Source organism: Pseudopodoces humilis, chromosome 1 (assembly GCF_049639895.1).
Source record: "Pseudopodoces humilis isolate 2021_Gansu_Grassland_sample_001 chromosome 1, ASM4963989v1, whole genome shotgun sequence".
In the NCBI taxonomy this organism is placed as follows: domain Eukaryota; kingdom Metazoa; phylum Chordata; class Aves; order Passeriformes; family Paridae; genus Pseudopodoces; species Pseudopodoces humilis.
The window spans coordinates 42945919-43064929 of record NC_142200.1 but is presented as its reverse complement, the minus strand read 5'-3'; the positions used below and the strand labels follow the sequence as shown (position 1 = coordinate 43064929).

Sequence of the window (119011 nt, the reverse complement as noted above, 5' to 3'; positions counted from 1 at the left end):
AAAACTAGCAATGTAAGACCAAAATATACAGTAAAGCAGTGCTTGATATGAACTGTCAGAAAAATTTCCAATAAAATCCTACACTTACTCCAGACTTTGGTTAAAGGAAGTAAATACTCATAATGACTTCTCTGCAGGCAATTGGGACAAACCCACTCACTCGCTTTGCTTTTTGCGGCAGTCAAAACCCCCTAATTTTAGCTTTATACACCCACACACAGTCTAGCTGATTTCAGCAAGGCACTGCAGAGAGCAGAGACCCACACAGTATGCCAGCACTAGACTGTCAACTCAGGATTTATTAACATGAACCTTCTGGATTATATTCTACTCTCTTCAGACATCAGTAACTCAGTAATTTGTATCTGTCTGAGGAAACAAACATAAGATCAAAGCTGATAAATATAGAATCTCTTCTGTTATACGTCACATTTGCATGTTTTCTTGTAACTACTCTCAGAATCCTTTTTTATAAAGTATATTACCACTGTCTGTAAGTACCTGAAGGGATTCTGTAGTGAGGTGGAGGTCAGCCTCTTGTCTCAAGTAGCAAGCGATAGAGTGAATGGCCTCAAGTTGCACCAAGAAAGGTTTAGAACTAGGTATTTCTTCACTGAAAGGGTGGTCAAACATCAGAACAGGCTGTCCAGGGAAGTGTTGAAGTCACCATTCTTGCAGGTATTTAAAAGATGAGTGGATGTGGCACTTGGAGACATGGTTTTGTGGTGGACTTGGCAGTGCTGGTTAGTGGTTGGACTCAATCATTTTAGAGGTCTTTTCCAACATAAATAATCCTGCAATTCTGTGATTAACTCCAGCACTCTTTCTAAAGAAGGGATCATGGCTAAAATAAAGAATCAGTTCTCTCTGGCTGCTGAAGACTTCACAATCTTAAAGCAAGCTTCAGTGCTGTCTGTATTCCCATGCCTGCACCTCACCCTGTGTTGCTGCAACACCGTGCAGGGTTGCAGCCCCCAGCAGCTCTCACCTAGCAAGGTGCAGCAGATGGGTGATGTCTCTGAGCAAGCCTGCCTCTCGGGGGAAACAGGTCAGTGCCCTGAGTTAAGGGGGAATACACACAACTGACATGTTGTAGGAAAGGTTTGGGGCCTTGGCACATTCCCAAGCATGATCTGTGTTGCAGGTGTTTCCTCATCTCGTTTCGATGCCATCATCACAGAATTGAAATTGGGTAAAAGTCAAGCTTCTTCATATGCTCTTGCTTGTACTGCAGAAAAGGATTAGCTGAGTAACCAGAAAACTTCATGGAATACTTCTAGACACAGTAACAGCAAGCACACTTTTTGTCAGTGCAGTTTCCAGACATGGTGATTGGCCAGAGATTAATTCCTCAAAAGACATTATACCAATTGCACATATATCCAAGTGTAATTTTTATTTAAAATATTTCTTACTGTAAAATGGAGTGTGATACACTGTTGGGTTGGTTATCAGCATGATGCTGAGCTCACTGCAGTGAGCTGAAGGATCAGCCTGTCATGCAAATAGGTGGGTAGATGAGCAAAATCTTGTGGTGCTCTTTGCCTCGGTGTTTTCACAGTGTTACTCTACTAATTTCTTTGTGTTTATTATCCAAATGAAACCCCTACAGAAGCCAACCAGTGCATGCAAATACCCAGCTGAAAATGCATTTTAAAATTTGTGTAGACATATTGGGCTGTTGTAGAACAAACTGTTTGGTAAGCAGTGTGCAGAAAGTATTAAAAAGAGCTTTGCAAAAACTCTTGATTTCATCAGTAACTGTATCATGAAGTTTTAATACCCCACGGAAAACATGTTCCATTAAGTCCAGCTTTAGGTTTGCAGAACAGAAACTTATCTAGGGTGTTCTCACTGAAATTTTAAGGGGTTTTCTGCCCACGCCTTTAACACAGAACACTATTTTGTCTCTGAAAGCCTGTCAGATCAGACCCTTACTATCTGACACTGACATTTTCTGACCTTTTCTGAGACTGGTTCCCTTGCAAGAAATACTCACACAAAGTGAATCAAACCAAACATTAAAATACACACAATAACAATATATTCTTTCCAGGCTTCCAGTTCAAATCTCATTTTCTCTGTGCCTGCCTATTCATTTGTAAGCTCTTTGTCTCTCATACATTACAGTGTTCAGTTCTGTCAATTAGAAAATTAATAAGGGTGAAAAATTTTTGTGTGCACTGACTGTGCAGAATGCCCTCTATCTGAAGCACATATTGTCTCTCCAGCCTTGTTGTATATAAGTGTATCCTGTTATTCAATATATTTATCCTTGGTAGCCCTACATTTTACAACCTCCATAGATGGAAATTTGAGGTATAGAAATAATAGAGATTTGATCTGCCAAAGAATTTTGATATCATAATGTCCCAGCAACCCTACCAGGGTGAAAACATGATGAGAATTTAGAATCTCAATTCGCCCAATGCCTAACCCTAGAATACATAAAGTCCCTAAATAATTAATTTTGCACTGTGAAGGTCAATAGATATGTAACCACATCCTGAGGATGCCCTAAATCATCCAACCCTTTCCAGTGTCAAGTAGATAGGATCTTGACACAAAATGGGGTTCAGAAATGGAATGTTTCTCCAGGGTTTTCATATGGTTGGGTTCCACAAATTGTTCCCAGATAAATTTAACCAGAAAGTGCTGGGAACAGTGAGGATAGTCTTGATTGCTGAGCCACACCAGATGCAAAGCCGCAGGAATTCCAGTACCAAAAGCACTGTAGCAACTGGTAATATCTCGACATCTTAAACAAATAATGAGAGGTTGAACTTATCATAGGACAGGAGCAACGATGCCTTATCAAAAGGCTTGGGAGATCCAGATCAGAACACATATTCACTCACTAAGAAAGATCCCAGGTAAAATCTAGATGCTATAGAGTTTACCAATTTCAGGGCAAAGTACTAAACTTTAATTTAGTTAATTTAGTAACATCAGGCATAGCTTTATAGTTGAGTGCTTCCAAGTTTGAAGTTAGTACAACATTACCTGAAATAATGATAAACTATTTTTGAGCAGTCCTCATGGTCTTCTATAACTTCAGCATATTTTCCTGTGCTTTATAAATTTATCCCAAGACATTTTCATTATGAATCAGAGTACAAGTACTTTATCAATCAGAAAACAATACCTGCCTTGCATATTCTTTCCCCTGTACTGTCATGAGCATTAAAATATGTAACGGTGACCTTTAGAATATCATGACTGACATTTGTACCTCACCACTATTTGTTTCAGTTCTTTACAGATTGAGACAGATACATGCATAATGATTCTATGTCCATTGTATTTGCACAGTTTGCTTTGAAACACTGCAACTGGAGAGTTAACTTTCCTTGTGAAATGAAGCTTACTGTCAGATGAAAACTCTGGCTCTGGCAGGTGTCCTATCCTATAAAGGAAAGATTCTCCTTATTTAGGAACACTGGTCTGATGTGTATTCAGAGGAAGAAAATAATCTAATGAGTGTACTCACAGTTCTCATGAAAAGAGCACAGTTCAATCTTTTTCAGGCATTTATATACTTAATGAAGTTATATACTGAATGAAAATAATAAAAATCAACAATAAGGTTAGAAATGACGTTTAGTCTCCACTTTTACCCATAGAAATTATTTTTATCTCATTACCATTCCATTTGTCTTTAAAATTTCTATTCTTAAGAGGTTGTAGTTGTAGTATAAGACATGGGAAAAAAAATATTTGCATCTTGTTAGGATTGATCGAATATGTGAATATTAAATGAACATAAGATACCTTTTGAACTCTTTCCCTCTTGCACCATGCTCTGGGATTCAGTTGCTGGACTATGTTGAATGGAAGAAGGCTGCTGATTATCATTCCAAAGGGATGTTTTTGGCTTCTGTCAAACCTTTTTCACAATGCAGGTGAACTTGCATTTCTGATCAGGAACCTATTTTAAAGGGCTTTTAACTAATTTTTCACTGGATTTGTTCCAGATGAAATAAAAATGATTATTTGACTCGATCTTCTCGAGTGTGGCCCGGCTAGCTCAGTGATGAGGTTTCTCTTCACTCGAGTTTCAAGCCAGCATATGTTTGTGGGGTTCACTGATTTTCTTCAAGAATCCAAGTCTATAGAGCGAGTAAAGAAATCAGGGGGGGACTCTCTCTCTGGTTTGCATTCCACAGTTTATTTCTGTGAAGGGGAATCCAAAGGATGAGAGACAAAGGATTTGGGGTCTGGGGGGGGTCTCTTTTAACAGGGTTTCTCGGAGGGAGGGAACATCAGAGAGGGAACCAATTATTTTCTCAGTTAGTACATTTTACAAACTTTCTACAAATCAAGGTTACACACGCCAAGATAAAAAATAACAGACACCAACTTCTTCAAATGCCCACAAAGGTGTGGGAGTATTCTATACAGAGGGGCAGAGGGGGAGAGAGGGGGGGCCTGGTTTCCTGGCAACACAGGGGGGAAAGAAAGGGAAGGCAAGGTAAGCATGCCCTCTCAGCTTCCATAGCTCAGAGGCATTCTGGGACAGGAAAAAGTTACAAACTTCCGTGTTGGAAAGAAGAGTTCTCTTCTCCCAACCCCGTGCTTTCCTGGGCTAAAGAAACTTCAAGCAGCTGGAAATGCCAGCGGGGTCCTCTCTTTACTCTACCCGGCCTCTCGCCGTGGGGCTGAGGAGAGAAACTTCAGTAACCATGGTAACTTGACGCCAGGTAAACAGGAGAAAGAGAAGCTGGGGGGGAATTACAACTAAAAGATGGGAAAAGATACATTTCAGGCTATCAACTACAACAATTATTTTTTGAAGAATAAATTCAGATTGAAGAGTGGGATGCAATAATAATTTTAAATTCCTAGGATCTCGGAAATATTGAGCCTTTTTATTGCTTTTCCCACTTACACTAATGGCTTTAACCCTAATTTAACTTGATTTTCTTTCAAGTTTTGCTGTGTCTGGATAGATTTACTGTTCATTATATTTATGTCTTTCATTAGGGGGCAGCAAAGAAAGAGTAAGAAGATTAAATTAATTCTTTGTTTCTATTTTTATAATTCAGCATTAGATCCTGAACTAGTCACTAGATGTCATTCTAACACACCAAATAATTTCTTTGAAATTAGGCAGTGTTCTACTACAGATGTTACCTGTCTCTTGAAATTCCATTTAAAGGTGAATGCTAACTTTATTGCAATCCCTATTCAGTGCAGCTGCAACTCTTTAATTGCTTCAATGTTCTGACCACAAAAAAAATTCTGCTGGATTGTTGGAGCTAAATTACTAATATCATCAGCAATTCTTGCATTACATTGATTTGTCCTCAGAGTCTCATTATCAGCCACTGGTGAGTTCAACATATTTCATTAATTCTATTATGTTTGAATGTTGTCTAAAGTTTATACTGAAAATTTATTATTCATTTTCATTTCATTATATCAGCTGACCCAAGAAAGAGCAATATTATGCAGCTTCGGTGACCATTTTGTTGTTTGAGTGAGTAGTCAAGGAAACGATGCTCTTACACAATATTTTTTGGTGAAAATTATAATTGATCTCTTTTCAAAATATGCCTGTCAGAGGAATTATTCCTCTTTATGTCTTGCTATCATTCTGCAGTAGAGGAAGACTGGCCACTGCCAGGGGAATAATAGCAAGGCATTCTGGAGCTTTAACTCACAGTCTTCACTGTGTCTTTTTGTCTTTTGATGCCTCTGATTGTTGGTATTTTTATGTGAATGTTGTGGCTAAAACATGAAACTTACTGAAAGAGCTCAGTGTGTACCCAGATCCAAGACTGAAGAGAATGAAGACAGGGACAAGGTCAGCCTGTTGTTCTAATATTTTGCCTTTATTTTCGTATGTTCTTTCTCTTCCTTTCAATCCTCCTTCACTTGAAGCCCTGGTGGTATAGGATGGCTATTTTCCAGCTACATCAATTTTGAAGGTTGATTCAATGTTGAAACATTACTGTAAGCTCCTGCATGTGTCTGGATACTCTGATTTACAGATCAGGAGCTGATGTATTTGCTAAAGAAATTTCCACCTTCGGTTGGTGAGTGCCCTTTACTGTAGATAACACCTTGCTCCTCCACCCACTAAAAGAAGATGTGTGAATTCTCAACTCATGATGACCAAAGTCAGTTACTTTAAATCAAGTAAAATTTCAATCAAGTAACTGATGAAAGAAGTTTCTATAAATCCATCTGGTTTTGACTGGGGTAACCTAGGCTGGGTTTCTAGAACCTTTTCAGTAGAGAGGTGGGGATCAGCACAGAAAAGCAAAGAACAGGTGAGGGTAATAAAGGCTCCATCTGCTATGGATCAAGAAGGGAACATCCACCACAGAAAATGCAGAGTTTAAAAAAAAAATGCTTTTAGAGAAAACTTTAATATACAAGTATTTGTAGAATTTAATTTAATTTAGAGAAATCCAGCTTGCTACATGCACCAAAAATGAACCAAATTAAAAACAGTGAGAAATTCACACATTGAGAGATTCTTTCTTCATATTTTGTTCCTGGTCAATCTTATGACAGATTAAATCTTCCTTCTATAATTCAGGGACTACTGTAGAGAAAAGAGTAGCAAAAATGTTAATCTATGGGTAGAGTCTCATGAAAAATTGTTCCTATACAATTAATTTGTAAGGCATTACATTGCATATTGGTCTACAAGTGAACATAATTTTTACCTATTGAAGACCAAAGCAATTAATTTTAAAATATATAATGAATAATATATAATAAAGGCAAAGAAGCTTATGCTTCATTAGGTTTTATTTAGTTTATTATTAAGTTTTATTAAGTTTATATGGAACCTTTGAATCAATTTTTCAATTGACAATTTAGGTAGAGCTATATATATACGCAGATACATTTTATAGCACATTACACACCTACAGTGTGACATCTGATGACTTACAGCTACCTAGAAGGTCCATTAAATTAGTTTGCTGCAGAACAATGTTTACACTGAAAGTTACTTATCATTTTCTTTAGTGGAAAACCTGTCAGCAAACTAAAAGCTTTGAATTTCTATCCAATTCTTAATTTGTATAACCAGTCCTTTCCGAGGTGAATTATATCATTCAGAGGGTATTGTTGACACAAGATAAAGGAGAGGGGAGGGTCAAATACTTTTGCAGTAAGGAAAAGTGAACTAGTCTAATCATATTTTATATGGAAACTAAAGACTTGTAGTTTAATCATTATTTCTATAATAGAAATAAACACAAATTTACCTTTGAGAGCACCTAACTGGTAGATTTGTCTCAAACCAGAGACATACAATGCAATTCATGCATGAAGCTAATTCTTCATTACAGTAATTTCAATTTAAAATGTTCTTGGACACAGAGTTCTCCCAGACTACCTGCACAGTGTTGAAAGTTAATTCTAGTGATTGAAAAATGGAGTATGATATTTCCTTTTATCTTCATTCCTGTGGATTTTCTCTGGTGGATGTGGGTTAAGTGCTGCAGTTTCTAAAACAGCATAACAGTAATGTATAATCCTGCCAAACTTCTGGAAGATACATTCTTAATTTTTCCATCTTGATGTGGGACTCAGTCCTTCTGGAAGGAAGTGACTCCATACCTTCTGGAACAGTTCTTTGTGCAGGTCAAAGGGGGAGCTGGGGTTGACCTTAAAACTCACATTGTAATTTCTCTTGTGTATGCTAGAAAAGAGACCGTGCCCAGTTCTGCATGAAATTGTCTGAGCTGAACCACTGAAATATTTAAGGGTTGTAACTGGAAGAGTTATAGAAATGAGATTCTGTTATATAATAGTATTTCTCATGCTGTTTGCGAAGACGACAGAAGAACAGAAAGTCTGAATGCAAAAACTGCAAAGTAACATGAGTCCTTCAGATACAGTGAAAAACTTTTGTTTCCCAGCCTTTCAGTGAGGAAACATAGAGCCTTTGTCCTAACCTGGAAGGCTCCTTCTAATACAGTTTGAAGTCATCCAACCTGTCTTAAATTACTCTTCAAAGTTATAGCTTCTCTTTGATATACCTTTCATAATCTTACTGAAAAAAATCCTGGGATTAAGTTATCCTCCTAGCAGCAATTACCAGGAGCTAAACAGGAATAAAGGAGATGGATTGCATATTTTCACAATGAAAGACTGTGGAATTGTTATGTAGTTCTACATTTTTATTTGTTGCCCTTTGTCAATTTAATGTTGGCAGCAAAATCATTACGCCCTGGACATTTCAATCTCAGCAATTTATAGAATATATGTCAGAAACACTGCATGGTGAATTTACAAAACCCATCACTATGGAGACAATAATTATTTCAAGAAATAATCATGGCAGATTGTCAGAGAAAAAGCTTCATTCTTTTGTCAAAGAGGAACCCAGTATAATTCAGGGCTTGATCTGATAAATGTAGGAGCCTACAAAATGTATTTTTCTTTCCACCTACATATAGTCAAAACTAAGGCCACAAATGAAATTCTGACATATACATAAGCTCCTTCAACATGTTCAGATTTCTCTGATTTGAGCCATTTTACATCCCTTTTACAGACATGCTTGTGATTTAGCTGTACCCACACAGTTGTGTTGGGAAGATGCAGTATTTGTAGAAAAATAAGGATTTTTCACCAATTTAGCTCTTCTACATCTTGAAGATCTGCAAGCAGCTACACCGTGCACTGTGCAACGTGCAAAAGACAGTGACATTTTTTAATTGGCCACCTAACAGAAGTCTGGGGTTTAGTCCAGCACCACCCAGTCTGAGTGCTGTAGACAAAAGTAGCATTTCTCTCCTCTCCTGGAAGGCATAGCTGTGTCACCAGAGTCCTCTTACTGAGAACAGAAATTCAGGCCTTTATCATAGGCAAGAGTTTCCCATTTTGTCAGTGCTAGTCAGATAAAGTGAAACTTTTGTTTTTGTGACCTGTGGTTTTAAGACTTGGGTCAGGGCCTGAGGGAGACTGTAGAGTAGAAATCAGTTTTCACTGGTTTATGTTACATGAAATGTGTGTGAATGCATCTGTGTGAAAGCTTTGATAGGGCTTTTCCTCCTGCACAAGAGACACCCATTCAAGTCTCTTGAGCTACAGGTATATTTGCCAAAATTATTGTTACTTGTACTTAATGAGCACCTGAAAACATGCCTAGTTCTAATAGCTCACCTCAAAACACCCTGTCCTGTTTGTAAATTACCTTGAGGCCCATTGTCAAAGATCATTATACAATTGTTGCATTGGGGTTCACCTGAGTATCAGGAATCTGAACTAGACTAAGACTATGTCTTCATTTTATTAACTCACAGTGTTAAATGGTTGAACATGAGGAGATGGAAAAAATGCTATCTAAGAGGAAATTGTGAGATAGCACAAAATAGTAAGGACAGGGTGGAAGTTTAGCTCATACTTTGGCTTTACCATGAAGATTTCCTCATGAAGTTGCTTGCTTCCATTAAATTATCACCTAGACAGCTATTCATCATTTTTTTCTTCTTTCTTTTATAAGGAACTAAACACTGCAGTTCATTCCACTCCTTTGTGTCCTCCTGGAAGTCCCTCTTATCCTCCTTCCTCCACTCCACTCTGTTTCCTCCCTCAATTCCTGCCTCATGAACCATGACAAGCTTTGAGTATCCACTGTCCCTCCACATAATTAACCTCCATCCCCCAAGCTCCATCAGGTGGATATGCCCCACTACACATACATTAGACAGTCCCTTCTTTCCCATGTAGCCTTCTGCAATTCTGTACTTTATGTGAGCTAGTTCTGGAGGGAAATATATAGGTTCACCTGCTTTATTTCAAGTGATTATTTGCAGCAACTCAGTTAAAGGAGGCATAGAGTAGGTACTCAGTTTTTTTTTTCTTTTCATAGCAGGGAAATAGAATGTGGACTATTCCTAATGGAGATTACTGCTCAAGGCTATGCAGGCATAAAGTTAGTCAGGCTGGATTGATTAAAAATGAGAGCAACTTTTCCAAAAATGGTAGCTTTTGGTTTAAGACAAAGGCCCAGTGTATTAAGAGGGCCCTCACATCACAACAGCAATGTGCTTAGATGGTAAGGTTTACTCCAGAAGTGTGCTGGTGCTGGCCTTCTGCCCTAGTACAAGCTATATGACAAATGGAGAAAGAACCATAGGAAAAAATACAGCACTTGTTAACTGAGCAAAGGAAACCTTGATAACTGGGGAAGTGTCTTTAAAGGCAGTTATCATCCATTTTGCTTTTTGTGTGTGTAAAAATGATCCCTGTCATAAAAAATAGGAAGAACCTTCACAGTCCAGCTGCCTTCCTTTGCAAAGCACTTGTCTTCTATTTTCCTAAAAATTTGCATGTGGAACTGGCTTGAGCAGTGGCAGGAGAAAAAGGAGTTAAGCAATTTACCCCGTGGTAAACTTTAGCCATTTAAAGCCTTGAGCTGCTTTAAATCAGTACTAAATTGGCTCTGGCAACAGTCAGTCCTGTTTGTGCTCAAAGCTTAGCTTTCCAGTGCTTCAGCTGGAGGAAGGCATTTGCTCTTGGTCACCAGGTTGTGTTGTGTTGTGCTGTGTTGTGCTGTGTTGTGTTTGTTGTGTTGTGTTGTATTGTGTTTTGTTTGTTGTGTGTTGTGCTTTGTTGTGTTGTGTTGTTTGTTGTGTTGTGTGCTGTGCTGTGCTGTGTTGTGCTGTGCTGTGCTGTGCTGTGCTGTGCTATGCTATGTTGGGTTGTGTTGTGCTGTGTTGTGCAGCTGAGCAGGCTGCTCAAAAGCCCTCTGTGCACTCAGGCTGACTTGCAGCATCTCCTTCCAGACAGGACTGCAGCTACAGCACATTGCTTCAGCTTGGTGGTGTCCACAGAGCACCAAATTGTTCAACTATGCAAGTCTAAAGTACTTTAGACTTATGTCTTGGGTTTTGCACTGAAATTGGCTCTGGGTGCCTACACAGCCTGTTTCAGCTGGAACGCTCCTGCCTGCTTTTGGCAGGGAGGGGTTTTTCCCTGCTAAAAGCAATACCTGACAAAACTAAGGACAGGCTCAGCGTGTCCAAAAATGTATCTGGTGCATTAAGAAAACATCCATAAAGGAAGTCTCAGCTCTCTCCCCACATCTTGTGGTGTCTTTGCATATTGAGGCAGAAACGCTGGCCAACAACCAGAGCCTGCAGCACCTGAGTGCAAAAGCAGGGCTTTAGGCACTGAGCCATTTGCCTTTTATTTTACTGAGAGTGGCAAAAAAAAAGTGAAAATATACATTTATTCTGCAAAGACTGATTTAAATTTTTAAAAATCCAGAAAGCTGAAAACCGAAGTCTTCGGTTCATGGATGTGTGACTCAAAATTAATTGCTAAATCTGCTATACAATAAGATCAGTTAATTAGGGCTCTCTGGTTCCTTGCATACTAGAGGACATGATCATCTGACTTTTCTGTTTGTATATTGCAATGTACTGAAAATAGAAAATAAAAGTTACACATGACAAAGTATTGATTAATTGTCTCCAAAAAACAAAAAGACAAAACAGCATTAACCAGTTATACAAATCTTTAAAAGACAAACCCATGGAAACAACATTTCCTTCTGTTATGGTTTCGTTTGGAACAGCAGGCTGTGCTCCTGAATTAATTTTACAGCTGAGACACAGCTAATCCACAAATAAGCCTGTTACAGTTGGTGGGCATAACAAAAGAAATGCTTGCCAATAGGCACACATGACATCTGGAGCTTGAAGAAAAATTTAAAGGGAAAAGTATTTTTGGTAATATATTAAAACTTCAGGAGTAGGACCTCATAGAAAAATGTATCCACAAATATCCATACCTCCTATATAGATTGTCACAAGGAGCACATGCTCACGGGGCATCTGTAAATATGAGATAAGCTTTTTTTAATATTCCCACTGATATAAAATTATGTAGGAAATAGTGGAAACTCACCCTTTTCTTATTCTTTAAATTAATTTATTCTACAGAGAGGACTGAAATGTTAGACTAATTTTAATTTTAATATGCTATTACTGAAACATATTTTCAATATATTAAATATTGAAGCACAGAAGTATTTCTAGTTGAACAGGATTTTTAGTAGTATAGGTGAGAACCTAGCCCTTTTGAAGCCATTAGCTTATGTCCTATGATTTCTAAGGAGACCAGAATACTCTGAAAATTCAGGTACACTGAAAAACTTAAGGTACGGGTAAAACTTAAAGCTGATATCTGTAAAAGAAATTTACTCTGGAACCCCTACCAATATTTAATTTTCAAGAAATTTGTAAACTTCAGGAGTTCCACATGTGAAAAAGGAAAAGTGGGTTCATTCACTTCATCTCCCTAGCTGATAGAACTGATGCCAGCCAGAAGAGTAACCTCACTTCCTTTGTGTCTGGGCTTAGTACACACATGCAGTGTCAGATTTTTTAAACATCCATAGGCCAACACAAAGCCCTTAGGTGCAGAGATGAGGAAGAAATGAGAGGTGAGGGGGAAGGCAAACTAAGTCTGTCTGCATGCAATTCTCTCCTAATTAAAATGACATTCAGGCAAACACTTGAGTAAGTGCTAATTTAGGTGATGATTTTAATAGAATGATTCTCCTGCTTAAACATCATATGAATAATGAAGTGCTTTAAGATGTAAATCTGTCACTTGCAGAAAGACATATAAGGTGCCTTTAAAAAGCTTGTACAAACAAAAGGTTGTTTGTATTTTCTCAAGCTAAAAAGATTTTTGTGTTCATCAAACTATAGAGGGGTACAGTTTGGTAGAAAATATTCAGTTTATACAACTAAATTCAGTGGCTAATTATAGTCTCATTAAGACCATGTGTTCCACATCATTTGAGGAAAAATAAAAAAAGGATGCCAGTAATGTGAAATTTAATGGCAAGAAGCAAATTCCTAGTTTTTATGGGAATGCATTCCTAATAAGGGATTTAATGTGAATAAATTAATGCTTTAATGGTAATTAATTTCAGTGTGCATTGTTAAAACGTAACTGCATGCAAAGGAGCACCTATAACTTCAAATGTACTGGCCTTTGCCCGGAGGTCTGGAAAATGCACTGCATAGCCAAAATCTTGAGACAACTGTGCAAAATATTTTGTTATCATATCAAGAGTTCAAATGCATGAATGCTATTAAAATCAGTAAAAGTGGCAGGGCTTATCCTTTTTGTATTGCTTTGCCATTTTTATCCCTACAACCCACAAAAATTTTTAGTAAGTTCAAGTTTTAAAAATCCAGCCCTGAATATTTACAAAGAAGTTTGCATTTGATTTGCAGGTGATCTGCCAATACCATTTATGCAAGAAAATATTGTAATGATGCTAGCACATTTGGTCTTGGCTTAAGATATTTGCAAGTTAAATTTCAACATATTTGACTGCTTGTTACTTCTATGGGTTTCCAATAGAGGTGATCCAGCTTCTGCTTTAGCTTCTTGAGCAGCACAGGAGTACTGCAGCAGCCAGTCAATCTCTGACATCTCCAAGAAAAGGGTTTCTTCATCAAGAATGTATTAAAAGAGGAGCTATAAAAAGTAGTGTGCCAGCTTTGGAACTTCCTGATGCAAAACCTGCTGTGAGAGCTTTGCAAAAAACCCTCATATTTTTTTTGTTCTGATTTCAGGTTTGGGTATGATACAGTGGTTTAGGGTGACAGTATTTTCTCAGAAGAATATTAATGGTTCTCTGGGCTGCATTAATTAACTCACAATAACCACACAGCAAGAGGGTGATGATCTTGGACTAACATATGCTATTGGGACAGCTCTTCAATGTGTTCTATCTTTCGATATTTGCTCATCTCTTCCTAATGCAGAAAGTGCACAAAGGTAAAATGCCCTGAATTAATGGTTAGACTTTGGAGGTTGGCCAAGGGAGCAGCATTGTGTGGCCAAGCTGAGGGGAACCCATGCTGGTGACATGGTGAAGCAGGCACTGGGCTGTTTCAGAAGAGCTAATTTCTCAAAATTGATGGAAAATTTTCTCCCACACTTTTGATGGTCATATATTCAAAAAATAATGTGCATGACTGTACATCAATACCAGAGCAGGCTGGCACCCTGTATGGTGTTTAACTCCCAAAGTAGGAGAAACTTCGCAAAAAAAGAAATCCTTTGACCAAAGAAAACTTCTCATCCTTTGTGTGCAGCTCATCTTTTCATCCTCAAGCAGTTTCTGGGTTTAAAGTAGTTCTTTCCTCTGTTCTGTCATGGATGAGAAGAACAAGATCATGATTCTCTTTGTGAACACTCTGAGCTGTCTGCTCAGTATCAAGATGAAGAGCTCATCTGCACAATAGAAGCAGGCTTTTCAATCTCCTGTTAGAGACAAGTTCCCGGCATGGAAACAGCCAAAATCATGCTCTTGGGGATAATTTTAAGATAGTCTTTGTCAGTTGATTCACAGATCCAGCCTTCAGCTATGAGAAAACACAGAGCAGTGCAGTGCAGTGCAGTCCAGAGTGGATCTGTGCAGTCAGTAACTGCAAGGTACTTTTGCTGTGGTTAGATCACCCAGCAATCACATAACTAGTCCCTGAGCCCTGCCCCAGCAGACTATGAAGGATTAATATAGATTCTCCACTTTAAAAGCTAGGAAAGAAGGCATTCAAGTATCTCTAATGGCCCACCATAAACCAGGGTGAACTCAGTCTGCAGGGCAGCAATCATTCAGTGCAAAGAAGCCAAAGAACAGTTTAGGATCTGTATCTGGAGACTCACATGTTTGATTTTAAAGCACATTAATGGCATCCCAGCTATGTGTTCAATATGAGTGGTCTAACAAAAGCTGGATATAATTTATAAAGGCCAAATGAAAAACCAAAAAGTTGTAACATAGCCAAAACTGTGTCCATTTCTTTAAAGCTGAAAATCACATTTTCTCAGTGTATCACTTTTACTAGCCTTCTATTGAAGGACCTCACACCTACCTTTCCTAAACTGAAGAAGTCAGCACTGTTATTAAAAAAAGATAAAATGTATTTGATGCACCATACCAACAGGGGTTTTTGGAGATTTTATTTCTGCAGAAATACTGCTTTTCAGGTAGGAGGTGCCATTGATAAACATCTCACTGAGTCCCGGCTATAATATTTTCTTTAAAAAACCTTTATGATGTTATCTGAAATCCACTTCAAGATATTTGAATCCAGACATGCACAGTAGTTTATTTACAAATTTTAGAATTTTATAGAGAGATCTATTCAATTAAATTATTTTGACCATTGGAAAATCCTGGATCAGAAAAGAAAAATACTGGTCTTTAGATGGATTTTTTTGTATTTTCATGCACTAAACTAGAACAATCTTCTCTGCTCAGTGCCACAGGAGCCTCTATGTTATTGGTAAGTAAAAATTAAATTTCTGGTTAACTTAACAAACAGTGTCATTGGTAGAAACTCAGAGTAACAAATATATATACATATTAATCATACATCTCTCTGTTCATAATCTACAAAGGACAACTGTTACAGAGCACACATAATACCTAAATGCCTCATCATAAAAAAAATATTGACTCATCCAACTTCATTGAAACTTTGCTTCTTGTTCCTCCAGTTTCTTTTGCTGCACAAAGTAGAACGATTTTGTTATTCTCATTTGCTGATGATCTCTTTTTCAGAGGTCGGGAGTCCTGCCTCATTTTGCTATCTTAGCAAATTGTGATGCTTTCAGAAATATTTCTGATAATTATTCAAACACACTGAAAAAAAACACAAATTCCACTATCAGCACATAGCTAAGAAAAAATCTCATTTATAGTGTTAGCCAGGTAATTGACATATATGTCAGTAGACATTGACACGCACCTTACAATGTCTCAGCTTTAAACAGCAGATTGAAGCACTCTATTAAAACAGTTGCTTTGTGTCACCAAAAGAAGCATTAAAACCTCCTGGTCATCTGAGGCACACAAGTATAGCAGAATGCTTCAAAATACCCCTCAAGAAATTGAAAGAAGATTTGGAGACTAGGTAAAACCTTGGGAGAAGAGCATTGCATGAAGTATTACACACTGTAATACCCTATTAAATTAATAGACCCTCTTGTGGTTATCAGCTAATTCCATGAAAGTATGCTTTAAGACATAAAAAAGTGTAAATAATTAATATGAAATAATACACAATAATCATTAAATAGTAGGTGCCTCTTCCTTTTTGTGGCTGACATCTTCTCCAAACAACTTTCAGTTTGCACAAGCAGGCTTCAGTCTCAAGGACATCTCTGTCTTCTCTTACTTTCTAAGTGAAGTGTTTGAGCTGCTGCTTGTCAAGAGTGGAAAACATTGCTAGAGGTCATAGAGTTTCTCCCTTGAGGATGTCAAGCGCCTCTGTTTCTCTTGAAGTTTTCTCAAAAGGAGAGTCTTCTACCCAGGCAAGCTGCTTCCTGAATGTGCAGTGACAACCTATCCCAGACTCAGCTTCAGAGGGCAGAAAATCTGTAGGAACTCAGAAATTTTGCTCCTTCATAGAAAAGTATTTAGGTTTCCAACACTGTTCACTACAGAAACTGCTTTCACAATTTCAGAGCACAGAGCAGACATGAACTTCTCTGCTTATCCCTATTACAAGTAAAATGCATCACAGTAACCAAACCCTCTATTTATAGCAATAAAGTTCAATAGCATGCAAAGACTGGGGGGAAAACAGAATGAAGGCTTTGTTCATCTGGTGCAGCAAGAGTGGATTTTGACATTTTTCTTTGAAGAAATTCATAAACCAAGTTTCAGATGAAGACAGTAAGTACATAAATTGTGCATTTCTGAGTCAAAACTAAGTAGCACATTCTTTTCAGTAAAGTAATTGTAGGATTATGAGTATCTCCAAAACTATAGATTTAAAGACAGAATTCTGTTTGCTATTCATTATGTTAATCCTTCAGTTTTCTTTATTGAAGTTCATATTCTGAATCTTATGCCTTTTTATATTATTTGGGAGTTCACTGTAGGAGGAAAAAGTCAATCCATTAAAGTCATTTGCATATCAGAATAGTTGACTGAGCACAAGACTCAAACACTGAATTTTAAACTAGAGGAAAATAAAATATACCAGCAGGTACTGAGCTAAATCCAAGTTTAGCTTTGGCCACCACTGAGAAATATTTACCATAAACAAATGTATGATCATTTGCCTGCAATAAATTTAATTTCCTACTACTTGGAGCATGACAAGTATTCCTGAGCAAGAGATTATTTTCATTTCAGAGCTTTGTATTTTGTTTTGTTTAGGATTATTACAGAGTTTATAATTTACTTCTATGTCTCATCACCAGTTGAAAGTAAACTGTGTAGAAGCTCTAGGTACAAAAAAAGATTTAGGATCCGCATTTCACTTTTTGTTCAACCACAGTATCAATGCCTGCATAGACACCCTCAAGGGGGATCATTCTAAGGTTTCCTTGTTTTAAATTATCTTGTGGTTGTGCATCACATTAGCTTAATTAATTTAAGTGCCAGTAAGTCAAACAGCTGTAACGGGTAATTATGCAATTACACATAATTACTTCACTGAGATGAGTTATAATGTGAGCATTCTTATTAAGCCTGAAAGTCAGGAGGAAAACTGTGTACAAGCATTGTTCTCATAATAGCCAGCCATAAGTTGTCTCCACATTCACTGTCAATAACATGGTGCTTAGGCCAGGAGTTGCATCTGAGTTGCATTGCAGAGCTTACCCTTTGGCAAGGAAGTAGATCCATATTGATTCTTGATTCATTAATGAATTACAGCCCTACAAGGAGGCAGAGACAAAAAAACAAGTATTTTTTTCATGATCCCAGGTCCTGAAAAGCTCAGAGGAATTTTTAAAAAGTTATGGTAGTAATTTCAGCTCTGGAGAACTGCAACGTGCACTTCATGGATAAGAGGATATGTACAAGGATCTTTTTCCCATTCATTTTTTCCTACTGTGACATGAAAATGGAAAAAAAAAAGTAATTATTTCTCTGGCACTTTTCCTAGAAGATGGTCATTCTTGAGCTAGACAGAGTCAAAATGAAAAGAACAAACATAATCTCCATTTTGGTGCCGCTTTTGTTGAAAGAATGGAAAGTGTAAAGCATTTATACCACCTTCTGTCAATGGAAATTCAATTAAGACTATGAGTCAAATACTGCTGAATTCAAGTATTTCTCATGTGTTTAAGTGTTTTGGGACTGGTTTCTACTCATCCCAGAAACCATTGTGGACTAACAAGAAACAAGTAAAAAAAAAATAAATCTAGCATGTTAAGAAAACACATTGCATAAAACTCTGCCATGGAACTGCTGATATGAAAGAGTTTGTAAAGTGTTTACTGGTTTTGTCATTTTAATAAGGAACTTAGGGTTGTCCTTCCTAAACAAGTCCAGTGACTCATTTACGAAGATCAAAACCTCCCCTTGAATGGGAGACACAAAAGGTGGTTTGCAACCAAGTAAATTCTTTGAAGCATGAATTTATCACAGAAGGTCGTTTTATAGGATAACAGATTTCAAATGAACAAAAGGAAATTATTTTTTCGTACAGGATTCCCAACTACAACATGTTGCTTCTGCTGATGCAGTGTCCCAGAGGGACTGGACAAATACAGGGAAGAAGAGTCCATCAAGAGCTGTGAAAGTTAGATATAAACCTGTGATATAATCCTGTCTTAGGAAGTGCTTTAGAGACAGAGAAACAGACTGGAAAAGCAGAAATATGTGTAGATAGACAGACAGATAAATAGGTAGATATAGATAGACAGATGTAGAGATATACAGATATGCCTTGCCATGTTTTGTTTTCAAAATATCTTCTCCTGAATACTGTCAATAACATAGTACTTAGGTCAGGAGTTGTATCTGAGTTGTATTGAAGAACTTACCTTTTGGCAAGGGAGTAGAGTGTGACTCCCTACAGTCCTGGTGCTTTTTGCCTCATTTAAGTTCTCTATTTTTTTCTCTTTTTCTCTAGTTAATTCTCAGATCACAGTGCAATCTGAAAAGGAGAGGCTGAGAGAGAGGGCATGCATGACAGCAGACAAGTGATGGCTGAAATGGAGTTAGAAGTGTCCTCCTGCTCTGACTTGATGTCAATCTCTTGATGGGCATCTCGAGTGTGAAGAATGTATTTGAGGTCTCCACAAGCTTTTCATATTGGTAAAGTCTTTTCATGTGTGGATACTTCCTCTGCTCCCAAGCCAGAGCAGGAGGCCAGGATGTGTACATTGGTACATTGGAAGAGCGGGCTGAGCTCTGCAATAAACTGTGCTATGACACTACCTTGAGGCTGAGGAACCAGAGGACTGGACACGCTTCTGTGAGCTCAGGTTATAGGTGACAATTAAAGACAGACTATTTTTCATTCAGTGGAAATTCTGTACCACGACAGGAGGGTCAAGAACACTTTTCCTCACAGATTTGTTTTCCTGAGGATTGCAGTGGAATATGCGAATATTTTGCATTCATATTATAACAACCAACAAGAAGTTGCCATTACAAAACAATCCCTACATTAAATCCTGCTGTGCTGGAAAATGTATTTTTACATAGGAATCAGTTTGTCAGTAGGAGACAGAGGGACAGATGTGTAGGATATGCCCCCTTCCCACTGAACTCTTGAGACTGGGATATCTGAGGAAATAGAGCCCAGACTTCTTTCAAACAGAACCAGTTTCTAAGTTGTGGCCAGGTGGTGAGCTCACACCTCATCCAGTTCAGCACTGAATGTTTCCAAGGGCAGAGATTTCAGGGACCTTCTGCTCAATCTCTTTCAATGTTGAGCCTCTTTCACAGTGAGTAATTTTCTTCCTTATGTCCACCAGGAATTATTCGTTCCTTGCTGCAATGTGTGTTCATTGATCTTTGTCTTCTCATTGTATACTTTCAAGAAGAGCCTGTCTTCACTAGATCAGTGATGGCTGTCCTCCTTAGCCTTCATTTGTCTAGGATGAGCAGCCCTGTGGTGATAGCATAGCACACAGCACATCTTGAGATTATAAACCTCGCCTGGAGTTAGCAGCTCAGGCTCAGCACCAGGGTGTCACAAGTATTGGCATTACAGCTTAGAGCTGCTTGTGGTGCAGTCTGCAGGCAGAGCAGGTTTGCACCAGCCTGCAGACTCTGAGGTCAGCAAAGCTGTAAGGATGCTACTGAGTTTCTCCTGAGTATTTAATCTGGTGGCAGTCACTAGAACAGAGCACAGTAATAACTAGCTTTGTCTGCTGAGCAGCATTAGCAGGGAGTTAGAGTCTAAGCTGCTGGAACTGAGCCCAGACACTCAACTCCAGGAACACAGCTTCAGTTTAAAAGGATCTACCATGAATCCCCATAACACCAGAGAGAACAAAGAATCCATTATTACTACAAATCTGTGTTCCTGTGGCAGTTGGATCCCACCCATCCTAGGTGAAGACCTAGCAAGCACAGGAACAAAAGGTTCATCCATTGTCAAACACCTTGCAAATACTGTATATTCCAAAAGATATTGCTGTAACTGAGAACAAAAAATAAGATTTCAAATTCCTTGAAAAGAAAGGTCAACACATTATAAAATATTGAAACAGCTGTGCCAAGAGTACTTTGACAGCATTGCAAAACAAGTTATGATTACCAAAGAGATTAGTTAGGTATTGTTATTGCTAATGAAAAAGGTTACCACTGCTGCAGGACAAAGCTGAAAGCATCCTGCCTGACTTGTAATTGTTTCTAACACAACAATTAGGCAGAATATGTAATTCATCACCTTTTATTTCATGACAGACTAATTAGATTCTGTCTAATCTTGAAACTTCAGTAGCAACAAATTGTGTCTCTTGATTTTTCTATCATGTCTTTAATCATATCTCTACTGGAGGATTTTCTTGGTATTAGAGGTGTTAGGTATGATTCTGATCACACATTTTATGTCCAATTACGTAGCTCAGTGGAAATACTTCCCTGCTGTGCTCTGGTATTCTTGATAGAGTTTTGGGAACTTGAGACTTGCTAGTTTTCTAAAACTTTTGTCATATTCAAGGTTCTGTCCTATTAAATTCTGAGGAATGGAGATAGGAAGATGTACTAGACTGTTGGCTTTTGTAGCTAACATTTTCCATGAAACTGTGGATGAGAGCATGCACTGGTATGGAAAAAAAACCCACTGTTTTTTCTGATCTGAATTTCATGTAGTAAAATGAAGTAGGGAAGCACAGTTTCTTTACCTCTTTCTGAATCAGTCACTATGTATATGCCTGATGAATGTGCCAGGCAGTTCTCTGCCCAAGATAGCACTGCACCTCTCAGAGGAAAATCTTACAAGATTTTCTATTGGTCAGGTATGGGCCAGGAGGAGCTCTGTGTAACTAGAGTAGCAACACTGGGGCATTCTGACAGGACTAACTTGACTTGCCTGAAATGTGCTTTTGTGCAGATTAACACTTTTAGTTGGCAGCAAAGCACTATTCGGTCATTCCGTCAGCTTTAGCTGAAACAAAGACTGCAGTTTTGTCTCTGCAAGTTTAAAGAGACTCATCTCAGCCTTCCATCTCTGCCAGCTTCCACTTGATTGATGGTGGGATAGACTATTTCAGGAAGAGTGACAGCCTAGGAAGTCATTACATGCATGGGTGCTTGCTCTAGGAATTTGGTTGGAGGCTTAGTCACAGTGTGTTAATTCTGGCAGGCACGATTATTAACACCAACACATATTAAGAATTGGCTTCCTAGTTTAATACAGTGACAAAACCATGAAGCAGCTGTGTCACACATAGTGGCTGCACACAGATCTAAATTACTTCACATACTCTTTAACTGCAGAGCATCAAAATCAGCATCACATGAAAGGCACTTTATGTGAAGGTGTGGACCAAGCAACACCTCCATCCTGTGTACCTTCTCTCATCCTTTCCCTTCTCCTCCCTGATGTTCAGAATCAGTAAATTAATTTCACTTTAAAAATTCTGGAATTAAAATCTTCTGACTTGATATTTCAAATGTAAATGCATATAAAAAAATAGTGAATACAAGCCCAAGATAAAAGCATTTCCATCATGCTTTCAGGTGTCTGAACACCCATATGCATTTTCTTTCTCAGAAATACACCTATGCATGCATGCAGAACATCTTATCTTTTGCAGTTCTAGGGTTTCTATATTATTTTCCTATTTTTTGTATTATTACTACACTATTGCACCAGGGCTGGGCTCAGGGTTTCACTGCTCAGATTTCTTTGAGAAAACATCACTTTGTAAAGCTGGCATGCAGGTTTCCATCCTCCTTCCATCCTCAGCAGAACAGAGCATGCAGTAGTCAGCTGGAGTTCTCTGCTGACTGCTCACACCTCAAGCTTCAGACAGATGAACCATGCCTGCAGAGATGTAATTTTCTCATGTTCACTGCCCCAAAATTGTAAACAGGAGTGCCTTTCTTAAATGGTTTTTTTCTCTTCCTGACAATGCTGTCTGCAAAAGTAGCATCATTTGAATGTAAAACTAGAAAGAAATAAATACTTGGGAGATTAATACAACTACAGTTGACTAAATATTCCCCAGGCAAAGTAGCCAGATTGGGTCAAAATTTAGTAATTACTAAGAGATGCAGCCAGATATTTAAGACAAAAGGACATTATATATTTCTTCTGCTGAGACAGAGATAGTGTTCACCATCATCACTGACTTCTTTCCTCCTGGAACAGGTTTCAGAGCACCATCCCCACACTTTAACCAAAATTTCCTCCAGATAGAAAGAGCAGCACAGTGAAACCTGACAGCATTCATTGCATCAGAACCTGCACTGCTGGTCTTGCTGCTAAGGAATATAATAATATAATATAATTAGGAAAATAATATAATAATAAATAATAAATATAATATAATAAGGAAAATACCTTATTGCCCCACTTTTTTGATGCATTTATCCAAAAGACTGACTAAGACACTGGATTCCTGTTTGGTGAAAGAACACCCCCACCCTGTTTCAGATATCAACACCTCACAAAAATGCCAGCAATCCTCCCTCTCCTTGCTCATTTCCTGCAGCCTAGAGAAGCCTCCAAGAACCTCAGAGAGATTGGTGTTATAACAGTTGATGTCCCTACCTCAAGAAGCAAACCTCAGACTTAAATCTTTATTAATTTGTTGATCTGCTCAAAATGTGTTACTGTGTTTATAGGACACTGGGGAAATCAGTCCTAATTACTCCATTTTGCAAATATGGACAGTTTCTTCTATACTACTATGGAATCATATTCCAGAGCCTCTGTGAAGCCTTGTACTTGATTAGAGACTGATGTCTCCCAAGAAATTCCCCAGCAGGCTCTGTCCTAAAAAGTATTTTGAATATTTTTGAGTAATTTGAAATTTTAAAGAGAACAGTAAATGTTTGTCTTCAGTGTAAATGACAGACAACATTGACAAGGTATGAAGGGAGAGGAGTGTTTTGCTATAACTCTGAGAACTCAGTGCCCCTCTGTGTGACACACAGCATGATAAAAACCACCACAGGCAGTAAAATCAGAGTATGTCCCTTGCTCCCAGGCACGTGTACTCCATCACAACACTTGCCTGTGAATGTATAACTTCCTGCAGGCTTGTCCTTGTGTCTAGGTAGATTTTAAAGTTTTTAATGAACTAGCTTTGACTAGATTTGATCTTAAGCTCAGGCTTAAGACTGTAGTCCAACTTTTATGCTACCACTATCCCCTAAAGAATGTTTAAATTGAAGCAAATTTAGTAGACTTTATATGGCAAAATGCTGAGAAGTGGAAAAGCTGTAAAAATACAGCTGACAGAAGTAATTTGACCTGATTTACAAATAGACACTTGTTGACATTAAGGGAAGGGGTCTGTTATTTCAAATCAGGAATATATTTATTCTGGGGCAAAAAATAGCAGCCCAGCCATCAAAGAATCATGGGAAAGACAGTCTGGAAAGTTGCTACCTTAAACCTAATAAGAAAAGGAAAGAAAATTTGTAGAAAATGGTAAAGACTGAAATCATTGAGTGCCTCTGGTCATGCACAGTTTAGTCACATAATGGAATAATCACATGTTAAAACTGGAAAGTGCCAGTCATTAAAGCAAAAGTGAGTTTGTGCAAGCTTGACAAATATTCCACATGTATACTCAGGGTTTTATTTTATACCTGAGCTAATATGCAGAGCCTGTTATGCAGAATAGATCTTGAGGGGTGGTTTAGTGGGGTGTTTTTTGATCTCTTAGAGAATCTGATGAAAAAAGAGACGAAGGAAAAAAACAAAAGAAAAATAATCTTTCATAGAAAACACCACCATCCTTTTTTATCTATTAGCTAAACCAGAAGAAATGGAGCTTCGAAAATGTTACTGTGTCAAACTGACCTTGCTGTGACCCTTCAGCCTCATAAAAATTCTGAGGTGAAAGGTAAGGGGAAGAGAGTTGGTTGCACTTTTCTTGTCTTTTTCAGCTTGCTATAAATAAAATAAAATCCTTTATAGCCAGTCTTCCAGGTCTTGCTGGAATCTTCCAGCTCACTTGCAAGCACTCTGATTAGTTAGGAAAGATTCAGGCAAAGAGCTGCCTTTTTTCCTCAAATGTATTTCTTTTAAGTCACTCAACCTCACTGTAGGAGAGTTTGTGGACAGCTTAGTAAAATTTCTCATAAAATAAACAGCCTTAAATCAGTCTAGACAACTCCTTTCCTCTTCAGCACTCAGATGTTTTGGCTTTATTAATCCATGGGCAGCACACATAAAAGAAAGTCTGCCTTGCTCCATAGAATTTACTCTCTCCTATTTCCTTACACCAGGCACTGTGGTAGACCATGCTGTTCTCACATTAAAAGTTCTGGTACGGAAGCAGGACCCACCCACCTGTCTTTTAAAAATTCTCTAAAAATTTACGTGAGACACAGTAAAGGAAAAGAATGCGCCCATATTTAGTTTGATAACTCTCTTGCCCATGAAAATCTTGCTTTTACATCTATTTATAGAATTTTAGAAGTATCTGTGTACTATGCTTACTATGTCTGCTTACTATGCTTCCAGTACAGTCTGACTCCTAGAACTTCTCACTCCTGGAAAAGTGTGATGGAGCTTTAAGATTAACTAACTGATTATTCACTTCAGCTTGTACACCAGATTTCTCAGACAAAGGCAGAGCACAACAAATCAAATGGAGATGAGAAGATTTTCTATGTTCTTTGGCAGTTGCCACTGTTTTGAAGAATTACAATTAGATATTCCACAGTTGTATATTTCTTAAATCAAATACTTTAAGGAATAATACCAACTTTGTTTAACTTCAAGGTTAAAAGTCAGGCAGGTTACCAGCAAAAAATGTGTTTTCCAGTCTTCTATCATACTTTACCTCCTTTCCCGACAATGTACTTGGCAGGGTAATGAACTGCTGAAGCTGGAAGCTTTCAGATCTCTTTTTCCCAGGTAAACCAACCAATGAACTGCCTTGGTCCTGAAGCCATCATAATTTTCTAGTCCCCAACTCCAGGAAAAATGAGCAATTTTATTTCAGTGAGAATTAGTTATTGGGAATGCATTCTGAAAAAACAGCATGAAGGGTGGTGAATATCCCACTTGCACCATGTCTCCTTTTCATCTCCAGTATGAATATCTGGTCTTGAATAAGCCATAGGCAGGCCTGTGCATTCTGGTTGCATGGCCAGGTTTTGGTAGTGAGGGGAGCTACAGGAGTGGATTCTGTGAGACACAGCTAGAAGCTTTTTCCTTTTCCAACATTGTCAGTGCCAATTGGCTCCAAAACCAACCCACTGCTGGAAAAAACTGAGCCCACTAGCAGTGGTGGTAGCAGGTAGATGATGTCTCCTAGGAGATAGGAGAGTTAGGAAGAGGAGGAAAAAAACTGTGCAATTTCAGCTGGAGAAAAGATTGAGAGGAACAACTCTGCAGACACCAAGGTCAGTGCAGAACGGACAGGAGATGCTCCAGGCACCGGAGCTGAGATTCCCCTGTAGCCTGTGGTGCAGCCCATGGTGAGGCAGCTGTGCCCCTGCAGCCCATGGAGCATCACAGGGATGCAGAGATCCAGCTGCAGCCCATGGAAGAGACCCATGCCAGAGCAGATGGATGCCCCAAGGAGACTGTGACTCTATGGGAAACCCAGGCTGGAGCAGGATTGCTGGCAGGATTTGTGACCCCTTGAGGGATCCAGTCATGGAACAGTCTGTTCCTAAAATACCATGTCTGTGAAAGGGACCCACACTGGAGCAGTTCATGAAGGACTCACACTGTAGAAGTTCACAGAGAGCTGTAGAATGCCAAGCTGGAGCAGAAGAGTGTGAGGAGTTCTCTCCCTGAGGAGGGAGGAGTGGCAGAGACAGTGTGTGATGAACTGACTGTAGCCCCCATTCCCTCTTTCCCCTGGGCCAATGGAGGAGAGGTAAAAAAAATCAAGAGTGAAGTTAAGCCTGGGAAGGAGAGAGAGGTGGTGTGAAGTGTTTTACAATTTGGTTTTATTTCTCATTATCATATTCTGATTTGATTGATAATAAATTAAGTTCAATTTCCCAAAGATGAATCTGTGTCCAGTGGCAGCAATTGCTGAGTTATCTATCCCTGTCCTTATCTCTTCCCATGGGCCTTTCATTATATTTTCTCTCTCCTGTCCAGCTGAGGAGGGGAGTGATAGAAAGGCTTTGGTGGGCACCTGGCATCCAACCAGGGCTATCTCACCACATCCTCTTACATTTTAATGTGAGGTATCAAGCTATAAGCTGTTTCAAACTACCCAAAAGAATGCTAAAGAGGTAGAAAGGCTGTTTTCATTATGACAAAAATGTATATAAAAGTAAAGTAATTGGATTTTTAAAAAACACAAGAGAAACCCATAAGAAAAAGCTCTTTATTTGAAAAGCAGTCCATTAAAACCATGTTATAAGGGATCATTACCCATAAGGAAAAAACATAATTAACCAAAAACAATTAGATCTAAGCTCAGTTCAGACTGATTGCTATGCAAATGTCCTGGACTGGAAATTATATTAATGGCCACTGACCTTTTGGATGCATTAAGTTATAGAGGATATGAAACAATCTGTGTTTCCTTCTTGGGCAGGATGGGGGTGAAGTACAAGTTTTACCATAGAAATTAATCATTGGCCTCTGGATTCAGCTGTGATATTTTAAAACTGTAATGCACATATTTTATAAAGATAAAGAGAAAATTTAACTGAGAAAGAACACCTCCTGCAGATGGCATGATACCAATTTACTTTTTTTTTCAGAGTTCAGTGTAATCACAAACTCAGTGCAGGGCCAGTAGATTTCCCAACCCCTTGTCGCCTGTAATGCTTATACAATCTGGATATACTCAAAAGATCAAAATATTCTGACAGGTCTTTCCATATTTGAAATACCTTCCCAGACTGACAGAAAATTCACAATTTCTCTTTGGAAGCTGTATTCTTTCATAAAGCAATTGTAAGTTTTGGTGGTCACATTTTTAATATGTGTTACCTGTTTTTAAGAGTGCCTCTTTTGAGAATATCCTGGGAGACACTGCCAAAAATTCTACTAACTTAGGTCATGGTTCACCAATCACATTTTCTTAATTCACCAGTCCAGACAGCTTGTCAGGAAATTAGATGATTATGCTCCAATCTTATTAAACCCATTTTATAATCTTGCAAATCAAAATTAATAACCTGAGGACAATCTTTGCAGTTATCAAAGTTCAGGGAAAAGAAAAGAAAATAGAAAGTTATTTGCCATCTGCTTTTTAAAAATGCATAATGTTGATACTTTTCCAGTCTTCCAAGACCTTTCCTGTCCTCCATTAAATCTCCATAAGTGGAGATAAGTGCCAGTGTTTTACAGACTACATTGGCTGCTTCTTTAAATTCCTTTATGAAAAGCTTTTTAATATTGCTTTGCCAAGGAATTGTAGCACATCTCCATTAGCTAAATATACTAGAGTCTGCTCTTTAGCCTCTTGTGAACTTCTCTCCCTTCTGTAGTTACTTCATTAAAATTATCCTATTGTCTTAAATTTTTGTGAAGACTGAAGCAAGGAAAAGAACTGAACTGAATCCTTTAACAATCTTTGCTTCCCTTCTTACCTGTTCTTTTCTTTTTAATATGGCCCAGGGCACCCTGCAGTGGCAGAGGGAGCCCAACAGCTTTCCTAAAGAGTGATATATGCAAAAAATGGCTTTTCAGAGAAGCTGAGTTTCAGCTGCCCCACTTAGAATAAGAGCCCACCTGGTGTAAATACAGCCCACGCTGCAGAAATAGCTGGAGAATTTTCAGTCTTGCATCATGCAGGCCATATTGTGTATGGAGTTACTGCAGTTCCTCTCTGGCATCAGGCTCATGGGTTGTTCCTGCTGAACACAGAAGAAAATATCTCCAGAGTTCATTTATGCAACATTCCTTTGGAAAACTGCAAAAAATATCACAGGAAATAATTTTCTAACTTCTGAAAAACCTTAACATTTTAAAAATTAAGTTTTCTTCTTTTGCCAACAATATGTACGCAGCTTTTTATGAAACTGTCTTTTCAAAAAATACTTAAGGATTTGATCACTGATTTCTTTTTCCCTTTCCACACTGTTAGTCTTTCTTCTCTCCCCCCTTAGGAGGACCAGGGAAGGGAAATGGTCAGGTAACAAACAAAAGGGTTGAATCTAGCTTTTGCAGCGGATCATGAGGGTAGAGGGGTTTTGTCCTCAGCTAGGGCAAAGTCTGCTGTCCTTGCCAGGAAAAAAATTATGTTGATCTCCTTGCAGATCTCATGTATTCCTTCTTTTTATATGACAACCCACCTAATAGAATGGAGTGTTTAAATCCTCTATCCCTGCTGAACAAAAGACATTTTCTTCACATCTCTAACAAACCCTGAATAGTGAGTTGTATTTCCAAGAGGATTCCCTGGGGGAAAGCATGTTTTCTTCCTTTTAAGACTAAGGTAAGTTGTGAGTACACAACTAAAATGGTTTTCCCTTTTTCAGTCTTGTTGAAGTTTTTAGTTTTGATGCAGTTTAGATCACTCAGCCACTCTACATTTTGCTTCACCTTTCTAAACAGCTGTCACCACCCTCATACATCATAGCCTACACAGCTTTTCAAAATGAGGTGGTAATTTTGGTCACAAAGGAAACATTTAAAAGATACACAATATTACAACAAAAGGAAATAGCAGTTTCATAACATAAGCCATAATGAGTCTATCCTTTGTCAGCAGTACAGTCTGTACAGTAAGAACTTCTTTCCTTTATTTCAGTTCCGGTTTTACCTTTTTCAGCTGAATCCAATGAATACTGGTACCAGAACACTGGCACCAATGAATATGTTTGGACGAATCTGCCAGTTCAACATGTACTGCAAGAGCAAGACCACAGAGAGAATCATGGAACCAGTTACATTAGAAAAGAACTTTTAAGACCATTGAGCCCAACCATTAAGTCAGCATTGCCAAGTCCACCCCTAAACCATGACCCCAGATGCCACATCAGCATGTCTTTTAAATGCCCCCAGGAATGGTGACTCCACTACTTCTTTGGGTAGCCTGTTGCAGTGCTTGATCACCCTTTCAGTGGAGAAATTTTTCCTAATACCCTATCTAATCCTCTCCTGCACAACTTGAGGCCATTTTCTCTCATCCTGTCACTTGTTATCTGAGAGAATAGATCAACCTCCATCTCACTACAGCCTCCTTTCAGGTAGCTGTAGAGAGCAATAATGTTTCTCCTAAGTATCCTTTTCTCCAGGTTAAACCACCCCAGCTCCCTCAGCTGCTCCTGGTAAGACTTGTGCTCCAGACCTTTCACCAGCTTTGCCAGCTTCTCTGGGCACAGTCTAAGTAAGGAGTTGATAGTTGAGACAAACACAACAAAAACAGCTCCCTCAGCTGAACTGGGCAGGGACAAGAGTGAAAATAGGAGGTGCCCTAATAGTGTGCCTTCTGAGAGATCGCTCTGCCTTAAAGTTAGTTAAAAACTAAAAAATTTGGCCTGTCAAATTTGGCTTAGCTGGGAGTGCTGTTTACTTGACCTGCCGAGCAGGCAATGCTCTGGTCCTTCAGCTCTCTGGCCCTGCCTCTCCACTGGGGGTGCAGCTGGGACACACTGAAGGAACCTCATCCCCAGGTATTGAGATTGTTTAGGGGTGGTCTGATGCAGAAAGATGTTTAGAAGACATTTGCAATGGGGAAACTGCAGACTGGACAGTGAATGAAAAGCAAAGTATTTTCAAGCTGTGGACTTAGCCAGTGTTTTAAAATAGCAGAGTAATTTCTGTTGTACAACTCTGTACATCAGAGAGTGCACTGACTGTGACCACAGTCCATGGAGAAGCTGTCTGTGTTCATGCATGCAGAACTGGAAAAATTGCTTGTAGAAAAAAATATAATTTTCCTCGAGAAGCAGGTAATCAGCATTCAGCAACAGCCTTGTCTCAGCCTGAAGCCTGATAGGAAGCAGAGAAATAAGATAATTGAAAAGGAAAATGTTTCAGCACTCAGGACAACTTCTGCCAGTCTCTCTGAACTAAATCTCAACAACTGACTGGCAGACAGTGTCTGCCAGTGTCTCCCTGTCAATGGAATATGTTGTCCCTGACCCCCTTCAGAAATTGAGACACATCAAACGAAAGACAACAAGACTCATCCTCATTTCATCTCACAGCTATTAATTTTACGGTGTGACTCCTCCAAATAACAGATGCGTAGCCAGAGCTGTGCCCAGATTCCAAGTGATGGGAGACCAATTTCCACCACCTTGACTCCTCTAATTACACTGACAAGCCTCCTGAAATCTCTGCTGTGGTTCTTCATCTGAAACAAAAATGCAGATGATTCTCAATAGCGTCTGTTGAGCTGAGAGGAATGAGAGGATTAATTAGTTGCAGTTCATAAAACAATGAGATGAAAATCCATGAGTAACTGCAAAGTATAATTGGCAATAATGATGCAATCACCATAGAGCAAGAAGGATGGAATTGGGCCGAGATATTTTACACCTGTAACAATATACATCACTTGCACTGAGACCATGGAGAGGGAGAAGTCTGGATCACCAGCTGGCTTTTCTGCTTTGCTGGCTGGGGCAGCTGCCTGCTTCTCCTCGAGGCTGCCATGCGGGCAGAGCAGCTGCTCAGCAGAGGGGCGTCTCCTCTCCATCTCCAGAGGCCAGATGATCTCCATGGGTCTTAGCAAAGGACTTTCACTGGGGCATTTTTCAGCTCACTGCTGGGGGTTGCAGCTAGCTCTGGTCTCAGGGTCTGTGAGGTGCCCTGTGGAGGAGGGGTTGTGCAGCAGACAGTGCAGTTCTAACCCTTCCAGCCTCACCCCACACCCTGACCCAGGCTGTCAGTCTCTGGATGGTGGGGCAGCCACATGGCAGTGCCTGCCGCCCTTGCAGGCACTCCCAGTTACCACCCTCCACCCCAGGACAAAGGGTTATTCGTGACTAATACTGGTTTTCCTAGCTACAGGACGTCTTCTGTAATTTTACGTACTGCTGGTGATCAAATGTAGCCACACACATTCATCAGACAGCTGCAAACTTGATTAGTTTTGAGGATAAATAAAATTAATGAATTTAAGGACATTTGTAATGCACAAATTTTTGTCCTAATAAACTCTATTAGGCCTTTATAAAAAGAAGTGAAAAAAAAATCAAAACAAAACCCTTCTGTTTTTTATAAATTATCAGAGAGATATGTAAAATGCAAGAAAAAATATCAGATATGCAAATAAGCATATGCCTTGCAAAATCCAAACTGCAAGAATCAGTTATGTTTAGGAAGACCAACCTGCTGGGCATCATTTCAAACAGTTTATAAGTGTTTTTAAAGACAATTATTACACAAATATTAAAGCAGAATTTTAAACACTGTTTATGGAGTGCACCTACAACTCTAAAGGCAGAAGCAAGAATATCAATGCTCTTGAAAAACCTTCACAAGTTTATTCTTGACAAGAGTATGATATTCAACTGAGGGAGACAGTAGAGAATCCATTCCATTTAGAGTAGTATTTGATTCCAGGGCAGAAGAAAAAACACAAGGAAGGTGCTATTCTTTTCAGTTGCCAATTGTGATACCTGCCTGGGTATTTTAATACCACAAGGGTTTTTAATTAAGAGAGATGACATATTCAAAGTGAGAATGAAAGAGGCCCTGGCAACAAAGAAACTTGCATTAGACTCTTGTAAGGCACAGAGAGCTCCTCCAAATGACATTATTTTCTCTCTTAGTTTAATAGTCTCACAAATTTTATTTTGCAAGAAGAAATGTCTGGTGATTGCCAAGTAATATATTCCACAAGTTTTAAGATAAATGTTTATGGCTTTTAACTGATTATTTTATTAGGCTAAAATCTGTTTATGAATTTGTGGATGTGTCTAGGAAACCACCACTATTAAAATAGTGTCAGAGAAGAAATTTCCTATTTACAGGTGATAACAATTTAGAAATCCAAAGTTAAACTCATTTGACGTGGAATTGAGAAATGGGGTATTTTGACAGAATGAAACTAGTTAAGAAATGATGAAGAGGCAAATCCACAAGATGGAGTGAACTTAATATTTGTCTTCATTTACATACTGTTCAATTTCTTTGCATCGGCCAAAGGTCTGGCTCCATCTCTGAATATGAATAGGCATGGATTTTGTAATACACAAATATCTGTGGCCAGTATTCAAGAGCGAAATTTAAACGTCTGTGGCCCTTTAGAATTACATTAAGAAGAAACGGATGATAGAATCAATTGTTGCATTTTACAGGAGGCTTATTTCACCAGCTTTGCTGAACTTCTCTGGACATGACCTAAGTAGGGAGCTGACTTGCAGTTAGTCTTTGGGATTGACATAGCCCTTGTATTCTCACCAATAAAAGACACTTGGCCCACATATTTTCACAGAGCTCTCAGTCTACTTCTTGAACTGCATCAATGCAGTTTCTAGAGCAAGGAGGGGATTCATCCTGCATAATTTGAACTATTCAAAAATTCTGTAATTCAAGCCCCAATAACCAGCTAGAATTCTATGAATATGCCAGGAAAAAAGCTACTTCTGTCTCAGGTAGGTTGTTTCCAATGATGAGTATATTTTATCCCAAAAACCATTGTTGAGAACAGCTGATCTGTACGTTTGTCTTTTATTTCATTACATTAACTCACAAAAGCCACGTATCAACTCTGTACACCAAGGAGAACTGTTTATAAGTGAATATGACTTTCATACTATGAAATTACTGTGAGACAGGTCTATTACCCCTTTTCCTTACATCAGTGTGTGATTGGTTCAATTATCACAGAATCATTGAATCAAAGAATGATTGGGGCTGGAATGGACCCTGAAGAACATCTACTTTAAATTTCCCACCACTACATCCACTAGATCAGGCTACCTAGAGCCCCATCCAACCTGGTCTTGAGCACCTCCAGGGACAGGACATCCACGACTTCTCTGGGCAACATTTTGAGTGTCTTACTGCCTTCTGAGTGAATAATTTCTTCCTAACATCTAAACTAAAATCTCCCCCTCTTTTTGTTTATAAACATTTTCCTATCACTATCTGTCCATGTAAAACATGGTGCAAAATTTATGCACCTTGACAGGTGTCAGTTCTAGCCTTTGATTTCCTTCTGTGGAGGCGATACCTCCTGAGGCAGCAATTCACTGTGCATCACTACACAATCAGACACAGGGAGGACAACAGGCATGCTGGATTACATCCCAGTTTTCTCATCAGTCTGCCCTAGATTAGCCTCTCATTGAAGCAAAGAAGAGACATACTGCTTAATTTTAGGCTCAACCTATAGCACACAGGTGTTAAGACTCCAGAAACAGTAATCTGAGACTTTACAGAACACAAGGAAATTTGGCATAAGATTGGGTGGCTGGTTAAGGGACAATGTGATGATGTGACTTAGAAAAATATGTGTATAAAGACATTACAGATTTAGTTGTTATGGAAACCATTAGAAAAGGCACTAACCCATTACAGTTTGTAACAGGTACAAAGGTTTAGAATCAAAAATCTCTTAGCGTTAGTAAGATTATTTAAATAAACTATAATGGACCCTTTGTTATGTCTTTATGATAAAAATAGAGAGAAAATAAGCTTCAACTTTGTGACCTATCTTTTCATAATTAGACATAATCATGGAAATTTCTAACATCCTTTCTTAACAAAGGGGCCATCAACATCCTGCTGTTGCTCTGCAGTATGAATAAAAAAGCAATGACTTCTTCCCATATCTTGCAAGCCAGACAGATTTTCACTTTAATTATTTGTATTTCCACTCACAGATCTCATTGATCAGAAGAATCCCTGTGGTTCTGTTTGTCATATAGGGATATAAGAAAGATGCTATCACGGTACTTATAACATCCCCTATGCACCCAGGACCTGTTTGGACTGGGAAGTTTGACATAACTTACAGACTTTGCCAAGTATAAATCATTACATAAAATCTAAAAATTCATAAAAATGTAGCCATATAGCCATGTAACAATTTCCTAAGGTGAAGCAAGGAGTGAGTCACCCTCGCCCTGCCTCTTAGCCTGGGTAGTACTCAATCATAGCTTGTGAACAGTGTGATTTGGCTGGGAGGAATTTCCAAAACACTTTTAAACTTAACCTTCACATGTAGGCAAATCTTCTATACAAAAGAACTTCTTCAAAATATCTCATGGAGAAGCAACACAATTGTCTGTAAATTTCTGAGTGGTGTCATCTACCATTATATTTTGTATGTATACTATATCTTGTGCTTCTTTTACAGACACAAAGAGGGGTTTTTTTTCACAAGTCAAGAGAGGTAATTCTCCCCCTCTGCTCCACTCTCATGAGGCCCTACATCAAGTTCTGCATCCAACATCTCTTGACTTGTGAAAAAAAGCCTCTTTGTGTCTGTAAAAGAAGCACAAGATATAGTACACATACCAAATATAATGGTAGATGACACCACTCAGAAATTTACAGGCAAAAATCTCTTAGGGAATTATGATTGAGCTGGAATTTGGGGAAAATTTTGTGGTTTTGTGAGGAGAACTTCAAAAGAAAAAGCACAAGTTACAGAGGATACTTCTACATTATGGGTAAACAGAAAAAGAAAATACACATTCTACACTTGCAGCATTAAGTCATCTCTGTAGTTAGATCTTCAGCTGGCGTATGTCAGCTCACTCCTGCAGACTGGAACAAACCCTGGCTGCTGGCATAAGCTGATTCAGCTGCTTCAAAACAGACATTTATTGGAGTACGTACTGAATGAGACAGGATAAATTCAGCTTGTTGTCACCTTTGAGTAAATGATGCTTTACAGGACAGAATTGCTGGTAAGAACATCCCTGGTGCAGTGACACTCAGCCAAGTCACCCAGGCACAAAGAGGCAGCAGTACCCTGCTGTCAAGCCTACCAGAAACAAAGTCACTTGTTTCCATGAAAGAAGTGGAAACCATGTGCACATTAAAGTCTTTCACAGCTTCTCTTTTAGGATTACAGAAAGTTTCTGTAGTAAGAATGCACAATGCTTAGAAAAGATCCTGACTTCTAGTGGAAAACAGATTTTATCAAATGATGCATTTTGAAAACTAATTGAAGAACATGAAACACTTGATCATTACATTGTTTACTAAAATAATTATTACAACAGGAATATCATTGCCTGACTTCTAACTTTTGAATGTCTGACTTTTGGAATTTCACATGTTTTCAACAGAAAATTACTCATTTCCCCATACAAAAGAATATATGCCATTCTCAAACTATCCATATAATTCCTGTAATTGTACATGCAACATCCTCTGAGTATTGTGACATCTTATCCTTAAGAGGAAAAGAACAGATTCATAGGTGCCCATCATTGAAAAGGAACAACAAAAGCCAGAGGGTCTGCAAAAGCTGAAAAGTTTTATTTGGGAGAGAGAATGAATGAATGAATTACCAGTCCTGGCTCCAGCATCATCCTGGGTTTTTTCACAGCATGTTCTTACCAACAAACTTTGGTTGGCTCACAACCATCCAGCTCTAGATGTTTGAGACATATACATTAGCATGTTAACTTCTGGACTTCTACAAGTACCTGAACATATTTTTTTTAAGAAAAAGCCTTTTTTTCACACATCTTTCATCATGCTTTTTTTTTTTTTGCTTGTCTAATCCAGATTTTTCAATTTGTCCATCAAGCTTATAAAAATTAGAACTAGAAATACACCACATCAACCATGCTTAATACAGTCAACAATTCAAATTCTGAAACTACACGTTTTTTCCCATGACCTATCAGATAAAGTATTCTTCACAGCCAATCTTTTCCAAATAAGAAAATCTCTTGTCCTAAGGAGAACTACCAACACCTACAAACAGATTTCCAGATTTCCAGGAATCAGCACATGATGCACCAGCCATTCTCCTCATTTTAAGCTCCCATCTTTCCCTTAATACACTCAACAAGGTTATTTGCATTAAATTATCCATTGCAAAGCATTACTCATTATAATTAAGAGAAATTATATGAAGAAAGAGAACACCTGCATTACAAAAGGTCTATTTGTCTATACATTTAAAAACCGATGCAAAGCATTTTTTCTAAGTTATGTTCCTGACGGGTTTTAGCCATTCATTCTGGCTGAAGGGATTTTTAAAGCCTTCTATGTAGTCCTACCATGAACTGGTCATCCATGTCCTAGTTTTTCTCAGAACAGACCTCACAGATTGGGTCCAGTGTGTTCTGGCTATTATAAACAGATGCAAAGCATGCTTCCTGCACAAGTGGCATCAGCGAGGGTCAGCCCTAGCCTCACGCATTTTGATATCATCAGGAATTATCTTGGCAGGATGGACTGTTTGCATTAGATAACATGAAATCCAGAACTGTAGGATGCAGAACTTGACGTAGGGCCTCATGAGAGTGGAATAGAGGGGGAGAATTACCTCTCTTGACTTGTTGGCCACACTGCTTCTGATGCAGCCCAGGATGCGATCGGCCTCCTGGGTCACAAGCAAATCATAGACATTTCAAAATAATAATTTCAGCCCAAACTGCATCTCCAGATTTAATCAGAAGCCAGAAATCTGACTGGAAAAAATACAGTCCTAAGTAAAGCAAACAGATTTGGCACCTTAGAGACTGGACAGAGGAATTCAGGCTGATGAGCGCAAAAACACACTAAGATTCTGTTAAGCAGGGTGCAAAAGCATCAGCATGTGCAAAGTCAGTCTAGTCTTTCATCACCATTCTTTTAGCACCAGCCCACACCAGAAGAGCACTGCAGGCCTGGAGACAGGACAGGGCATTGTTGTGATAGAGGTGGCAACAGATAAATAGGCTGCCTGGCACTGGCAGTTCTCTTAATAGAAAAACTGTGGTGTTGTCACTCATTTTCCTGCTTAAATTATGAAGACATAAAGCTTTCTCCTGCATGTGCTACTTAGTCAGGAGCAGCTGATAGATGAAAATTAACCCCCAGAACCCTCCCTGCACCCCAGCCATATTAGAAAAGGGGCTGGAACAGAAATTTCCATCATTTCCAGCTACAGATCCTCAGATTTGTCTATCTTTTATCTGCTGCCATTAGCTTCCTAGACATTTGCATTCCCAGTTTTCTGTGCCTGTACTCCTAAAGCAGTTGAGAGTACAAGCTTCTTTGCATTCCAGTGACATTTATTTCCTCAACAAAATACATTTCATTTACTTTAAAATGCAAGGAAACAAGTATGTGTCTTACTACTGTGATGCTAGGCTGCCCCAAGGATTCAAGACTGGTTTATATCACCAGTATTTCAAAGAGCAAATGGAGATTAAATATAGGTACAAAATATGAATATTGAAATATCAGGAGTTACTCTCCTACCTTGTCACAGCCCAGCATGGAGCTAATAACTTCAAACTTCTATTATATGTCATGTTTAGTTATCAGTACAATAATTACATAACAGGCTTGCTTTCTAATTATTAAATCTATAAATACTGAATTATCTATGTATCCGTCATGTAGTGTTTAATTTCAGCAAGTTTTAATGGAAACCATGTAAATGCTTGAGATCACTCCATCCTTGGTACCTACATCTCAGCACATATGTCACTATTTTAGCACCTGCCTACAGTTTCAGACTTGACAGCTATATGTATGTCAATTAGCTGCAAATTCCACTAAATTAGTGCAAGCTGCAGATCTTCAATCAGCCTGAGGAACATTAGGTCTCCAAAAGCAGCAGCTTCAGTGCAACAGCCAACTTCTATGTTTAAAAATTTAATTTACAGAAGAATTATACTGTCAAGGCATAAATTTTGAGAATATATTGTGAGAGTTGTTTAATATATTTTCCCTACACTCCACCATTATTGTAATGAACTTTTAAGACTTGGACAACTGTTTGGTGTATCAATGTATTCACTATATTAAATGAGATATGTGAACCATCTAAAACATAAATCCTTTTTAAAACCTTCACTTTCATCTGTTATATACCTTTATGGAGGCTCTGACATTATTGCTTAAGATTGGCAGGATTATCAGGAATATCAGAAGAATGAGAAATGCACAGAAGACGAGCAAACAGAAGTTTTGGTCAAGTTCAAGAAAGACACTTTTAAATTAGGTCATGGAGTGATAAAATGCTGTGGTCCTATGAATCTTTTAGGAAGTGCAGGATGATTGGAGCCTGTAGGCACAGATGAGGTAAAACTGCATGCTGTCAGAGACAGTCCATCCCACACACCTGAGGCCAGCACCAGGAAAAGGCAGGGAAGTAGAACTTAAGATGTGTTCAGCCTCTTTCATGTCTTGTCTCTACTTACAACAGAGAACTTTGTCAGCATGCAGATGCTTTTGGCAAAAAAAAAAAATCAATAAAGGATAATTCACTGTAAGAATAAAGAAAGTTTACAATAGAAAGTTAAAATTTTCTGCTTCTTAAGAAATAAATTGCTAAGAGCTGTTGAATAAAAAGCCTTGAGCCTAAATGAGTTAGAAGAATCATGCCTTCCAGAGATTGTGTAATCTAAATCAAGAGGATTGCTTGCTGTTCTTCCTGTGAATCATATATGATCCATCATTTGTCTCTTCTGTAGAACCTTCTGCTTATCTCAGCAGCCAAATTAATTCTTGTCTGTAAAACAGAAAGAATATTTGCAGGGGATGCTTAACTATTTTCAATTTATTTGTGTGATATGCTTACTGCAGCAGAGCCTTAAAAGATTCCAAGTTCCTGGAGGCTACAAAGAAGGGGAAATGTGCTCTCAGAAAGTAATTAGATAAGGGTATGACAAAGCAAATAAAACTGTACTTTTGTCTTTCCTTTCATTTCTAAAGGAATTGCTATGGGTGAGACTTTTCTGCTGAGAATAGAAAGTTTTTCCTATAAATTGTTTCTGACAGGCTAAGTGCATCTATTTTCAAATTCTGTAAGACTTAGTCTAAATGAATGCTTATAAGCAGCAAATTAATTCCACTGATTTTTTATGCCTCAAGGGACTATTACAACCTCCACTTTGTTTTCTTCTGCAAAATAATAAGCCAGTGAGTCAATGTATTGCTAAAATAGAGGAAGAAGTGAAATAAATTAGAAAATCACAGGCTAAGCTTTGAGAGTTCATGTCATGGATTTTACTCTTCCCTTCATTTAAGAAAGCACAATACAGTAAAATGAGTGAAAACAGTAATATACCATTACAATACTATGGTTCAGAAAAAAAAACCTTGATTCATGGTGGTGTCTACTCGAAAGCAACTCAATGAGCCACTTTTCAATCATTTCTCCCCCCCTCAAAACCTTAGAACAGACCTTTGGCAGCACTTTTTTTAAACAATGCTTTGTTGGTTTATTCTTGTGTGCATTGTTAGAGCTCACTGTATCAGCTCAGTGTAGTGGTGCTGACTTGTACAAGGAGAAGACAATTCCTCTTCAACTCTCTTGCTAAAATACGGCCAAATATTTTTAATGCTAATTGCTACTGCCCCAAATATTTTAGTAGCTGTCTATTTTTTTTAAGTGAGTCCTATCATAATGCATACCTTACAAAAAATACACAGAAGTGAGTATGCCTTCTAATGTGGTCAGGAACCAATACAGGCTGCCTGTAGATCTAAGTAGAAACAATACTCTGCTGCAGGCAAAAGCCTTTCAGTGAAAATGTTTATGTCAGCAATGTATCTTCAGGGTAATCCATCCTTTCTGCGTCACAGACTACCTTGGCTGTCAGGTAGATGGGATCATTAAATGCATCCCAATGGATTACATATTTCATCTGTCCTTCCCTAGGGCCACCTAAAGTACATGGGCAAGGAAGATCTGTGCTCCCTCAGGAGCGGAATTCCAGTCATAGTTTTAGGGCCAAATTTCCTCATGGGGTTCTATACCTATGGAGTGTGTCCAAAGCTGTATTTTCTGTTCTTTCTACTTTCAGAAATCAAGGAGCACCCAGTGACATTATGAAAGCCAAGAACAGAGCCTTCCAACTGATCTAGATGGCAGATGAGAGTAGGAGAACATAAACGTAGCACTATCCCATATCTTGATCCCATAGCCTCTACCAGAAAAGTGCAGGTGCTCTCTGTGCAAACTTTGCTGAGAATCACCTCACCATAAGCACCATACCAAAACCTGGAGACAGAAATATGCAAGAGGGAGAAGCCAACAGGCTAAGCACCAGGCAAAGCAAAAATGATTTCCAAATTTGATTATGACTGCGCTGGTGTCCTGAGCTTGGTAGTTTGACGTTGCTCAAGTTCTCATCAGTAAGGGAAATATTTGCCATGATTTCCCATATTGAAGAGTTTCATTGTGCATAGAAATCATGAAACTAGCCAGCTAAACATTCCACAGAATGGTAGTTTGCTGGCCTGTAAAGCTAAGGTGTATTGCAATTGTGTCTTGTAAAATGTTCCAAAGCAATTATGGCAAAGTCTGAAAAGCCACAGATAAGAGCAACTGATACTATTATTCCTGCACTGGGATGAAAGGGATTAAAATGGTATTCATTACAATGAGTTACTGAGATTTAGCACCTTCTATGCTAAGTTGAGGGTCTTCTGTGAAGAGTAACCTTTATCAAATTTGATTTACACTCTGTTTACTTCTGTGCTCGTAGATTTTCCCACCTATAATTAGCCACAGCTTTCAATACTGCCTGTACCAGTGCATGTATAATACTTCCAGTTCCAGAGCAGTGTGAGACCTTCCATTAATGTATATGGTAATATTTCTAGTAATTTTAAAAAATATATATCACAGGGTTTAAAAAGTCACATGCATTGTAAAAAAATAATTTAAGACAAATTAACCTCCATGGTGTGCAGGTCAGGGTTTTTTCTCTGGAAATCATTGCATTCCAAAAATTAACAAAATCCGTTTCTCCAATAAACAATATTAGGAGAGAGATGTGAATTATTCAGTCTTTTCCTTTTCAGCCAAATGATTCATCAGTGGTTTAAATCAGGTTCTTCAGTGGCATCTCAGATTACATACACAAAGAAATACAAGCTGAATACCAGGAGTTTTGCTCAAGGTCATACTCAAAGTCTGAATCAGAACAAAAACTGAACTCAATCCCCCAGACCAAAGCCCTCATGATTTAAATTGAATGTGCTGCAGACAATCCGGAGATGATACTTGGACAAATGTTTGATGAGATATCTTGAAATGTCTAGGGAGAACAAAGCTCTGTTTCTGAAACAGCTTAATCCCAAGAAATTCCAGGAGAAGAGGCAATTTTCTACATCTCTGCTCACATTCATAATATTTATCTGTATTATCTATTATGCTCAGAGCACGTTTTCTCCAGAAGCTGTCAAACCCCTGCATCAGTGAAGAGGTCACATGAGAGCAATCATGTCCTCTGTATGTATTAAAATTGTTTTTTGTGGAACTATATAATAATAAAAGCAATATTAGTTACCCAGCCTTGTAAATTCACAAGCACCAATAGCACTACACAGCCCCCATTACATTTTTTAAAGGTCTTGCCATTGTCATTCTAAAATAGCACAGAAAAGAACGCTGCAGACAGACCTTTTAACATGGGAAGTAGATTAATCATAATGTTATCTGTGTTTCATTGTTATTTTTTAGCAAAAAATATTCAGTTGCTAACAAACAAATGGATTAAAGTGGGCTTAACTTGAATGCTAGGGTGTGATAATGTTAATATATTTTAGGAAAGTGATAGCCACTTAATGTACAGGGCAAGACAGATTAAAGAAAACTGCAGAAACTTGGGAAACCTTTATACTTACAGGCATTTTCTTGGAACCTCAAGGCATAGGCAGCCTCCAAGCAAGAGCTTCCATAGTCATATTTCTGGGGTTAGTCACAATTGTAAAAGTCCCATTCTAACTACCCAAGTAGTTTTCTGACTTAAGCTAAGAATATAAAACTTGGGCATTACTTAATGTCCCCTTAAACTACAACAAATGGAACTCTCTCAAGTTTCAAGAAGAGGGTTATTAAACGTAGGAGAGCCTGTATTTCAGGTATCCTATGTGTCAGCTTTGAACACAACTACAGGTGCTAGTACAAAGTCAAGGCAAGAGGGATTTTGCTCAGCTTTTCCTAGAAAAATATATTGTGAATAGAGTTAAAGTAATGAAAAAGAGCTTCTGCCAGCTGTCTTCATGTTGATCTGAAATTCACAGTGGCACAACTCAAAAAAATGCCACTGTTACCACTTGTTTTCCTACTATGGGGACAGCCCCCTGAGACCTCATTGCCATGCATATGAGTGCAGGAGCAAAGCGAGGACACTGACGTGTGAAAAAAAATCAAGTATGTCGAGTATGTCAAACTATGTTAAGCTGCTAGAGCAGATATGTAAAATCTCCCACATACAGGGCTTGATACATCACATAATTTAATTTAACTGCAATGACCTCAGGCATAACTTTCTTCTACCACAGTCAGGAAAAAAAAAAGAAAAAAGAAAAGGCCAATCCTTTTATTTGTTTGGGTTTTTTCTCCTATCACAGATGTACTGTCTTAACCAGTATTAGAGATCATCCGAAGAGGTTCTTGGCTAATGGAAACAACACAAAAATATGATGATGGAAGCCCAGCAGAATCTTTCAGATATGAATATATCAGGCCCTTGTTTGAGATAATACATTTCCATTGTTGGTCATTTCTCACTTTCTCTTTACCTCCATCGAGTTTTTGTTTTTTAATTTGAAAGGGAAATCTCTTGTTTCTTGCTTGATCACTGTGACCTGCAGCTTCTCCATTCTTCTCCTGTCTTCTCCATTGACAGCAGCTCAGAGTGAAGTGGCAGCACAGCTTTGCATGTTTGACTTGAGGGAAACTTGGGATATGTGAAAAGGTACATGGAGAATTTAAGACATCTCAGCAAACAGCTAAAGCTCACAGTTCACACAGCACTGTACTTTAACTCAGTGCTGGGTACCAACACTAAAAGCATTCTTCACCTTTATTTAGTGACCTTGTAGCTGCATTTTTCTTTCAGTGTAATAAGATAGAGTATCTAAATTCAGCTTGCCATCTTCCCTGCAGCTTCCTATAAGCTGCTCATTCTCACTGTAGCCCATCATTTGGTTCTACATAAAATATTCTCAGTTTCTGTCATCCAGGACACCTCCAGTGAAACCAAAGAGGCTACGTGTTCATTCACCAGGAGTTCATTCAGGGAGAATTTTAAGCCTCATGCATAAGACTAATAATATTCATGACACTTTAATTTTGCCAATATTTGTTCCATTCATTAAGCAAATGCAGAAGAAATCAGGCTTCACATGAAAAGCCTCAGCTCTAGCACTTTCCTGGTGGCCAGTGCTGCAGCATGTGCCCTCAAGAGACAGTAGCAAAGATAGTGACAGGACATTGATCTGCTTTTTCCCAGTTTTCACTTGCCACTCTGAATGAAAATCACTTCAAGGTTGCTGCAGCTTATTTAATTCTTTCTGTTGTGGAAACTCTAATCCTACTACTCTACTCAGCTCCCCTCTGTCATATTTCCAGCACCAGATCTTGTGTAAAAATGGTAACTGTGTCAGCCTTCTGTGTGATATCAAAATTAGAAAATAAAAACAGACATAGGAATCTTGAAGATCAAGTAAATAAAATTGCATCCTTGTTGATAAAAATAAACTCAGAAAACATCCATTAAACAACATTTTGGCCTGAGCAGTCACTTCCAGTTGTTCTTATTTGCAGTGTTTTGAAAACCTCATTCTTCTGAGCTCTGTAAATACTTCTTCTTATTCTTTTACAGTAAATTTTTAACTAAAATTCTGCTTTCTCAGGACCAGTAAAGCCATTTTAATCTCGAATTCCCAAGCTGCTAAATCTCCAGAAACCTGCCACCTAAGCAGTTTCCAAGAACTTCCCCTTCTGCAGACATTTATAATAGTTTTAGAGCTAAGTACAGTAATTAATTTTGCACATTAGAGTCAACATCTCTGAGTGGATTACATAAATGAGGTTTAAAAACAAACAAAGAAAAATGAATGTAAAAATTTTTGCCACATAAAAATTCTATATCTGCTTTTAAAAAGGTATAAAAAGTGAAAAGGGTCTAAAGAATGTGGTGAATTAAATTTCAAACTGATGCTTTCAGACATTCCAAGAGGGTACCATGCTCACTCTGACAGCAGTGCTGACAGCAAGGGAACTGAAGTACTGGAAAGGGATTTGGGTACCTTGAGAACACCTCATCACTGCCCTTAGCTTCTAACATCTCCTCATAAAAGCATTCTTCAGCTTTATTTCCCTTATTTCTACGTAACATGCCACATTTCCTTAATTTTCAATAGCAATTCTCTCAGAAATTCTGAAAATAAAAGCAGAATGCAAGAACAGAGACTAATGTGGACCCAAAGGTGCAGAGCTGAGCATGGCAGGGCAACATGACAGATAGTCCTCAGAACAGCCAAAGTTCCTCTGTTTTGGTTGGTTATCACTTCTGCTCTTATTCACTGGATTCATACTGTAGTTTTGACCAGGAGAAGATGGGAAAGGAGACTCCCAGGAAATGAGAAAACATTTCCCTCAAACAGTTCTGGTTTCTTTAGTTAACTGAACATTCTTACCAAGTCTTACAATTTATCCATTGTAATTGCTAGAGTATTTATGCTTTTGTTCTACTTGTTTCTATATCTGAAAGAGTAACGAGACTCCATATTTTATATAAATTTCTAAATGTTCTCAAGTATTTCACGTCTCATTTGTAAGGTGGAAAAGGACACTCAAATTTTCTACTTTCCATTTAGTTGTTTGCTGCAATGCCTTTGGGAAGCAGCTATTTTCACCATTTTTATTTTAAACAAAAGTCCTCTTTAAGAGCCTTTATTTGGTTTTGAGAATCCTTGCCAAAACAAAACCAGCTAATGAGTGACCTAAAATACAATTTACTTCCACACTGTAGATTTAATGTAACCCTACATCAAAGTCAGAGTAGGGTTTGTGGCCTGTAGGAAAAGCTGAGAGAAGGCAGTTTTCCCCCTCAACAAGGATTTAGTAATGAAGTTCAGTGTCAGGTGCTGCCATAGGAACCTCCTTGAGGCCAGGAAGTTCAGTGAGAGGAAGTCAGTTCTGAGAAAAGGACTAAATGCCAGAGGTAACAATAAGAAAGAGGTGGAAATATGATGCCTTGTTATCCCTGCAGGAACCTATTGCTTCAATTTCCCCTTTTATTGTAAGCAGAATAAATACACCAGGAATTTCTCATTTTCTGTCTGTGCTTCAGGCTCTTCTGAAGTTATTCTGCTACTGTCACAGCACACTCTAAGACTCACGGACAGCACTTTGAGAGACCTGTCGGTCTATTAGTAATGGAACATTGTCAACTAAGATTTCTATACAAATACAGCTGCTAGTGGAATTTAATTGCCAAATGAAAAGAGATACCTAGCCTGAAAATGTCCTCCAAGCCACCAGTTAATAACACAACCACTGATTTCCTCATGAAAATATCTTTTATCTCTTGTACTTCACAGCTTACAACGCCCAGCTACACCTCACTCTGATATGCACATGACCATGTACATCCTCACAGGAGGTGAAAAAACATTTCTTAGAAATTAAGGTCTGAAATAGACGAAGGAATCTCTTCTCTGATGTCATGCTGCCAGTCTCTCTTGTGAGGAAGAAGTTGTATCACTTCAGATTTACATCCTAGACTGTCAAAGCAATGTGATCAAGTACACCAGACCAGCTAGAAAACAAACAAGGAGAAAGGAGGTGATGACTGAAGGGGAAAACACACTAACACAGAGCAAACATGATCCTGGAATGATGGGCTCCAAAACCAGCCATGCTTGCCAACTCTAACCAAAAAGACCCTTTCTGTAAGCAAGTGCTTTGACACTGACACCACAAAGGTCAAGCACTCATGTGGTGGCTGCTGCTTTACAGACTGACACTGCCCCTCACTCCCTGCTCCCTGATACAGATTAACTTTTGTCAGACAAGTGGAAGGATTTTAGTCCTTTCAGATTAGAATTAGCTCAGAATGGATCCAAATTATTTCTTCTTAAGTGCTGCTTATTTCCATAACCATCCCCGTTGCCAGTGATAAACTGGCAATGGATAATGAATGGGAAATATCTCCTCAGTATTGTTTCAACTTCTTCCTTGAAAAATGAAAGTGGTGGAGGGCAGCCTTGTAGGTGTTGTTTTTCTAAGTTGGCAGGAATAAGATATACATATCTATAAACACTTTGGAAGTACCTTACATTAGAAAACGTGACAGAATTTTCCTAGCAGCTAGGAAAAGCTGCATGTTTCTCAGACTGGGACCCTGAGTCTGGGTCAGAAGAGTTTAAAGTCAATATTTATGTACAACCTTCAGGAAATATTACTGTTCCAAACAAACATACTGGTCAAGCTTGAAGGAAAGGGGAAAGTTTTCTTAGGAATACGAATCAAGAAAAATACATTTCTTCAGTGCACAAACAGAAAGTAGATAGATATCAAAACTTACAGAACTACGTGGTGAGACATGATTTTTTGACTCATGCAAAAGGGATTCTAAAATTGTTTTAATACCACAGTTCTGTTCAAAATTTTGCATAGTTGTTAGATATTGCTTCACAACAAAGGAAAAAACCTAGAGTATTTTCCAGGAATTTTTTATGGCTCCAAATTCTTAAGAGTGTTTAGAATAACTTCTTGGGGGAAAGAAACCAAGCAGAAAAGGGGAATAAACAACCATTAACCAGAAAAAGAGAACACCCAGCAATGTGAAGAGGGAGGTCTTCAAAATGGATTCCTCATTCCTGAAGGATATGAGACCATAACTCTGAAATTGTTTTTATGAAAGAGAATTAAAATTGCCTTCTCCTTAGGTACTGGTCATGATCTTCCAGCTCAACTATAATGCCGGCCAAGGAGCTGTATCACTCCTCTTTGGAAGCAGGAGAAGACACATTATAACTTAGAACTGCCTGGTCTGTGGCTTCCCTCAGGCTTGGCAGAGGATAATAAATAGATTTCTTCAATCCTGAGCAGTTCACATGGAAAAGAATGAGAAGGAAAAAACCTTCACCCCTCCCACTTGATTCAGAAGGCTGGGCAGCATAATGCCTATTCCCCTCCACAGCCCTATCCTTTACTTGAACCAAGAAATGAGAAAATAAAAGACCCACAGGATCAGCATCAAGCATCTGTTTTACCAGGGAATCCTCTTGCTCAGAAGCAATCTTCAAATCTCAGAAGCACCTTCCAGGCTGAACATGTAGGCAAAAAATCTTGGTCCAACTGCCATGGAACACTGACATCAGCAATCCAGAGCCTCTACCTCCCATGTGGCCAAGGAAAAACAACACAAAGTGGCTTTTCTTCCTGTGACAGTCAGGATCACAGCCTGTAGCTGTTTATTGAAGCCCAGTTGTATAAAGGTTCTATGTCTGACAGAAGGCTGGAATTTTGAAGAAAAATAGCATGTTTCAGTCATGAAATATCTTGGCTATCAGCAAGAATTTTCTATTGGGGTTTGAAAGATGCCAGAAAGCATATGTGCCACGCATGAGTCCTGATTGCTACCAACAAGAACTGTTCCTGACAGCCCTAATACTTATTTACAGCATTCTTGTATTTAAATCTGATAGGCAAAAGGCAAAAGACTCACTCTTCAACATTAGATAACATAGAAAATGCCAGCATCATTCAGCTTTGAGGAATCCTCTGAAACACAAATTGTTTCAGTTGTTACACATTTCCAAGAGATGGCACACCTACCATATCATGATGTGTGTTGATGCTTCCCCCCCATTCATTCCAACATTCCTCTGCAAACACCAACACTTTTCAGTTTGGGAAGATATATACTAAAGGCTGGCCAAATGTTCTTCAATGTCATAAGAGTCCCTGCATGCAGCCCAGAAGTTTTACAGGTCCAGTCACATAATACCCTCTTTTAAGCTTCAATTTTTTTCTGTTACAGAAAACCCTGTTTGCATAGCAGTTAGTCAGAACATTATATTTTAATGGAAAAAAAGATATTTTTTTCTGTTTAAAAGAAGTGTTTCTTGTTTAATTCAAAAGGAACCTCCTTTGGTCAGTTCTGACAGCAATTCTTCTTATGCAAGCCAGAAGTACCTCTCAAATGGAGAAGCAGCATCTTAAGCAAAAGGAAAAAAGCTCTTGGTATGAAATTCATTCTGTCCAGTGCCTGTTCCCCCAGACTCGTACAACCCTTCTTAGGATCTCACATTCACAGCCCCTTGGTGTCTCTGCAGGGGAAGATGTGCTCCAGTGCTGTGTTGCACCTGAGACCTCGTGTCCCTGAGCATATCCCCAGATCAACAACTCGGTAGTTGAGGTACAAGAGAGAGAAAAAAACCCCAAGTTTGCTTTCCACAGCTCAGTCCTTTCAAAAAGTGTTGAATATTGCAGATTCTCAGGTCCCACTTGCTGTTCTTCTGTGTCTGATGAGAGGCAGATCCCGCTCCCCTCTGCCCAGTTGCCAGGGTAGATGGGCTGTCTCTATTCATTTATTAATTATTTTTTGTATTTTTAATTTTTTTATTTATTTATTAATATAATTATATTGGCCCTTCTACTAAACTCAGGAGCATTAAACTCATACAGTGTGGTTCTAGAGAATCATTTAAGTTTTTTAAAGACCATGGGATTTTGAGAGAGTAAATTCCAAATTTCCATTCTTTGACTAATGTTTTGAGAGACTAAGAAGTAATGCCTTCAAACTTTTAGCCCAATGGATAGTAGCCTGCAGTGAATCCACAGTTCTCCTGTAATTCCCTGGATCCTAGAGCCAACATTTTAACTTGACAATGAGGCAACAGTGTCCAGAGGAGGGGTGATCAACACATCCTGTGTTTCTTTCAAAGAACTGATGTAAGGAGCCAAAGCTCATCAGCCCAAATTAGCTTTCAGCTTGCATGCAGCGAGCCATCAGCCTGCAGCTGATTGCCCCTCTGAGGCTCTGTCCTGCAGGAAGAACTGGAATGCAGGAAAACTTGCCCTCCATGGAGCAGGACCAGGTTAAGGAACATTTATAAACTGAACATACACAGGCCTATGGCCTCTGATCCAACACAACCCTGAGTGCCAAGTGAGCTGGCAGATGTTACTGAGAGGTCACACTCTATTTCTGAAATGAGATGATCAGGGTAGATTCCCAAGGACTGAAAGATACTCACACTGATTTCCCGCTTCCTTTCTTCATTTATTTTTAAAGTGTTCTAAAGGAAAGCTAAAATAAAGCTATTCTTTCACAGCAGAGAATACAGCTTTACCATGTGTTTTTATTTCTATAGACATACCCACACACAAATATCATTTACATTTATCTCCCAGGAAGGATATCTTCACCTGATAGCCATCTTTAAGCATCCATTCTCTTCCCTCACTTCTGTGTCTTTCCAAAGAGCCAGAAGGGCTTTGAGCCCTCCTTGAGGGCTGAGAGCACTCAAAGTGTTGGCACTGATCAGAAAAAAAGGTAAAAATCTTTCACTTTACAGAAAATAGATAAATAGAAAAGTATGATATGAGACCAATATACACTCAGGCAACTAAGATCTTTCTGCATGCTCAACTGAAACTCATGTTTTAGTTGCAGTGAACACTTATTTTAGTTGGAAGGTCACCACCTGCCCCATTTCACACACAAAATCTTAAGGTTTGGCATCGCCTACTTTTTGTAGAAACAGTCCTAATTTCCAGTTGTTCAATGTGGATCTTGTCCACAGGATGACATAACGTGTCCAGTTCTAGTTTGCTCTTCCTGACAGATACTTCAGTGGAGCATTTTTAAGTGTCACATGAGGGAGATTGAATGGTCCTCTTGTGGCAGTGTTGGTGTTCTACAAGGCTCATAAATATGTTACTGTTAGAAAATTTGTCCTAATTCTTACTGATCTCTCCAGGATGGCTACTCAAAATAAAATATCCCCTTCCTCTTTGCAACAACCTTGAATAATAGATAAAAGGCTGTTGCATTCCCCTCCCACTTCTTCCTCCTCTGAGCTAAATTCCTTTTCGAATATTTTTCATGCTTTCCTTTTAAGTAGTATTTTCTTTAGGCTCCCAACCCATTGTTTTTCTGCAATCCAGACCTTATCCTTCAGTCTACAGCCTCAAAGTTGTTGCCATGACCTTCACAACCCATAGGGACATATCTGTGGCTCCTTAACCAGGCACAAATTTGGGAGAAGTTCTTCTTGGTTTTTTATTCTGTTTATGAAAACTGGAATCCTCTGCAGTCACTGGTGGCTTTGGAAATGGGTGGTTTTATAGATTTTCCATTCTTGCATCAGAAGCCTTTTTTTCCCTGTGTTTAACAGTGGGTTATAAATGTTAGGATCACATTGCCATCTCTCCCAGCAGTTTACTCTGCTGACAGATAAACACTCCACAGAGCTCAGGGAACAGACGGAACAGCTGCCTACAGACCCACCAAACAAGCCCTTTTTCTCTGAACAGCAAGAGTTTGGATTTTGGGCTCGGTTTGGTTTGTTTTAAATCACTGTATAAATGAGCAATTAACTCACTGCCTCAGCTCAATGGTCCACAGCCTCAAACCAGCAGATCATAAATGATGGTTCTCTTTAGAAGCTTCATTTTTCGGCATCTTGCCCACAAAAAGTAATGGTGACATGAAACAGTGGAGTGCGGTTATGAGCAAATTCCTACCTCTTTTGGGAATTCTTTTCTACACCTTTGAAATTCCCTTTCTCATCCTGCTGCATAATTTTGAGGATGCAGAGGCTACAGCCACAGATAATAGCAATATATTGTGGAATTCCCCATCTGTAGCTGGGTAACAACTGCTCTCACACAAAGTCCATCAGCTCTTCAAATGACTTTGCTCCACACCAAATACTTAAGCCATTCAGTTTTCTCCCTCAAGCCCTTTACCTAAGTATTCTTTGTATATAAACTTTGTCCAGCTTCTCAAAAGGACATATACAATACTTTCACCTAACTGCATCATTTCTGCATTTATCATTTTCCTCACCTGTTTCTCTTAGCTGTCCCTTACTCTACCTTTTTGTACTTAAAAGCTAGGTTTCAAGATCACACATCTTTTTAGCCTTTCTCCTCATATTCAAATAAACATTCAAACATTCTTATTGGCTGTAGTATCTTGACATTATAGAACTTACATCATGTCACAGGAAAAAATTATAAAGAACTCTCCTTCCATGACCTTCTGCCAGGACAGCTGTAACAGAGCCCCCAGATCATCTTCATGGCACCAGGCTTAGTCATTCACTGCCTGAAGAATCCTTTCTGTATGGAGTCTAATTCCCTGTGATTTATAGGAACATTTTTTATGTCTCATATGACATTTCTTTAAGCCCTGAGATCTGGCAGGATGCTTGGAAACTGCTTCAAGGTTTTTCTTGTAAGTGAGAGTTTCTGGAGTTCTGAGAGGCTTTTGAAACTTCAGTGATTCTAGGTATGGTGCCATAAACATGCAGGTGCAGAACATTACGAGGTGCTAAAGGAACCTGGCATAGACTTACATGAAACCATGTAATACATTTACAGCAAAAGTAATGCCACCTGGATTATATCTCCTGCCGGGAATTTCCACATGGTGTTCTCGAGCACATGGTGTGACTCCTGGGGCTGTCCTGTGCAGGGCCAGGAATTGCACTTTGCTGATCCTTGTGGGTCCCTTCCATCTCAGAATATTCTGTGATATCCATTCCATGAAGAATTACTTCCTCGGTTTTTGGGGAATAGAAGGATGGTGAGGCAAAGAAGGGAATAGTTTAACTTTGAGTTCTGTCTCCTCGGTTGATGTTTTTAGCAACTTCAGCTAACTTTGTTAAGTGGTTTCTGTTCATACTCTGCCTTGCAGGCTGGTTTCTCTCACTGAATAAATAATTTGCAACTCACTAATCTAAAGGAAAAATACTGTTTAGAGAATATCCTTGCAGTATCCTGTGCCTGTCTGAGGCCATGCACACCCTACTAGTGACAGTGAAAGTCTTTGAAACCCCCTGATGGTGGTTACACACTTTTAGTTGACTCCCTATCATCTGGTTTGGAGCTCTGAGAAAACCTGCCCAAGTGTGCAAGTGTTTGGACACAGCCGCTCACAGCTCCTGCTCTCACACAACAGATCTTGCCTCCCTGTATAGGAAAAGGTTAGTACACATTGCTCTAAAAAATGGAGTTATCCTTTCACCATATGACTATTAGTGAAAAATTGAAGATGAACTGCAGAAAAATGTCAAATTCAGTTTTCTATTACCACATGGGAATAAAATCTCACTTCCTGGTGTTTAAATTTCTCTTCGTATGAACTTGTCTGAACTGAATTTATATTTACCATTCACAAAAAGCCAGTAGGAAACTCACAGCTGAGATGTGCTTAATACCTAAGAAACATTTTTTTGTTTCAGATCAAAGTACAACCAGTTTATGAGGTGCTAAAAAAACAATGAACAAATCCATCTCCTGTACCTTCTTTAATCACATCTCAACTTCTCAAACAAATATTTGAAGACCCAGAGAAATAATCTTCTAAGCTGTCACAGGCAATAATACATCAAAAATATCTCTATGCAAAAGCACTCCAAGAATAATTAATTATATTGACCCTTCTACTAAACTCAGGAGCATTAAACTCATACAGTGTGGCTCTAGAGAATCATTTAAGTTTTTTAAAGATCATGGGATTTTTTGAGAGTAAATTCCAAATTTCCATTCTTTGACTAATGTTTTGAGAGACTGAGAAGTAATGCCTTCAAATTTTTAGCCCAGTGGATAGTAGCCTGCAGTGAATCCACAGTTCTCCTGTAATTCCCTGGATCCCAGAGCAGGCATTTTAACCTGACAATGAGGCAACAGGGAGCAAACAATCCACGAACAGAGAAGATCTGTAGGATGAATGAATGTTCAAAGCTCCCCGGGTTCCATAACTGCATCACAGACAGAACGCCTCTCATGACACATCCGCCAATGTCCCGGGACACCTCCAGAGCAGGAGCGTCACCAGAGCTGCCACCAGGCAGGTGAGAGGGGACAGGGGACAGGGGACAGGGCGGGTGAGGAGGAGCACTCTGGGCCAGGGACACGGCACAGCTCGGGGCTCCACTCTGCAATCCTGACCTGTCGCCCCCCACGGGGGGCTCTGATCTATTTGTCACACTTTCAGCACAAGCTGAACCTAAAGTGTCTCTGAAAATAGAAACTGACCCCAAAAGAGCAGCACATGGTGGAGGGTGACATGTCAACAACACCACCAACCACACAGCATAATTTCTGGGTGTCCTCTTAGTCATGACACACAGGCACTGAGTTGAAATTCTTGCTCCTATATAGTCACATTTTATCATTTTCCAAAAAGTTAAAAACTACTACAATAAAAAGCACCTCTACTTAAAACCATTGTTACACTGATTTCTGTGCACAAAAAAAAAAAAAAGAATTATTTTCCTTAAAGTTCACATTTTATTCCTCTCAAAATATGATAATGAAACAGAGGGGGATGCAAATCAAAGCCTTCTTGCCATTTTTTATTTTCCCTCTATTGAAACATGCCTTTATTTTGATTTATTCCAGTACTGCAAATCAAGAATCACATAGACTGTTGATGTAACAAGCAAAATTATGATATAGTATACAATTCCCAATATAAGTACAGCACCCAGAAAACTTAAATCCTGTTTTCAAAGCTACTGCCCACCTGGAAACTGTTCTGACTTTAACAACAAGCCTCCAAAATATCCCCAGTCTCTGATTTCATAGAATAGGAGGCGAGGTAACAATTTGTACTGAAACATTGATTTCCCCCCCCAAAAAGTAACACTTTTAAAGAAAGTGTGTTGCTTAGGAACCTTATTGTAATTTTTGACCTGAAAAATTAGTAGTCAGGGAATTTGAATTACACTTACGAATAAAGAGAAGCAGTACTTTGATGGAATGCAAAGAGAGAATAACAGGAATCCTGAAAGACACTACCCCACCTGGCTCTTAAACTGCTCCTTCACATTTTGAAGCTCTGCCCGAAAACTTCCTGCCTCACATTTCTGTCTGGGCAGAATACAAATACTTCTCCTTCTGTAATTTATAGGTTTGTTTTGCCAGATTCATTTTTGTTTTGCAGAAGACAGTTGTCATGAGCAGAAATTTTAGAGAGGTCTGTGATTATCCATCAAAGCCTCCTGACCTCCAGCCTAATATTCTTTAAAGCAGTATAAAGGATAATACAGATTTAATCTCAAGAAAAAACCTTTAGAAAAGCTCTCTATTATAGGACACAAGTCTCATGTGAAAAATTAAAAATTCTATCAGCATATTCCTTGGGTTTTGCCAGAAATAGCCACCAGAGCATATCTGCCCCTACTGGTGTTTCCTGATATTTCTACAGAAATGTGAGGGAGAAGGAGGCTATGGCTTTTATGCTAATCTCCTTTTCCCATCCAAGATGAGGAATGATAGTTATATCTTTCCTTCTTCCATTCTGCTAATGAACTGAGAACAGGAAATTTCAAATAGTAAACTTATACAACTTTTCAGATACCATTTTCCACCCTCTTCCTTCTCTTGACCACAGATGCAACAACTGCTCAGAGTTCTCATTTACTCTATCCCTCTTTGTCTTAGCTCCAGTATCAGGACAGAATAAATTTAATTTGGATTAAGTATTTAGTATATTATTTGGATTCTTTTCCCCCCTGACCCTTTATAGTTGCCTAGAGACTATCCTACTTGCATATGGGATAGAGTTCATTTTTCCTTAGTAGTCTATTTTAGATTTAAAATGAGAATATGGACTTGGGAATTTTTGTCCTTGCTCCTAAAGAAATATAGCAAACTTCAGTCAATTTCATTGACATAGACACTCTATTAATCACTGGTTTCCAACATCAAACAACAGTAGTGTGTCAAACAATTGGTTTTGTATTATTAATGTGTAAAGCAGGATTTTGAAATGAAGACACTGAGTTTTTTCTCCTCAGTCAGGAGCCAGTGCTGTCAGTGCTGTCATTTCACATTTCTGTGTCTTTGGAAACGCTGCATTGATCAATGCATCCATCATAAGGTACTGCATAAGGAACACCAGACCTGACTGTACAATGATGAGCTGCCACACATGACTGAACACCCCTGACAGGAATAATTACCTGTTTAACAAACTTAACTGTCTACAGCAGCAGACAATCATCCTGTCTACAGGATTTTTACCAAGATAGTTGATGCAGGGCATTCATGATGAGCAGGACCAGCTATACTCACAGCAGACAATTCTATTTGGTAAACTGCCCTGATTAAGGGTGTGGATAACAGTCCTCATTTCATTTACCACCAAAGTGTTGGAATTTAGCAACTTGCTTTTAGTTGCTAAGTTCCTTCTAAACTATTTTTGCAAGCAGTTGTTTCTGGGCTGCTGTCTCATCTGCCTCTAGTATGCCAATGCAGGTGTGTTGGTCTCACAGCTCACTCTGGGACTGGTGATCAGCCAAGGAGCAGGCGCTTGAGCTCTTGTTTCCATACTCTCTCCAGAGCTGCTTGGCACTGCAGGGCTGGAACCTTCCTGTCATGCTCTCCTCACTCTCACTGAGGTACAGAGCACTGACAGCTCAGGCAGAGCACTAACCCACAGAAAGGATGTTAATTTTAAACCAACACACTTAAATGTACAAGTTTTCATTGTAAAGATTCCAATCGGGGGGGAGGGGGAAAGAAAAAAAAAGCCACAGTTGCTCCTTCACAACTGCTTCTCATTTCCACCATACTTACAGCAGCCAAAGCGAGGATGAGGATGGTAGCACAGTGAAGGTTTCCACTACCTTTCTGCCCTTCCACTGTCATCCCAATGCACACATTCTTGTTAGTCTTGTGTAACAGAGGCACACCACTGTGCAAAGACCTCCATTGAAAGGGATTTAAACATCCTATTTTTAATTGGCATTTCTCCATGCTCAGGAAATGAATGCGTTTTCATGGCAACCTTCATCAATGTCAAGTTTCACACACTCAGAAATTATATTGTAAAAGGCTGAAAATACCTACCAAGCCTTCTGAGAAATTCTAGCCCATAGCCAGTTACATAAAAGACTGAACAAAAGTGAACTTTTCTTAGGAGTACGTTCAACACCCACACATATTTGCTGAACTCTGCCTTGCAGAGTGAAAAAAAGTCTTATCTGGTAGGAAAAAATATGGTGACAAGCAACCATAATTTATTCCCTATCTCCTTGCAATCTTTTACAGAACCATTATTGAAAAAGTTCTAGATATTACTCTAAAAATATATATACTTCCAAGTGGCATTTCAATAAGTTAACAAAATACTCTGCTCTAATTTGCATCAATAACGGAACAAATAAATTTAATAGTGTTTTTAGTACATTTGAGGATACAATTCATCCAGAATGCCTTGGACTCAATGTGACCTACAGTTGAAGAAAGTGGATTTGAAAAGCAGCCAGAAAGAGAACTTGAACTTCTAAGGCAGTGACATCTCCCTTCTGTGATCTGGAGAATAAAAGCTGTGATCCTTGAGGACATATGTTAAAGTGAAAAACAGTATTAGCTGTGATTCCTGAGTCTTGTCCTCTTAACCTGACTGATGTGTCCAATCAGTTCTGACACACCAGGAAAACTTTCTGGGATAATCTTCCCTCGTAGGCCTCCCACTGCTCCTCCCAAGCAGAGCCAGAGGTGCTTTGAAGCGCCACAGCCCTTTCCTTTCTCTGGCAGCTCCCTCCAGTTGCCCATAGCATTACAATCAGGAGGGACTTTTATAGAGGTTTTTTTGTTATTTTTGGAGGGGACTTGTTTGTTGGTCCAATTTTTAAACTTTTCTCATGGCTGCAGAACTCTTGGTACAAGCAAATCATGTTTTCAATTATTTCTCCAACATTGTGAGAGCTACCAGTGCGTATTACAAAAATTTGGTATTTTTAAAGCATCTCCTGGGTTTAAGAGCCTAGGGTTAACTGCCACTAAAACTAAGTGCACCTAATACAAACCTGGTGTCAGCAACTATAAGAAGTGGAGCCCATGTTCTGAGCACACTTTTGTCCCTCCCTCTGGTATACCCCCAACAACAGCATGAGAAGTGAGGAAAGCTGGGTCTATCACTGATGCTTTTGTCACAAGGGTAGGGAGAAATATTTTGCCTGGAAATTTCAGGAAGTATTTCTGTTCTTGGTAAGAAGGGGTTCTTACTTCCTCTACAGACTCTTCAATATACAGAAATACCTCTTTCATCCTAGGACTTCAAAGTACCTAGGGATTAAGGGGCAGCTGTTTAAAGATCATCACTAACTTATTTCCTCCAGTAAGTAAAGATCTATAGTTAGATTCTTGTTTTCTTGTTTCTTTTTTTAATGCAGAATTTTCATCGTCCTGGAGGAAACAGGGTAGGGAACTATGCCACAATAAACAGGAGAACAAAACAGCTATTCTAACTTACAAAGAGGTTTTCCTCTTTGTATTCCTCTTCCTATCCCAGAGGAATAACACTTAGAAACATCAGCTGAATTGATTTATACACTGCTTTAGTCTATAAACAACAATTTTTAAACTGTGTTCGTTTTTCCACTTCTTCAGCTACCACCACGCAATTAGCAGAACTCGTTAACCAAATGACATTTTACAAATTAATGATCTACTCCTGTAAACTAGAAATGTGTTGTAAATAAATCTTCAGTTAAATAGGATCAGGAAACACTAGGTGTTAAATCTGTATTCATGGTTTTAAAAACAGAAGTGCTGAAAAAATTATCATCTTCTGTTCCAGCCAAGCTTTTACTCTATCAGAGTAATTTTTTTACCATGAAATTGTTTAAGGGTAATTTTGAAAAGACAGCAAACATTAAGATTTTAAGGGACTGAAGAAAAGGCAGCGTGTATATGAAGAAAGACTGAAGTTCTCTCAATGGATTTCCTTTACTGCAAACATCTTTATATTTTAGTATACCCAAAAACAATTCCTTATCTCTCTGGAGCAAGAGTGTAATAAGTGAAAAACATCCAGGAGTCTCTCCTGTACTCATTGCAATTCAGTGACCTGACTTCTGATACACCTGGGCTGGCTGACTTTTTTGGTGTAGACAGCTCTGTGTCACAATAGATTCTGAATTAAAAGACAATCTTTAATATTAAAAGTTCTGCCCCCATTAATCTGACTGTGGTTGTCGTTGCACCACATGGCTGCATTCTCAGAGGCAGGGTGATGGCTTTTCAGTAAGGAAGCTGTACTTATAGTTTACAGCTGAAGAAAAATGAAAATATTGATTCTTTGGTTTAGTCAAAGGAGGGAAATTTTACCTTTAGATCAGTAAGAAAGCTTTGATGTATTACCAAGATTCTTTACACTGTGTGGTTTTTGTGACCTTGGATTTAAATAATGAAAATCAACCTGTTATTTTTTTTTCATTTTCATTATTCTATTTATACACTCCTTCCCAAGGCATAGGCATTTTCCTGTCACTCTAGCACTTTGACAGAATTTTTCTCATAACTTATTATCTCTATATCTTAACAAACAAGCTATATATGTACATCTCTGTGTTACACATGGAAAGAAATTTGGTAACAGCTCAAAATACAACCTATGCAGTGGGACCCACACTGGCCATGGGTATCATGTATTATTTCTGCTGGAATTCACTGTGTCAGTGAATCCAAACATGAAATTCTTCTGTATTTATCTTGGAACCTTATGCATTTTTTCTGGGGCAGCACACAATTTGAGTGACTGCCAAAGAACAGTTAACTTTGAACCTCTCCATTCTGCTACTGGACTTGGCAAAATCCTATTACAAAAATGAAATTAAAAATGCAGCTGAGTTTATGCTTCAAGAAACAGTAGAATTTCCTAATACTAGGAACTTTTTCAAAAATATCATTTAATTGTACTTAACAGCTTAAGTACTTTCCTTGTCCAGAGGGAAGAAATACAACTCCAGAAGGAGCCCAGAACTATTTAGTAAACAAAACTAAAGTTTTTTTGGGGGGGGAAAGCTGATGTTTCAAGGCACAGGTCACTAGAGCATTTGTATCTGAACAAAATCTTGTTACTGTCAAAACTGGGAATGAATTGGTGCTCATTTCCTTTGTTAGCTTCAAGTCTTGGATCCTGAGAGTTAGTAATAATTACCAACAACCTATGACATGAGGGATAATAAGGAATACTATTCAGCTTTCTGTGTAAGGAACTCAGTGGGAAAGAGATCTCCAAGTCTTCTACTGAGAAGTTTCTAAATACAGAACTAACCTCTCCCTACATTATTTTTTCCCCGTTATTTTTACCTGAATCTTTGAATGATACCAAAAGGATGTTATAAGCTGCTGAATCTGTCCTCAGTCAAGTATCAAGTTCCTGATAGAGATAGTAACAATTTCATTTCCCCTCCCTATAATGGTCTGTATCTTTAAAGCCATTGTAGTGGGTACATCTTTCAGATATTGCAACTTATCCATAGCCTTCCTAGTGTATGTCTGTGGTGCTTTTCCCAAAAACTACCAACATTTTTGGGAATCACAGTCAGTGTTTCTGATTTTCCTTTTGATTTTTTACATAGTCCCTATTTCACTTATCATTGTAAAAAAACAGGATGAAAAAGTTACTTTGAGTGGAATTTTTGGAAGTCCCTGGGAAATCTAATAATCTTTTATTTAGGAAAAATTTGTTATAAAAATGCAATAGAGAAACTGATCACACTACTTCTACTTAGAAAGTTAATGTTTTATTATTTTGAAATAAAAAAGGATAATTTTACTTCTTTTGTCCCCTCATCTTTCATTCTAGATTTTTCACTGAACCTGTGTTTAGTTCTACTTGTTTCACTGGACAGACAGTCTTTCCAGGACAAACAAATTATTTCAGAAACCTGGCAGATTTTAAACTTTACAAAACTGTATTTAAATTAAGGGGACTTCAGTGGATTTTGTATTAATTGGTACCAAACCAGGCCGTTATCCTCAAACTTCCAAACCTGGAATTGTAACCAACCCCTGCAGACAGCACAAGTTTTCACACTTGATGATGAGTATCAGGAGATACTTAAGTGTGTCTTAAGCCACGGTATGAATGGACTTTTTATGTAATGTACCAGACACTTTTCTAATAAGACAGCAATAATAAATTAAAATTACACCAACCAGAAGAGTAAGTAAACGGCCATTATGTTTATAAGTTAAGCAATTAACACTGCTTTTGCTACAAACTTTTAGATATTTATTGCTAGTTAAGTCATTATTCCATTACTCAGTATTTAGACAGGATTTTAATAATGTAGTTTCAGATAGATACAAAGTGAGTTTCCGTCACAAGTAATTTAAATATTAATTTATGATAGTTTTTCCTGAATTATAGAAAGGTTATATATAAAAATAAATATAATAATTTATATTTATATAATTTATAATAAATATAGAAATTTACGTTACAAGGCAACATATTCAGAAAACTCCATAGCTTTATCAGCATAACCATTGCTTTAGAATAAATTTGAGAATACTGTCCCAGTTTCAGCCAAGACAAGTACACAGTATTAAAAATATAAGAGGAATACTCCTTTTAGAATGATTTCTCCTATTTTTGAGGAAGTAGATGGCGATTGCTGCTTGAGACAAGTAAAAGCACAAGACCTTGCCATGTTATTGTAGTCATCTCCTACAGGATTCTCAGACTCTTGACTGACTCTAAAACTCTATCACTCCAGACTTGCATTGCACAAAATAGTAATCTGTTAATGCAGCATTTCAGCAATTTTTGGCAAAGCAGCCCACAACCACCAGAATTCCCCAAGAAAAGGATGGAGCAACGCATGCCATGACGTATGGAAGGGATGGCAGAATTCACCTCATCTCAGGAACAGGTTTGTTGGTTACTCAGCTCAAATGAAAAGCCTAAGTTTATGTCTATTAGTATATGGAATTATTTCTGTATTTTAAGTAATACAAGACAAAATTGTTTCCAAGTTCCCCAGATTGAAACAGGGCATTTTCTTTTTCACTAAAACCTCCAGCTTAGAAAGTTTCTTTTTATTTTATGTTACAAAGGTAGCAAGAAAGGAAAATTCAGTCGATTCCTAGTACAAAAAAATCCCTTGGATCTCATTGTCTTTAAGAGCTTTTTCTAGCTATCTCAAAGTAAGATGTGATATCATGATCTACTGTGATCCACAACATTGCTGTGATAGAAGCACAAGCATGCCTTTGCAGATATACTTACCTGCTCAATGGCAAGACAAGGTTAATTTTCATTTCAATAGAGCTGTTCTCCATCATCACTCAGTCTTCACTGTGGACTCCAGAGTTTGCCATGTGAGAAACCACTAAGGAGGCATGCTTAGCTCTACTTCTATGCTAGCTCCTCTCCTAAGCAATCATATAGTAAAATTCTCATTTTTAGAGCTCCCAAAGACACACTTAGAATTTCTAACAACGCACCAGGAGAGACGAGCATGTGTCCAGCTAAGCATTGCTACTGCAAATCCAAGAAAGGAAAAGCTCCACTGTTATATTTGAAATCCAAAAACAGGTTGCCAAGGACCCTCCTCCCCCAAACACCCACAGCTCTTGCTGGGTCTCAGACTGATGAATCAGACTGCTCAGATGCGCAGGTGAGCGTCAGAGCTTACGCATTTGGGTCTGGAGTGCTGAAAAGCTCCAGGAACTGCTTTGCCCTGCATCATGTCATCTCTCATTCCAAGATTCTTGAATCCTCACCTTTTTACCTGCCAGCAGCTGCTCAATGGCAATCTCAGTGTGAATTGCCATTTGCACCATCTCCAGCCTTCCTCAGACAAGCCCAGTTCCCTCTACAGGGCCTCTCTTCTTTTCATCCAGTTTCTAAACATGATGCTCTTGATAACCCACTTTGGACAGGCTGTCTTAAAATATACACTGTGACTTAGAACACTGTGGCCTACAGTGCACACTGAATGGCATCAATTATGACTTTTCCTTCCCTAAATGGGTGTGAGAGAGAAAAAGCAATGATGACACAACTTAAGGCTACAATGTTGAGAATCTTTTAGATTATTCTTTCAAGCTGTGCACCAGGAGAACAGGACTCAAGGCCTGAAGCAACATACTCATTGTTAGAGAATATTTCAGCATTCTGTTATTTAGCAACATGATCCACTGTCCTATTAAGTTTGACTATAAAAGTTTACGTGCTGTGAATGGGTTCCAAGACTTTCAGGGAGTCTAAAGTCCTGAAGACAGTCATACAGTAGTACCAAACATGAGTAAAATTGGACCACTTACCTAAAAAGAGTAAAATGCATCAGAAGGTAGATGCACTGTCTCATACACCAGCGTTGTCCTGTGATAGCAACAGCACCTGTGGATTGCTACAGCTGTATGCAAACGCAAACAAAAAGGCCACCAGTCCATACAGTGAATATGGTGTATGCTTTATTCTATTTACAGTACATTTGTTATAAATATAATACATTTCTTGAAAATCTTGAGTAGATTTTTTTAAACAGATCAGTTGTTATAGTTACATAATAAAGTAAGTGACAATTTAAATGACAATCTCATGGTTGTGAAATAGTGCATTCTGTTTTGAGATGAATGAGAAAATACTCAAACTGGTTCAAATTAATTTTTTTAAACACCCTAGGTGGACTTCTTATGTAAACCTTGAAAAGCCACCAGTTTCCATAAATATGAAAACAAAATCTTGAACTAAAGAACCAAGAATCAGAAATGGATTTGAGAGACCTTATCGAACTTCACAGTAAGGTTGGGATTTACCATGACTAATGGCTTCAGACAGGAAAAAGCCAATGAGGTTTTCTTCCTGAACCATATCCTAATACAGCCACAAATATTAAACACACCATGCTGGAAGTTGTAACAGCAGTCAAGCTGCATTTTTGACAGGGCATTGGACATACATGTTCAGATCTGCAGTTAGAGTATTTTATGTTATGAGTATCTTAATTACCAGAGAAGAAATACATTATAAAAGGATAAATGTATTTTCAGTCCAATGTGCCTTGCATTGAGAAACAAACTGACAAGTCATCTGAATATTTTGCTATTCTCTTTTCTACACAATCTTTAGTAACAAGTTAGATGTTTGAGGTGCTAGTTAAAAAAAAAACTGCAGCAAAATGTCAACCAGCAATGTAAGAAAAGAATCCCATTTATTTTGTCTTTTAGTGCTTTTTTTTTCCAGGAAGTGGTCAGATATTGTTGATAATAATCAGTGCAGGCATGGAGTTCTGCTGACTTGTTTCAAATAAAGTAACTTGGTCCACGAGCTTGGCAAATACTCTGGGGGTTCCAAGGTTATAGACACCTGTATGAACAAAACAAGCTTTGAGCTGCAAGCTATAGACCTCCTGGCCTTTAAGTTGAAGCTTGTACTGTGTTTGCCCAAGCCATGTAAAAGATCCATGTATTTCTAGTGCTTCGGAGCTGAAAAAAAAAAAAAAAAAAGATAAAAATGTTAATTCTCTGCACTTGAAGCATGTATCACCAATTCACAGGACTCCCTCCAAGTTTTCCTAAGATTTCAGAAAGCACTGTGTCCCCCTCACCAGGCCCTTACAATGATTCATACTTTTTAAAAACTTCTCAGAAGTCAGGAGTAGGGAACTTACATTACTATTCTGGCTTCCCTTAGGTGAGTGCCCACTGCCATTTGTCCTTGATGTCTCTGAAGCTGCTGAGTCATTTTGACTGCTTGACTACAATCACTACTTTTAAATCACTGCCTTCCCAAAATGCAGTATGCTGTCTTTGTTCTGCGAACCCTCCTTATCTTTAAGAGATTTAGGTTTATCTAGTAAGAAAAAGCTAGACTTTGCAAGGATTAACAGTTGCCATCATAGCTACAGACAGAACTCCACTTAACGTTTTATCAAGATACTATAATACAACTCAAAATAACAATCATGTGTCTGTCTTCTTTCCTACTACATCCATACCCAAACATACCTGCTCCCAAAAATACATGCAGACTCAGAGTACCTAAGATACAGAGTACCTTGGGTAAATTTAAGGATGCTTATGTCCATCCATCAGCTCAATTTAGTTCTGTGTCTTACCAAATATTCATTAATGTTCTCTGACTTACTTAAAAATCCTTAGAGTGTCTCTTTAGTTCAGGTGAATCGTAACAAACCTATAAAGTGTTTCTTTGGTCCCTAATGTACTGTACACAGGACATTAATTACACATAGATATATAATGAAGAACTGTGTATTCTCAGCTTTCTAAATAATTGGCATGTAACACTAAATGTAGTAGCAAGATCCAAACTGTCACAGCTTAAGGAATTCCTATTTAAGGCATTCTTAGGCCTGTCCCATGAGCTACAGACTGCATGTCACACAGGAATAGTCAATATGGATGTATACTGCTTTAGAGACATTGCACTACTACACTAGGAGAGAGTGTGTGGGGGGCTTTCTTTTCAAGCAGTTTCAAGGTGCATATCCTTCCAAAGGATATGTCTCAAAATGTAATACATGATCATCTGGTGAAGAAACAGCAGCTCAGTGAATGGCTTACTAATTGTACCTGAAAAGTAAACCACACTTAAATCTTCGGTCTTCCACTTCTGAACACGTGTATTAGGCTGCGGGCTTTATAATATCTTACTTGTCTCCATGGACTGTTGGCAAGAAGCCAGTGCTCCCCCATGACTAAGCACCCCTCAATGTCTTCACAATCTTTCTCCCCTCCCTGGTGGCAAACAGACTAGGTAGTGTTATATCTAAGAGGACAGAAAGGAGGAAAGGGAGCTGTCACCTGCATTACCCATGAGTTGAAGTTGCCTTGTTTAAACAGAAGTGGCAGAATGACCATGCTATAGATATGGTACTGAATTCTCCATCCCACAAAAAATCTTCAGTAAAACTACTAGAAGCAATTCATGAACACTTCCTCAATGCTAGTATTTTCCCACTTACTACTACAGTTCTAAGCAAAAACGCAGTCATAAGAACCAGCTGCCAAACCTAGAGGCAGTCTTAAAAATATCCAAGGTTCTACAAAATTTTACATTAAGACAAATTGCAGGAGGAAGCTGTTTTCTACAAATTACACAGTATTTTAAAAATGAAAACCTAACGACTTATGTTTAATAAAGGTTGGTGAAGTGCCTATTTGACTAGTTGAAAGCATTTCCCTTTTTCTAGAAAATGCCTGCAGTGTGTTTTGACTGTTCAAGAGTAACAATTAGAGGCCTTGTCTTAGCAGAGACTGAGGACTCACAGTTAACTGTATGAGCCTTTTATCAACTTGCATTCTTTCAAAAAAGCTACTGTTGAAAAAATACTGTTCTAGATATTCAGTATAGTTAAAATATTACAAGATTCCCCAAGTGAGGAAAGGCTCTTTAAAAATATTGTTTTATTAACATTTGCACACTACCTTGTTGGTTTATGTCGTAAATCAATCATCACATCTACAACAGCCTGGGAACAATTGGAAAGCAGGAGAGTGACTGGTACCAGGCAGAGGCTGCAAAGAGAAACAGTTCCACATTGAAGAAAAAAAGAGTCTTATTTTGGATAGTCTTAATTATACTCTTAAATAGTTAAAATGAGTATCAATAACATGAAATTTAAATGTTATCTGACAATTAAGCTGGAGTCAAGATAGTGTAGGTAGAAATAGAATCACACTGACTAGAGCTAAATAAAAGTTGTCAAGGTAAACAGCATTGGCTCACTTAGACCAAACGAAGCTACTATCTCCCTTCATCCAGCTGAGAAAGGACAGAAAAAGGATAAATACCACCTCAGTTTACAGGATATCGGCTTGTGTGACAAGGGACACTCCAGAATGAGATAACATGGTCCGGTATACTATTTTCTGAATTGCTGGTTGGTACATTTTGACTGGATACTTTTCTTCTGCACTGCCTCCTGTACACGAATTGCTGGCCTTAAGCTATAGCCTGAACAGTGCCCAAGCAGAACAGATAGCACATGTATCTCTGGGTTTAATGTAGGCCTTTATCCTCAATAAAACTAATACAGTTAATTGATATTCTGCTCGTTCACAATTACTATTACTGTTTCTATAAATAATACTGCAGCAAAGGAAGAGCCCAAGATATTGACAGGCAGGAACACAAATTACTGCAGCTAAAACAGCACTATATATTCAGCAAGTGATTTGTGTCACTGGAATTTCTTACCATTTCCTAAGAGTTCAAATATCCTAAACTTGAACTGTAAGACAGGAACAATTAGAGACTATAACCAATAAGAGGTGAATGTCTAACAGGGATAATGCATGCTTTATCACTGTCATTAAAATATAGCACTATACAGAACATTTAAATGTTAGATTTTAGAAACAGATCCCTTGATTTTGACAACTTACATTAACTGTTATTAAAAACTGTAACACAGTAGCGAGCTTTCAGATAAAACAACTAAAACCTAAATAGATACCTTCATGTTTCAAATACAACCCATTTAATATCTGGAACTTAAGCCAGGAGGCTTTGCTCTTATCATTACAATTTCGAAAGACTCATGGATTTTACAGGCTCTAACCAATTCACTCCAGCAGCAGGCTTTTTGACAGAGGTTAATTCTGATATTCTTCCAGGAGACAAGCCCCAGTCATCTGAACTGTTACCACTTTTCCTTCTGACATATGTCAGAACCATGTGCAGCTAATCTTGGCAAGTCAGATGCTGTAGACATAACAGTTCCTTTGAGCTAAAAGTACATCTTTCTTTCTGTCTAGCTTCTCAAAGAAATCACACTGTTTACTCTGACAACAAAAATAAACACAAAGGGAATAGACTATTTTTCTTTCAGTAAGTTTGATAACATTACTTGTTAACATTAAAACTGTGAGCTATGGTTTTACAGTCTTTTTTTTTTCATGAAACTTTCATTTTACCTATAAACTTCGGAAGCACTGAGTTTAAAAATTTAACAATATTTCACACTTGCATATCAGACTTCAATATCATAACCCGCATAGCATTTCTCAAAAGGATTTATGTCCAATTAACAATATTTCTGACGTTTCTAAAGGTAATGTTCCACTAACCTTTTTTGATGAAAAGAATGATTGAAAGATTCTGGATAATGAAGACTTGTCTTAATAAGATTAGAAAGCTGCTCTGGTGTTGGTCTTGGAGGTACTGGTGTGTTTTCAGGTCGAAAAAACTTTAGGAGAACCGTTTCTGGTAGTTCCTGAAACAAATTCAGAGTAACATTGAAAATAGTAACATAAGGTACAAGAAATCCAGTCACAGAAGTTACAGTTTTCCATTATGAACTACAGCTCATAGGGGAAACAAGTTTGCAGCATCATGAAGCTCACATTTTTTTCCAATGTGGTTTGTATTTAAGCATGCTGGATGAGGAACTGGTATGATTTATCTATTACCTTCTTTCCTTCTTTTGAGACAGATTTCACAGTTGCTTATGAAAATACCATCTGTGCAAGTGTCACAAAAGCACACTATTGTTGCAGTGGTTTGCTAGTGCTTGGGTTTGGCTTCTAGGGAAAAGGGAGAGCATTTACACTGCTCCCTGTTCAGCAGCTGTACCTAACAACAAAAAAATTATTTGCCTGCCCTAGGAAGCTCAAAACAGGAAAGGCAACACACAAGTTTCTCAGAAGAGATCCAAAGTAAAGCAAACAGAAATTTACATGAACATGTGAACACTGACAGAAGGATTTAATAACAGAGTATCTTTGAAACATAGCATAACAAGCACTTGCAGATATTAAAGCTACTTTTGTCCCCAGCTGAAAGCCCAAGACATGCTTGAACACACTACTTGGGATTCTCCCTAACCCTTTGGACGGAATGAGAGTGTGAAGCAGAAGAAATTAAGTGATACAGAAAGCTGCAACCAGCCTGCATTTGTGCAGCCTTTCTGTCCAACATCATCTAATCTGGTTTTTGAGCAGGATTTATTCAGGAAGGGGCTGCCCTTTAGCATTTACTTATGACCCTATTCTGCAGAAAATCCATCTTTAAAAACAAACAAAAAAAAAAAGAATTTGCAGCAGTAAATGTGACTGCCTGCTAAAAACACATGAAACAAGATTTTTAAAAAGCCACCAGTAAGTTGGTACAGCATAATAAAGTTAATACTTTTCATTAAAAGGTGATAGATTCTACCTTATAAGTTGAAAATAAACATTACAGGCAATGAAACCTAACTTAAAAATCAAACACACTGGGCATTCAAAAATGTGTATGAACACCTTAGTCACTGTGCTGATAATACCAGGAAGACATCAAATGTTTTTTAATAGGCTTGCAAGTCTTCCCTTCTAAAGGAAGAGTAGTTTTCTCAAAAAAGTAATTTGAGAAGAAAAAAAGATATTCCATAGTAAGAATAAAATATATTTAAGTGCTGAATGAAATTTGGTGTTTCCATCCTACCCTATCTAACAATGCAAACTGACAGCATGAAACACAGCAGAGATTAAAAGTTTTCATTTAATTTATTCTCTCCCCTCAAATAATAGTCCAACCAATTTTCAAGGCTGTCTTCAACCACACAGCAATATCCTACATACTGTAGTTTGCCCTAGAGTCAATTACCTGTTCCAAGTCCTCCCAATCAGAATTCCCGAGTATTTTTTTAAAACCCTACAAAAGACAAATATGCATATTTACCTCTACAAGTAGACAAGAACATCATGAAATGCAGCAGCAACACTTACTGGTGGCAATGCAGAGTGCTGTTAATACTTCAAACCTTTAGTTCTAATATTACATCTCTGTTGAAGGACTGGAAAGCAGCAAAATTAATCATTTCCAGCAGAGCTAAACCTTAATTCCAGCCAGCTTCTGCGTGTCAGAGTCAGAAAAGATGTCTGTCTCTCCAAGTTTAGCTGCTCAAACTCTAGGCTTTTTGTGACCGTGTACCTAGAACAAAGGCTACGATACAACATTTAGCCCATGATTCTCTTACCTAATGAATGGCTCAAAAAAGAATTAAGCATTTCCAAACAATAACCAAGAAGATGTGCATACAGATCAGAAAGTTACCTAGAGACAGCTAATAAATGCTAAGTTTAAGGATGCATTAAACTCCTGCCCTACTCTGGAGTTTGTGAAATTTGATCAAGGCTTAAAAAAGCAAACTAAAAGCCCATAACTACTTGGTGCCTGTACCCTCCCTTCAAGAATATACAACAAAGCAAAAGAAAAATCAAGAACTGAACAGGTGATATTTTGTTGATGAACTCCTAGATTATCAGCCCAAGTGAAGTATTACCTTTTAAAGGTGGGGGGGGGGTGGGGGAAATAAATTCTGGCACCTAAAATCTGCCTGCTGATCAGTGTGGTTCTTTGCAAAGCCTACTGAAGTGCCACAAGCTCCAGTAACCAGCATAAACTGCATACAAGAAAGCCATATCAATGGTTAGGACTATCCCATTAAAAAAGTTGTGGTGTAACTTGAGTGTCTCTTCTATACAAATTGATAGAGGAAGGGAGGCTTGACTGGAAGAGACTTTCTAAGAGATTGCAAGAGGGGTGTGTGGTTTTGTTATTGGTTTACATTTTATAGCTGCATTTTAAGGCTTTTTTGATTTTGCCTAAACATACATAACAGGCATTAGCACCAGAATGCTCCTTCAGTTATGTTCCAAGAGCTATAAACTGCACAACTGGTGCTTGGAAAGTTAGTTCCCTATTTTTAGAAAGCTTCTTGTTGCCTAAAGTCATTTACAAAGACCAGCTTCAAACAAATACACTCAAATCTAGACACAAGATTTCTGATTCAAGTAGAATAATCTCAACGTTTTAACTTACTTGTGTTACAAGAAAAGTCCCAACCATCAGAGTCTGGTATTTTGCTACTTTGAAACAGCTATAAAATCATCTCTAGCTACACTTCTGAAATGGTGCTTTAGCCATTCACACCAGCTTCAGATCACTTCTGCAATTATACTTAGCTAGAAGTTGAAAAAGCAACATTTTAACAATTCTAAGCATCTTTTGATAGATGTAGCAGATAGATGTACCCATAATACATTCCTTAATATCTCAGAATGCATTTTCAAACTGAAAAGTTCTTCCTTTCCATCACATGGATAGAAGTGATTTTATCTTCACAAACAATCACTTGAAAAAGTTTTTATACCTAATATTACAAAATTTAAAGTTTTCAGTTTCATAAACAATATTCTTAGAGACTGGGTCAATGTGCTCTTAAGCACACCAGAAAAAAGTAAGCACTGTAATTTGATTTCCAAGTTGTATGGAAAATCAGCATATTTTCCCCATAAACCACAAGTCACACATATCCAAAAGGATTACTGACGTCCTCCTTCAAATATGAGGGACCAGTATGCACAGCACAGAAGAAAACCTAAACAGGAAACTCTTGAAGGAAGCTAAGCATAAGTAAACCAGAATATATAAAAGCAGTAGAATAAGAGTGAGACATCTAAGAGATATGCTTTTCTCCCTTTCGCATTTTACATCTGAGAATTTCCATTTTAAAACCTTGCTTTTAAGTTGCTTCCTTCAACATGTGACTGATCTATATTCATTCTAGCTCTCAACTACAGAAATGACAACTCCAGGAACAGTATTTTACTGACACCAAGAATAATATATTTGAAAACAGATACCATTAGCTTTGCAGTCCATAATGGGTAAAGCAGCAGATCAAATGCTGCAGGTATTTGGAATATTTAATTTGTGACAATAATATAAGCCAATCCTTCCAAAGTGGTATTGTATCTGCTCCATTAATTGATACAACAAAGTGAAAAAATCTGTATTTCAGCTCATGAGGTTGATTTACCCTTAAGAACTTTGCTTTTTCTCTACTGAGGTGGTGTAAGGAAAGTCTTAAATCCATTCCAACAACCTCTGTTTTATTCAAACACCTCCTCCCACGTATTCTGTAAAAAAAGTCCTGAACTAGCAAAAGATGTCACTTTCAGTAATAGGAAAAATAGCTATTTAAACCCTACCCTCTCCTACATTTCAAGAATTCCTGCTTCCAACCAAACTGTTGCTGACTCACTAAGCTGCATGTATTTTGAGAAACAGTCTTACCAAAAATTATCCTCTGAAGTGAAATACTGCCAAAAAGCCTACATCAATTCTATACACATTTTATGGATTTTACCTTGGGCTAACGCTGGTCTAATTCACAGGACTAAATGTGCAGCCCAGAAGATCATGTGCAGTCCTGAAGCACGCCTGGGAAGGATGCACACTATTCCCAACATGTCAACATTCAAATGACAAACCTCTAGGCTGCTTCTCACCTTCCATCAGTATGAAGTCTTAGCAAACCAGAAGTGTGTCAAATGCCCTATTACTTCCACCCCACCATATTACACTGCACTTTTCTTTCGTAATCTTTTGGATTGAATTCACCAGATTAGAAAAACAGGGAAGAGAGCAGTAAGAAATAATATTAATCAACAGCCCTGACTGTGACTGGATGTTTAATGCATTTAAAGTTTTTGTCCTTTCACTAATTTAAGGTAGAGAGATCAAGAAGAAGAGACAGAATAGTTGTATTTCAAGTGCAATCTTAAGTTTACCTTCAGTAAAACTACCTGATTCCAAAAAGTATGTTTCAGAAGAGAAACAGAACTTATAGCAGTATCATTGTTGAAAAAAACAGCCATGATTTAAAATACTCAGCTGAATTTATAAGTGAGGCTTTTTTTACTTGGCCTGAAATGGATCTATTCAAAGCAATTCACTTTATTTACACTTCACGTGATTCTTTTTCTTCATATCTTGTTGCCTGTGACTATTAACATATCACTTTGTGGCACCTTCTGATTCAAGGCAACAAACTATATTTAGCATTTTTTCTCCTACCTTTAGCCAAAGGACATTTTTTCAAGAGTACAAATGAAAGGAAGGATAAGAAGATAAATGTTTTCCATATAATCCTGAGACATTTCTATATGAAACAAATCAACGCTTCAACAAAGTCAATATTCTGTAAGTGTTCCTTCAGCACACTATATGTTACGACTCCAAACTTCCAGAACATAAAAGTGTAAATACGTAGTTCATCAAATCTCCTGGTAGGCCTACTGTGTCCAGTAGCCTACACTCAATGGCAGTGCTATTTTGTTATACAAAAAAAATCTCCACTGTAAACAACAATAAAAAACATCTGTATTCAGTGACAGAAAACCAGCTTTAAAGTCATAGTTATTGTCATGGTTGGAACAAAAAAGGATTAGTATTTCTAATTCTATTTTGAACAAACATAGGAAGAAAGGGGAGCACATGAATTTGAGCATCAAAGAACTTGTATAGAATTTTACTGTTACTTATGTTTTTAATATTTTGGTACCTATTGAGATTTTACCATGAAAAACATTTTAGCCCTTCCCCAAGCCCCACTGTAACCAGAGGTTATAACATCTTGATTTTATCAAATACTACAGCAAGTTATCCTACTGTGATAAAGGAATAATTGCACCCTGTTGTGTGTTCCACATCCCTGTTGAGCATTAAATGTCCCACAAGGAACCAAGCAGAAGTAAGCACCCATCACTGTGGCTTAGTCAGCAGCCTAATATTTTACACACATAAGAGGATTAAGTTATGTCAGTTCACCCAACTATCAATCTACTAGCAACTGCTGGAACAACTTAAACATAATAGTGCTGAAGAAGTGGAGTGTTCTTCACTATAGTGCTTTACTGAAGCTTTGTTTCCCCAAACAGCAGTAGAAGCTTCTGTGAATCCTAACTACATATTTAGAAGCTGACAAAGAGTTAATCTGAGATACACCACAACTGACAACGTAGCAGAAGCCAACCAATAAAGAGAATTTAACCAAAATATAAAGCAAGTGATCTCATTTTTTTCAACAGAGTTATTTATTAATTTGGCTAAGATTTGAGCAGTTTCTCAGAGCAATAAAATAAATAAGGAGGGGGTGGTGTAGAGAGAATTTTGTTCATGTTTCTTCAATGTCCACTGTGAGACTGTTCTTGGGCTGTCTGTGTCTGCCAGACACAAAAATTCCTTTGTTGGATACAACAGCATGAAGCAAAAGAAGTCAAGAATAGAGTCACTGCAAACGAGCAACAAATAAAACTCGGCAATAAATGCAAAGTGGACTCTTGCATCCTAGGTGATATCTGTTCAGAATCTGGAATTAATTTTTCCCCAGATCAGAGCCGCCTTTTATCATTTATGAACTGATAACCCATATGTGTTGGTAAAAAAGCATGCACCTCCAACTCCCTCTGCTGTTGAGTCCTCAGAAAACAACCAACTTCAATACTGTCATCACAAGACAACTCAAGAGTTTCCAACTGTGTTCATGGCTTAGGAGACTACAGACTTACACGACAAAACTATATACTGAAAATATTAAATCAGAAGTGTGGGTTTGGGATTTTCTACCACTGCTACTCCCAAGCTTTCCACTGCTTGCAATACTTTAATGCAAAAGCAAGATAATTCAAAGACAATATGCAATTTTTAAGAGATTAAGTACATTATTTTCTCTATCTAGCCTAATTTAATTATATTTTGGGGATTCTTTTAATTCTTCAGCGTGGACTGAATGAAGTAGACTGCTGCAAAGTCTCAAATCAATTAATTTGTTATACTTCACCTTCTAGCTCAGAGCAGTTTATCTGCTCTCCTCACAGTATTACGAGCCAATTTTTAAAAAAGTAGTACGTCAAGATATGCAATTTCTCGATTCTTAGCAGTCCTGAGATCACAGGTTCTTAAAACTCCAATTACTCTTATAGCAGATTTCAACTGCATGACAACACAGATGCTTTTTTGCTTTCAACCAAGGCACAGAATGCTTCAAAGGAAGTGTGTTCCTCATGCTCAAGGATGTGAATACAATAGTCAGTGTAGAATCTATATGAAGATAGCTGTAATAAAACCTGATGAGAAACAGATTTTAGATAGAGAACACTAATACAGTAGCTTATATTCCTCAAACAAAATGAGAGCACATATAGATCCTTCCTTGCTGCTGGTGGCAGGATTGATTTCTTTACTTTGCAATTGATTGTGATACAGACAAATAGAGTTCCAGTAAAAAAGAAATGCAAATTTCTACCCATACCCTATTCAGGCATTTGCTTATTTTAGGATGCAGATGTAATTAATTTCTATTTTCTCTTCCTATTCATTTATGAGAATCAGAACTTAATGAGATCAGAAGTTCACAGTATTTTGTCTCCTAACCTTAGACGTCTACAGTGTGATCTACTGTTCTACATATACATTAAGACAGGAAAAGTAATACCTGAGGGGGCAGCTGTCATTAGATTAATACAGCCTCTTGCATTACTCAGCATAGCTACAGCCCATGTGTGCAAATTCCTATTTATTTCATAGCACAAAGAACTAAATGGAAAAAATTATCACAGCAATGTACAAATACTTAAAGGCTTATGAACCAAAGCCACATGCACAGCTTCAGAGTAATTCTACTTGCATTATAGCACAGTATTTATAGGAAGACATTTGTCCTGTATTGTTTTCTTGACAAAATTAATATATAGTACTCTTTGCTGCAACTTTATGAGCTCACTAAAAACTATACATTATGTTTGCAATATTGGTAAAAACATTAAGAATGGTAACAAAACAAGAAGGAACAGCAATGTGCTGCTCGGGAGAAGACTAAACAAGCAGCACAAGACTTATTTCCTCTTACTCCACACATCAGTCTTCTTTATCCACATAAACTGAATTTAGTACAGATGTTTTTCCAGAACCGTATCTGTAACTTCCATAGTTGTTATCAATTCATGTACCAGAAGACAGCCACCAGTTTCTTATAGATGCTGTTTTCTTTCATCAAGCAAAACAACTATAAACTTCACCATTTACTATTAACTTTGTTATGAAATAATCGTTACCTTTCATACCATTAACAAGCTTCTAGCTCTACCTGAAACACCAAAAATCAGTTTACTTCAACAACAGCTCATCAATATGCTTACCTGCATATTGCTTTTCTCATGTTTCAACTGGGCCTGGCTAGACCAATACAAAAGACTAAGCAAACCTGGAGCTAGTCAGCCTGAATTATTTAGTAATAACACTTATCTGATGTTAAGATTGTACAAAAGCTTCCACTTATATACTAGAGAATTCATTGAGTCCATTTAGAGAAAGAAGCAATTGTAAAGGAAAACTTCAGTAGATTACCTGCTTCTGAGGAAATGAAAAGGCCTCCTTCCCAACTGTGTTAAGGGCAACATGATGCTGGCCCTCCAAAATAAGCTGCTTGTTGTCTTCCACAACATATGCCTACAGAACATAATGCAAAGACATTTGCAGACCAGAAACTATTTAAGATTCATAACACAGAATTACTGACTGCTCCCTAACTTAGGTGGAATATGCTGTACTGATCAAGACTTAGAGGCTAGAATGACATATTTATGCCAATTTCCACTGCTTCAAATGAGACTCTTCTTCAAAGCAGACTGGGTCACTCTTAACAGGTATGTAAGATTAAGCATTAACAAATCTCTTAGTTTAAGATTTTATAATTTTCTCTTTTAAAAGAGAACTTACAAGAACTGAGTGAATCCAGAGTAATGTAAAAACATTTAAGGACACGTACTACAGTAATAGATACTAAGACTATCTTTGCTTCTTGCATCATTATAGTTCATTTGATTGTTTTCAGAAAAAAAAATCACCCATAAATTTCATATGTATATGCCAAGTTCAGGATGCCACATGAAATTATTTTCTGACCATAATGTTTCATGTTCAAATTACCACAAAGGCTACAACCATACATACCTTCCACAGTACCACAATGTTCAAATCAACTTCACTGCATCTTTGTATCAATCTGACGGTTTCATCAAAGGATTGTTTCACTGCCCTTTGAGATGCATGAGTGTGAGACTGCACATGTGTTCTTTTAAATTCAGAGGATAAGCTTTGGAAAAAGAAGTCTGCACAAGGACTGGCTGAACTTATTATCTACAAGAGAAAAATAAAGAAGGAAGTGTTCAGAACAGGATGCGAGCTGACTCAGGTTGCTTTAACAGAGCTTATCATTGCAGCATTTCAGTTCCATTATCCCAGTTGCTTCCCTTTGCAAAGGTACAGGATGCCAGACATCTTGGTTTCTGTGCTTGACCCATTAGAGATCAGCCCTATCTAAAGGGTAGTACAGGGAAAACAGAGCTATAATTTGCTAATTTAGAACTGTAAGTACAAAACTTGGAAATAAGAGCTTTGATTATTACCACAAAGCAGCCTACTGTGGCATATCAAGTTTATTAGAGAGAGCTAAAGCATCCAACTAAGTCACACAAAAGTAATTTTTGCTTCCGACAAATGGCACAAAAAGTAATTTTGCTAATATTTTCCTCAGCTTAGCTAGAATTATTTATCTAAGTTAGGAACATTTACTTTGCTAGCAACAGCAGAGATAACAGATTGCACAGCACATCCCTATAGATACAAGGCACAAACAGAAGCACTGTGCTGTCATGTGTACAAAACTCTTCCAACACCAAAAGCCTGGTGAGCAAACTGGATTTTAAGAGCAACAGCAATGATAATGTGCACTTTTGGAGACAACAGAATAAGTAAGCAACTTTAGCTTCGCAACCCCTCTCTTTCAAAACTTCTAGCTTTTCCAGAATTATGTTCTTGCAGAGCTGCTAATCATTGCACTAACAGAATGCTAATACCCAGGGAGAAAATCCACTTCTGGAGCAACTGCTCAGAAGGGAGGACACCCTCCCCATCCCCCCACTGTAATAAAATGTTCTCCAGAAAAGCTAAAGTTCCTGTAGCTCAGATTCCAACCCTAATAATGCAGAGGGGCTCATCTACCTCAGAGTTTTAGTCCTAACTTCAATTTATATGCCTATGAAATGAAATGGCAGTGAATAGGTTTTCTTTGGCTTTAAAAGCTGAATACATACAGGAAAAACATATGCTCACCATAAAATAAGCAATCTGACATTCAACAGATTAAATCCACTATGCAGATTTCTGACCTAATGTAAGTGGCCTAATTTCCTCAGGTTTTGGAAATGCGTATGTAGTACCAAGATAATTTACTGAAAGAATTATTCAGTATATGTATGTTTAAAAAAAGATTAGAAGAGCATGATAGTCTAGAATCCTAAACTTCCAGAAAAGTCAGACTCCTTGAACTCACTGCAACCTCCTGTAGCAGTTTTGAAATTCTGGGATTGACACCCATTGGTCTTCCAGTTTTTCAAATATGCTGTAATTAGAAGTTTTAACCTATTTTACTAAAAGTATAATTAAGAAAAATAATCTGTTATCTGCAGGCCTTTACTAGAAAACTAGATGGCTAGGATATATTTAAAATAACTACTCCTAAGAGCTGAAAAGGAAGGAAAAGCATTAGCAAAAAAAGCCAGCATTGTAATGTGATTCCAAAGTAGTTCAGCTGTGAAGCTGGGATCCTAATAATCCTGACTATACACCAGCCTAGGTTACCTTGCCACTTCTTTGTCCTTTCACATGACAGGGACACCTTACATAAGACAAAATACGCGGTTGGACCCATCCACCTACCTGCTCATTTCCAAAGACAATATCTGCAAATGTGTAATTTTCTAAGGGATAAAAAGAGAAAGCACTGCTTTAGCATCATGAGAAGTCACAATTTCAGCATACAGTATCCAAAAGAGCATATTTTTTTTAAAAAAAGTTACCACATTCAGGATAGAACTTACCTGCCGAGTTTTTGCATCTCACTGCTTTAAAACACAACTTTGCTTTCTCTCTGCTAGCCAGTTTAGTATCTGAAAGTAAAAGGTGGTAAGATATTTTTTTTCACCCTAAGCATAATCACAGTTCCTTAGACAAAAGTCTCAAGTCTTGGACATTCACAAAAAGGAAACACACTGACGACACTCAACATACTTCAATCAGGCATTGCAACAACCAATCAGGCACACAACACAACCACACTTCTTGTGAGGAGAGTTATCAGCCACCCCAGACATGGATTTCTCTACATCACAGAAATAATTAACCTGTAAGTTAAGCTTGTTTTTAAAATTAATTAAGTCTGAATAAATTATCTGTAAATATACATTTCTTGAAATATAACAAAAGAAGGGCTTTAGTATGTTTGAAATGGATAGTTTTTGGAAACTAATACTTCTGAAAGCCAAATTTAGCTCCTTGTAAGATTCTTCTGTTTTTATCAGCCCTAAGCTAGACTCGACATCATTTTTGTGATAAAGATACACACCTTTGTCTCCAGAGATGTTAACAGATTTTTGAAGCTTCCAGTGCTTGCTATTGCTTGAAACTTGCACTATATGAAATTCCTTAACACCCGTCTCACTCTAAGGAACAGACAAAAGTTATGTCAAAGAAAACCAATCACAACTGTGATGTGCTAAATTGCACAGTAAGTGTTCACTGCAAGGTGGCACTGTAAGAATCTTAACTCATTATTCACACCACTCATAACACACAGTACTTAGAGACAAGGAGGGATTTAAGACCCACTGTAAAGTAAAGCAACAGTCCCAGATCACAGCAACTTCCAATTCAAGTAAACAAAGCCACACAAAGAAGAAATAAGGATCCCACAGAAAAAGACCCACAAGCTAGTATTTTAAATTAAGAACAACTTTAACAAAAACTAGGCTTTTTAACTCCAATGCAGAACACTGTCCACAAAGTTACTTAGTTTCTAGGATTACTGAAGGAGCATTGCTATATCATAAAACCTAAAAACTGAAGATCTATTTTAGCTTTACATATATACATAATAAAATGTAGCTTTTGGAGTTGGCTTCCTTTCTTGTAAAGAGTGAGGTGGTAGTGGAAAAATAAGCCTCACATCGTTAACTTGGTAGGTCCTTCATATAAACATTCCTCCCTCCTCTTAAAGGAGTGGACAATACTCAGTAAATGAAGAAAAAAACCCAGGGTGTACACACCTTTAAAAGAAAACAAGAAATCAGCTCAGTGGTTCCATTACCAACTAAGTGTCTATGAATTCTACGAACAGACAATTCAGTTACCTTGCTTTGTGACTGAAAAAATGGGAGCAGCTTTACCAAAAATGAGTAAATTTAAATTAGCATGGTTTGAGAAAAACTGAGTATTTTCATTTGCTTTCGTAAGTCAACAGATCACAACAGACATATCTATATTTGGATTATATTAGCCAAAATGTTTTTATAGTTTACTGATAAATGTAAACACCAACTTCCTTCAAGTTGGAGCTTAAATTTTGACTTTGACATTACCACTAATTCTACCAGTGTTTTCTCTGAAAGAGAAACTTCTGAAAGGTTTCAGGGGACAGACAGCTCTGAATGAGACAACCTTGGAAGCTGCAATCAAGAACATTGATCAATTTGGAATAAATCTTCCTAAAAACACTATGAACTATAGTCTTGCAATATGATTAGTATAGGTAACTTCCAGAGAGTTAGGATATAACTTCATATTAATATTCTTTCCAACAGAAATTGAATGGTCAAATATGCAAGGTTTTGGGTTTTTTCCTTGTTTGCAAAGTTACTGTAGAAAAAATTGAGTCTTGGTTCATATCTGCTGAGCTTCAGGACAGTATTATTATAAATACAAATAACAACTTACAGTATTGATATTTTCTACATCCACAAAGAGCAACATATTGTCCCCTCTGCCTTCTTCATCCCCAAGTGCATTACTTCTGCAGACAGTAGCCCGAATGTGCAGAGACCGGCTTGTACAAATAACTGCAGTGTGCCTTAATACTCTATGACTAGGAAAGGGAAGAAGGGGGAGGAGAGAAAAGAAAAAAAATACATTTTGAACAACCAGGACTGCCCAGAACATGACATCAAAAAATTTACCTTTTATGTTTGCCAATATTAAGCCCATTAGACAATTTGTCCATTCCAACCACCAAAGATACACTTTTCACTGAAGATACCCTATCAAACCTACTTTATTTTTAACCATCTTGCTGCATGGGTAGGTGCTCTTTAAACACACAGTCTCAGCCATGTGAAATATAGGAGAAAAAGGTTCAGTTGTTATCATAAGGAAAAATACTTCAGAAATGTTTCAGATGTAAGTCAACTGGCAGAGTGAAAGCAAATAGACATGCATTGGCACACAGATACCACTAAGCTATTTAATGCCATCAAATGCTCCAGAAAACAGTTTCTGAGTAAATAAGCCAGAGAAAGACCACTACTTAGTCATATCGCTTGCCATAAATATTTACTAAAAAGCACTTAGAATACCGCTGCATTCAATAAATTCTCCTGAAAAGAGAATTAAAAAAAAAAAAAAAAGAGAGAGAACCAAACCACTGCTACCCTGCCTTTTCCCAGGCATGCTCAACCTCCAGGACAGCAGTCCCTTTGTGAAAGTTATCGTCCTTCTTTTCTAAAGATGAATACAATTCCATTCTTAGACACCATCAAAACACATGATCTTTTTCCTATGTAGAAGTTTTTAGTTACCATAACTTCCACTTGGAAACATTTTAGCAGCATGTAAAAAGTTAGATAGGCACTACCTACTAAATATGTTGAAACACCCTGTGACACTTGATTTTGGGAGGAAAAAAAATCAGTGGCTTCCTAAACTCTACTTCAAAATGTCACAATTACAGAAGAAACTTTGAAGTTTTACAGTTAATATTCAGATATACAGATACCTATATAGCTTTCAAGCACAAATTACATCATTTTCTGAATACTTAAAAGCTATGCACAGTCTAAAAAGAGCTCTCTTACACCAGAGCAATTCCCTTAAGTTCCCCTCAAAACTTCAGTACAGTCAGGAACAAGTACATTACTCAAACAACCCTCTTCCATCTCTCAAACACCTCTGTTTCTGAATACTATGAGTTGTAGGAGGACAAACTCCCTATTCCTACAGACTAGATTAGAGCCAAATGAAATGCTAATTTTGGTATTTCAGAAGCTACAGAAAAATATAAACCAAGGGTGTATTCACATGACTTCAGTTTTGAGACTATGCTACTGATCCACTCTCAACCATCTTCAACTTACTCTGCTTTGGTTTACACTGAAAACCAGTCTCACAACACATAAACTTTGTTTCTCTCTCAGAACTAGCCTAGAAAACAAGCTTCAGCAACAAGAAGACATTCAGTCCATCTTACTAGAGTTTATCTGTAGCCTGGTACAGACACCAAGTGTGCAGGTTTAGGTTGGGACTGTTAATTTTCTCCACAGTAGCTGGTAAGTGGTCATGTTTTGGATTTGTGCTAGAAATAGTGCTGACACAGGAATGTTTTTGTTGTTGCTGAGAAGGGCTTGAACAGGATCAAGGCCTTTTCTGCTCCTTACCTCACTCTACCAGCAAGCAGGCTGGGGTTGTACAAAAAGGTGGGATGGCTGACACCCAACTGACCAACAGGATACTCCATACCATATGGTGTCATGCTCAGCTGTCACCCTCAAATTAAGCCTTCTGATCTTGTTTTTCATAGTTGTAGCTACTTTCTCAGGAAAGTAACTGTAAACATAGATATTCAGGCATTCCTTCTAAGAAACATCTTTTGATGGAATTCTGCATGACCGTGTGCTTAGGAAGGTGGTAACTTAATTTTCCAACCCCTGGCCATTGTCAAGTATCTATAAATATATTGGAGTCAAAGAATAAAGTCACAAGTTTTTGTTCCTAAAGGCAGTAGTGTGAATCATTTTGTGTCCTCTAGCGACATTCAGCAATAAAACTAGGGAGAAAGAAAAAGCACGGCCTGATGACTTATTTTCCCAAGTAATCATTACACATGATGAAGCCCCCTCTTTTCTGAAAACCTGCCTGCCCAGAGGAAGTGGTGAATTAATTTCTTGGGGTTGCTTTAGCTTGTGACATCAAAGTTGACTGTGGAATCTCTCAAGATGGTCCAAAAAGGAACTACAGAACAGCATGCAAGTCCAACTTGCAAACTTGGTATTTAATCCCTCCAAAGAGAACATCTTTCATCACAATACAATTACTAACCAAATTTTAACTAAGAACAAAATCTTTCATTCAAGGTAGACAAGATTTTGTTTTATAAAATGTAGAAATAAATTAGGTTATGATTTTTCACCTCAAAGATGTGGTTCCAGAGGAACAAAGTTTATTTTAACAGAATTCCATTAACCCTCCTTCTATTAAATTATTTTAATAATTTAGTATTTACTACTTCAAATAAAGCAGCGTAGGCTACACAATTTCCTATGAAAATTAGATCATATATTAGAAAAAATTCTGCTTAAAATAGCAGATAACTGGCCATTTTCACATCATCACAGCAACTGAGAGAAATTCAGTAATACTTTTAGCATTACAATCACAGACTCACAGAATCTAATGTGTCTAATAAGCACAACAGAAAATGTAGATTGGGAAAACTTACCACATTTTTGAGTGCTTTTTAATACCTTCGTAGTAAAACAAGAAGTTAATTTCATGAACACCTTCTTCATCTGGTCCCCGTAACCACATTGGCAGCTGTACTGAAGCCCCAGGAAGAAGAACAGCATCAGGAAGTGGAACCTGTATTACTTCAGGTGAACCTCCTGTACCAACCCCAAAGTCTGCAGAAGAAGCTGAAGACAGCAGTGCTGTTCGCACTGAGGTAGGATCTGTCACAACGGTCTTGTAAGCACTACAGTTCTCAGAAGCTGAAGGACTTAGTGGCGTTAGAACAGCAGTATTTCCACCAAAAGTGAAAAATTCTGGATGCTTAGAAACAACCTTCAGTGCAGTAAGAGGACACTTGCTTACATTTACAAATTCTACATATGCTTTTCTGATTTCTCCACAGAGAAGCCCTGTAGGAAAATTTATAAAGAACACCTGTATGGGAGAGAAAAGGAGAAAATAAAAACCTGAACACTGAGCCAAGTTGGGAATGCCATGAAAACATCCATTAACACAAACTATACTGCTGCCTAGAGCTTCCAGAGGGGAAGTGAAGAGGGAGATTCACCTGAAATCCAGTGATCAGACATGTGGGAATGGCTCAAAGCTGCACCAGGGGAGCTTTAGACTGGACATTAAGATGCATTTCTGTATGGAGAGGGTGGTCAAACAGTGGAATAAGCTTCCTAGAGAGGTGGTCAATGCCCCAAGCCTGTCACTGTTCAAGAGGCATTTGGACAAAGCCACTAACATACTGTAACTTGGTCAGGCAGCTGGACTGGATGATCACTGTAGTCCCAACTAGCTGATCCATCCCACTCTATAGGGCCCTGTCATTAATCAGTTACCCACACAATTTTAATAACCCTAGAGCACCATATTTAAATTAACTAGCTAGAATAACTTTCCTAAATGAATGGCAGGCAAGCAGAAAAAAAAGCTTCTTTGCCTGTTCCCTGTTCACCTTAAAATCTGGCTACCAAAGCTGTTGCTAACTAAAATTCTGAAGGGAATACATCAATTTCAGAAGGATACTAATTTTGAGGCTTCAAGTTTCAACTGAAAAAACCCACTGAAGTTTGTCATTGACAGATCAGAAATTACCTGGAAAGATTTAGGCGTTAACAAAATCCAAGCTGTCGTTGTTAAAACTACATTTATAAACTGTTATTTTCTCAAAACTGTCAATAAGAATTAGTTACATACCTCCAACAAAGGCATTTCTTCTGTAATAATGGGATCTAAACGTCGATCAGGTCCATATTTAATCGATGTTTTTTCCTCTTTTGTGTTATTAAGTCGAGGTCCTTGGATTTCTAAATCTTGTCGTCCTCGTACAGATAACCCATTGGAAACAAACTTTCCTGAAAAAAATTTAAAAACTTTTCTTTAGTTGGGTTTTTTCAAGTAATTCCTGACTTTGTCTCTAAGAAATGATCCAAAGTTCCCAATCCAATCTTAAAAGTCATTTTAGTTTTTGTTACTGGGCCCGTGCAGTGTTCATTGATTAAGCAACATCACCAACAAAGAACTATTCAAAGTTTACAGTCACAAAACACATGGTTAGTTCAAGTTCCAACAGCCAGTTATCCATTGTGGACTTATTCTGCCCTTCAATAGTTTGACTACAACTGGAAGGGAAGCGGCAGACATACTGCATGAAGCTGATGCATTTCTTTCCTTTCCCACTTTCTGCCAGGGTAGAATAGTCTCTTAGAGGATTATTTCCTTTAAAGACAGCCACCACTCCCCAAATTGTTTTTATTCAAAAGGTTTCAGCCTCTAGATAAACAAGTTTCTGTTTCTTTCAGATACTTTCACATGTTTTAATCTCCATTTCCTCTAACAACTAAATTCTCCATGTGAGAGAATTTAGAGAGATGACTGATTCAACAAAACAGATCAAGTAGCATGCGTTCAATTGCCCATTTATATATTAATGTAAAGGAAAGAATTCAAGATGCTAAAAAAACCCTGCATCAGCCAAATTTAAATTTTGAATCTATAAAAAGAACTTATATGTAACATTTAGACAGGAGTTGAAAGTTAAAGCAAAAAGATGAAAAAGAAAAATGAATGGCAAGAAAGTCAACGAAAGTTTGTATAAATTCAACATGGCATAGATGGAATATTTACATTTTGATTTTTTACCAGTTTCAAATTTTTAACAGATTTAAAAGGAGCAATAAAGTATGGATATGGCATCCTTCCTCAGGGGATTCCTGCAAGAGTCAATCTGTTCCTTTCCCATTTCAGCTGTTTCTCTTATTTCTACATCCCTACCTGATGGAAGGCCTTGTATCATGGCAAACACTAAACACTGGAATTCAGTTCTACTCTGCAGAAGCCATGTCTCTTCCTTCCAGAAACACACAATTTAAGGTAATAGCACACTTACCTGTCTGTAATCCAACAGAAGGATCTATCCCATCTAACGATACAGCACCTTGAACACTGCCAAGATTATAAACGACTCCCAGAATATGTAGCTCCCCTGTTTGATGGGGAAAGAGCTTTAGTCTTGCCTGTGGAGATATGTTAAATTTTTGTTGTTGTTGCTACTAGAAAGAAGAATTATTACAGTTAAATGTCCAATTGCTAAACACACTCACAGGTACATTTACTTTATAGCTACGTCAGATACAACTGCAACAGTAAATATATATCATTTACTAGGTTCAAAATTTCATACACATGGAATTTACCTAACCAGTTCAGAGCCGAGAAATGTTCGTTACATTAGGAAAAATTCTTTAAAGTCAACTTTTACTGTGATTAACAGGGGCAGAACCACAGAATGATGGAAGCTGGAATGGACTTCTGGAGGTCATTGTGCCCAAATTGCCTGCTCAAGCAGGACCATCTAGAGCCAGCTGCCCAGGACCACATCCAAAGGGCTCTTAACAGCTCCAAAGATGGACACTCCCACAGTCTCTCTGAGCAACCTATGCCAAGTGCTCAAGCACCACTACATTTACAAAATAAGTGTTATAAATAAAGTTATAAATGTTTCTTGATGTTCAGGAGGAGCCTCGTGTACCCACTGTCTCTGGTTCTGTCACATTTATACAAAGTGATAGGATATATGAGGTACTGGAATTTCTGATTCAGTCATGTGTTCTGCCAGTATAGCATGAAGTTCAGATCATAACAAGTCTGAAATGCACACTAAAATTCAACACTGAAAAGACTATTTTTAAAACAGAGTATAGTACTTACCACTTTTGTCTCCTCACTATTAATTAAAAATTCTGCTATTGCTTCAGTTCCTACCATATCTTCATCACACGTACCCTGAAAAGAACAAACAGCTCTTTAGATACTATTACTCCTAGGTAGAAAGTGTGTCATAAATAATATTTCCAATACCCTTCCTTAAGTGCTCAAGGAAAAAAATCATACAAATTTCCAAACAGTTAGGAAAAGCAAGTGCTGCATGCTCAGCATCTCAGCATTTATGAATTAAAAAAGCAGCTTGAGAGCTCAGTAAACATTTATTTAGGAGAAATTTAAGATTTAGCACTATTAAACTGGAACCAGACCAAATCTGTTTCACTGATATTCACAGAAGTACTTATCACACCATTAAAGTAGCAGTTCAGATCAGAACTGTAGGCAAAGTGTATGGTAAGCCTTGAGATTTAAACTATGGAATCATGTGGAATCATGTTTATAACTCTGGTAAATACTTACAGCACCTTTAGAGATCATTGTGTTCCCAATGTTTTGGCCAGGAAAACAAATGATTTAGGCATTTACCGTACTATTCAGTATTAAAACCTTTAACATATTTAACATATTAAAACCTTTAAAACCTGGATGTGACAACAATCCATCAGAGCTTTTTCTCAGCATTAGTTGGAGTATTAACTTGAACAGTAGCACAACACGAACAGTAGCACAATAGCTCATCTAAAGTATTCAGAACATTAATTTTTAATACAACAAATTGTCATTTCTCTTCTAATCAAGATACCAAGATGTTTCTGTGTTATACAAGCAGTTTTTCAAAACACACATTTCACTATGTACACTAGCTCAAATAAGAAAAGGGTATTTGATAACCTACTGACACTCATACTTGCAGGTCACAGCTAGAGTGATCAAAATAGATGTAGTACTCATACAATGAAGTCTTGGAAGTATTTTATTTTGCATTCAGCTTTACAATACACGTTACAATTTGTTTGTTGACTTGGCTGCTTTGTGCCCTACAGATCTAAGAAAATCTAGCCAGTATAAAAATATCAGTAGCTAGTTTTCCATTGCCCTTTTTCTTAGTTTACATTTAAACCTTTGTGTTTAATGTTTATACTTAAATGTTTTCGTATTACAGAATTTTGAACACTCAACATATACTCCGTACCTGCAGCTGTTTGGGTTGGAAAAGGATGAAGCTTCCCTTACCTGTTCTTTTGTTTCTCCATCATGCTTTGCACTGAAGTCTTTAGGTTGAAACTTCCACAGCAATGAAAGGTCAGTCAAAAGAAGTGGAACTTTCAGAGGGTTTCGGAAGGACACTTCTACAGTTATCGGTTCTGTCAAAAAAGTGCAAGAAAATAATGACAACAGGCTTTCCCCATCACAGTCTGAAGGCTCACCTATCTCAGAGTATTCATATACAAACAACCTACACAAGAATGTTGGTTCAAATCTGTAATAAGACAGGAAATATTAATACAAATTTATCTAACTCAATTTCTGAAGTGTAAAAATCTTGACTTTACCTTCTATCACTGCAAGAGGAAATTTGGAGTTATCTGAGTAGCGATTTAAACAGAATTGTGTTGGCTGAAAGTTTGAAGGTATTGTTCCTTTATTTATCACAGACACAACTTGCTCCTCGAGTTCCTTCCACTGTTGTGATGATTCTGAGTCATATTCCTGATCCAGGCTTACATGTGTAGCTGCCTGCTTTTCACCTGAGGAGAGAAAGGCAGTCTTAGAAGGTGAGAAGAGCAACGTGCAACAGCTGCATCAGAGGGTTGCACTAGCCATTTGGTAACTACTCTTAAAATATTTTAAGTTCTAGGTTGGTATCATTCTTATGCTACAACTGATTTAAAAAAGTGAAGTGTAGTACAGTTTGAAACACACCTATGGAAGACAACACTGAGAATAACTTGAGTACAGTTCAATTTGAATACCATGGCATTCCAAGATTTTAGCACGATGCATGGTATATTCAGGCTACAGATCATTTTTACTTTGTTACAGACTGCAACCACACAGTACAGCCCTGGTTTATGTAAGAATTTCCACTCAGCTTTCTTTATATTCAGGAATCAGAGGGTTTCAATATTTCATCCTAGAGGAAGTTAACTGTAAAGCTAATTTGTAGCATTGCCACTGGTGTCCAGTATTTGCTACAGCAATAAGAAAATAAGAATCCCTTTCATGTAGTTCATTACACACTTCTATTGAAGCTTTCCAGGTGAGAAAAACAGTGGTAGTACAACCACATACTCAGATTTTGTATTTACACAGGAAGTCTGAAAACATCCAGCAAGTAGGTATTAAGCTCAAGCTCTTCTTTTGAAATACTTTCAAGTCACCCAGCCACTTTAGTTTTACACAATGACAGACTTAAATGGCACCAACTCTTCCACGTATTTTGATTCCTTAAAAAAGGGAGTTGAAACTATTTACTTAAAATTTTCTAACCTTCTGCTGGTCGTCGATCATGGCCAAAGAAAACACGAGTTGCTGAGCTGTTAATATATGGTAAAGGGAGCTGTGGTAAGGGACCATCAGGTGACAGTTGGGCTGCATTCTGAAGCAAAGGAGCAAGAAAACAGAGTGTCATGTACCTTACCAATGGCTGAATGGTAAGGAAGCCAAGCTAAAAACACTCAATGTTTGAACAGGAAGTACATTTAGGATAGAATAAATAATTTCAATTAACTGTTTGACATAGTTTATTTCTCTTTAATAAGAGTTTAAAGTTTATGAAATCTTTATGGGAAAAGAATAATTCTTTTAACTCTGAAATCTGATCACTATTGTGGCTGCATTGCTATTACAAGCTTTATTTGACACAAAGCTTGACTGTCTAATTCAGAATTTGATAAACTACATTCACTAACCCACCACCATTAAACAAGACTGTCAACAAGCTGAGCTGCTGGAAAAACACCAGCCTTTGAGTAAGGTGTACCATAACTTAAACACCACAGAAATTCTGTTCTTAGGCTTTAAAAGACAGTATCTACATGGCTGCATATTGTGTACCAATATCAGCACTGAACACCCCATGATGTATATGGCATACTGCAATCCAGAATGACCCATGAACTTAAACACAGCTCCATGAGTCACTAGATCAATCCAATTTTATCTTTATTAAAGAATGAAATTCACTATATGGATGATGACAGAGCTACCTAGTCTTTATTAAGTATGTATTATCAAAAGCCCCCAAATTCATTACAAATTTATCAAAACAGGACAAATCCATTTCCTCTAAGAAACTATGAAACTTATCACAACTACAATTCAGCCATGATCCTCAAAAACCAGACTTTATTATAATAAAAATGCATACACTACTGTAATATTAACCTTTACTTATCCCCATCTGTGAAAGAACTACACACATGAGGTGCAGCATATGTGGGTTTTTGAAGTCTGAGGAAAAAAACTGAACACATCAACTAGATTAAAAAAAACCAAAACAACCCTGGAACAAAGCAGATAAAATAGAAAATCATTTAATGATTTAATAGAAAATTGGTAGTAATAAAATTACTTATTTTAGTACTTATTTATTTAGTACTTATTTAGTATTTATTTTATTCAAGAAACAGAGACAAGGAAATCATTTACCTTACCTTATAGACATAAAGATATTCTCTTAAAAAAGCTCCTTGCTGAGCTGGAGGTTGTTTACTGTCATTGATCAAAATATGCCTGAATGCAGACACAGCATTGTCCAGCTGACGAAGCGTAAAGGACTGACGACCGATGGTGAAGTTAATGTGGTCTTCTGCAAGAGACCAGCCTTTCCCTTTGTAAACCTGCATGGCTTGACAGTAGCAGCGTAAGGCATGTCTCTTCTGCAAGAAAAAAGGTAATTTCTCAAATAATCCCATTACCCACTGACTGTAATTATAACATTACGAAGACTGAACAGTAAGTCAGAAAAGTAGATTTTACCACATCACCACCACCATGTGAAGTGTAATGTTTCAGAATTGTGCCTCATAGAATCCAGTCAATACTAATCTAAGCACAGAAGTTTTGTTCCTGCAGTAGAGCCTGGCCTCCAGATTAAGTTCACATTTTCAAAGACTATAGTAACAGGCAGTAAGTTAAAAAAGCAAATAACAAGCAACGACTACTTTTAGAATAGTGTTTGAAGATCCTTTAGGACTTTAGACTGCTAAAGTCTACAGAGCTCTACTGGCATGCCTCAAGACATAAGCTGGATTTAACACATTTCATTCCACCCAAACTGAACTTTCAGTGTGATACTTTCAGCTGCCAACTGTTGTTTAGTAGACATACCTAGGACAAAAAATGCATGCCAAGAAAACCAACAAAACACAGACCTACAGTACATACAAGAAAAATTACCAATCACCACATCAGCCACTGGGAGATAGATGGCCTGATCCCAGTCAGCTCCACAGTTTCTTTCCTGTACATCAGGACCCAGGCATTCAATCCCAAGTCTAGGTATTGAACAGCTGTATAGACATTCACTGTACAGCTAAGTCTCAGCTTCTAAAAAATGGCAACAGCATTCCCTTACAGCACTAATGGAGACAAAATCTAATACAAATTCACAGTGGCATGGTGACGACAGCAGAGTACAAGCAGTAAAAACTTAACATCAGCATGTACTAGTGACACTTTAAAATACGGTATCACAGTCTGCAGCTAAACAGCCTGGCTGATTTCTCTTCAGTAGCACTTCATATTTTGGTACCCTAACAATATGAAAAAAAATAGCTACATTTCCTGTAACACTGAAAAAGTATTTACTGGAAACCAGAATTCCTACAAATATTAGACACAAATAACAAAGAGAACTGTTACACAAAGTCAAAACTGTACAAAACGCATTCACTTTCCCAGACAAAGGAACAAGATATAAAAGAATGAATACATAAAAAACTGATCAATGGCTTCCTGTCAGTACTATTCTGTCATAGCAGACAGGAAAACTACTGCATGAAGAAAACCAAGGAGGGGGAGAAGTACTTCCACTATTCCTCACATCACAGAAGCCAACAGTGCAAAAAAACACCTTTTTTTTGTCTCACCAGGACAGTGAGGCTGAGATTAGGTAAGGTGGGAGAAAATCCCCAAGCAACATCACAGGGCTTTGTTCCTAATAGAATTTTGACATCTTGGTTCTCCTGTATTCCTGTCTTGAAATAACCTCAGCAGGAATCAAGCACAAACATATCTTTATAGAATGTATCCCAGAATTAATGCAGAAACAAGCACAAAAGTTCTATCCAAAAAAGTTTCTCTACCACAGTTAGAGCTGCCTGCAAAGGAATGTGAATGGGAGTAAAAACAATCTCATCTCTATTGGTTTAACTGCCACTTAAGTCTAACAGGTATAGAGATGCTTTGGTTTGTCATGCAGTAACTCTTCACAAACCTGCACCTCCAATAAAGAACATGTATTTAAGGCACCTGGAAAAACAAGTATCTAAATTTTGCTATTATTCTAATAAACTGAATAAATTCACTCGTCTCAAGAGTAAAAATATTCCTTTGCCAAAAAAAGCCTTCAAAATTACTGTGTATAAAATGAGACTCAAAAATGAAAACATCACTTAAGTTTCAAGTCAGAGATCTTCAGCATTACTTCAGAAAAGCAGTAATAGACTAGGGTGGTCAATCCAGAAGTAATTTTCAGAAGATTACAGAACAGAATACTGCAGACTAATACAGGAGTGTCAGAAGCCAAGCATCTTTTTCCAGGCTTATAACACTCTTAACACATTTTTCAAAGTATCTAGTACCGGGCATATTTTCCATAAATACTTACCTGGCCTGCTTTACTAAATCTGTGGCCAGCCAATATCATATGAAATGCAAACTTTCTAACCATGGGACTTTTCATGTTTATAAAACAATGGGCTGCCTGCTCCAATAGCAGTGCACTGCGAAGATCTGAATCCTGTTTAAAAGGAAAAAAGAAGAATTAGCCTGAGTTGAATAAAGGTAACAGTGGCGTTTTAATGCTAAGAGGGACAGTAAGTTGTAAGAGTTCTGTGAAGTTGAAGATTCTTTTATATGCAAATGTATACATATGTGAGCACAAAAAAATAAGACAAAGTATTTTTCAACAGTGTTCAATGCCATCATGTTCTTACTTCTTCTAGTGAAGCATATATGAACCTGTTTCAGTTTGTTTGAGCAACAAAAGAAATATTTTCTGCTTTTTCAGTTACTCAGGCTACAGTTTCAAACACCATTACCTCTGAAGCACTCTCCTGCCTTTTCCCCTCCCTCCCTCCCCCTGCAGATATTAAGGCTAGAACCAAAAAATAAGACCTCTACCAAGACTTCTGAAAAACACGGGGAGCAATGAAACTTTGTGTATTTTTATGACATGAACCTTTTGAACCTATTGATTTCTTAATGTACAATTTCTTACTGTGATACCCTTCTCTTCTCCTGCCAATACACAGCTATATTACTTTAAGCAATCAGAACAGAATCTACTTGATTTTACCACAGCTCAACTCCATGCTATCACTGATGTTCAAGTATATATCTTGACCATAAATATAAGTCTCTGAGACACCAATTTAGTATCCTGTGAAGATTTTCCTTGCAACTACCAAAATGCTCCATAGGCATACTATTGTATGTACAGTGCAATTTTAAGTTGTAAAACGACCATGCAGAGCTAATACTATTTAAATTCCTTGCCTAAATATCTTAGGCTGCTCTTGTAAACATTGCTAGCAAGCTTAAGTTGAAAGGGCAACAATGAAGCTACAGAGACACTTGAGAAAGAAAATTAGAGAACTAAACAGATTTATTCCACGCTTAACTTGTCCCAGGAAAGTCTCAGAAGCATCACATTTGGTGCAGCTGGCCATGAAGCCAAAAATACCAGTTAGACTTCCAGCCTTTAAAGGAGACGCTACACTATCACTGGAGTTACAGTTTTCTTCACTCCTTTCCAAGGAACACAATTCCTGGGTTAGAAGCTGATTCCATGCTTAACTTCTGCCAATTAATATCAGAGAAGTGTAGGGTTTCACTTAGACAGTAAGATTCTAGTGATTTTAACCAGCTGAACTACAGTAATGCCTCAGTTGCTCAAGCTGTAGAGAACTTCTGATTATATATGGGATAGCATCCACTGTGGCTCAGGCAAGCCATGCTAATACTTTTAACAAATGAGTTTGTAAGCTACACCATCCAAGAGCTAAGCAAATGTCAAAGAAAATTAGTTACAAAGCCAAAGATAACATATTTAGCATGGTTAAGGAAGTTAAGCAAGTCATTTGCCTAGAAAAATAATAACTGTACTAGTTCCTTCACTTACAGTGTAAACAGCTTTCTTCACTTCATGCTCTATACCTGTTCATTTGCTACCTTTCGCTAGAAAATACTGTAGGACAAGAATCAGAAGGTAACCTAGAAGTGTTTGGACAAGAAAACAAATAGTGAGAGGGCAGAAATGGAAAAAAAACTAAGTTTTACCTCACTGGTTAAACGAATCAGAAGAGCAGCTGCCTCTGAATATTTGCTTTGACTTTTTAAGATTTCAGCACTAAGCAGTACACAGCGTTCAGCCAGAACCATGTTCCTAAAGTAAAAACATACATGTATTAATAAATATTTATCAAAATAAACCTCAGAAAACTTTTTATCTCAAATCTTACTATTTTCTATACATGGCATCAGACTGAGGTTCTGTTGCTTATTTCTTCTTAAAGCAAAATATATGAAAGTTCACTCCCCACAATACAATTACATACAGATTGACACATTAAGTATTCAATCCTACTATAACACGAGCTTTATGAAAGTCAAAGCTGGAGAGAGTTTTTAAGAACAGTACTGTATTTGTAAAAATAGCAACTAAAACAATCTGATAAACAAGAAGTCCAACAGTCAGAAGCAGGTTGTACTGGCAAGTTGTACCTGGGTACCAGGTGCCCATCAAGATGCTCTGTCATACCCCCTGCTCAGCAACACAGAGGAAGAGGATCAGACTAAAAACCTCATGTGCCCAGAAAGGGACAGCAAGATCACTCACCAGTAAGTCACAGGCAAAACAGACTTGTTTAATCTTGTTTGGGAAAGATTAAATTAATTTATGTTCAATTAATAACTGAACAGCACAGTGATAAATAAAACCAGAAATAAAGCACCTTCTCCTGACAAATCCTCCTTCCCAGGCTCAAGTTTACTCCCAACTCTTCTACTTCCTCCTCCCCACACTCAGGGCAGGAGAAGAGGGAAAAGGAGCTGTGGTCACTTCATAACATTTCTCCTCTGTTGCTTCTTCCTCCACATCCTCCTCCCCTGTTCCAATGTGGGGACCCTCCCATAGATGCAGTTCTTCAAGAACTGCTCCCATGTGTAGCCTTTCTGCAGCGTACAGTCCTTCAGGAACTGACTGTTTCAGTGTGGTTTCCCCACAGGTCACAGCTCCTGACAGCAACCTGCTGTGGCACAGACTCTGTACAGGCTACAGCCACCTTCAGGGTACATGCACCTGTTCTGGTATTGGACAGGCTGCAGGGTAGATCCCTGCTTCCCATGCACCTCTGTGGACTGCAAGGGAAAATCTGTTTCAGTATGGTATTCACCACAGGTGGCAGGGAAGTCCCGCCTTCTGACCTTGGTATCAGCAGGGCTGTTTCTCTCATTTTCTAACTCCTTTCTCACAGCTGCTGCACAGCTGTTTTTACCCTTTCTTAAATGTGTTATCACAGAGGTAACAGCAGCACTGCCAACTTGGACAGCAACAAGTCCATTTTGGAGCTGAGTGAAAACTGATTCTGCCACAAGCAACTTCAGCTGTCTTCTCAAAGAAACCTTCCTTGCAGTCATCCCACTACCTTAAAATCTACCATGTGAATTCAATACACAAGTTCAATAAGCACTCTGTTAAGAATAGAGCAGATCTCCTTTCATGCTATCCTAGATATGTTAGTTTATCTTAGTCATTAAAAAGTTATCATCACTATGTGATCATCTGGCACAATTTTACTGTGCAGGGCAAAAAAGTTAAGCCACCAGATCTTTCGACTTTCACTGGATCAGAACAAAAGAAAACAACATACTTGCAGATATCTCGATAGGTCTGAATTGCTGTCTCCATATAATGAGCAGGATATGGCCTAGGAGCTCCAGGTTGAAGAAAAGCTGATACTGCTGCCATTTCCTACAAGAGAAATTCTGTACTGTCACTGTAGTCTTTTCAACAAATCATAAACTTCAAAAGAGTGAAGAACATGTTTCAAAAGCTACAAGATCTTCATCTAATCAGTTACAGGCATATAAAAGTATCAATACACTGTAAGTGATAAAAGGATTAATACAACAGCTTGTGTATAGCCCTGCTTACAATTAGCCAGAGAGTTACACACAGAAGTGTTTGCAGTTGACAGTACCCTCAACCTTGTGCAGAAGCATTGATTCGGTACAGTTCTGCAAGTCCAAACGAATTTCCTATTATCAGGAAGATTGTTCCTGTAAAGTAGCACTACCATGTACTTTAAGATGAGGACTGTTTTTTGAGTTTTGCTTAAATGAAATTACATGATCAGCTTCCAAGGAAACTCTAGTATAAACACGCAGTCTGAAATTTTACTTCTTTTCTCATGGATTGAAAATATGATAGCAAAGACTTTCTGCAGAAAGTAAACACTAAGACTAGTAGATTGGAACAAATTCATAATTAAGACTGCTTCCATTCATTTGGAAATTAAGATTTCTTATTATTCTGCTTATTTAGATTATCCAAATGCACAGCAACTGTCTGAACTGTAAAAACAGACATTTAAGTAAAATTTTTAATCAAGAAGGCGTACAATAATGCTTCCATAGCTCTGTGAAGCAGAATTTCAAATATTAGCAAGTTAACCAGATTAAAGTTTACAATACATATCTTCTAAAAACTGATAAAATTACTCATTTTCCCCCAGTACTCTCATTTATCTTGTTGAAAATTACTTTAGTCTTAAACACCTTCATTCTTAGGAAGAAATTATGAATGAGTATGTGTTTAGAGTGAAATTCAGTAGTGACATATTCAAAGTATAGCCTTCAAGTTTTAAGTCCCCCAAAAACACGTACAATACCATATTTATAATGACTGAGTAATGAATTTCTGGCAAATAAGTATTTTGCCTAAGTCTATAAGAGACACTATAAAGCTATTTTACATCTGGCTTTCAGTTATCAGTTTAAAAATCCATTTTTCTGGAGATTGCATTCTAGGTTTTCTCCCTTCCATGTTTTAAGCATTAACTCCCCAGTTTTTATTCACATCTTTATTCCTTTCATATAACAGCAGAAAACAGATTTTACAACACCTTAGAGTTTCCTAAAGACATGCAGCAGATCTACAAGACACTTACAAATTTGGAGGTAGAGGGAGAGATTGCATTTTGTTACCTTCAGACAAACATTAGAGATTATTAGAAAAAGTTCACAGAATGTTCATGTTATGTGAAGTACCAACCAGTGCTCCAGCTGCATAAAGCATTGCCTGGTCATTTAAGAAGTCCTTTTTTGCTGTATGGTAACAGCTATATGCAAGTTCATAGTGCTGCACCAAAAAGCACAAGTCTGCCATTTTCCGGATTTGAAGCTCTGGTGCTTCTGGTGGATACCTATAAATACAAATATTTAAATTCAAAGTCATCCTCTCTCATTTTAGTATCTATTCACCAAGTACTATTAAAACCTGCATTGCTTCAGCTTTGCCCAAAACCAGCTAAGTGAAACTGCTTCCTTTCTGCCACATGTAACTTGGTTTCACATACTACTTTCTGATTAGCAAGATTCACTGTTCCAGTAACATTCAAAGCACACACTCCTCTAAGCCAAGAAATAGACTTTATAACTACCACTGAAACTGCTCTGTCAGATTAACCATTAGAGCTAAACAGTGTTGTGCGAGTATGAAAAAAAGAAATAAGACTTTGACTATTTGCTTGGCTGTAAGTTGTTACTTCTCCACATTTCTCTTGAAAGAAATAAGTCCACTAAAAAACTCTGCTTTATGCCAAAACACTGTGCAAGTTCCTGTCCTCTGCAAGCATCAATCTAATTTTTGGTTCATCCAATATATATATATATGATTCACTTCAGTAATAATCAAATACATTTTCACACTTACATGTCAAATCCTGTAGGAAGTGAACTACGCTTACAAGTTCAAAACAGAAAGCAGGAATTAGCAACGTTTTGATTACGAATCCAAAGACAGGCAACATAGACATTCAAAGCTGCATGTGCATGTCAAGGACATTAACCTTGACTAGACAATGACCAAAGTTATTTAGACTTCTGTGGTAAAGAAATCTGGAGAGTGATTATCATTATTATACATCCTAATTCACGGAGGAAAGTCACCAAATACAGAATTAGTATTTTGGTAACACTTAAAACCTGATTTTAGTGTATACTAAGAAACAGGTGTACTAAGTATGAAATTGCCTTTAGTTTAGCTCTTGAACACATTGCAAAAGCAATATATTCAACACTCTGCTGGAGCAAATTGGAGACATATAAGCAAAAGCACCTATACATGGGGTTTGGCTATAATAACAGGTGAAACAGCTTGTACAAATTTTAGAAAAATATCCCTTGTGGCAAACCATAGCTTCTTTTTATCATTATTACTCTTAAAAACATGTGTTCATATTAACTTAGCTTCATTGTAAATAGAGCAGGCAGACAACTCTGCAAACAGTCTATTTTACCCTTCTTTAAGTTCTGCTATGCCTTCATTGTACATATTCAGGCACAATACTTTTCATGATTTTTCTAACTGAAATCATTCACTACACTGCTGGTTTAGTTTACTTTGCAGAACACCATCAAATAAACACATGCCCTCCTGTCACTAAAAAAGTTGCAGTATGTATCTAAAACTAACAGAGAATACTTACAGCAAACCAGACGTATTCTTGAGTTCATTCATACTTTTCTCTGGAACCTTGCTGCCACTAAACCATTTTTTAGTAGCAGTAAAAAGTGATCGGCTCAAGCCTTTCCTGGATATTAACTGGAGAAAGACATTGAATTAGAGCACTACATCGCAAGAAATGTAAGCTAAATTAATAGAAAAAGCTAAGCTTCATCATGGCTTTGTAAATTGGTTTTTCTTCCATAAAACAGAAATAAATAAAAGGAGTAAAACAACTAAGAGCACACTTTTTTAGAATTAATCTCCGACAGTGAGACAGAACTTCATATTGATTTTCATATATTCATAATTCATATATTTATCTCAGACAGTTAAAGTTCAATATTCTTTCTGTAAACTGGAGAAACAGCCACCTTAAGAACATAAACACTTGATACATCTAAATTCTAACAATTCTAAATAATTAGAACATCTAATTTGGGGTATTAGTCCAACCTAAAATCTAGACTAAGTGCATACTACAAGAAAGAACATTCTGACACCTTCCAAATAAAGCATTATCACGCCATGAGCATCAATTTCAAGTGTCAAAAGTATGGGGCAAGCAAGGTTACACAACTTCATTCTTTTAGATCATTTCCACTTAGAAAGAAACTTCTGCAGGGAATTACCACTCCCATCCTATAAGCAAACTATATCACTCTTTAAAGATAATTTTAAAAAGCAGAGCATCTCTCTTTTCTTATCAGGACTAGGAATGTATCACTGCAGTCCTGTTTGCTATACTTTATATAACCACTTCTTTTTAAGGTTTCTTCATAAAACTTACTAAGCATGAACATGGTCAGCATATACAATTAAATTCAGTCAATTCAGGGAGTGAGTGTTCCTTACAGGACATGATCCTTAGAATGAAAAGCCCTCATACTTTAAGCTTTAACTTGAATAGACAATCCAATCAAAATAAAATTAGAGCTCAGATAACAGATAGATATTTGGGTCCAAGACTTAATGTTAAATACAGTAATTTGATTGCACTAATGTAAGTAAATCCATCTCTGTAGCTGTTTAAGAGCATACAGGAGAGAAACACTTGCAAAAGAAAGGACTTCACTGTGATGCAAATAACTTTAATGCATGCACTTAACATGGACATGATATTAATCACAGCTCAAAAAAATCCTAGCTTGAGAGCAGCATTTTCCCTGCAAAAACTGCTGAGATCAACAGAATTACATGATTTGGGGTGACCCTGAACTTCTTCTCTGTCAAGTAGCAACTAAAGAATGCAGGTTTTTTTTGCAGATGACTATAGATTAAATACATTTCTTAAATTTAGCTGTGTATTCTAATATTGAAACACAAAGTTCATTTTGTTCCCTGTGCCAGAATCATCCAAGAGCATAGAATATTAATATTTTAGGGTCAAAAGCCAATTTCCCTAGGAAGAGTTCAGACAGGCTTTCACCAAGAAGCCACCTTGCACTGGAGCTGTTAATACAAATTAGCTCTTGCTTTCCTAAAGACAAATTGAGCAGTAATGAGAACTTCAGTTATTTCTCTTAAATCTACTTACAGTTTTTAGCAAGACTGTTGAATCATCATATGTAGAAGGAAGTAATACTGTCAAAACAGATTTCTGGATAACTGGATTTATACCCCAACCACTTTTCCTTATTATAGCATGAAGTGTCTTTAAGGCTAAACTGACCTGATCATTGAGCTGTCGAATTGTTTTCTCTATGTGTGGCAAAAGTCCCCGAAATGTGAATTCCTGTATGAACTGCCTAATTCGATCATGATCTGTGAGAGTTAAACAAGCACCATGAGGTGTCCCAGAATTTGACTTCTTTGAGTCTTGCAGTGATGTAGAAGCCTTCATGTAATCAGTGCTATCCAAACTGCCACTGGGATGATCCAGTTGAAGGGGGTGAGTCTTAAAATTATTTGACAAGCCATCTGTTGAAAGATTGAAACAAAAACCCCAGCAAGTATAAAGTTACCTAAACATTTTGGGTTTTAAAGGTCATTTTTACTAACCTGCCTCAAAACTTGCCTTTCTCAGAACTCTGGAAAGCAAAGCAATTCACCAGCTGTTCTGCAGATTAATGCTGTGCAGGCACCAGCAGAGCACTGACTATTGCATCATTCCTGGAATTCTCAGAGTTCTCAGAAAGTTCAGGGAATCTCAAGAACTACAAATGGCTAAATATGTATGGTTTTTGTTCTCAACTACAGTGCAAAAAAATTTTCCAATATACTGACTAGTATCAACAACATTGAAGGAAAACTATGTAAACACTAAAATCAAAATAAATCATTCATCAAAGTCAGAAATGCAGCAATTACTACAATAGCTCCATTGTGTCCATAATTTTTTCTCTGCTTATGTTTTAAAGTTTTAAAAAAAATCAAAATAACAATAACAAAACAAACCTCATTTTCTATGTCCTTCCAACAATGTAAAACAATTTCCTCCCAAGTCCTCTTTGTTCAGTGAGAAGAACTGCTGACCACTATTGCATTTAACTCTCTGAAATAGACTGAAATACTGCCTCACTCTAAGACTTAAGCAGTTCTCCGATTTATAAGAAAATCAGCTTGTCCTATCTGGCACCAAGCAATGCTGAGCTGTGAAAGCAAATCCTTAATGGATTTTATTCATGAAATGTAAAGCTGAATTTGTAAAGTTCAATTAGCAGCTCCCAGATTACATCTGGGCTGCAATGCCCTAGAAAGATGGCAACTGTAGGCTGTCCCACACATGCCAGGTCTCCACATGCCTTTCAGGTGAGGTATGAAGGATCTGGGCTGAAGCAGGCCAGACAATGCACGGTACCTCACTTCTTCCCTATCTAATGATGATTCTCATCTGAATCCTACAAAGCTCTCCTAATTTTTTTTTAAGGGTGCATTAATTTTCAATTTAATTTACTACTCTCTCTCATCCAAAAGCTGAGTTCCAAGGCAAGTGCTTCCAAACAACTTATAAACTAAGCACTTCCCTGACACTCACAGATTTAATACCAAAATCAAGGATAAAAAACCTCCAAAACCCCAGCTTCCAAGTTATAGCAAAGCACACAAACCAAAACTTTCATTATTATGAAAACTGACCATTTAATCCTATGCTCTTTTCACTAATTATGAGAGTTTGCAAGACAATATGCTTAAACTCACAAAGTATGAGCTCAATACATCGTTAGCCATCTCATTAAGGAGATGCCACCAATTAGGTGGCCAGTACCACAGCATTTTTCTTTGAAGATACTTAGAGCATTCAGAAAACCATTACTCTGAGTTCCCTAACAAATAATCTAATTAATTAAAGAAAAGAAAGTTGTGTAAATGCTATAAAAAGAAGGTTTTCATAAAGTTAGAAAAATACCTTTAATTTCACTGTCTATGCCATCTGATATCAAGTGATCAGTACTCTTATTTGAAACAACAGTATAATCTTCATAGGAATCCTGCCAGAAAAAGGGGGGAAAGAAAGGCAGAATTTTAGTACTACTCAACCACATACAGGAGTCAGTAAACAGTAGTTGTCAACTTCTGTTGATAGCTAATAAGTTAACTGTTAATAAGTTAATAAGCTAACTGAATTACTACAGCAGCATGTTTCTTCACATATATTAATTTCTCTAAGTAGTTTCTGAGACTTTAAGAAACTGTCTTATTTTAATGATGAGAGTTGCATTCACCAAATGAAGCAAGTACCTTCTGAGTTGCTCAACTAGCTTCCCTGTGAACCAAAACAACTCCAACTCTTACACAGCAGAGCCTCCTGAATAAGCTCACACACACACAAATCTATATGGCACAGTTAACATGGGTAAAAATACAAAAAGAAAAATATCTGATTAGTTTATGGTGGCCTGTAACTCACTGGTCCTCCTAGTTTATAGAATATGAAATGTTTTGACTTTTCAGTACTAGCTACATTTGGTAACGAAATACGATTCCAGGAAACCTTTTAATCATAAGAAGCTGTAACTGCAGTCAAAAGCAAACTCAAAAAAGAAGATTTTTCATTTTAAAGCCAAAAATACAGTTATTTATGGCAAACTCAAAACACACTATCACTTGCAATCTTAGCAGATGACAGACCAGACTAGACCACAAGAAGTTATCACAAAACCCACACAATACTCCTACAAAACAACACAGCCACACTATACAGTGAAGAACAGAAGACCCAGGAAAAAACAAAATTTAAGACTGAAGACGACAGAAATGAAGGCAGAAAACTACTACGAACAGGACACTTCTGATGTTACTTCTCTCACAGCTCTTAAGGCACAAGTCTATAATTTCTGTGCTGTCAGTCTATTTCAGACAGTCCAGTATTTCAGCACTCCTTACTGTCAACTTAAGTAGCATAGAGGACAGTTCCTACTGAGGACTCATCTTATGCCTTCACAAAAAGTCACAGCTGTGTCAGAAGTGTCTTAACTGCCAATCAGCTCAATCTGTAGAAGCATGTACGTACAACGCTAAGGTGAAACAATGCAACTAAAATGATTTTCACAGGCCCCTTAAAAACTCTTTATAGAATACTGTAATACCTGGTTCTGGATAGTGTTTTTCTGAAGGTACTGACTCCAAGGATCTGGTATCTGTTCGTCTGCTCCTCTGTTAGACACTCGAGAATTTATTTTCAGCAAATAGCAACCCTGAGTTCCATATCTCTGTTTCATCTCTTCATAAATGGAGTCGGCTCTGAAACAGTAAAACAACACTTATCCTACCTTGATATCAAACTAACTATAGAATGTGTACTGAAACAAGCTATTTTAGACTATTATCCATAGGGCTTAAATGGAAAATTCTCCTATTTTTATAACAATCTCTTATGCAAGAATAAAACTGAGAATCTTTGAGAATCACTTCATCAAGCTAGCAAAGAAAGTATCTACCCCAAAAGCTGGGACTGATTAATTTCATTTTACATGAACATAAGAAGATCTAAAAATAATACTTTCAAATATCTGCCTTGATAATAGCATACTGGTTAATGGATCCTGTTGCATGTCTAATCTCAACAGAATTTATCAATATAAGCATTTCAGTCCAAGAGCTGATCTGTAAGCTCACTGAAGGCAGAAGACCCACCTTTGTTCCTCTCCTGTGCTTACATCATGAAGTAACACATAGTATTTGAGCGTGTTTGGTATAAACCACTTGGGATATGAATATTCACTACTGTGCTGAATCCGATGTTGTTCTTGAGACAGCTTCAGGAACTGCTCCACAGGGTCAGGTTCACTAGAAGAAACTACCAGCATACCTGAATTCATTATTAAGGACATATACCCAAAGAACACAGGGACAACTACTGCTCATAGAATAAAATAGGAAGTGTATAAAATAGAATGGATGAGTACAATACTTAAGCATGTAAAATTTACTACCACAAAAGAATGCGCAAAAGAATTTGGCCTTTGTCTCAATAAAAAAACTATCAGTTAACTAGCATCTGTAAAATGAGATGCAACAGGAGTTTGCTTCAATTCTGACAGTGAATTAGACAGTGACAGTCTAAGTTTAAGCTCTTACATGATAGTTCATTTAAGATTTTATATAGAGACCAGATGCTGACATAGCAAACATGTAGCTGAAATTCATCCCCACTGTATTTTAGCTTTCAACTTCCAAGGAGAGTTGGGGCCTTAAGTTACCACCTGAACAACAGTGATGTTGATAACTTTCCAGCACTCATAAACACAGCAACACCACCTGAGTAAAAAGTAGAAGTGCTCACATTTTTACTCCAATGCAACTAAACAATCATGAACAAGGAACATCCCACTCTGCTACATCTACTCACCAGATCAAAAGGCATTAATTCAGAGAAGCCAGAAAGCAAAGTTATACTTTAAATCTTATGAAAATTCAGAAGTCAGAATCAGTATTTTGCAAAGTCAATTCTGCACAAGTGTGGCCATTAACATACCTTTCCACTATACTGAAATTATAACGTTCAGTACAGAATTAGGAACAGAGTGTCATAAAACCTGCAGCATTGTAATTACTGCAAAGCTAAACACCAGCTACATCATGAAACAATGATTATTTTCAGTTTCCCTGTAGAAAACCAAATTGGGCCTAAGCTTTGGTAAAAAAAGTGAAAGTATTCAGGCATCGTTCCAGTCTTTCCAGACTTCTTTTTGTTTAGCATAGCTCAAAGTTCACCAAATTTCCAAAACATCATCTCCCCAACCTCCACCACTCCAATTACTTACAAAAAGCTATTAAAAAGCAGCAGATGCATCTCAAACACACATTCTTCTACTGTAGATAAGGGACAGTCAATAGATACTGAAAGAGCTACAGCAGAAAGTGTCTTAGGATGATGGAATTTCATTTACAGGTATTGGCTTTGAGCTCACTTTGACACAAAAAGAGTGTGTGGAGAAGGGGAAAAAACCCCAATACAAACACCAAGAAACAGGCCAAACAGTCACAAAGAAACCCTGATGCTCTTACAAAATCAGTCTGTGTAGTCAGATATAGTGGAAAAATATATAGGCTTCAAATCGTCACTGTGAAAGAGTTACTGCAAAATCTTCTACTACAAAATCTACATTTTGTAACAGTCTTCCCTGGAGCAGTCTGTAACATTCAAAGGATACATGCAACATAGTGGTTTAAAAATTCGTGATCAGATGCAGGCATGGACTGAAGAAAGCACTCTCTGTAAGATTCAAACCAAGGAGTAGTAGCTGAAATACACAATAAAAGAGGACAAATTAGACTATTCAGTGAAACTTGTTTACCCAATAATGAAAAGGAAGTATGAAAGACTATACCTGAAAGTGAAGCCTGCAAACTCTGACAAGGTTTGCACAGCACGAGAAATAAGAGGGAACAGTCCAAAGAAAAAGTATTTTAGATGTACATAAGTAGGAGAAACAGTAACACTTGAATTAAATCCTACAGAACTGAATAGCACCTTAATCCCCACTTTCCTCAACACTGTAGGCTCACAGGTATTCAGTCCTTGTTGAACCAACTTCTCTTTACCACCCCTTAAAACACCCATACGCTTGGTAAAGAAAGAAATAAATTCTTCTAGCAGTCATTGAATTTCTCAGCTAGAGATGTAAGAATTGACCAAGAAACAAAATTCATTTTTGAGTATGTAGAAGAACTAAGGATTACCAAAATCTTATACTGCCTGTTTTCTACAAGTGTTAACTTGGCTTGACATCAGTCTCCTTCCCATACCTTGCTAAAATAAACAGTTCAGCTGGCAAAGATCCAAGAAGATAAAACCCCACATCCGAGTTGTGCCATTAATGCCTAATAATTTTAACCTGCCACGTTCAATGTCCATTTACAATACAGATTTCATTTTCCTAAAAGTAACAAATCAAGAGAAACCAAGGATGTCTGGGACATCAAAAAAATACGTGAACCTAATATTGTCCATTTCTTCCCAGCTATGGGTCAAACAATGAACTATTCACAAGCCTGCTCTGTGCCATCTTAATTTTCCAACTCCTTTCTTTTGAGAGGGAAACAGACTCCAGAGCAAAAAATCAATCCTCTTTCAATAACTGAAGTAACTGGAATCCAGTGCCATCTCACCTGCAAACTAGAAAACAATAACTAATGGACAAAAAAAATTAACAAAATCTGAAATTATTTTCTTTATATGACCCTAAAAAACCCACACTGGTAGACTTTAGTAAGTAAATAAAAATTTCTAATGCTTCATAAAGCTCCCATGCACCCCCCTCATAAAGGCCAAGCCAAACCACCACCTTGATTTCTTAATTTTTATATTGGAATTATCTTGTAGGGCATTAATTTAATGCATTTTATTTAATCCTAGATTATCAAGCCATTTTAGATTGGCTTCAGACACACAGAAGTCAGATATAGTCACACTTGAATTCAGTCTAGCAGTCAGCACATGTCACATTAAAGAAAAAGCCTAATAGGAGACAAACTTCCAGCTTTTGATCACAGCCCTTCTAGAAACTGCTCTCTGAGTACTCATCTAGGATATAAAAAGCTTTTGGCTTTACTGAGTCCTACATCCAAACATGCCAACTATTTAAATTAAGGAAAACACAGCCTGTTATTATTAAAAACAAGCCATAAGAAAGTGACTCATACATTTTTTTCACAAGTATAGCAAGCCGTGCAGTAATTCGGGTTCAAAGTAAACACTGTTAAACAACCTAAGGCAAAATTGTCAACCTCACTGTACTTTCAAGCACTGTTTTCAAATTTTCACTTCTGTTTTACAGCTGAATCACAGCAAAATAAAAAAAAAAACCACTTTTTTTTTTTTAACTCTGAGAGCTACAAAAAGAGAAGTACTACTTCTTTTTTCATTAGGCCTACTAAAAACCTTGGAAGCAGCCTCAAAGGCAACTGGATTCCCTCTACACAACGACATTAACAGGATTCACTTGAGCCTTATTGTAGATACTTGATAAACACACACCATATTCAAAACAGAAGCATTATTTGAAAAAATTTCACAGCTGTAACATCTCATAACATGTTACAGCAGTGCAGACCAACACAGTCATTTAGGTACTCAGACCTATATGTTTTGCACTTTCCAGTAATATGTTTCCAGTATGCTGGAACAGTACTGAAGTTTTGCTGAACTTGTTAACATGTTCAGAACTTACTAAGAAGAAAAAAAGAATATTTCTACATAACAGCTACAGAATGGAAAGTCTACTTCATGAAGTCTTGTACCCGCCTCTAGGCATTTAGCAGGATCTCAACAGATACTACTGGAAGGATAGCTATTATTAAACAAAGGCATTAACTATAATAATATATAAAACTGAAAAACATCAAAACCTGGCTCTTATAGACCACGATGCAGAGACTTGAGAGGTGAATAACCGATGTGATTTGGTAGCAATAAGTCAGCAGTAGGTCAGTAAGTATGTTTTAGAAAGCTTCTTCCTTTTTCTTAAGGGTCATACTAGAGAAAGAATTATCAATATAGCAGAGACCTATGTGTCTGCATACAGCACTTGAGTTCCAATTTAAAAAGTGTTACTATCCCCTGAGAAAGAAGCCCTCTGGAGCAATAGAAAGTACATTTGAAATACAGCACAGTGACAGTGCACAGTTCCATAGGATCAAACAATCCAGTGTTTTTAACAGCATCAGGTAATTTACCACCACCACCTTTACTGATTGCATGGAAAGACTAAATGATTTTGATTAACAAGAGTAGAAATGTGATTAAAAGAAAAATTAAAACAACCACTACCAACGATTTTTCAGTTAGGGGGAAAAATGGAGGAACACATATCTACGTCCAGAAAAGTGCTGAATAGTTGCAGAAGATGGTAAGGAAAGGTGGATGGGGCACATGGAAAAGGAGTAAAGGGCAATTTGGCAAATCAGCACCAACCACAAAAAAAATACCTGAATAGAATGTGGATGTGTTCAGTTCCATCAGTGTCTCTTTCCAATTACTGTACCAAGGAACACTAGCTTTAACTGAGCGATCTGATAGAAAAAACATGATATTATTATACTAAAAAGGGTCAGATGCAAACACACTCTCGGCTTTTACACTCTGGTAGCGTGAAGTAGGAAAAAATCTATACCATGCAAGCCCATGAGGGGTATTGAAGAGATTTGACTCCAGCTAACCTTAATCATGAATATTTCAGGCTTCTCAACATTTGACAGTGTACTTTAATGGAAATCAATATTAATTTCTAGCTCAGCACCAATTCTAGGCTCAACCAAAAATGGAGCAGGATTATGACCCCAGAGTCTGAAACAGTCATACCTCAGTTTCTTAAACAATGTTTATTTTCTTCAAAACAGACTGCACTTGATCATCATTAAAATTAAGGAAGTATCTTTTAATACCGTTATCCTAGAAAATTAATTCACTCCCAAAAAAGAACGAATTAAAAAACTGACAAGAATATTTCCCATTTATATGCCAAATGATTATGTTCTGCTGTCAGGAATTAATGCATCCCTTGGTTTAAATAAAATGCTCTAAGAAAGTTGAAAAAAAAAGAACCCTAAATGCCTCAGTAAATACTCATATTAATCTAAACATAAAGGAACACTACTTGGTACTTCCTCATATTCTCTTAGAGTGTGATGTTCCCCCCTCAAGAGCACTGTGTTTTGTGCCTGAAACCCCCTGAAACAGGGTTCCACTGAACAACTAAGTTAGTACATTAATTTGTCCTTCTGTGTGTTCCTAAACAGCTTATACACCTCTCCTCCTGCAAAGTAAGCATATAGCCAGTCTGAATGGAAATGAGAACCTAATCACTGAGAGATAAAAGATAGTCAAAGATGGTAATTTGTACATCCGAGGCTCCAGCAGCAAATATGGAAAACAAAAGGAGAGATATTAGCTTCTACAACTATAAAGCATTACTTAATACAGCCACTATTTCTCTTCCCTTCTTTCAACACCTCACTTCTGAACTAAGGTCATTAGAAAACTCATGGAAAAGTCTCCTCACTGAAACCATTCTGCTTTCTTAGGGTCTTTCCAGCTCTAGAACTGAAGCAAACCTACCATCAGAAAAAAAAAATTCCTAACAAAATGGCAATTCACCAATGCGATCTGTAAACAAGGGCACAGAATTTGAAAAAGATGTGGGATATTCAACATATCTCAAAAACAAGAGGTTTCCAGGCTCAGGTCTTTTGTTTTATAACCAACACAGGACATCACATTGAAGATGTACTCACAAATTACATATCAAAGACATAAGAATTATGCCATTTTTCCATCAACATAAAAAAAAAAAAAAAATTACTACAGCAACATCAGTTACTAATCCTCACGAAGTTTTATCAATCTATTGCTATAGCAGAGCCAAACTCTTCACTGCAGGCTGAACTTTAAATACAATAAATTACACGTGTTTAAATAGGACAGTGCATACATGCTTCGAAAAAAGTATGCGCTCAGAGGCTTTAGTGGATTAGGGTCTTAATTGGGAAGAGTTTAATCTTCTCAGCTCCTAAGATCAGGTCTCATTTAGCATTATTGACAATGTCTCGTCCCTTGGAGATCTGAGAAAAAAACATTTTTAGAATACTCTAGTCAATTTGACAGTGAAATATGAAGCACAAGTTCCACAGAAGAAAAAAAAAAATAAAAAGACAAGGAATCAAAGGAGTCACATGCCTTTCCTCAAAGTTTTTTCCTTAAGCTTTTTATGACTTTATCATAAAAAATAAAAGAAGCCAGGGTAACTAATTTCAAGATAAAGTTGTACATTAGTACTAACACTAAGTTCTGATACTTATTCTGTCAAGTGCAACAAGTCACGGTGTAAGTTTTGTAACACAAAAATTTCACAACCAAAGCATCGGTAATTGCTACATTAAAGTAATGCTTTAACACAAGTTGAGAAGAAGTACAACATTAGGAAAATTAAAATTAAGTTCAACCACTCTTTCAGCATTACATAAAGCCGAAACTATTTGAAAAATCCAAAGTTTAGTAAAAGTAACATCTCAAAACTGATAAAAACTCTTTTTAGTATATGCCATAAAGCTGAAATGAAGGCTAGAAATCTCTCAGCCAATTCCAGTTTATATTATGAAAAATACAGTATCGTTACATACCACTGATGTTGAGATCATAATCTCCAGCTGTGATCACATTAGCTACCAGTCCTTCAGCAGGCTGACTGACAGACACAACATCATGCAAAAGTTTCTGAACGGCACCGGGCTGAGGTGGGTAAGTAATGATGCTGTTGACAGCGATCTTCAAATTTTTAATGATATGAAGCTGATTATTAGGATCTCTCATGTGAACTAAAAAGGAAAAAGAAGATGATTTGTTGAGGAATATAACAGACAGTTAAAATAGTTTTTATAAATTAATCTTTTTCCAACACGTTTTTTTAAAGATTGCTCCACTAAACTTCTCCATCATCAATTTTAGATCATCATCCACAATGCTTGGCTACCAAAAATGGAGGGGGGAAAGGTGATAACAAAAAATTACTTTATGTTCAACATTAGGCTCATCTAGGCAGACTGGTTGAAGAACAGCATAGGATCTTAGCTATAAGAATATCCACTCCATCTAACATACTACGTGTGTATCCTACACTGATACATTCACTTCCTTGCGGAACGTATCAAGTTTCACAGAAAAGCCATATGAACTACATATGGATTTCACACAACACGTCATGTTTCAAGGAATCACCAGTTTCCAAGAAACCCCCCCCACACAAATAAATAGCATTTGAGAAACTTGACAGGGACAACGTAGTATTCTTTCATCCAAAATTAACATATCCTAAAAGACAAGCTGAGAGAGTTGGGGCTGCTCATCCTAGAGAAGGGAGGAGACAGACCTTAGAGCAGCCTTCCAGTACCTTCAAGAGCACTGGAGAGGTTCCAGGGCATGTAGTGACAGGACAAGGGGGAATGGCTTAAAACTGAAAGAGGACAGATTTAGACCTGATTTTGGGAAGAAATTCATTACTGTGAGGATGGTGAGGCTTTGGAACAGGTTGCCCAAAAAAGCTGTGGATGTTCCAACACTGGAACAGTTCAAGGCCTGGCTGGATGGGGACGTGAGCAACTTGGTCTAATGGAAAGTCACCCTAACCACAGCATGGTAAAGTAAGAACTACATGTTCCTGAAGGTCCCTTTAAACCTAAACCATTCTATGATTTTTAACACAATAGCTTTCTTTGTAGAATCTTTGTGAATACTGCTTCCTAAAGCCATCTGTTTTTAAAAACCTATTCATGACATTTTAGACACTCATTACAATTCTGGGCCTGATGTGATTTTTTCATGTAATTTGATCCTATTTCAAAGCACAACCACCAAGCAAGCCAGGCTGTAAGTGCAGGCAGGACACACTGACTACAACTGCCTAAGCCACCTAGTGCTACCACATGCCCCACACCGCAGCCCTTGACTCCTCAGCATGCTATTTTCACAAATTCCTGTATAGCATGTAAAAGATAGGACAAAGGTAAATTCTTGCTGTTTTCTTCATCTTTCAACTAACTACAGGATTCACACCATAAAGGTCTGAAACTGAGTTTTCAATCTGCTCCAGCCTGGAAAGCACTCCACAGCTTTTCCACAAGTGTCTTCAGAAGTGACAAGCACACAGCTAAAGTCAGATCACACTAGGTGCATTTACAATCCATCTTAAATGTTAAAACACATTTCTAATGTCATTCAAATCTTGACTGGTATAGCACTACCTTCCTCAATCACATATTCACTTCCAAGCTTTACCCTGCACTCAAACTCATGGGAAAACACAGTAAAGCAGATCAGAAAACTTGTCCTGCCAAAAACAACCTAAAAATGTGTGGGATTTTTCAGCTGTAAGTTTCAGATTGAATTTATACAGCATAAGGCTATATCAACATCAGAAAGGGCAATTGTGCTGGCTAAACTTTACTTATTTCAGTTCAGCATTTCTATCAGAAAGCTGAAGAAGTTGTTTTGGATGAGGCTTTTTTCATCTTATCACATTGGTAAATTATCAACCCTACTGCCATGCAATTACTGAAATTATCAAATGTAAAGGAAGTGGCAGGAACAAACAACCAGGAAACTAGTTTGCCTTCACCAGCACAGCTATAACACTACAACTCATCCTTGCTGTCTGTCCTAAAACATAACAGCCATAATAATGAAAAGCACACACACTGCCATACATAAACACAGATGACATCTCTGGCGTATGTTTAATGTTAAGGACTGAAATAACAGCCATACTTGGAACCCCAAAAAGTGCTTAACACCAAAAAAAAACGTGTCTAGGGTTATACACTTCCTTCAAATGTTTATAAGATCATTTCAGAAAGTACTTTGCCAAAAGTGGCAGCAGTAGCGTGTACTAGAACAGTATCTTTCTCATCAGAAGTTGAAAACAATCAGATGCTAAGTTACACATGAACGAGAAATTCCTAACATCACACTAAGCTCGAATAAGCACAGTATTCCCATTATACTTCCTTACATCTTGCACATATTTAAGGCTTAGAATGAGATAAAGTTATCAGAAGCTCTCCTTTTTCTTGTTAAGGTCAAACACTAGTTTAAAAGTAACCAATACTATCTTAAAGTGATACTTGCTGACATTACACTGCAATTCTCCCTCCCACAAAGGCAGTATTAGTTCATAGAGTGTTTTTAAAGAGTCTTAAAAAAAGGATCCTATTTTAAGGAAAACCTACCTATATACACAATATATGCCTACCATATATATACATATATACACACATGTATATATGTATATATAATATATACAATGCATACACTTGTTAAATCAGGCATCGCTTGTTACTTACAAATGAAAGTTAAGAAAGACAGACACTTTGAGAACAAATATGAAGGTATAAAATCCTTAGTACACTTTTGGTTCCCTTTATTAAAGGCAGTTGAAAATTTGGGGACGGTTTTGTTTTGCTTTCCTCTAAAGTCAAGACTTAAGGGGACAGTAAAGCTGTGCTTTTACTTTTTTTAAACGTTTCTCCTAACAGGAGGTGATTTACTTGCTGAATTCAAGAGGCTAAAATTTACAAGACAGAGCACCCTGAACCAGTGCTCAGGACACTCTACCATGGCAGTTTGCTGAATATTGCAAGGGTATTTTTGGCTACACCAACATTAGCAAGTCACTGATAGGCCAAAGTCGATGAGTAGATTAAATACTGATTTGTGCAAAGGGTGGTCCCACTGCATCTACATTACATATCTTTGTTGGGTTCTACTTGAAATTAGATAGAACCTGGCCTCCTTGGATTGAGCAACCTCAACAGTGTGTGGCTTTACACTATCTGAAGAATCATACTCTGTTTTGGTCCTTCAAATCTCTGTTAGCACATGAAGGATGACTGATATGTGCACAGTAGAGAACTCAGCTTATTTCCTGTTTATCAGAATTGCTTTGCACGTATATCAGTAGATTAATTTTGTAACTGCACTGCTTCTCTAAGCAAGAAGGGTGACGAACACAGCCTTCAGCTGGATAATAAGCCATGTAATTCCTAATTTCAGACAAAAATATGTATTGTAACAGGACTCTAAAAATGCAGTAAAAAAGCTCCATGACGGAGCTTTTCAAGTTATAGAAGAAATCAAGAAGCAACACATGTACTTTACATTTACATGTAAATTTCAGCATAAGTAAGGAACAGCTTATTTCTAAAGGGATGGAACACCAATCAATCCAATTTTATGTTACAAATTCAAGGGAATAGCCACTAAGTAAAGAGAAATGGATTAATTTAAAATGGACAGCATTTCATACCCCCTTAAGAAAAATTGTGCTTAAAAAGGAAGACACCAAAACACAGTTACAGAGTCACAGAATTGTTATAGTTGAAAGGGATCACTGCAGATCATCAACTCCAACCTCCCTGCCAAGGCAGGATCACCTTGAGCAGGTAACAGGAACTGTCCAGGTGGGTTTGGAATGTCTCCAGAGAGGGAAACTCCACAACCTCCCTAGGCAGCCTGTTCCAGCGCTCTGTCACCTTAACTGGAAAGAAGCTTTTTCCAATATTGAAGCAGAACTTCTTGTATTTTAGCTTATAGCTACTGCTCTTCACAGAATCCTAGAACAGTTATCACAATCATACATAATATAGTAATAATAATATTATTATTATTATAACCAAAAGCAGTAAAACACAGCATGTCATGTACACACACTCTGCTGTACCACAATCAGATCACTTAATCATGCCTTTCTTCCTCTCTGTCCTTACCCTCACACATGCTGCTTCTAACACAAGAACTTACAGTCAGCATGCAGTTACATTTTTTCCAGGGAGCATGAAGAGGAAGTCGCTCTTGGAGTGGCTTGTGGCCTGCTGGATCAGAATACACACAGAGTACTGCAGCAACAAAACCCACCGTACCAAGCTTCACTCAGGGAACACTGAGGATAATTCAGGTTTTCAAGTTCCTTAACTACCAAAATAATTGGACCAGAAAAGTTGCAAGTAAGTGAATTAATTAACCTTCCAAGTGAACATTTCGAGTACACTGCATGGTTTTGTTTGTTACATGCATTTTGAGAGCCTTTCCCTGAAAGAAAGAGATAATTAAATTCAGAACTCTAAAGATGTGAGCATCTGCATTTTTTTTTTATCTCTGGCGCATTCTCACATAGTTCACAAGCATTGCTAAACAAAATGAAAAATATTTATAAACAAGATACAGTTGATAAGTTACTAAGACTTACCTGAAAATTAAGTCATATTTTAAACACAAAGTAGCTTTTAAGCTGTTGCCATTTTTGAAGAGAGAAATGCAAAACTGTAATGAGAATGACAGTACAAGCCTCATTTTCTTGCACTCTTTCCTCAGCACATGACATGCAGAGGCTACAGCCTAAGCTACATGTCTGTCAGAAACCAAATTGACAAATGTCATTGCATCACTGTTCTGACAAGCAGTTCTCTGCAAACTGCTGTCCTGCACACTACTGTAATGAACAGCAGCTTGAAATACATACCTTACTAAATTAAAAACAAATTCCAGATAGTAAGTTAAAGCAACACAGCTAAAAATTGCTGTTGTTTCTCTTAAGTGGTCAATCTCCAGTTTTCCTGCTGCTTCACGTGGTCATTTCACCGATGCCACATAAGCAGCTCGATTCCCACTTCTTTGCACAGGTCTTACAGAAACGTCAACAAAAACAAAAAAAAAGCGTATAGGATAAAGCTACAGGCGAGGGAAAGGAAAGCCCTGCAACTGAAATTAGGATTAATGTTTCTGAAAGACTGGCCGTACGTAATGTTTCAACGCCTGGCTACCGCAAGTGTGAGATCCAGTAGAGGCGACCGCAAGTGAGGTACGAGTACTAGGGAGGTACCAGCAAAGTGGTTTCAATGAAAGACAAAAATCCGTCTGGAAGAACTGAATTTACAAACACCTTCCTCTTCAGCCGTGTGATGTCCCCAGGAGAAGCCAAACTTCCCAGGTCCCGCAGAACGAGTGAAATTAAGCTGACTTAACAGCTGTCACCTGCGACAACCCCGGCAAACGCTTGTCTCCGCCGAGCCTGTCAGGGCTCCAGGTGACACCCACCCGGGCGGCCGCCGCCACGGCGCCGGGAAGGGGTGTCGGGCCCGTCCCGCCGGCGCAGCCCCGGCAGGCACAGCCGTGCGGGACCCCCGTCCCCGAAGGCCGCGGGCGGAAGGGAGCGGCGGCGCCGCCTCCCCCGCCCCGTGTAAACAACGCGCTCCGTTCCCGGCACCGACCTTCCGAGGTGAGGCGGCAGAAGGGCCTGACCAGTTCGGCGAAGCTGAGGTTGTTCCTGCGGGTGAGCCGCTCCGCCTCTTCGCTGCACAGCGCGGCCACCAAGGGCACGAACGAGTCCTGGATGAACTCCTGCACCGACTGCACGCACTGGGCCATCGCCGTCGCCGCTCGGGGCCGCCCGAGACGGCCCCGCCACCTTTCTCCGCAATTCTCCGGATTATTCCCTCCCTCCTTCCCTGGTCGGTGCCGGTCGGTGCCGGTCGGTGCCTGTCGGCGGCTCCCGCCCGGGCCCCGCTCAGCGCCCGCAGAGCGCCGCCATGTTGCGCCTCATCCGAGCCCCTCGGGGAGCGCCCGCTCCCGGCGGCCCCCGCGCCCGCTCATGTGATTGGCCAAGGGGGCGGCGCCGGAGCGGGGAGGGGGAGGCGACGGTGGCCGGCCGGAGGGGGGAGCGTTGGGTCGTGCTCCCCCTGTACCCCCCCACCCGGAGCGGAGAGTTGGTGCGGTCCGGAAGGGTGGGGGCGCGGGGCCGTGGGATGCTCCAGGGGGATTCCTGGCGCCGGGAAGCGGATTTGGTCACCAAACAGGAAAAACATTGCTGTCGGATTTAGCTAAAAAAAAAAAACAAACAAAAAAACCCCACAAAAATAACAACAAAAAGCGCCAAAATTACCCCAAAACAAGAAAAACAGGGAAAAAAAGCTCCCCGAAACAGCAACAAAAAAGCACCAAAATGACATCAAAACAAATCAAAACAAGAAAATTGAAAAAAGAAACCCATCAAAAAAGGGCCAAAATGACCCCAAAACAAAACAAAGGGGGGAAAAGTCAAAACCAAGAAGAAAATTCCAAACCAAAACAAAAGAAAAGCTCCAAAGCGCCAACCATAGAGACACCAAAATAACCCCAAAGCAAAACAAGAAAAATATGCAAAACAGCAACGAAAAGCACACAATTACACACTGCCCCTCCAATAAAAAAATAGGGGGGAGGAGAGAAATAAAAAACATCCACAAAAAAAAGGGAAAGAAGCACACCAAAAGAACCCCAAAACAAAAAAGCCCACACGCAAAAAAAAAACTACACGCATAAAACCCGTGAATTTTTAGTCATAAACTAAAACACAACTTCTGCTTCAGTATGAGGAAGAACTTCTTTCCACTGAGGGTGGCAGAGCCCTGGAGCAGATGCCCAGGGAGGTAATGGAGTTTCCCTCTCTGGAAATGTGTCCCACCTGGACACATTCCTGTGTCACCTGCTCCAGGTAACCCTGCATTGGCAGGGGGGTTGGATTCGATGATCTCCAGAGGCCCCTTCTAACCTTAACAATTCTGACATTCTGTTAAAAAGCAAAGAGTTGCTGGGGTGTTTTCTGGCAGATCTGTCAGTGCTCAGTTGTATGCAAGACATTCAAACTGGGCAAAATAGCTTCATTTTTAAAGCTTTGCCCATTAAAGCATGATATTAAACAAAATCCTTTTTGCACAGCATGGTGGACAGCTGTCCTGGGGGATTCCCTGGCACCAGGAAGCTGGTTTGTGGTGGGACAAGGCCCGGCATTTGGTCCCAAAACCTCCCCCAGAGGAAAGCAGTTCTGTCAGTTTTGTTGTTTTTTTTTAAAAAAAAGGAAAGAATGAAACAAAATGTCCACAATAACAACAACAACCACAACAAAACGCCAATAATAAAAGCAGAAAAAATACCCCCAAAAAACCCAAATAGAACCACCAAAAAACCACATGAATCTCCCCAGAATGGTTAACTTATGCACAGAAGGCTCCACTTGAACTTCTTTACCATGTGGGTTAATCTGGTGTGATTTTCTAGGGAGGTTTGCAGAGTCTAGGGTCTCCCTCACTGGAGATACTTGAGAACTGTCTGGATGCAAATCCCCTGCTACGTGCTCCAGGGTGACCCTGCTTGAGCAGGGAGGTTGGACCAGATGGCCATGGTGGTCCCTTCCAACCTGACCCGCTCTGTGATTCTGTTAAAAATTAAGGAGCTGTTTGGGTGTTCTCAGGTGGACCTGACATCACTGCTCAGATGTATGCATGAAATTCAAATGGGGCAAAAAATCTCCTTTTTTTTCTCCTTTTGTATTTGTCACCTGAGTAAGGAAGTCATGCAGAAGGAAGACAATAGTGATCATCCATCATGAAATAAGTAATTTTGAACATGTTATTTACAAGAAAGGAGTACTGTAGTAGGGCTGACTTTTAACACCCAGCCAGAGACAGTCCTTGGGACAGGGCTTGTAAACATCACAAAAAAGACCATCCTCTGTGAATGAAAACATGCTTTATAATATTTTCAGTAAGAAAAGAAAATCTAATAGGCCATACAAGTTGCTTTTTTTCAGGATTGGGTCCTGGGAATGTTATCTAAAAGCTACTAAATATTGAAGAAAAAAAGGTTTTTTTACTTTGATGGATTATTAGAACAAGGGGAAGGCAAACTTCCACAATATTTATGGCTTATCCACATTTGGAAGTTCCTCAGAGCTATTCCAAAATCATGTTTTCACAGATACTTTAACGCAGGACCTCCACATGGATGCTTTGGGAGAATGGTGCTTTTCTCCCATTCCTCTTGATCCATTACTGAACAGTACATGAATTATATCCAGTAGAGCGAAGTGGATCAGAAGTTCTCATCCTGTGCACACATTACTTGAGATTAAAAATTATTTTAAAATTCTGACCACAATCTTCTCCTTCTGGCAAAGATTCAAATTTCATGTGGCTATTATCAATCTTCAGTAGCCACTATAGAATGACAAATCATTCATTTGAATTGTAATTGTGTTGGAGTTTTGCGGGGTTTTTTTATTATAGCAGCTTTAAACTTCTTTTTGTGTGCTCAGATTTTATTCTCTGTGAATGCAAACATGCTGTACACATTTTCTCTTTACCCAGTATTAAAAAATTTGTGCTTAGAATGTCTGTCTCTTTGGATGATCTCTCCCAGTAGGACACTGTCTACAGGACAAATTTTGTCATGCTAGTTTAATGCTGCTCTGCCATCTCATGGACTGCTCTCCTAAGATAAGGTAACAGAATCACAGAATCAATTAGGCTGGAAAAGACCTCTGAGATCATCGAGTCCAGCCTTTGAGAGAACATCACCTTGTTAACTAAACCACAGCACCAAGTGCCCTGTCCAGTCATTTCTTGAACACTTCCAGGGATGGTGACTGAGAACCTTTTGATGTAGCCTTGGACTTGCCTGGAGTACTGAGGAGGGATGAACAACCCCATCTTCAATGAACACAGCAGCTCAGAGTGTTGTATCCCAGATCTATTACTAAAAAATTGAGTAGTCAATTAGGATTCAAATACCTTTATTTACAAGGCAGAATATTCATTTGAAGGAATATAATATATCATTGCTAATGACTTGTAGCACCCTAAGTCTGGCAATGTGTGCATAACATTTTTCTTTCAGATTCTGACAATGTACAAATAGATAGGACAGAGACTAGACAGAAGTAAAAATGGATAACACAATGTCATGAATCCATGTTTTAACCATCTGAATTATTTAACTGAAAATACTGGTTATTACACAGAAAGCATATGGAATTCCATCAAAGGAAAAGGTATCTAAGCAGAAGTCAGAGAGTGTAGGATGGAAAGGGACAGGGGAGGCCTAATCAGGGAATAGAAAAAGAGAACAAATAGTAAAAATGTGTCATGAATAGACTGGAGCATAAACATCACTGAGACACAAAAATATATCCACTGTTTAAATTGTAAGAATAACCAGAACATGACTGTAAAAATTGGAGCTGAAACTGCTTAGCCTCTATTCTTTGCCATTTCTTTGCTGCTGCCAGTTGTGCTTTTGTACTTCTTTGGGCTGGAAGCTTCCTGAACTTGTAAGTTTTGCAATTCTTTTATGCAGATAACCAAGCTAGATCTTTCTGCTGAACTCAGCTACTGCTGAGGAAGTTCATTTGAAAGGGTTTTTCCATCTGTTAATAAAATATTTGTATTACTGTGTAGGTTTAAAACAGAGGAAAAATAATATAGAATTTCAAGAGCTGCAATCTCAATATTTTCATTTGTAGTCATTTAAATATGGGATGTAATTGTTTCCCTGTGGT

The 119011-nt window shown here is 38.0% G+C and overlaps 1 protein-coding gene across 5 annotated transcripts; it reads right to left on the bottom strand.

Moving 5' to 3' along the window:
- Positions 1 to 62630: 62630 nt before the first annotated feature.
- Positions 62631 to 115247, bottom strand: TRAPPC8 (trafficking protein particle complex subunit 8). 5 transcript variants are annotated; one of them, XM_014256240.2, is made up of 31 exons: positions 114909 to 115247; positions 109272 to 109466; positions 107082 to 107165; positions 104306 to 104395; positions 102786 to 102960; positions 102239 to 102392; positions 101059 to 101140; positions 99382 to 99629; positions 97693 to 97808; positions 96258 to 96408; positions 94855 to 94955; positions 93263 to 93368; positions 91590 to 91721; positions 89413 to 89637; positions 88247 to 88355; positions 87310 to 87504; positions 86990 to 87120; positions 85802 to 85876; positions 84981 to 85107; positions 83789 to 83946; positions 82575 to 83017; positions 79802 to 79949; positions 78435 to 78531; positions 77911 to 77979; positions 77750 to 77790; positions 75983 to 76168; positions 75377 to 75478; positions 68789 to 68836; positions 67273 to 67418; positions 65629 to 65718; positions 62631 to 63666 (listed from the first exon to the last, which is right to left on the bottom strand). In XM_014256240.2, the coding sequence occupies exons 1-31, from the start codon at positions 115063 to 115065 to the stop codon at positions 63432 to 63434; spliced, it is 4416 nt and encodes a 1471-aa protein (XP_014111715.2). In that variant the 5' UTR covers positions 115066 to 115247; the 3' UTR covers positions 62631 to 63431. The 5 variants fall into 5 exon arrangements, with proteins under 5 accessions (XP_014111715.2, XP_087911535.1, XP_014111718.2 ...); XM_088055409.1 differs by lacking the exon at positions 114909 to 115247 and adding an exon at positions 113664 to 113726; XM_014256243.2 differs by lacking the exon at positions 68789 to 68836.
- Between the last annotated feature and the right edge of the window lie 3764 nt (positions 115248 to 119011).

Excerpts from the sequence above, each read along its gene's own strand:
- TRAPPC8 (XM_014256240.2), bottom strand. The coding sequence starts at position 115,065 with ATGGCCCAGTGCGTGCAGTCGGTGCAGGAGTTCATCCAGGACTCGTTC. Across the intron at positions 89,638-91,589 it reads GATTTAGTAAAGCAGGCCAG|AAGAGACATGCCTTACGCTG; the intron begins GTAAGTATTTAT and ends TTTTTCTTGCAG. Across the intron at positions 77,980-78,434 it reads TAACATCTCTGGAGACAAAG|ATACTAAACTGGCTAGCAGA; the intron begins GTGTGTATCTTT and ends TTTTACTTTCAG.